This window comes from Saimiri boliviensis, chromosome X (assembly GCF_048565385.1).
Source record: "Saimiri boliviensis isolate mSaiBol1 chromosome X, mSaiBol1.pri, whole genome shotgun sequence".
NCBI classification, from domain to species: Eukaryota; Metazoa; Chordata; class Mammalia; order Primates; family Cebidae; genus Saimiri; species Saimiri boliviensis.
In genome coordinates, this window is record NC_133470.1 from 104,866,811 (window position 1) to 105,010,989 (window position 144,179).

Sequence of the window (144,179 nt, forward strand, 5' to 3'; positions counted from 1 at the left end):
AGTGTTTGCTGTCTCCATCAACCAGGTATGTGTGGGTGGCTTAAGTCTAATCCAATCTCTGCTGCACATGTGCACATCTTCTTATTAAGCCAGGATATGTGAAAAACGTATCAGCACCCTATGTTTGTCACCTCCCGGAACACCTTGTTACATTCCTAGCTAGTCCACTGGTCTCTTGCTTGCCCAAAATAGGCACACAATCTCAGACTAATGGAGCCGTTAGCTCTTCCCGTTCACTTGTCACCTAGTTTGCCACTTTCACTAAGAATGCTGCCAATCAAGTGAGCCCCTCCCAATGAGGCATCCAAACTGCTGGTTTGCATAGCCTTCCTCACCTTGGTTTCATTACACCACATACAGAGCTGGGAGATGGTGTCTAGAACTAGCCCCAGGCAAAAATACCAGAAACATGCTGCTCTTGTGCAAAGTTCAGTAGTTTTCACAAATAAATACTTCTCAGGTTTTTTCTTTTTTTTTTTTCTACCTTTGAATTCCATAATGTTGAAATGGTTGTTTTTCACTATCTTGTATAGCTTTATAGTTGCTTTCTGAGGAGAGAATTTCTCAACCTCCTGTCATGCCAGAACTCCTGTCCTATAATAAATATTTTATAAGTACTTTCATCTTTTGGCTTTGCTATACTCAATTATTACTTTTCACAACTTTTTAAAAATATTCCTTAGCATTTTTATGCATACAATTGTGTCATTGGCAAATTGGGTAATTTTACTCCTTTCCAGTCTGTATGCTTTCATTTTTTTCTTGTCTTACTGCACAAGCTGGGATCTCCTATATAAATTGCATAGGAGAGGTGAGATCAAACAACCTGTCTTTTTTTCTGATCTCACAGAGAAATAATCAGTCTTTTACCATTAATTATTATGTTATCTTTACATTTTGTACAGACCAGCAATATCTTGAGAAACACACGTAATCCTTGGATAAGTAAGAAAAGATGAGGAATTGTAAGAAGATAGTAAACTGTGGCAAAAAGGCAAAATCTTCTATTATCTAGGTAAATGACCTTGAGCAAGTCTCTCCCCCTCAGCTTCTTCATCTCTAAAATGCAGAAGGTTGAACTGACCACAGGTGATCAGTGGTTTTCAAACTTTAAAAAAAAAATTCTTTCTTAAAAGTATTTTCCATGAATTTCTAATATTTAAAAAGAATAAAATAAAATCTAATCTGGTCCAGTAGAAGTAGGGGTGGTAGCACTAGATCCCAAGTTACTCATGCTCTCTGTCTGTCCCTTTATAATAGGAGGTACTGCCACAGAAGCCGTAAGGTCGTGTGAATGGAATGGAGCTTGAAAGGAGACACATCACATTATTAACATGACTTGTAGAGGTGTAAGGGGCATAGGAGGCATTCACAATAAAGCAGCATATAATGCATAATATATATATATATATATATATAATGGTTACCATTATATAAATATAATATTACACAAATACATATGTATGATGGTTACCAATAGTTACATGTATACAATGGTATACATGTAATAAATATACATACATAGCCATGTGTCAGTTAACAATGGGGATACATTCTGAGAAATGTGAAGTTAGGCAATTTTGTCATTGTGCAAATATCATAGAATATACTTACACAAACCTAGATGATATAACCTATTACACACGCAGGCTATACAGTATAGCTTATTTTTCCTAGGCAACAAACCTTTACAGCATGTTACTGTACTGAATACTGTCAGTAACTGTAACACAATGGTAAATATTTGTGCATTTAAATATATCAAAACATAGGCACAGTAAAAATACCATATTATAATCTTATGGGACCATTGTATATGTGGTCTGTCATTGACTGAGACATCATTATGTGGTGCATGACTGTGTATAATGATTTTATATATAAAATATAAACATTTAACAAAATTTAGTATGTTAGTTATATATATATATGTTACCACGATGTTAACGGTGGTTATCTCAGGTGGTGTAATTAATTTCAGGTGACTTTAATTTCTTCTTTGTGTTTTGGGTTATGAAACTTTTTAAAAGTTGACTTTATTTTCTTTTTCTTTTTTTGAGACAGGGTCTTGCTGTGTCACCCATGCTGGGGTACAGTGGTGAAATCACAGCTCACAGCAACCTTGACCTCCCCAGCTCAAGGGATCCTTATCACCTCAGCCTACCAAGTAGCTAGGATCACATGCATGTGCCACCACACATAGCTAAGTTTTTTCATTCTTTGTAGAGATGGGATCTCACTATGTTTCCCAGACTGTCTCAAACTCCTGGGCTTAAGCAATCCTCCTGCTTCAGTCTTCCAAAGTACTGGGATTATAGGTGTGAGCCACTGCATCTGGCCTATTTTGCACATAATCAGTAAAAAAGTTATTTTCATGGGGGTACATGAAATGAAAAAAAAAAAATACACATAAGAAAGGCCCTTTAAGCTCTGACATTATATTAAATTCACTGTTAAATAATAAGATTGACTAACATCCAAGAGTGTTGGCAGTTTAATCAGGGACCCTATAAATGAACAGACTAACCCTGAAAGGAGTAAGACACTAATGAAGAGATGCCAGGAACTGGGGCCACAATTTCTATCAAGATTTTTAATTTACATCTTTCAAGTTACACCACAGACCAGTCTTTGAATCTTAGGTAAAACCAGTTGTGCGGTTTTACCTTTTTAGTTTTGGTTTACTTTATTTATTTTTAAAGGATAATGGTAAAATCTATGTAGACTCCCTCTTCTATTTCTATCCAGCTCACAAACCCTGGAATCCATTTCCCAATCTCTGTGTGCCACTATTCTGGCCTCCTGCCCATCTCTCCCGCCCCACTTCCCTGCATGTGGAGAGACTAAGTGAAGACAGACTGGCCAGGCTAATTTTTCCAAGGGTTAGCTCAACTTTGGATTTTTACTTTAAAGTAGAATATAAAAATTCCCTTTAGGACAGTTTCCTGTTTTGGATCACAGTGCATTTAGTAAAAAATTGGCCAGTAAATCTGAAAGAATAAAGTCTAGGTGGAAAAAGAGAGAGGAAAGAGATAATCCATTCTTCATTTACTTATTTACTATTTTAAACTTCTCCAAAAATATGATTTATACACGTGTATTTTCTTAATATTCACCTATTCAGCAAACATTTGTTGAGTGTCTACTGTGTGCCAGGCACGGAAATATATGATTTCACCGATGTACCTCTTTTGTTTCTTATGACAACCCTAGTAAGTAGAATTGTCGGCCAGATGTGGTGGATTCTGCCTGTACTCCAAGCACTTTGGGAGGTCAAGGCAGGACGATCACTTGCACTAAGGAGTTTGAGGTTGTAGTGAGCTATGATTTTGCCACTGAACTCCAGTGTGGGTGACAGAGGTGACCGAGCAAGCCAATCTCAAAAAAAAAAAAAAAAGATTTGTTCCGTTACTTTATAGGTCAAAAACTGCAGCACAGGGAGCTGAAGTGACCTGCCCCAGGTCACAATGCTGGTTAGATTCCAAACAGACTCTTTGGTCACCAGAGCTACTGCTTTTTCTACCAGCCTTGCAGTTGCCTCTCCAGTTGAAGTTCTGGAGACTGTAAGATAAGCAGTCAAACATTAGCAAAGGTATGCACCTTTGTCCATCAGTTGACAACATTTTATAAGTCTAATTTTACCAGCCTGATATAAAATAAGTTGGCTCAATATAGACAAATGGTGGTGTTTGGGCTTTTTGCCTAATTAAGTTTAAATGTGCCTTTTTAAAGGTTTCCTTCAAAAGCCACTGTTTTACTTAATGTGGAAGTACTGGGAGCTTTCCCACTATAGTCAAGAGGGAAAAAAGGATGCTCATTCTTGCCACTGTTATGTAACATTGCATCGAAGGTATTAGCTACCCCAACTAGACAATCGAAAAAAATTATTATTATTAGAATTGGAAAGGAAGCAATAAAAACATTTCTACTCACATATGATAGAATTGTCTTCTACGTGAAAACCAAAGAATCAAGTAAAGAACTACTGCAAATATTTAACAAAATTGAATATGGTTAGCAAAATATAAAATTAATGTCTAAAAATAAATTCCCTTCACATATGCCAACAATGGTCAAGTAGAAGATATAATGGCAGGGAAGATTTCACTTTAAAAAGCAACCAAAAAGATTACATACATAGGAGTGAATATATAAGAAATTTACAAACCTTTATGAGGAATAATTTCAAGCACTTTGATATTCATCACCTAAACACACTGATCAATCTTAGAATCACAAAAAATGAAACAACCAGACATATGCCTTCTGATTCAATACGAAGTACCCAGCATCAACCATGACATATCTTTAACAAATAAGTGAATCTTACCAAGACATATGAGGAATAGAAGAACAAATTAAATGACACAATGAAGCAAGCAGACAAATCTAGAACATGAAACATTCCAGAGGACAATTGACCCAGTTTCTTCAATTGATTTACTTAGAGCATAAAAAAGTGGGGAAGGGATATTGCTATAGATTCAAAAAGAATGAATGGATGTAACAACGAAATGTAATGTGTGGACCTTGTTTGGATCCTGATTCAAACTAATTAACAGTTAAGAAAAAAAATATATAAAAAATTTTTTGAGACACTTGGGAAACTTAGAGTATGTATTACAGTTGACTCCCGAGCAATGCAAGGGTTAGGGGTGCCGACCCTCACACAGTTGAAAACTAGCATATAACATTGACTCCTCCAAAACTTAACTACTAATAGCCTACTGATGACTGGAAGCTTTAGCAATAACATAAATAGTCGATTAACACATACTTTGTACATTATATGTATTATATTCTTACAATTAAGTAAGCTAGAGAAAAATGTTATAAGAAAATCATAAGAAAGAAAGTATGTTTACTATTCATCAAGTGAAAGTGGATCATCATAAAGGTCTTTATCCTCATTGTCTTCAGGTTGAATAGGCTGAGAAGGAGGGAGAGACAGTCTTGCTGTCTCAGGGGTGGCAGAGACAGAAGACAATCATGTGTATGTGGACTCACGTAGTTCAAACCCATGTTGTTTAAGGGTCAACTGTATATTATAATAAGAGAGTGTTTAATACTTTTGTTATGTGGGATAACGGCTTTGGAGTTATACAAGAAAATTTCCACATTTTAATGAAACACATACTAAAGATATTTAAGGAGTGAAATGAAATAATGCTTGGAAGTTGCTTTAAAATCATTTGCAGGAGGTAAAGAGAGAGGAAAAGATAGAGAATGAAATAGAAAAATCTTAATATTATTTGCATTAGCTTGCTAGAGGTGTGTATTACTTCATTTTGTGTTGCTATAAAAGAATACCTCTGACTGGGCAATTTATAAAGAAAAGAGATACACTTAGCTCATGTTCTGGAGGCTGAGAAGTTCAAGGGCATGACTCTGGCTTCTACCAAAGTCTTTCATGTATGTTACAATGTGACAGAGAAGGCCAAAGGGGCAGTGGGCACATACAAAGAGAGGGGAAATCCTGAAGGGCATCCTGGCTTTATAACAACCTGCTCTCTCAGGAAATAACCCATGCCCACAAGAACTAATCCAGTGTCATGACAACAAGCACTCATTACCCCAAATACAGCACCAACCCATTCATGAGGGATCTGCCCCCCAAACCCAAACACAGCCTAGTAGGCCCCACCTCTCAATATTGCCAGGTTGGGGATCAAATTTCAACATTAGTTTGCACGGGGACAAACAAACCATATCTAAATTATAGCCAGGAGCTATAACAAAATATCACAGACTGGGTGGCTTAAACAACAGAAATCTGTTTCTCACAGTCCTGGAGGCTGGAAGTCTGAGATCAAGATGTCAGCAAGTTTAGTTTCTCCTGAAGACTCTCTCTTTGGTTTATGGAAGGCCACCTTCTTGCTGAGTCCTCAATGGTCTTTCCTCTGTGTACAGGTTTCTCTGTCCTAATAGCCTCTTCTTACAAGAAGACAAGCCAGATTAGATTAAAGCCCACACTAGTTGCCTCATTTTAACATAATTGCCTTTTTAAAAAGCCTATCTCCAAATACAGTCATGTTTTGATGTACTGGGTGTTAGAGTTTTGACATAAAAATATTGAATAATGAGTGTATGTGAGTTTATTGTACTATCTATACCCTTTGATTTTGTGTATGTATAAAAATGTATATTAAATACAGCAACATTTCAGAGGAGGACATAAAAGTGCTGAACAGATAAACATGCACAGCATGCCCCATAAATAGGCACCATCTGGGAGATATCAGTTATCCCTAAGCAAATTTATAATTTTAACATATCTCAGTAAATATGCCAACATTTGTTTCCTGGAACTGAATAAGCATATGTAGAAAAATAAGTAAACAAGAATAGTCAGGAAAATTCTGTAAAAAGAAGAGTAACGGGATGTGGAGCAGTCTTACTGGATATTAAAACATATTCTAGAGCCTCAAATATTAAAACAATGTGATGTTTGTGCATAACTGGAAGAGAATAAAAATCCCAAAATAGACCCAAGTGCATAAGACAATTTAATATATAACAAAAGCAGCTTCTCAAATCAATGGAGGTAGAAATAAACTTTCTGATCAATATTAGGACAAGCGGGAAATCATTTCAAAAAAGATTAAATGGAATTTATACCTCACACCACACATCAGGATAAAATTCAAATAGATAAAAGATTTAAATTTTTTAAAAAAGCACTAAAAAAAGCCTTGAAGTGGATGCCTTCCTAATTGTGACTCAAAATCCAGAGGCCATTTTAGAAAATGATTGACAAATTGTGCTACACACAGAAGAAAAACTCATGGCAAACACACACACACACACACACACACACACACACACACACACACACACACCATGAGACCATAAGCAATGTCAAAAGACAAAGGACAAATAGGGAAAATATTTGTAACTCATATCACAACCAAAGGACTATACTAATTTCCCTAATTTTTAAAGAGTTTCTAGAAATCTGTGAGAAAAGACAATAAACCAATATTTTTGAAGGGAGACATAAAAGAAAATAATTTTCAGCATGAACAGACAACCTACAGAATGGGAGAAAATATTTGCAAACTATGCATCCAACAGGGGATTGATATTTAGAATTTACAAGGAACTCAAACAATTTCACACACACACACACACACACACACACACACACACACACACAAACATCAAAAAGTGGGGAAAGGACGTGAATAGACATTTTCCAAAGGAAAACATATAAATGGCCAACTAGCATATGAAAAAATGCTCAACATCACTAATCATCAGAGAAATGCACGTTAAAACCACAGTGAGCTATCATCTTATAGTAATCAGAATAACTATCATTAAGAAGTCAAAAAGAAGAAAAACTCATGGCAAACACACACACACCCATAAGACCATAAGCAATGTCAAAAGACAAAGGACAAATAGGAAAAATATTTGTAACTCATGTCACAACCAAACTGTAAAAAACACAGTTGTCAGTGAGGATGCAGAGAAAAGGGAGTGCTTGTCCACTGTTGGAGGGAATGTAAACCAGTACAACCACTATGGAAAACAGTATGAACATTTTTTCAAAAAACTAAAAATAGAACTACCCTTCAATCCAGCAATCCCACTACTGAGTATCTATCCCAAGGAATTGAAATCATTATATTTTTAAAAGATACCTGGGCCGAGTGCAGTGGCTGCAGCCTGTAATCCCAGCACTTTGGGAGGCCAAGGCGGGTGGATCACGAGGTTAAGAGATGGAGACCATCCTGGTCAACATGGTGAAACCCCGTCTCTACTAAAAATACAAAACATTAGCTGGGCATGGTGGCACGTGCCTGTAATCCCAGCTACTCAGGAGGCTGAGGCAGGAGAATTACCTGAACCCGGGAGGCGGAGGTTGCGGTGAGCCGAGATCGCACCATTGCACTCCAGCCTGGGTAACAAGAGTGAAACTCGGTCTCAAAAACAAACAAACAAACAAACAAACAAAAACCCTGCACCTATCTGTTTATGGCAGCACTATTCACAATAGCAAAGATACAGAATCAACCTAAATGTTCATCAACAGATGACTGGATAAAGAAAATGTGGTATGTATACACAGTGGAGTACTATTCAGCCACAAAATACAGTGAAACGTGTCTCTTGCAGCAACATGGATGGAAATGGAAGCCACTATCTTAAGGGAAACAACCCAGAAACAGAAAGTCAAATGCCACATGTTCTCACTTATAAGCTAAATAATGTGTGCATACAGACACAGAGGGTGGAATGATGGACACTGGAGAGTCAGAAAGGTGAGAGGATGGGAAGGGGGTGGATAGTGACAAATCACTTAACCACTACAATTAATTACTTAACCAGTACGTTATTTGGGTGATGGACACAATAAAAGCATAGACTTCTCCAGTATTCAATATATATATCCAGATAACAAAATTGCATTTTTACTCCTTAAACTTTATACAAATGTTTTAAATAAGAAAAATAAAATGGGGATGTTGAAGTAAATGAACACATCTTTCACAGAAAAAGAAATCCACAAAAAAGAAATTAATAGAAATATAATGGCACTGGGGCGAGGTGTGGTGGCTCATGCCTGTAATCTCAGAACTTTGGGAGGGTGAGGAGGGTGGATCACCTGAGGTCAGGTGTTCCAGACTAGCCTGGCCAAAACGGTGAAACCCTATCTTTACTAAAAATATAAAAAAATTAGCCGGGTGCTGTGGCATACACCTGTATTCCCAGCTACTCAGGAGGCGGAGGCAGGAGAATCACTTGAACCCAGGAGGTGGAGGTTGCAGTGAGCCAAGATCATGCCCTTGCACTCCAGTCTGGGAGACAGAGCAAGACTCCGTCTCAAAAGAAAAGAAATGTAATGGCCCTTAAACATATGAAAAGACACTTGACTTCTCTCATAATATGAAAAGTTCAAATTTAAAACTACACCAGAATTTTTTTTCCACCTATCAGTTTGGCAAACATCCGGAAGTTTGATACCACACTCCATTGTGAAGCCTGTAGAGAAAAGAGTCACTCTTACACATTACTAATGGAACTGCAAATTGGTACAACCCTTATTAGTTGGGTAGGGGCTGCCACAACAAAATATCACAGACCGAGTGGCTTAAACAACAGAAAGTTATTTTCTCACCATTCTGCCAGCCAGAAGTCTGAGATCAAGGTGTTGGCAGGACTGGTTTCTTCTCATGCCTTTCTCCGTGGCTTATAGATGGACATCTCCTCTATGTGTCTTCACTTAGTCTTCCCTGTTTACGTGTCTGTGCCCTAATCTCTTTTTATTTTATTTTATTTTTAATTGCATTTTAGGTTTTGGGGTACATGTGACGAACATGCAAGATTGCTGCATAGGTACACACATGGCAGTGTGGTTTGCTGCCTTCCGTCCCCTCACCTGTGTCTGTCATTTCTCCCCATGCTATCTCTTCCCACCTCCCCACCCCCCGCCCCTCCCCCATTTCCCCCCAATGGACCCCAGTGTGTAGTGCTCCCCTCCCTGTGTCCATGTGTTCTCACTGTTCAACACCCGCCTATGCGTGAGAATATACGGTGTTTGATTTTCTGCTCTTGTGTCAGTTTGCTGAGAATGATGGTTTCCAGGTTCATCCATGTCCCTACAAAGGACGTGAACTCATCGATTTTGATGGTTGCATAATATTCCATGGTGTATATGTACCACATTTTCCCTATCCAGTCTATCATCGTTGGGCATTTGGGTTGGTTCCAGGTCTTTGCTATTGTAAACAGTGCTGCAATGAACATTCGTGTGCACGTGTCCTTGTAGTAGAATGATTTATAATCCTTTGGATATATACCCAGTAATGGGATTGCTGAGTCAAATGGGATTTCTATTTTTAGGTCCTTGAGGAATCGCCACACTGTCTTCCACAATGGTTGAATTAATTTACATTCCCACCAACAGTGTAAAAGTGTTCCTATTTCTCCACATCCTCTCCAGCATCTGTTGTTTCCCGCTAATCTCGTTTTATAAGGACAACAGTCAAATTGGATTACGACCTACACTAATGACCTTATTTCAACTTAATTACTTCTTTAAAGACCCCATCTCGAAATGCAGCCACATTCTGAGTTACTAGGGCTTAGGACTTCAACACAAGAATTTTATGGGTCACGATTCAACCCATAATAACCCTTATAGAAGGAAACCTAGAATAGCTATCATGACTACCAATTCATTATCCTTGCCCAGCAACTGTTCTTCTGGAAATCTATCCTACAGAGATACCTGCACACATATAAATTGACATATGTATGAAGATATTCATTTCAGTCTTGTTGAGGCTGAAATATTAATTTCAGACTGGTTGAGTGAACTTTGGTTCATCTACACAGTACAAAATTATGCATCTGTGAAAAGAAATGAGGAAGTTCTCCATGCACAGGTAAAGGGGGATCTCCACGATATATGAGGAAAAAGAATGCACAAAACAGTGTAATAATAGTGTGCTACCCACATAGGATATAAACATTTGTATTTGCTTCTATAAAATTTGCATAAGCAAACACTGAAGGGTGAACAACTACAGCAAAACGTAAATAAAATTGGTTACCAAGCGGGATCAGCTGTGCAAATCTCTAGACGATGACGGTGTTCTTCAAAACACTGCGAAATCATTGGAAGAAAACTACACCTGGGCTCTGCCTGCTGACCTGGGAGGCCATTGGCTCTATGGAAAACACTGTGATGACATACTAAGGAGAGCAGCTGGTCAAGAAGCTCAGGTGTTTGGCAATCAACACATTCCTCCCAACGCACAAGTGAAAAAGGCAAGTGTTTTTCTCAATCCCGCAGCTTGCAAAGGCAAAGCCAGGACTCTATTTTTTAAAAAATGCTGCCCTGATTTTATATTTATCTGGCATGGATGTGACTACTGTTAAGATAGATTGTGACGGACAAGCCAAGAAACTCCTGGAACTGATGGAAGACACAGATGTGATCATTGTTGCAGGAGATAGGACACTGCAGGAGGTTGTTACTGGAGTTCTTGGATGAACAGTGAGGCTACCTTCAGTTAGATTCCCATTGGATTTATCCCACCGGGAGAGACGAGTAGTTTGAGTCATACCCTCTTTGCCAAAAGTGGAAACAAAGTCCAACATATTACTGATGCTACACTTGCCATTGTGAAAGGACAGTTCTACTTGATGTCTTGCAGATCAAGGGTGAAAAGGAACAGCCTGTGTTTGCAACAATCAGCCTTCAACGGGAATCCTTCAGAGATGCTGGCATCAAAGCTAACAAATATTCGTATTTTGGGCCCTAGAAATCAAAGTAGCCCGCTTTTTCAGCAGTCTTACGGAGTGGCCTCAGACTCATTAAGCCTCTATCTCATACACAGGACCTACAGAGAGATCTCCCAGTGAAACAGAGGAGACCCCTGTCCAAAGACCTTCTTTATAGAGGAGAATATTACAAACGCTTGCATCCTACTGGGCACAACCACAGGATGCCCTTTACCAAGAGGTGAGCCCAGAGGTCTGGAAAGATGTGCAACTGTCCATTGTTGAACTATTCATCACGACATAGAACAATCAGCTTGACCCGACAAGCAAAGATGATTTTATGAATATGTGCATTGAACCTGACACCATCAGTGAAACCCCAAGCTGCACGCTAAGGCACAGAGTGTCTCCAAGCCAGCCACTGCACTTTGATTGTCCCGGAGGGAGGAGTTCTTTTAGCACTGACAGTGAGGAGTATGAAGCGATGCCTATGGAGGTGAAACTGCTCCCTAGGAAGCTGCAGTTCTTCTGTGATCCTAGGAAGAGAGAGCAGATGCTGCTGTCTACGGCCATACCACCCTGAACGCGCCCGATCTCGTCTGATCTCGGAAGCTAAGCAGGGTCGGGCCTGGTTAGTATTTGGATGGGAGAGAGCAGATGCTGGCAAGCCCCACTCAGTGAGCAGGCAGAAGGCCAGTGCTCCGAGACCACACTTTAGGCCACAGGTGGGACCAAAACAGAACAGGTGCCTCAACCATCCCAACAGTGTTGACAGAAGGTCCCAAGGGCATTTTCATGGCAAGTATGTCTCTGCCCCCCTCCAGTAGTGACTCCCAAAGTGTGCTCTGTCACCTGCTTTGCAATCAGCTTCCGTTAGCGCATGTTTTGTTTTGGTGTGACGACCCTCCTAAACACGAACTTTCCTCAGGCTAGTTCAAGACGGAAAAGGACTTTCTTCTGTTTTCTCCAAAAGTGCGACCACCGTGGAGAGCCCACAGTGGGCTTAGCCTGCCTAAGCCCTTCCATTTCCGTTATGTTCTTTGACCGTGCTAGGAATTCTGGTGAAAGTGCCTTCCTTCCCCGGTGACCTTTACCTATTTCTAGGCTCGTCTACGGGTGCTGCTATTTTGTGAGCTCTGGCTTATGGTGTGCTTTTATTTCAGTTCTATCCTCAGTCCAGAAATGCATGTGAGGTTTTTTTTCCCTCTTCAGCCATGGCTGCAATGCTGTAAAATGCTAGTTTTTATTTTTTTAAGTTGTGCTTCCTAAATGGATTGCATGAGAGTCAACTGGGGTGCGTGTTGAAAATTGATTTATTTGGGGTCCACCTCAAACCTTATAACCCAATTTGGGGATGGGGCCCAGGAATCTGCATTAAAAGATGTTGGCCACCCTTCCCAGCTGATTCTGTAAGTTGTCCCTCAACTATACTTGGAGAAATAGTGCTTTTAAGCAGTAGTCCACAAAGTATTCTGCTTATGCACTCCCTACAAGTATTTTGAAAAATCATATATCCCCTCACCCATCTGAGTTGACATCTAAAATTTTTCATGAGAATTTAAATAGTTGACAAAGTATGTATTTGCTGGTGTCGTGTAAAGATTGGTATTTTAAAATAAAAACTGTTTCATCACTATGTTAAACATATCCAGCACAATTTAAATATCATAACAGTTTGATACCCTTCATTCATTTGTAAAAATAAACGGGCTAGTTCTTTAGTAGTTGAACATTTTAAATTGGCTTTTCTCCTTCTGTATTTTCACACCACTTTCAGCTAAGAATCCTATCATAATATAATCTAATGTAATCTATTGTGCCTGACATCTTTTAATCATTCACCCCATTATCTTCTTGTCAACAAAAAATATACATGGAAATAAGTTTTTTAGTTCTTGCTTTAAGTGTTTTCTCAGTCCAGAACAAATGATATCCTAGTTATTGGTATATAATGAAAACGATATTAATATAATTATTTGACAATTAAAAATGGTTGTATTAGAATGTTCTTTATCCTAATTAGTTCATTTATCCAAGAATACATGAATGTTATTCTTGTTGAGCTGAGATGGAGTTCAACTTCAGTTGTATTCCTTGTTTCATTTCTTTATACATATAAGCACATAAATTCTATGGGAATAGAAAGAAAAAAATTGGTTACCAATAGGGGTGTACTGGGGACACAGAAAAGTGGGAACAGGACTGGAAGTGAAGTTTTCCATATACCTTTATATATAGTTTTTATTTCTAAAAACATGTAAATTCAGATAACTAAAATTATATATATAATTTTATATTATACATGTTTATAGATTATATGTAATTAGATATTACATATATAATTATAAATATATATGTATATATGCTTCCTAGCTCGGCCATGAAATTTTGAGTACAATTTGAGATTAACTCTAATCTTTTTACTTTTGAGAATGGTTATTCTCGTGTGTTAAAGCTTCATCTAGGGTTTTCAAATTGTGCCCTTGTGTAATAAAGAAAATCCCCAGGGACTGCAAATGCTTGCTTTTTAAAATATTTTTCTTTGAAGAAAGGAACTGAGTTTAAGAGGGCTAGAGGAAGTCCAGTTGGATTTGATATTGACCAAACAGGAGTCTGCCCAGATGTTATTGATCCCCTGCACTCGGCAGCACAAACGCCCTTGGGTGTGCGTTACTTCAAGCAAACGGAAGTGTGCCCCGCTGAGAGTGGGGATGCCTGGCTGGGGGTGGGGGGACTCAAATGCACCACATCCAGCTGGGAGTGAAATTCCTGGAGAAAGCACCCACAGCACTCTGAGCCTGCTTGCAGCCCAACGGCCTCGCTGAGAATGCTACATTTAAAAGTGCAGTTTTTGGATGATTCCCAGAAGATTTTTGTGGTTGATGTAAGTGGAAATCACATTGCTATTATTCCTTTATTATTCATTCAATAACGGTCATTTGGTGACAGCCCATTAGCCAGCGATGTTATGTCTTCTTTAGGACCAAATGAAGAGGGACCGTGGTTTTTTAGCTTTGGAAAAATAGTATTTAGCATCACAATGTAGCTCATATTTTCCCATTAACATTTCTCTTAGAACAAGTTGTCTTTTCTCAAGGGATAACAATAGCAAATTTTAAAGACAGAATAACTATTTGCAAAAAGTATGGCAGCAATAAACTAGTTCTTTTACCTAGTAAGGTATTATTGTTCATTGAAATTATGTCTGTGGGTCTTACCCCATGAGCATTTGTGGGGAGAAAACTGTTGTTCTGAGGCAAAGGAGTCGGGGAAACTATCTTCCTTTTCTGAAGAAAACCTATGGGTTATGAGGGGTAGAATTATGTAGTTATAATGAGAACTTCAGGAAGTAATGACAAGTATGAGGGAGAAAAATAGGATAAGAGACTATTTAGTTTGATTTAGTACTTATAGTTCAGAGTTCTTAATATAATTCCTAGCTACAAGATGATTGCATACGATTATGTCTCATCTCTTCAAGAAAGAACAAATTGTATTAAGCACATCATTTGGTGCTCATGTTCCAACATCTTAAGATACGTACATTTTGATGTCAGGATTTATGTATGAGCATTTTGAAAAGTTCTATGTTTTTATTGGAACCAAAATGCTATTTGCTCTGATATTTACATTAGCTACTAACAAGAGACAAATAGTTCACTATCTTTGAAATTCATACAAAATGTTGGTTGTTTTCTTTTATACATAAACTGACAACTGCTGTAGCTCAGCCACGATGTTGGGTGTGTGGGTAGCCCATTTTTCCAATGAGTATTTTGTTTTTATTTGAATCATGTGCTTGGGAGTGATGACTTCATGTCTTCGGCTGTTTTGCTGTCTCTTCCTTTCAGTTTTATGTGCAAAAGGCATTTCTAGGTCCACGGACCTGAATGACTTGTTTTTGTAGCAAATAGCTTCCATTAGAGGTATGAGGCATTTCCTATTCTTTCTTGGAACTATATTTAAGGGGTGGAAAATATCTTCTGAGTAGTTTATCCATTTGCAGGCTGGTGGTGTATTAGTGAGCTGAGTATTCAAAAGATACTGCTTTAGGCTAAGTTTTTAATAGGTATTTCAAGGAACTCAAAGAGAAATCTTTGACAAAAAGTGACAGAAGAGTTTTTTGAATGTGTAGTCTAATTTAGATCCAGTTAAATGGGGTGGGGGGTGGATGCGGAGCACAGTATCATATCTTCACAAAATTCACCTATGGAAGAGCTAGTTCCAGCAACTTGAAGCCAGCATGATTTGGCTTCAAGTCAAATTGTCTCTTTCCAGCTGCAGCAACACATTGTGTTCCCTGCAAAGATAATGGGAGAGATTTGATACCCAGCAATTCGGGTGTCAAAGCATCTGATCCCTTTTGCTCTGTGGAAGACTGTTTTGCAAGTAGCAATTGTGGTGTTACCCGGAGTGGCAACAGCACTGGCTGCAGTACTGTGAGTGGCTTTGTCCTGAGGAGTTAGAAGCTTAAGTTAGCATTCAATCATCTAATGGTACCTTCTCTGCTTAACAATAGTAGATTGATGACGATGATGATGATAGTGATGATGATGATAGTGATAATGATGATGATGATGATGATGATGATGATAGCAGTAATGAGTTATCTGTGGATAGCACTTTAAAATTTACAAAGCACTTTCACATCCATTAGTTCATTTGATCCTCCCATTCCACCTTGTGAGTGAAGATAGAAAAAAAGATCTTTTCCCATTTTGTAAGTTAAAAGATGGGGGCTCAAGGAACCTAAGTGACGTGTGCATGATCACACAGCATATAATGGCAGAGCTGGGACTTCCAATGCAGAACTCTCCCGTCTCCTTTATATACAATTGTAACCAGAAGACTCATCTGTCAGTAGCCTTCAGTATTGCCCATGCACATTATTTATTTTCTGATCCCCTGAAAAGGCATAGAGCTTGGCACACAGTGAACTTTTGATGACTATTGTGAACCAGTTAGTAGATCCTTCTTTTTTTAACCATGGTTGAAGAATTAGGTGGGACAGTGATCCCTCGAGGTCAGGGAGACAATGGTGTGATTTTTTTCATCTATTCAAACACTTAAAAAGCAACCTAAAGAATGCTCTATTTTATTAGTACTAACATTCCAAATCGGATTTTAAAAATCCTCAGAACCGTAATGAAGAGAACCCATTAATAGCTGAGGAAGGCTACATGGAGGTCCTTTTGATACTAAACTGAAGTCTCAAGTGGCATGGCTCATACCCAGGGAAAGCTGTTCTTCAAGATAAGATTCAAGAAAATAATTGGCTGCATAAGGGAAAATAGTGGATTCTTGGGCACTGGTATTGATTGTACAGAAAGTGCAGTGGTAGAAACATAAAAAGGACACATGATCAGATAAAATAATGTCACCTGGAGAAAGCTCATTGACATCCAGAATTCTCCCTCCACCCCCAGTAGTATTATCTTGCTGAATTTGCCAGTGTCTGAGATCTAACTCAGGACTACAGATTAAGAAGCATGTTTGGTCATTACTCCACAAAAACTGGAGTCAGAAACTGACATTTAAAATTCAAATGCTGGTGTCACCATTTACAGCAGGATTGGGGACACTGGGGTCCTCTCATCATTTATATGCCAAATTATGTCAGAAGAGCCAGATCTGGAAATATTGGATATATGATCCTAATACTCGATGGCATGGTAATGCATCCATGACCACAGAGGCCATGGCATTGAGACCGTTTAGTCACGTATTCATTAATTAAGCCATTTACTTAAAAAATTATTACTGAGGCCAGCCGGATGCAGTGGCTCATGCCTGTAATCCCAGCACTTTGGGGAGGCTGAGGTGGCTGGATACAAGGTCAAGAGATCAAGACCAACCTGGCCAACATGGTGAAACCCCGTCTCTACTAAAAATACAAATATTAGCAGGGCATGGTGGTGTGTGCCTGTAATCCCAGCTACTCAAGAGGCTGAGGCAGGAGAATCGCTCAAACCAGGAAGTCAGAGGTTGCACTGAGCCGAGATCGCACCCCTGCAATCCAGCAACAGAGCAAGATTCTGTCTCAAAAAAAAAAAAAAATATTATTGAGGACCTAATATATCCCAGGCCCTGTTCTGGGAACAGTAGACTCTGCTGTATTGGTAGGTAACGTTCATAAGCAAGAGCACACTCTGGTCTGAATAATACTGCCTGGACACTACCAACTTTGGCCTTGGTTATTCCTTGGTTATTCCTTTTTCTCTCATTGCATGATTGACAACTACACTTTCTGATCATTCTACTGTTTTTAACTTGTTAATATGTTCAATTATTTTATTAGAAAGAGTGCCTGCTCCCAAAGACATCTTGTTTTCCTGAGGTTTCTTTGCATATTTGTGCTCTAATCACTTTGTGTTGATTTTATAGATGAATTCTCTGAAAATATTAGTCAACCTTTTCTTTCATGAACTTCCAATAGTGTTTAGGGGCACAGGATAGGTTATGGGACTTCAGAATTGCTAGAATGTGCCTACTAAAGTACAATCCAATGAAGAAAATGAATTTAGTGAAAATCTCATATTACTTTTCAAGCCCTCATATTTATTTCATAAAACTGATCATTGTCAAATATTAGCATTATTCTTAGAGCTGCTCTTACCATGAACAGCTTATCTTTAGACTGTCAAGGAAGGCTCTCTAGAATGATGATGGGAGTGGGTGAGCTAAAGAAAAAATTAAAGAAGGTCATGATTTACAAATTAATTGCAGGTTTTATTGTATATTTGCTTTTGCTTCTTCAATGTGGAGACTAGAACTTTTCTTGATGGAAAAAAGGAAGATATGACCAAAGTTAAAACTTTCTGAGATATTAGAAACAATAGAGGGTCAAGTTTCTAGCTTGGCTATGAATCTCTTCAATATACACATGTGCACATGCATGCATACACACACATTTAGTAGTAGTGATGAGTGCCTTTGGAGAGCAACCTCCGGTTTGCTCATCTCAGGTTACATAGAGAGTTGTACAAAATGGTCATCCCATCACCGTATTTGACACAGTTCTATCTGCTATCCCTTTTTGCCTGCTGCATTTCTGTCTTTGTAAAAGCTGTTATTTCTGAATTTCCAAAATGATGTTTAACTTTGATGGTTTCTGGAGCCTAAAGTCAAAACAAGGTGTTAAAACATCTCTACTTTCACATTTACCCGATTGTTAAGTGATTGTACTGGCCACACAGTGGGTACCCAGTAAAAGAATATAGTAAGTTAGCTCACCTGGTTCCCTTGAGTGTCCATAGATAAAGGCCACTAGGCCACATTTTTGGAAAGAGACAGAGAAGAGGCAGTGCCAAGACAGGACACTATCCAAGTGAAATAGGAAAGCAAAGCACAGTGATTTTTAAATTGATTAGTGGTGGAATTTACCCTTGGAATGTTTGCCCAGGGGTTGGTTTTAAAATTTGTAATGATGAAGGATTTTTTGTTGTTCAGTCAATAGTCAAACAGATAACCAATTCTGTCACTTCATAAGGCAAAGTTCTTCCAACTTCAATGGATGAAATTGCTTTGCTGTTAATAGAAGTTTTCTGGATTTGGCACTACAAAAACCACCAAAACAACCCACCACTTTAGCTAGGCAATCTTGGACTGATTACTTATCCCCTTAGCTCACTGAGTTATTGCGAGGAGTAGTACAAAGGAGATAATGTATATTTGGAGTCTAATAACCAGGATAGATTGGACTCTGCCACTGACTGAGCTGTGGTGCCTTGGGCTATCCTGAGCCTTAGTTCTGTCAACTCTAAATCCCAGACTGGGGGTATCAGGAAAAGCTTCCAGAAGAACAAACCATTTAAGTTGCTGAGTGGGAGTTAAGAAGGTGAAGATTGAGAGTGAAGATGTGGGAGGAAGTATGATGATCTAGACACAGGAAAGAGCAAAGGCCAATATGCAAAAGAGAACATGGTCCTTTCACAGGACAAAAAGGGCCAATCTGAGTGAAGAATGGAGTATTGAAAGGAAGATGGGAGTGGCTGGAAGTCAAGGTTGAGGAAGTTGGCATCTAGGTCATTCAGGCAATGTATTCTACATATGAAGAAGTGTGGTCCTTATCCTGAAGGTGGTAGAGACCACTAAAGGGTTTAAAAGTGGGCATGTTAGCATCTGCTCATCATTTATTAATTTCTGCATTTATTCATTCCACTTATATTTAATGAAATACTGTAGCCTTGTAGTATAGTTTGAAGTCCGGTAGTGTGATGCCTCCTGCTTTGTTCTTTTTGCTTAGAATTGACTTGGCTATGCGGGCTCTCTTTTGGTTCCATATGAAGTTTACGGTGTTTTTTTCCAGTTCTGTGAAGAAGGTCATTGGTAGCTTGATGGGAATAGCGCTGAATCTGTAAATTACTTTGGGCAGTACAGCCATTTTCACTATGTTGATTCTTCCTAACCATGAACATGGAATGTTTCTCCATCTGTTTGTATCCTCTCTTATTTCGTTGAGCAATGGCTTGTAGTTCTCCTTGAAGAGGTCCTTTACGTTCCTTGTTAGTTGTATTCCTAGGTATTTTATTCTCTTTGTAGCAATTGTGAATGGCAGTTCATTCTTGATTTGGCTCTCTTTAAGTCTATTACTGGTGTATAGGAATGCTTGTGATTTTTGCACGTTGATTTTGTATCCTGAGACTTTGCTGAAGTTGTTCATCAGTTTCAGGAGATTTTGGGCTGAGATGATGGGGTCTTCCAGATATACAATCATGTCATCTACAAATAGAGACAATTTGATTTCCTCCTTTCCAATTTGGATACCCTTTATTTCTTTTTCTTGCCTGATTGCTCTGGCTAGAACTTCCAGTACTATATTGAATAGGAGTGGTATATATATGTTCTAAGTGTTAAGAGATGCCAGGTAGAATCTGAATATTACCATCAAGTTTAGTGGATCCAATTTTAAATGGTCAAACTATATCCAAACACGTATGCCCAAACATCAGCATCACAGCCTACTAGGGATCTGAACTTAGTCAACGGTGAAGCCAGACAGGAAGGTTGAATAAAAGACATGCGAATGAGGTAAAATTTCTAGAACCATTTGATGCCACCCTTTTGGATATGGGAGACATGTGAGAAAGGATTTAAATGATCTTCAAGTTTCTGGCTTGGTTCCTGACACAAAGTGATACTTAAACTTGTTCATTTCCCTCTCTCTGGCTTACAGGCCTCTTTATTTCCACACTTTGCAAACCAACACAGAACAGTCTTTCAATTTCAACTTGGAGTTTCTTTTGTTAATGCTTGATTTTGCAACCCATCTCCAGGCAATAGAGCTGTGCTCCCCTATTTCTGCGCTTCCTGTAGGGTTAATTTATCCTGCCTTTTTGCATGCTTTGGCTTCTGTTTAGTCAGCAGCCCCAGAGGATTTGCTCTTCCCCTTGGAGTAATTAATCCTGGAAGAGTCCATAAGAACTGCCTAGAATTACCTAAAATAATCTAGGACTTCCTTTAAGGAAGCAGATGGAAATAGCCAAACTCTTTGCATTTGAATACATTCTAAATTGCTCCATGGTCAATACTCATAGTAAGGGAAACACAGTTAATAATAATGGTAACAACAATATTGCTGAATAATAATCACAAATAGCATTTATCAACAGACAATTTTCTAGATGTATTTTCCATGCACTACCTTACATAAGTCTGACGCACATCAAATAAGTTAAGTGTCACTGTCTATGGTTGTTATGTAACTTCTCTGTGCCTTCGGTTTTTTTTCATCTGTAAAATGGGGATAATATTAATACGCGTTCCATAGGGTCCTAACAAAGATTAAATGAATTAATATATGTAAAACACTCAGACCAGTACTAGCAAATGCTATATAAGTGTTTGCTACACTCATGCCTCATGGAATTGGCTCCAATTGTAGATGGTGAACACACATCCTGCTTCTTATATCCAAGCAGTAATATGCCAAGCTGACTAGGCCTAAAATATTATGTTCATCTCTATTTTACAGGAATGGGAACGGAGGCACACAGAGACTGGCTTACCCAAACTCATGTGACTATTAAAGTTAGCAGGAGATTCAAGCTGGGATTCAAACCCCAGTTTGTCTAGCTTCAAAATCCTGTCTGGACATTGGTTAAATGGCAGGTTTCTGATTCCAGCGTATTGCTGTAATGTGCAGTGAAACTTCCTAGTTTTCTAGGATTTTGTGATGTATCCTCTGGTCCTAAGCAGTCTGCCCCATGTTAGGGGGGATCAATCGATGTTTGCTGATAGACTGACCAAGAGACTGACCAGATCAGCTCAGCACCACCCTGTGCCTGTACAAAGAAAGCCAAATGAAGGAGCTTCTAAATCCAGGTCAGAAAGATCATCCTGGAATCATAACGTTCCAACCTAGCCAATGTTGGCTGTCTCTTTGCAGGGATTCATTTGCCATTGAAGGGGACTCATACTGCCTGATGAATGCCTTTGTTTAAACTGAGCTTCCTCTGTCCCTCATACCCTGAGGTTTGTTGATTTGGAGAATAAATAGACTGAAAAAGAACAAAGTGCTTGTGCTTCCTCTGGCCCTAGACCGGGCTGAGGAGTGGGCCAAGCATGGTTTGGGTGCCGCCTGCTCCACCCTCTGTGAGCCCCACATCTTCTGCTGTCACATGGCTTCCAGGCTGCTTTCCTGCTCCAGCTCAGAGCAAAGGCAGGGCCTCCAGCCTTCCCACTCCCACTCCTACCTGCCCCTCGGCTTCCCATCCCCACAGCTGAAAGGAGGAGGGAACCCAAACGCAAGAACATTTGAGGCCTGGGCGGAGATTGGGGAACTGGCTTTGGAGCTATAGGTGGGTGGCGACTGGGTGTCTGTTCAAGTCTGCACTCGTGGGAATCTCTGTGAAAAATTTCAGTTAGTTGGGACCATGCCGGCCCTTCACCTTTCTTCGTAGGGCAGGCCTGCCTGCTCCCTGGTGCTGGGGAAGAGTAGCAGAGGTTGGTTCACTGCCTTGCAGCCAGAACGCTCTGTAGATCTTTCTTCTGAATTAGACTTGCCAGAGTAGAAGACTCTTTGGAATTCTATAGTTTCTTTCTTTCTTTCTTTCTTTCTTTTTCTTTTTCTTTCTTTCTTTCTTTCTTTCTTTCTTTCTTTCTCTCTCTCTCTCTCTCCTCTCTCTCTCTTAAATACCCTGCATTTGCATCAGTTTTGACCTGTCACAAACAGAAATAAAGTTTTACTCTAATAAAGCCTTAACTTTAATTTGTACCTTAAGACAACGAAGCTGTCAGTTGCAACTTCCAGAAGGAGAAATTCTTCAAACTGACTGAGCTGAGTCCAAATTGTCTTGGGGTCAAAAGGGCATGGCCTGAGGGGGAAAATCATCTGCGGGGTGGCTGGACTGGCCCAGTCATTTCCTAAAAGAGCCTGGAGATTTCCCACCCAGCAGCAGGGAGCAGCACCTAGCTTTTGTGATACTAGGTGCCTCTTAGCAGCTTTGTGCCAGACTGTCAGAACTGGAAAAACATTCCGTGAGACCAGTTCTGCTGCTCAGAGAACCACCCTTAACAGTTCATTTGCACCCCAGGAGGTAGTGCCGAGCTGGCCAATGAAGTGCTAGGATGAGCCACCACTGAGAAGATCTGCTGAAGGCTGCAAAGCTCAGGAAGAATGAAAGGTGACAGGCATTCCAAGGAACATTTCTCTGGGGGCTGTAGAACTCTCTGATGTATAGCTTGTCTGGTTCTAAACACAGCTGCTGTGCAAAAGCTACAGTTATTACCCCCCACCCCCGCATCATCTAATTCCAGCCCCTTTTTCTTTCTTCACTCTCATCCCCTTTACCCACTTCCTCTTCTTCTGGGTCCAAGGTGTGGGGCCAGAAAGGGGCGATTTGTCTGGGTGAGCTGACCCCAAGCCCTGGAATCACTTAGGCATGGCGCCTCACCACTAATCACTGGGCTTAGTTGTCTTAAACAAGAGGTCCTTTGTCCTCTGAGGTTCTTGCTATGATGACGAAATTCACCTTTCAACAAACTTTTAAATAGACAAAGATTCTCCAGAACTTCACACTCAGAACATTTTAAGTGATTGTAAGAGATCTGTCATAAAGTTACTGTGAATTGCCTTTAATTCTATGAGATATCATTCCCTGACCTAGCTGCATGCCAGGAATTTCCACTTACATTATTTCATACAATCATTACTTACTATGTCTGTGAAATAAGTGTGATTATGCTCCTTCATTCATTCCTCACTCATTTAACAAGTTCTAATGAGCCCTCACTGAATCCATGCACTGTGTTGGCTACTGAGGATGCAGAGCTGAATGAGAAATAGCACCTAATCTCAAGGAGCTCATGGGCTAGAAGAATCAGAGATATAAGCAGGTATGTATATTACGGTGTGATGGGTACAAATGACAGCGGGAGTATAATTTTTTTCTAGCACAGCAGAAGAGGGGCATCTAACCTACACTGAAGTGTGTATGTGGAGGGGACAGACAGGCATGGTTTTCTAAGGAAGGTGATGTCTAACCTGAGCCCCAAATGGCCAGTACTAATTATTTAGGTATGTGTTGGGGAGTTGGGGGGCTGTGGAGGAGCAGAGATGAAGGTTGGTCCAGACAAAGGAAGAAGGAGGAAAAGGCCTGTGAAGTCGCTTAATCTGATTGAATCTTAAACTTGAGGGCAGAGGGAGCTGGGAGAGAGTGGTGAGAGACTGAGAGCTGAGACAGGAGAGACAAGCCAGAACTGATGAGACAGCTAAATGCCTAGGCAGATAAAAAGGGGTCCCCAGAGAATCTCTGCCCCCCCGCCCCACAAGTGTTTACATCAGATGCTTTTGTGCTGATGAGGGAACCTGCCCAGGGCCTTGTCTGAGCATGCCCACATGTGCACTGGAGGAACAGGGTGGAGCCACGGGCAGGGGGAGGAGCCTGGCCTCTTCTGTTCCTGTGTGGTGGCCTGGGATTCAGTCTGTAAGGGATCTGTTAGCAGGGGCTCCATCTCGCTTTGCTGAGTTCTTTTTCTTTTTTTCCCTTTTCACCCAATAAAATCCTGCCCTACTCACCTTTCAGTGTGTCCTCATGCCCAAATTTTCCTGGTCGTGTGACAAGAACCCAGTTTTAGTTGAAGTAAGGAGCAAAATTCTACAACACAAGGCATAAAAAAGATTTTTCATATAAAGAAATCAAGGTTCAGCAAGGTTAAATATGAGCTCAAGGTCATACACCTGCAAGTAAGTACTTGAGTCAGGAATTAAAAGTAGATGTGTTAATTCCAATTCCTTACTCTCCCCCCTATGATTTGCTGCTGCCGCCAGAATTCTAATACAGAGCTTGTGTTCATATAATTCTTTCAATGCTTTACTGAGCAAGAACCAGCACTGCTGTGATACCTTCCCATAATTTGTATTCATATTTTGGTATTTAACTCAAATTCTACACAAAAAATTAATTAGACATTTTAGTATTTAATTCAAAGTCTCAAGCAAAAACAAGACAACCAAAAATGCACCCCTAATAAGCTGGGAAAACTCAGTTTCTGAAAAAAATGTATCCTAAGGAAATAAGGTTGTATGTAAAGATGCATGTACATCTTTGTGTACTAAGATGTTTACCTTAGGGTTGTTTGCAATAGCTCAAGGGAGAAAACAATTTACATGTTCAACAAGGTAGTTCCTTATAACAGTAACTAATGATGATATTCACAATATAATACTAAATTTTTTCAAAAAGTTGGTCAGCAAAAGGTATTATTATATCACATGCATTGAGCTTTACTCTATGATCCTTAGATTGCCTGTCTTTTGATAGGTAGGATTAGGAATACTTTATTTCTTTTTCTTTTCTGTTTCTTTTGTTCCCTGTTTTTTAAATAAGCATATACTGCTTTTGGAATGAGAGAAAAAAAAGAGAAAACAATAAAAGAATCTTCCAATGATGAGTTATGTGAGGTAAAGCATATGTTAATTCACTCTATTTAGCCCTTCCACAATCTACATATTTTCAAACATCATGTTGTACACAATAAATACATACGATTTTCTTCATCCATTAAAATAATAAATAAAAATAAAAACAGTTGCTGTATAAAGTCCACTTCCTGCATAAGCAATCAAAAGAGGGGGGTTCCTCTCATAATAGCAGGGCCAGACTTTCCCAGCTGATTAGAGCCTCATTATGTGATATGTATAGGTTCTAGGCACTTGCCCTAAAATATCAACCCCATTCCCCACTAGCCTATAATGATTACTCTTTTCCAACCTAAATAGTAATGGTAATAGCTAATATATATCAAGAGAATGTTTATTATGTGCTGGACACTAGTCTAAATATTTTACATGTATCAGCTCATTGAAATCCTCAATAAAGTAGGTGCTACCAATATTTCAAGTTGACGGATGAGCTAACTGGAAAGAGGTGAAGTAACTTTCCCAAAGTCACAGAATAGAAAATGGTGCAAACAGGATTTGAACAGGGGGCAAGCCAGATTAACAGCCTATGCATTTGACGATTCTATCCGCTCTTTGAAGCTAGCCCTTCAACAACCACCAAATTGGAGTTATCTCAGCATTTTATTTATTTTATTTTATTTTTAAATTTTATTTTATTTGAAGCTCCGGGAGACACGTGCAGAACATGCAGGTTTGTTACATAGGTAAATGTGTGGCATGGTGGTTTGCTGCACCTATCAACCCATCACCTGGGCATTAAGCCCCACATGCATTAGCTATTGATCCTGATGCTCTCCCTCCCCCTGCCCCGACCCCAATGGGCCCTGGTGCGTGTTTTTCTATTCCCTGTGGCCATGTGTTCTCATTGTTCAGCTCCCACTTATGAATGAGAACATGCAGTGTTTGGTTTTCTGTTCCTGTGTTAGTTTGCTGTATTTCAGCATGTTATATCTTAAACGGCTCTTATTTATGTTGGGTGTTAGGAGTAGAAAACAGGGTCAGCAGTTGCTGGCAAAGTGGGCCCTGCAAGAGCTCTGAGAGAGCTTTCATGGGGCAGATGGAAAATGGAAACGGTTCAGAGAAATGGACAAGGTTAGAAAAATATGTGGCATCTGGGAATCATATGAGGCCAGAAAGAAAGGTCATTCTTTGGAACTCAGTGGGTGGGGTTATGAGGACAAAAGGATGCAATAAGTTTCTTTAATTTTGAGAAGGCAAGCAATGGTTGTTGAATAGCTACTGCTTACTCTGGAACATAATAGATGCTTAGTAAATACCTGTTAAATCAATGTAAGGGTGGATTCTGTTCTTGCTCTCAGCTGCCAGGCAGTGAATCCTTGCTCCAGTGAGTTAGCTGATAGGATGTCAGCTCATCGACAAAACATTCTGGGAAGTTAAGTGTTAAGTCAGGAGGGGTGTGGTACAAACATTTCATGTATTACAGTAATAATTTTTTCCTGGACCAGTCCTGCACGTATGTGAAACTGTGTGGTCACAGTATGCCCTCATTGACTATTCGAAATGGGGTTGCTAGAAGAAATGAGAAACGCCCTGCCTCAGATTTCCCCAAAGAATAACAAACAAGAAGCCACCTCTACTCCTAGGAAACTACAAAGACGCCTAAGCTCTCTCTGTGGAAGCTACCGGGAACCTGTTTGTTCATTTCTGCGTTTGGAGAAATGTGGACTAGATCCTCCTAAGCTGAGAAAAGCAAATGTCAAATTCAACATTCAGAAGGGAAGAATATTTTTGGTTTTGATTTTTAAACAGCAGTGAGTCAGCTTAACCAGATCCTTCTGTACAAATAATTCAACCTAAGCAATTAATGGAGAAAAGTATTGGAAGAGCTTGCATCGGGAATGTACAACTAATTTTTAGACACAAAGGTTAGTATCCCTTGGGATGTAGTTTCCCATTAAAGGTTGCTAATAAGTTACAAATCCTACCCCTACTCCCTTCTCAGGTTTCCCACAATTCTACATTTAGAAAGTTAAACCGCGCTTTCCCTTTCTTTCTTGTACATTAGTCTTTTAGATGTGTAGTATTTAAAAGAAACACACGAATTAAGAATGTTCTGGATTTGGCTGTACTTGTACCTGGGTACAATTAGAGAATTCCAGACAACTGTTTTGAGTTATGCTGCATACCCTAAAAATAGAGCCACCATATTTAAATAGCCTTGAGGAGAAAGGAGGGCAGAGGTCCTTAAATCTGGGGATAGCCCCAGACTAATCCAGACTGAGAAGAATCTGTAATCACTTGACTTACAAGTACAAGTCACTCCAAAGCTCACAAGTGTGAGTTAGCACTTAGGACTGGGATGACTACAGGCTGGTGTAGGCTAAAACAAAAGGGGCAGAAAGCTGTAAGCAGGCCCCAGATTTAAGTTACACTGCTGAGCTATAAGCAGCCCCAGGAGTTAAATTTGACAAATCTTTGTGAATCACCTACTGTGTGCACAACATATATGGCGATCAGTCAAGAGGAGAGTAGACCTAAGTGGAATCTAGCCGGCTGCTATTGTAGGTCCAAGTCAGTACCAAGCAGCAGGAACCCAAGTGAAGAGATTAGGTGAACATCAGGGTTAGAAACTCAGGTAGATGTGTGGGTAGAAAAAGAAGAGTGAAATAACAGATCCTAAGTGACTGCTGCAAGGGTGGAGCTTGGAAAGAAGCCAAGTCAAGACTGAGGCAGGGGCCTCTTTTAGGTTTCCTGCTCCAGGGCAGAACTGGTCCCTTAGTATAGTCCACAGGTGTCAATAAACAAGCACATCTGGCTAACGTGGAGTTGTGGAAAGGGTGGGGAATGAGCCACTTCTGGACAGGGAAATTAGCTTTAGTGAGAGCTCGCATGACCTCTCATTTTTGCTAATCAGTTTGAATCCTCTGTAGAGGTTGTATATTTTTAATTTAAAATTTTATATCCAGCTTTAAAAACAATAGAACCTAAGTTCATTATAAATAGATGAGAAAATTCTGGTAAGCAAATGAACAAAATAAATTTCAAGTATAATCCTACTACCAAGATTTTAACATTTTGGTGTGCATTTTATACATTGAAATCCTACTTTTTGAATGGACTCCTAAATTCCACATGTGCCTCCCCATTCCATTTAGTTTGGAATAGTTTCCTGAATATATTCAAAAAAGGATTTTCTGTTCAGTCAACACAGATTCTCCACAGTGTCCCTCATATGCTGGATTTCATGGCCTCTTAGTAAGTAGATGTTTTATAAGGCATTATTCCTTGATGACTTCTTTATAGGGTTTCTGTGAAATTCACAACCTGTCAGAACAGCATGGCTTCCAACCTGCTCACAGCCCTGCTGGGCAACATAGTGAGCCCTCTTTCTAAATGAAGTAAAGCTGATTCTAGGAAAAAAGAGACAGCCTCGGGGAGCAAGTGAGGAAAGGGAGGCTAAAGGAGAAGATGAAATATTGAAGTCATAAGCAGAAAGTGGAAAAAGTGAGCCAACGATACAGTCCAAAGGTGAGAAAAGATAATAAAGCCAGGTAACATGGTTACCAGCTACTGGGAAGAGTAGTGAGGAGTTGGAGACTTACGGGAGGTGGGGATTTTTAATCAGTAGAAAAAAAAAAAATAGAATGAATAAGACCTGCTATTTGATAGTACAACAAGGTGGCTGTAGTCAATAATAATTTAATTGTACATTTTAAAATAAAGAGTGTAACTGGATTGTTTGTAACTTAAAGGATAAATGCTTGAGGGGATGAATACCCCATTGTCCATGATGTGCTTAGTTCACATTGCACGCCTGTATCAAAACATCTCATGTGCCCCATAAATATATACCCCTACTATGTACCCATAAAAATTAAAAAAAAATATGAAGTCAGGTAAACAGAGTGATTATGAAAGGAAGAAATGAATTTTTTAGAAAAACGAATTCTAGCTGTTTATCTCTTTCTTACCCTTCATACACCTAGATATTAGTTTTCTCTTTACATTTAAGGAGAGCCTGATATAATGAAATGAGCCCATTACTGGAGACCAGAAGACTTGGGTTCCACTCCCAGGTCTGCCATTAACCTGCTGAAAGATCTTAGGCAAGTCTTTTGTGTGCTTTGGATCTAAATCTCCCGACTTATAAAATGATGGGCTTGGAGTAAATGATATCTAACGGTCTGTTTTGTCCTGGATGTCTCATATTGCTCGATATATACAGAATCAATTTCAACTTTAAAATATAATTCCAAGTAACATTTAGAATTTGGTTGTGCATCGTGCCCACCACATGGATTTAATGCTGAAGCGTTATGTGGAAACAAACAATTATAATTGTTTTAATTACCCAGAGTAGCTAGTAATTTCTATAAGACTTGGGAGCACCATCTTAAAAACACTATTATTATACTGTCACTTTTCAACGGTCTTTCCAATTTAGGCATGATAATTTCAATGTCCCAGGAGTGGGGACAAGATTGGTATTAGGCTGGTAATCTTTCTCTCCCCTCACCCCCCTTAGTATGAAGCTTAACTCTGAATAGTGAGAGTCTCTTAGACTCCATCAAATTACTCCAGCAAAGAATATGAATCAGATGCAACCTGACCAGGTCATTGTCAGGCCTGCATAAGGCCGCAGACAATTATACATAATCAGTTCCTTGTAGCTTTGAAAAGGTGTCTGACAGAAAGTATCGTCTGTCAGGTACTGGACTAGCTATCTGATTCCAGAGTTCTCTTCCTAGCTTGGTTTGGTTGTCGTCAATATGGCTGTGGGGATATGGGGCAGTGGTCAGGCAGCTGTTCATCTTGATTCTCCAGGATCCCCCAGGATAGTCACGTGGGCCGGAAATCTTTCTGGGCAGTTAATCCTAAACAACGTTAAGCCTTCCATCTTTCACACATGCAGCACTTTGAACTGCTTTATGTTTTCAGAAATAAAATAAAAACCAGTTGTAATTTGGTGTGAATTTCACACGTGCACAAGCAACTAAAAGGCTTGTTCTCTCTGCTTGCCCCCATCAGGAAACCTTAAGTACCCAGTCAAACTGTGATTCCCTCTAGGGTTTACTGCTGAGTCCTGTGGGCTCTGGGGAAAGGGCCTCGGTTCACTTCCTACTTATTCTTTGTTCTTTGATGTGTCTAACTGCACCTTGCTCTCCACCAGATGCTAAAAGATTAGACTGCCTGCAGAGAGCTCCATTTTAGAAGGAACTGCTGCTACCTGGTAATTAGCCTTTCACCACTCTTCGCAGTTCTCCTTTTACCGGGAGTTAAAACCCCAGGAAGGGTTACAGCTTGGTCAATGAATTTCTTCCGCCTCTGCCCTGAAGGAGCTCCCTTTCCTAGTTCCCTGGGTGACTGAGTGCAAAATTTCAAATTATATTCAGCTTATTTCCTAGAAAACTTGTTGCAGCTGACTATATTGGTAAATGTGTAAAATATGAGTCTTTAAAAAAAAGTCAGTATATTTGCATTTTTACCGAAAAGTAAAACAGTCTTTAAAAAGAATCCCTCCTAGGGTTTATTCCTCAAGAAGTTCTGAGATTCTTGGATGCAGCCGGCAGAAAAAAGCTTACCTTCAGAGGGATGCACAGCTATTGATGTTTACAAACAGAGCTCAATTGAGGTGATGAAGTGCAGACCAAGATTTCACCAGATGGCTGAAATTAAATCAGCGTCACTGAAAACTTGCTTAGCCTAGAATTACACTAAATGGTACCAAAAATTCAGAACTATCTCCAGACTTCCTGTTCTAATTAACAGAAGTCCAATCCTCTCACTGGAGTGTTCTGCTTGGTTCTGGCTTCCAAAATGCTATTCAGAGTTTAGGATTTGAAGAGGAAAGGATGGATGGAAATTAACCAGAAGAAGCTCGTTCACAGTGGTCCTCACAAATATGCTGAATGACAATGTGCTTATACTATTATGGATGGAACTGGTTCTGGGCCAGTGCCAGAGTGGGTGATTGCGGTAAGTTACAAGAGGGATAATACATAGGGAAGCTCTGAGGTTTACAAAAACCAGAAGGAAAATGCCAAGTGGTTGGCCAGACACACTGGTTCACGCCTATAGTCCCAGCACTTTGGGAGGCTGTGGCGGGTGGATCGCTTGAACTCAGGAGTTCAAGACCAGCCTGGGCAACATGGTGAAACCCCATTTCTACTAAAAATACAAAAATTAGGCAGTCTTATAGCCCAGTCTCAAAATAAATCAATAAATAGATAAACATTTTAAAACAAAATAAAAAAGATTAAGAAAAGAAAATGCCAGGTGGTGGACTTAATTTTTTATATTTATTTTTCTTTTTGAGACAGAGTCTTGCTCTGTTGGCCAGGTTGGAGTGCAGTGATGTGATCATACCTCGCTGCAGTTGAACTCCTGGGCTCCCACCTCAGCCTCCTGAATCGCGGGACTACAGGCATGTACCACCACACACAGCTAATTGTTTAATTTTTATAGAGACAAGGTTTCACTATGTTGTCCAGGCTGGTCTTGAAGTCCTGGCCTCGAGAAATTCTCTTGCCTCAGTCTTCCAAAGCTCTAAGATCACAGGCATGAGCCACTGTGCCTGGGATAGGTGAGTGACTTTAGAAGGAAATGGTGAACACAACTGGTTGTCAGGAGATTTTATAAGTTAATGCCAGCAGAAAGCTTTTGAAATGAGAAGCCATGATTTTCTTTCCAGACCTGTGCAAAGGCTAGGGAGTGTTGAAGGAGTGGTTCAAATATGTGCACACGTTGGTGAGAAATGTTCTGAGCATCCCCACTCCCAAATAGGTTGGTGTGGGGCGAATTCAGTAACAAGGGATGGGGAGTATGTGAGGCAAGCTGCTTGGGTGCATGTGGTCTGTGGGCCAACAGGTAAGACACAAACATCAAGGATGAGCAAAGTGATGCATAAAGGTGAATGAAAGATGACAAAATGAAGCCTAAAACTCAGCCATGATGCACACAAACCCTTACCCTGGCAGACAGCAAAAAAGGAGCAAGCCAAGTCCAACTGCACCTACTATAGAGCCATCTCTCCAATCTTTATCTCTTTCTAGTCTCGCTACCACTGCCTTAATCCAGGCTACCATCTTCTCTCACCTGAGCTATAGCAGCCCCAACTTGATGACCTGTCAGCTGTTTTACCCCTCCTCCACCTATCTCTTAAACTGTCGTTCCTCAAAGTGTGTAGTCCACAGACCAGCAGCATCAGTCTCACCTGGGAGCTTGTTAGAAAAGTAGATTCGCAGGCCTCACCACACACACACATCTAGAGAATCTGACCCTGCATTTTAACAAGATCCCCAGGTGATTCATATGCACTTTACAGCTTAGGCAGCAGTGCTCTAACTACTTTTAGGCTGGCGTCTCTAAGACACAACTCTGACCACGTCAAGTCCCTGCTGAATATCATCCAGTCACTCCTAACCCCACCCTGTACCTCATCTTCAAGGTACATGGCTTCACAAGTCACAAACAGCTCTCCTTGATATGACTCCTGCCCACTTTTCCAGCCCCAGGGTCTCACTTTCTCCTTTAGCAACACCAAACTGCTTGCAGTTTCATTGTTCACACCAGATTTTCTAATCTCTTCTGTCTCGACGTTTTTCTTCTTTCCCCTGGCTAACTCCAATTCTTGCTTCACGCCTCAGCTTAGGTGCCCCCTCTGTTAGGAATCCTTTATACTACGCCCTCACCCATCTTTATGGGTTAGGTGATCTCACGTTACCCGCTGCATATATCCCTCCACAAAATCACTTAGCTAAAACTGCTGTGATTAACCATGGATGTGCCTGTCTTATCTGCCAGCCTATGTGTTCCTTGATGATAACGCCTGTGTCTTATTCATCTCAGTGTCCCTGGAGCCTAGGAAAGTATGTGGCACAGAGCAGGTGCTCAATAATCTGTGTTGAATTGAAGGGACAGTGGAAAGGATCACAAAAGGTTAATGGCATACACAAAAAGGCAAGGGCAGGCACACAAAAATTAAGCCCAGAGTTTGGGCAGATAAAAATTACAAACAGGAAAACAAAAAGAGTTTGAAAAAGACAAACAGTAGAGTAGAAAGCATGCTAAAGGAGAGATGAGGCAGTGGCTTTTAAAGGTTGATTAAGGAGAAGGTTAAGACTGACAAAACGGTTTTCTGTCTCTGCTTTTGTGTGTGGTTGTTATGGCTGAGATTAACCTGTGAAAATGTGGAATCAGAGGGTTAAAAAGACTGGAAGGTAATTCATTCACTTGCTACCGGGAGAGATGATCAGCTGATATTGGTTTCTCTGAGAGAAAACCAGGAGTTACGTATGTGATTGTAAATATTTCAGATTTTGAATATTCAAATAAATGTTTCCCCTGTCAAAATAGACCCCGCAGATGGTGCAGATGCTAATAGTTATGTGTATTAGTCCGTTCTTACATTGCTATGAAGAAATACCCGAGACCAGGTGATTTATTATTTTTTTTATAAAAAGAGTTTTAATTGATTCACAGTTCTGCATGGCTGGAAAGGCTTCAGGAAACTTACAATCATGGCAGAAGACACCTCTTCACAGGGGTGCAGGAGAAAGAATGAATGCAAGCAGGGGAAATGTCAGACACATAAAACCATCAGATCTTGTGAGACTCACTTACTACCACGAGAACAGTATGGGGGAAACCTCACCTATGATCCAATTGCCTTCACTTGGTCCCGCCCTTGACACATGGGGATTATTATAATTCAGTGTGAGATTTGGGTGGGGACACAGAGACAAACTATATCACTAGGTGAACACACACCAGGATTTGTCCAAGACAGGCCTGGTTTATACCTATTGTGATAGTATCCTTATTATGGTGTCCCCAGTTATTAGTCAACACTTATTGAGTCTTTCCTATGTGTCAGACACTGTGTAAAGTACTTTACATGAATATTCCCACTAGAAGCTGACTATGATTCCTTTTGAAATAGACATACAATTCACATAACAGTAAATTAATCAATTCATTGTTTTAAAGTATATAATTCAGAGGGTTTTTTTGTATATTCATTATGTTGCGCAACTGTCACAGCCATCTAATCCCAGAATATTTTCATCACCTCCAGAAGAAACGCTATGCTCATTGTTACTCCTACCCAGCTGCTGGAAACCACTAATTTATTTTCAGTCTCTAGGGATTTGCCTATTCTGGATATTTCATAGAAATTGAGTCATACAATATGCGACCTTTACTTTCTGACTTCTGACAATCCTATTTTACAACTGAGGAAACTGAGGCTAAGATAGATTAAGTAGCTTGCCCACGATCACCCTTCTGGTGAGTAGAGGAGTCGGCACTAGACCCAGGTGTGTCTGGCTCCAAAGCGAACATTCTTAGCCACCATGCTGCGCTGTCACCTCATATTTATTGCAAGGGCTCAGCACATTCTTGGAACTCCTCTTTGGTCCTCTGTAACTGGGCACATTCTTTCCAAAATGCCTCACAAATCTTCATTATTTGAGAGTGAATTTAGTGTTTGGGAAGAGCCAAAAGTCATAAAGAGCAAATATAGTAACTAAAGTGGACCATCAAGCTGGGTCATTGCTATAGACTGACTTGTATCTTCCCAAAATTTATATGTTGAAGCTCAAAGCCTCAGTCTGACTTTATTTAGATAGGACTTTGAGGATGTAATTAAGGTTAAATAAGATCATAAGCATGCGTCCTTATCTAGTAAGATTGGTAGCTTTATAAGAAGAGGATTCTCTCTCTCTCTCTCCCCCTCTTTCTCTCTTTCTCTCTCCCCACCATGTAAAAATGTAGCAAGAAGGCAGCCATTTACAAACCAAGAACAGAGCCCTTACCACAGCCCATTCATACTGGCACCCTCATCCCAGGACTCCAGATTCTAGAAATGTCAGAAAATAAATTCCTATTGTTTGAGCCACCCATTCTATGGTATTTTGTTATGGTAGCCTGAACTGGCTAAGACAGTCATATTTGGGGAGAAAAAATGAGGCATAACAGTCAGGAGAATGAGTGATTATTATCTGTGACTTTGAGAATAATTTCCTGAAGGGGGCATAAGAAATATTTTGAATGCCAGAGTCAGCATTAGAAACAGGGGAAGCATCTATAAGACATTTTGTATGACACTATGCTTCTAACTTTTAGAATATCTATTGTATTTCTCTGAAAAATATAACAGGTATAAGAAAAAAGTAAAAATAACCCATTATGCTACTATTAATGATATGCTCTATTTCCTTCCAATCGTTCTTTTCCTGAAACCTTAATTGTATAGTCTGTAATTTTACAAAGCACACAATTTAATATGTAAGACACATTAAAATCTCTCTTTTAAAGGATCTTTTAATTTTAGGTTTGGGAGTACATGTGAAGGTTTTTTACATAGGTAAATTTGTATCACAGGGGTTTGTTGTACAGATTATTTCATCACACAGGTATTAAGCCCAGTACCTAATAGTTATCTTTTCTGCTCCTCTCCCTCCTCCTACCTTCCACCCTCAAGGAGAACCCAGTGTCTGTTGTTTTCTTCTTTGTGTTCATAATTTCTCATCATTTAGCTCCCACTTATAAGTGAGAACATGCATTATTTGGTTTTTTGTTCCTGTGTAAGCTTGCTAAGAATAATGGCCTCCAGCTCCGTCTGTGTTCCTGCAAAACACATGATTCTATTCTTTTTTATGGCTGCACAGTATTTCATGATGTATATATACCACATTTTCTTTATCCAGTCTGTTGTTGATGAGCATTTAGGTTGATTCCATGTCTTTGCTATTGTGAATAGTGCTGCAATGAACATTTGCGTGCATGTGTCTTTATGGTAGAATAATTTATATTCCTCTGATTAGATACCCAGTAATAGGATTGCTGGGTCCAATGGTCTCTGCTTTTAGCTCTTTGAGGAATTGCCATACTGCTTTCCACAATGGCTGAACTAATTTACACTCCCACCAACAGTGTTTAAGTGTTCCCTTTTCTCTGCAACCTCATCAGCATCTATTATTTTTTACTTTAAAATAGTAGCCATTCTGACTGGTGTGAGATGGTATCTTATTGTGATTTTGATTTGCATTTCTCTAATGATAAGTGAGCTTTTTAATATTCTTGTTGGCTGCATGTATGTCTTCTTATGAAAAGTGTCTGTTCATATTCTTTGCCCACTTTTTAATGAAGTTGTTTTTCTCTTGTAAATTTGTGTAAGTTCCTTATAGATTCTGGATACTAGATTTTTGTCAGATGCATAGCTTGCAAATATTATCTCCCATTCTGTAGGTTGCCTGTTTACTCTGTTGATAGTTTCTTTTGTTATGCAGAAGCTCCTAAGTTAAATTATATCTCATTTGTCCTGATTGTTTTTGGTATCTCTGTCATGAAATCTTTGCCCGTTCCTATGTCCAGGATGATATTATCTAGATTGACTTCCAGAGTTTTTATAGTTCTGGGTTTTGCATTTAGGTCTTCAATCCATCTTCAGTTAATTCTTGTATTTTATGTAAGGAAGGGGTCCAGCTTCCATCTTCTGCTAATGGCTAGCCAGTTATCCAGGGACCATTTATTGAATGTGGAGTATTTTCCCCATTGTTTGTTTTTATCAGCTTTTTTGAAGATTAGATGGTTGTAGATGTGCAGCCTTATTTCTGGACTCTGTTCCATTGGATTATGTACCTGCTTTTGTACCAGTACCCTGCTGTTTTGGTTACCGTAACCCTATAGTATAGTTTGAAGTCAGGTAACGTGATGCCTCCAGTTTGTTCTTTTTGCTTTGGATTGCCATGGCTATTCAGGCTCTGTTTTGTTCCATATGAATTTTAAAACATTTTTTTTTCTAGTTCTGTGAAGAATGTCATTGGTAGTTTAATGGGAGTTGCATTGAATCTGTAAATTGCTTTGGGCAGTATGGTCATTTTAATGATACTGAGAATATCTTTTTTCAAATGTTGAAAGTGGTTGTTGATCAGTTAATTGACAAAATTTGCTAAAGCAAAAACTCATAACAAATCATATACATATACATACAGACATCTCAACTTTTTATTTTAACCTAAAATGTATATATTTATATTCATATCCCAATCTTTTGATATAGGGCCAAGGCCTTTTCTCTAGTATGAACTTCTGATTGTATTCCCTTTTGTCTTTCTTCCATAAACCACATCCAAAATCTATCATCAATGACTGCCAGTCTTGGTTTATTTAATGTGGAACAAGAATGTAAATGCTTGCAAAGCAATGAGTACAGAAACTTTCCAGATTTTGATGTCTTTCCTCCCTCAATCTTTTATTCCTGTCATATCCAAAACTAATTTGACAGCACATATTTGGGGACTCCCCCGATTGAGTCTTTACAAAAATATCAATTTAAGTTTCATAGAAACAACTCTTGCTATTAGCGCTCATAATAATTTTGGACACACATACCATTTAATTAAATGGTGTAATTATAATAACAAGTAGAACTTGTCAAAAATATTTTCAAGAACATAATTATTAGTAAGCACAGGACTCAACTGGTCACTGTCAAAGTCTACAATTGTATTTGAGTACCCTACTGGCCATGAGCTTTCATCACAATGTGGGCATCTGCCAATATTTTAAAGAGGGAATGGAAAGCATTATATGAGCATTATTAAGTGGAAGTTGGTTAAGAAAGTTTCTACCATCCTTGCTTATTAAAAACAAATTCAGACATGTATAGAGTAAAAAGTTAAAGTCCCCCTTATTCTATCCCCTCTCTGGGAATATTGCTGTTAACAATTTGGTGTATATTCTTCCAGATTTCTTACCATGCATATATCTATACATGTGCATTGCTGAAGTGCATATGCATATGATGTGCCAGGCACTGTACTAAGACCTTGATGTGAATTAATCCACACAACAACCCTATGAGATAATATCATTATTATCTTCATTTTACAGATGAGAAAACTGAGGCTCAGGAAGGTTCAGTAATTTGCCTAAGGTCACATAATGACTAATTTGTTTCCCTCTTAAGAGAACTATTATACAAATAGTATTTTTACTTTGGAATGCTTTGGCTATTCGGGTTCTTTTTTGTTACATAGGAATTTTAAAACAGCTTATGTACTAATATACATGAATCAAGTTAAATGTTTGGGTTCATTTATCCATTTATCGAATGTCCACTCTGCCAAGCACTGTACTTAATTCCAAGAATTCAAACACATGGTTTCTATCTTCAGGTATCTAGAAGAAGTAGATCAATCTGTTAGCTAAATGATTTGGCCCAATTCGTCCAGCTAATAAGTGAATAGAGCAAGATTACAATCCTGATTTATTTTAACAAATTGGTATATAACGGCTCTAGGTGCACAGAAAATTTAATAGATTTGTTTTAGAGCTAGCCACTTTGAATATTATTGTTTCCATGAGAAGATGAGTTTGGAGCCCTCAGGAATCAGTGTCTAATTGTTATGACCCAGTAAATTTTTTTTTGTGAGGAATTCAATTATTATTATTATTATTATTATTATTGCATTTTAGGTTTGGGGTACATGTGAAGAACATGCAAGATTGTTGCATAGGTACAAACATGGCAGTGTGGTTTTCTGCCTTCCGTCCCCTTGCCTGTGTCTGTCATTTCTCCCCATGCTATCTTTTCCCACCTCCCCACCCCCCGTCCCTCCCCCATTTCCCCCCAATGGACCCCAGTGTGTAGTGCTCCCCTCCCTGTGTCCATGTGTTCTCATTGTTCAACACCCGCCTATGCGTGAGAATATGCGGTGTTTGATTTTCTGCTCTTGTGTCAGTTTGCTGAGAATGATGATTTCCAGGTTCATCCATGTCCCTACAAAGGACGTGAACTCATCGTTTTTGATGGCTGCGTAATATTCCATGGTGTATATGTACCACATTTTCCCTATCCAGTCTATCATCGTTGGGCATTTGGGTTGGTTCCAGGTCTTTGCTATTGTAAACAGTGCTGCAATGAACATTCGTGTGCATGTGTCGTTATAGTAGAATGATTCATAATCCTTTGGATATATACCCAGTAATGGGATTGCTGATGACCCAGTAAATTAAAGATTATAAATCTGAGTTATGAAAGATTTGTTTGAAATGATAGACAGATAGATATTTAAAGGCAGATATTAGGATGAGACAGGACTCAGGATTGGAGTTTCAATTCCTTGAGTGGAAGGATTGACGGATGGTAAAGAATTTAGATCTGCTAAGGAGCTTGATTAGGATGTTGAAAAGTACCAGCTTAAAAAAGAGCAAGCAATTGTACAGAGAATCAGAAGTCCAGAGAAAACAGGAAAGTTGAACATAAGGCAATATTATGAGAAAGAGAATCATAACATCAAAATTGAGAAATTGGATTATAATGATAGTAAAAATTAAAGGCTGCATGTTGAGACAGAACCAAGACCTTACCTATTATGTAACACATTCCACAAAGCTGGCCAATTTCAATGTACACTATGGAGTACTGAAGGAAAATGCCTCTCGCGGAGATGGGGGTGGAAAGCTTAGCCACGTGAGCGTCTGACCTCCAAATGTATAAATGCTAAAGGCTTTTAAAGCCAGTTGGCAACACTTACAGGGATGGAAGAATCAGGGAATTATTCTTATAAACATAGTATGGGATCTTACTGAAGGAAGCAAAAAGAAAGCCTTAATTAGAAACCTTAAAAGAATGGCTACATACTCTTTGTGATTGTAGAAATATGTAAATATACAAACACATAGGACATGGCAGCGTTGATAGGGAGGATTAAGTGCCCTGATGGAAAATAAGAATAAAATACGAAGAGGAGAAAGGAAAATCTTGAGCGTCTTAAATTGCTTGCAGAAAAAACTGGAGTCTATGACGGAATTTGGTCCTCGTGACTGAAATATTTCTTTGGTGTTGGAAAAAGTATTGCTGTCATCTCTCTCTCTTTAGAAATTCTTTTTTTTTTTTCCATAATAAAAATCCCGTGGCAGCTCCTTGTCTGTGAAGGATTTTAAAAATAGGAGCGATTTCATCTGTCTGCAATGGTCTGTGTCAGCACTTGCCCTAGGCAAGGTTGCCACACTGGCAAAAATGTACCCCCCTCCTCTATAAACAGGCCCTCCGTGGCACCCCATACCCTTAGTGCCCCCTCAGGGGTACTGACCCCCTTTTCTTGGACTATAGCTCCATTGTAATCTCCCACATCAAATCAAACCCCCTTCCCCTCGGTAGAGCAGCTCTGTCTCCAGGTGCAAGGGATGAAATAGGTTTCACCCTTTGCGGCCTATTTTCATTTAAAAATAGGACCCAGGTTAACCCAAATGAATCTTGAGTCAGCGGAGCTCTGGGCAGTATAACCAAGTGGAGAGAAGTCCATGGGGAGAGGGGCGTATTTTTGGTCGGTGGGGGAGGGGGTGAGGTAGGCCGCCTTTCTGAAAGCTATTAAATCCCAGATGTGGGATCTGTTCAGTGTGGTGCTGCCTTGAGGGAGAGGGGGTGGGCGATGGTGGATGGACTCTCTGACCTCTCAAGGTCGCTGTTAATTCTATGGGTCGGTGATTTCCAACTACGTTTCCCAGCGCCTGGCTTCCTTTGCAGTACTGTAGGCACCGCGTGACTCGGCTTTAACTAGGGGTTTTCAGCAGCGTGTCTTTGTGCCTATCAGCCAGGGCTCAATTTTCCCATCACGGTCCTCCCTTCAGCAGCAACCCCTGGGTTCAGCAACGGTGGAAGCTAAAAATCAGCCCCAGCCACACTCAGCTCAAAGAGATTTTTCACAGCGAACTCTTCAAAGCTCCTGTTCTCAGAGAAGCATAAGAAAGGGACTGTTTTGTGCTCACAGTGTGTGGGGGCTTTATGAAGAAAAAAAAAAAATGTGTGGCCTTATGTGAACAGAGTATGCTGTATGCAGATTTGGTGGGGAAAGTCGAAAAATGAAATCTACTCAAGGGGCTCATATAATCATATGGTCAATTTCATGTTGGATCAACAAACATTCAGGAGCCCAGTACTATGTGCCAGGCTCTGAATTAGAACTGGTGAGTAACAAGAAAAATAAAGCAAAGTCCCTGCTATGGAGAAATTCAGTCTAACAGGGAAGATAGACATCCAGGGCAAGAAATGCTATGCTTGAGGTAAGCGAGAGTGTTTGGAGGCATAGGGGGGCTTGCCCTTGGCTAGCCTGTGGCTGATAGAGATCAAAGAAAGCTTCCCTGGGGAGATGACATCTGAGCTGAGTAGGAGTAAGCCAAACCAAAGAAATGTGGAAAGAGCAGTAGGTGAAGAAGGATGAAATGAGCAGAGGCATGTGGGCACACAATGGCTGGACAGGTATGGGGAACTAGGAGCAGGCTGCAGTTATTAGAGAGGACAGTGTCAGTAGGAGGTGGGCAGGAGGCTGGAGGGGCCGGCATGGCCACAGGAGGGAGAGAGGCTGGGTCTCCTGTGCTAAGGAATAGAGGCTTTATCCTGAGGGGGAGCCACTGAAGGATTTCAAGCAGGGGAGTAATAGGGTCGGGTTTACCTCTTGACTAAACTATCTGTCAATTTGCAAAAAATCATTCAAATTGCCCATGGGATGAACTCATTAAAGAATTCCATTGAAAGGGTAGATTTGCAGATCTAGCCATAGTTAAGTACAAGGCTCTCTTTTTCCAAGATGGTTTGTCATGAGGCGTTTTAAAGGATGTCGCTGAAACAACATATGTGTCTACAGATAGATACGTGGATCTACCTGTAAAGTCAACGTCTCTGAAAACGATGCAAGTCCTGTAAACAGTGCTTAAAGGGAACAGGGCTTGCAGAGAGTCTTGTGGCTTCTACCCTTTATTCTGTGCTGCAGTAACTGTATCAGGTTAGGAACGCAAACTGTGCTATCATCTTTTTGTTTTGTTTAGCAAAAGTCATCCGGGAAGGCACTGTTTAACCTGAGTTGCAGCCATCTGAATCTTGCTGAAAAGGAATATTTTGGATTAGAATTCTGCAGCCATTCTGGAAATGATGTAAGTTGGTTTCATTACAGGGTTCTTTGTGTCTAGCATTGTTTCTAAATGCAGTTTGCAGCTAGGTATGTAGGGTTCAGATCCCTGACTGAAAAATTAAAAACCCTTGCAACATGATTAGATTTAATAACTAGTTTTCTCCACCCTCTTTGTTTATTAACAGTCACCTTGGCCAGGTGCGGTGGCTCACGCTTGTAATCCCAACACTTTGGGAAGCCAAGACAGGTGGATCGCGTGAGGTCAGGAGTTCAAGACCAGCCTGGCCAACACGGTGAAACCCCATCTCTACTAAAAATACAAAAATTAGCCGGGTGTGGTGGTGCATGCCTGTAATCCCAGCTACTTGGGAGGCTGAGGCAGGAGAATCGCTTGAACCCAGGAGGCAGAGGTTGCTGTGAGCCAACATCTTCCCACTGCACCCCAGCCTGGGCAACAGAGTGAGACTCTGTCTCAAAACAACAACAACAAAGTCACCTCAGTTTGCCAAACACAAACTCTTTTACCCCACGTTCCTGTTTTGTCACTCTGTGAGCAGCTATGCATGTTTTATCAATTTCGCCTTTCCAGAGACTGGACCTCAACCTGCAGTACTAAGACTTTTAACCTCACCAATGAATATTCAGAGGAATCTCCTTTCTCCTCTCTCAGGTCCTAACATTCAGGATATTCTTCTGTTGTGTCCTGCCTTGGCATATCTATGATCTGGCACCTTCCCAGAAAGGCTCATTATGTCTCTTAGACTGACATCAGGGGACCGGAGGGTTCAAATGTAGAGCCAAATGCCTTCATTAGTCTTTGTAGCAACTAATGAGCCATGTATGTGACACCTCTGTCATCCTACTAAGGCAGTGGAGCATGATTCAAATGTCAACAAGGAAGTTTATAGATCAACAATATTCACTGTCATTGGGAAAATATAAGGGTGCAGATTAAACGTAGTATGCTATCTCCTTGACACTGCTGTTTATTTCTACCTTTAGAAGTCTAAATAGTCCTGATACTTGTTTATTTCATGTTGATCTTTATCTTTTACCAAAAAGAGAGAAAAAAAAAAAGCTCTGCTCAGTGCCATGCTCTGCCAATTTTTTCGTTAATGTTATTACAGGTTTGGTTGGAACTTTTGAAGCCCATAACAAAGCAGGTAAAAAGTAAGTATGGAAAATAACTTAAGGAATAGCGTTCACAGTTAGAGTTTGAAAAAGGTTTCAGCAACCTCGCACAATTTCTCATTTTAATATAAAGGGATAAAAGGGCTTTTGGATATTATTTCAATCCTTCATACATCCAGTAAATTCAGCAATTTAGAAAATTGTTTTAATTTTGCCTGAGATGAAAGAAATCATGCTGCTGGATCTTTGAGTAAATCTGAAGAACTCTGGTAATTACAGTACTCTGTGGATTGGCTTGAGGAATATATCTCATTTTCTGGCACTGCAAATCTTCAAGCATCCTTGATGTCAATCTGCAATGCCATTCACCGTCTGCCTGAAGATTCTTTAGTTATATCCTGTCACAAGCATTATTCATTCGCTTCAGTTCATATTTGAATGCCTACTATGTATGAAATATTTTCTCCCTATATTTTACAATCTAGTGTGATGGTTCTCAGATTTCAGTGTGCATTAGGATCACTTGAGTTTCTTGTCAAATGCCAATTCCTGGTCCTTATTCCTGGCTTGCCAACAACCTGCATGTTTACAAAATTCCACAGATGTTTCTGAGGCAGGCGGATTTCTATCAGCACTTTGCACTGTTTTAGTGTCTCTTTTACTGGTTCGTCTTTCTCTGCCTGCTCTTTACATGTTAGCGCTTCCCACAGTTGTCTTCTCACTGCATAAGGATCATCTGTTATATTGTTCCAACAGCTTTTAAACCGATTCTCCCCATGCATCATCTACACTACTCCCAAATAGATCTATTGAAAACATCAACCTGATCACATCACTCTCCTTCTTACAATGCTTCCATGGCTCCCTACTACCCTTGGAACAATAAACTTCCAACTCTTTAGGATCGTACACAAAGCACTGAACTCTGGCTACCGTCATAGCCTTGCCCCTGCCACTAGCCACTTTGTATTCCTACCTCTGCTGACTTCGACAAAACTAATCGCAGATGGAGGCTTAGCAGATCAAACACAGAATGCCCTATTAAAATGTAATTTTAGATAAACAAATAATAATTTTCTTATATAAGCACATCCCATTCAATTGTTGTTTATCTAAAATTCAAATTGAACTGGGAGTCCTGCAGTTCTTATTCACTAAATCTGGCAGGTCTACTCAGGTCTCAAGTCCTCTAGGAGGACATCCTTGACCTCCTCTAAACTCTTTTCTCCCTCCTATGCTTCCCCAGTACTCAGTGCTTAAAGCATTCTAGGGTGTGCTAATTGTCTAGATGTCTGTCTCTTCTACTAGATTGTGAGCTCTTGCTTGTCTTTTTACTCCCAATACCTGCCTAGTACACTGCTTTGCACATAATGGGTACCCAACAAATATTTACTGAATCAACGGTGTTAATGCTGCATGTGTGCATTTGTGTTTTGTGTAAAAGTTAATTTTCAAATGCAAGCAGATGTGAAGATCAGTACACGTGTCTTCGTAATGTAAAAGATAGATGGAGGCATCAGTCCGCCGAGCTTTGAATTCTCTTTATGAGATACTTAGGCCCAGTGATGTTCACCTGCCTCAGCTGAAGTTGAGGCCTTCTCTCAGGAATGCAGAATCCCAACTAGCAGGTGCTGTATTTTTCTGAATGCGATACTTCTTAGGAGAGGACACAGTAGGCCCCAAAGGGGCACATTTATACAAATAAACTCAAAGGGAGAGAGGGTAGAAAGAGAGGTGGGAGAACTTTCCCCATCGCTATACACATAGAGACACAATCCAGAAATTGTGACACTTTATACATGTGATACATGGACGCTTAGAAATCTGTAGAAGGGAGTGATGGGGAGGGGAGGGAAGAGGAGAGGGTGTGTGTGTGTGTGTGTGTGTGTGTGTGTGTGTGTGTGTGTTTAGACCTATAATTGTTGTGATGGACATTTAAATAAAACTTATGGAGATATTGTGTTTTAAGATCCTAAGGAGATTGTTTTCAAATTTATGGTGAAATTTTTCCCAGTGGACCCTGGACATCTGCGGGAAGAACTTACAAGGTATAGTGATTACCTGTGTGTCTGCTGCATGATGTTACTTAAGAATCATTATTCTCCAATTATTGGGGACACGTGCTTCTGGCCCATCTCACAAAGCTTGGATTTAAGTCACTCTCTGGGAGATGGTGAGAATCTGGACAGTGCATGGGCCTGGCTGGTCCCCCAGGTGTTAATCTTCCAAAGGGTGGAGACTACAGGAAGAAACAGGGGTGTTCTAGAAGTTCAAGCCTGGGCAACCACTTGGGGGTTATGCCATTAACTACTACAACAATGACTGTGCTCTCCTTCATGGCATCGGAGTTGCAGTCAGAGAGGGAAGCTTAACAGCACAGGTATGATGCCAGCCAATTTCCATGGAAACTGAAAATGTGAAGGTTGTGAATGTATCTCACAGAAGACAAAATATTCCATAATGATGATAAATACTTATGAAAAATTGTCCTTCAGAATCACAATGTAAACCTACTTCTGCAAAAATATATTGTCAACAAAACACTCCGCAAAACCTTACTCTACTTTCTAGACTCACACTTTTTTTTTTTTTTTTTTTTTTTTTTTTTTTGAGACAGGGTCTCACTCTGGCTTAAGTTGGATAGGCTGCAGTGCAGTGGGAACCTCCCTGGTTCGAGCAATCCTCCCACCTCAGTCCCTGCGCCCTGCTTCCTGCCAGGACTACAGGCACTCGCCACCATGACTGGCTAATTTTTAGGGTTTTGTTTTGTTTTGTTTTGTTGTAGAGATAAAGCTTTGTCATGTTGCCCAGACTGGTCTTGAGCTCCTCAACTCAAACAATCCCCTTGGCCTCCCAAAGTGCTGGGATTACAGGTGTGAGCCACCACACCTGGCTTAGATTTAGATTCTTATACATGAAAGAGATCTGAGAGAGAATCTAACTGAGCCCTCTTAGTTTACAGATGAAGAAATAGGTAATAGGAGCTAAAATGACTTGTCCAAGATCACAGAAAGCTGGCAGTTATTCTCCGTGGCGTCTTCCCCCCAAAAGAGTTCATGGCCAGTTCAATCTTTGCCCCTTTTATAAAGGAAGACTTTTCTAAGGGCCCTTTGCAAAAGTCACTTTTTACAAGCCTCTCTCTCCCTCTTTCTCTCTCCTAATTCTCTTTCCACATTTGTGAGCTGCAGGTCACTTTCCCAAATAACTTGATATCTTGGTATCTATATGCATTTGCATTTGCTAACCCATTTCAGTTGCGTTTCAAATTTATGGAGATAAACTTCCCGTCCCACCCAAAAAAAACGAATGAGAAAATCAGTGTGATGATAAATGTTTCATCAGCTGTTCGGAGCAAGGATTTGGTGTTTGTAGCAGGCAGCTGCCTTCTTAATGGCAAGGACCATGTCAAATGACAAGAAGTTTCCTTTCTTTCATGCTAGGAGCAAAATGAAGTTCACCTTTGCTTTAGCAACGAAACCTGATTATTTGCATTTACAACGATATTTGAAAACAGGCAATGGCAAAGTTAGGCTTCCTTTATTTTTTTTCCATTGGTCCATTTAAATAATACTTAACTATAGTTGAGTTTACAAGGATGCCTTGTCTAGGCTAATATGTAGGTTTCTGAGAGATGGTGTGCAAATGTAATTTTTTTAATTGAATAATTTCTAATGCATCAGGGGAGCTCATAATTTGAAGGATTATAATGATGAACACTTTTGTAAGCTGAATAATCACCTACTAATTTACCTGCTTCTTCAATCTAGATTTTCACCTATCACTTGAAATTAATTTTGACTCATCATATTGCCTTCGAGGTTTAATTGGTTAAAAAGGAAGTCCACGTAGAACTTTATTTAGAAAAATCACACTTTTATAGGGAAATATCCACTGTAGATACTCTGTGTTTTATAAAACAAAATATTAGGGCCAGACACAGTGGCTCATGCTTGTAATCCCAGCACTTTGGGAGGTCAAGGTGGAGGCATCACCTGAGGTCAGGAGTTCGAGACCAGCCTAGCCAACATGGTGAAACCGTGTCTCTAATAAAAATACAAAAATTAGCTGGGCATGGTGGTGCATCCTATAGTCCCAGCTACTCGGGAGCCTGAGGCAGGAGGATCACTTGAACCCCAGAGGCAGAGATTGAAGTGAGCTGAGATCGCACCACTGTACTCTAGCCTGGGTAGCAGAGTGAGACTCTATCTCAAAAATAAATAAATAAATAAATAAATAAATAAATAAAATATTGGAACCAACTTTGGACCGTGTAAGAAGGTAATTAGTGGTAGTCTTTATTACACATGTTACTTTCCAAAATGTGATTCTCCTTTGAGAAGGACTTTTTGACAAGTGTGAAATAAATGTTACATGCTTAGCAGAGCCATAGATACCAAGCTGCATTTTATAAGTCCCTGATGGGCTTTTGGTGGGCAAAGGGGCAGTTTGGTTTAGTTCTTTTCAGTAAACATTAATTATACTGACTGTGTAAAATGATGTGCTGGGCATTGGTAATACAGAGAAGACGGTCCAGGCAAAGGCAATAGCAGGCAGAAGCGTGGCCCCAGGTTCTTAATTTATGAAACACAGTCTTTTTGGATAGGAGGCAGCCTGAATTCAGTGGCAGACCTAAGTTCTAGCCGCAGATTCACTATCTTTGGGTGATATAGCCTTGTCAGAATCACCTAGCCCCTCTCTTTCCAGAATTGTGAACTAGGGTGACCATTTCTTGCTCCATCAACCTCAAAAGCTGTTATGGTAGTGAGTACTTGATGGCATTTTGTAAACAGCACACTACTGGCCTCCTGAGTGCAGCATTTATTCTTGCTGGATCTCCTGTTCTCTCTAGCTGGGAATGTGGCTTTCTACGTGGCAGAAACCACGAGAGGATGATTGGCCAATTCCCTCAAGTTGGTGGGAGGATTTGGCCAGGGTGATTCCTAATGACTGTGAAGCCTGCCAAAGTGTTCGATCAGCCAAGCTGTGGTCCAGGGCTGGTTTGGGGCTGAAGCAAAGCCTATGCATTACTCACCAACCCAAAAAAAGGCATCTGACTGACTAGGGGCACTATTCCTTTCTTGAATCATCTTGGATCTGGGAGAAGGGAACTATTTCTTTCTTATTCTTGTTTCTTTCTCAAAAGATTCTTCCCGATTTCTTTGCAGGTATCTTTTTACTCTTCAAATAAAGAAGGATTTGGCTCTAGGAAGGCTTCCATGCAGTGACAACTGTACAGCGTTGATGGTATCTCACATCTTACAATGTAAGTAGCAAACGTCTGTCTGCTTTGGGACCTATCAGCCGTTTAGAGAACCAAGCAAAGGAGCTGAGCTCCCCAAATATGCCCATCACTGTGTTAGGAATAAAGAAGAGAAGAAGCCTGGATAAGATGGAGCAAAACAACATGGCCTGAGTCTGAGTTTCCTTGTCTTTAAAAAGTGACAAGAATACCTTTGCTTCTGTGGATTTAAAGTAAATGCTGATTTTCTTCTATCCCAGTCCAATCTTCCCTCCTACCACTTCAGGGATTGCTGTCCAGGCGCTGGTTTTGGCTAATCTGGGCATGGGCTTTGCCAGACAGGTCCCCACTCCCAATGCTTGCCCCAGGATACTTCTCAGATACATGCTCTCTGTGGCACATTGTCACGTTCGTTATGATTTCCGTGTTGCTCTTTATCATGGTTTCAGGGAACAAAGCACAGAGTACAGCAGGTGGAGAGAGGCTAAAAGGGAAAAAAGCCCCAGGCATCTATTAGAGTTCCCTATATCCTAACAGCCAACAAGTAGCTGGACTAGGCTGAATAACGAAGGTAGGTAGAAGGTGGTCTGGGGAATAGCAGGGGCCTTCCAAGGAGGGGGTGATGCCTGGCAGGCCAGGCTGCTCCTGCAGCCTCATGGGCAGGGTGTAGGCAGCTGGAAATAGTATCTCTTCTAAAGCCAGCTGGACTTTTTCTCCCTTCTAGAGAGGCCTCCAAAGAATAGGCTGTTCTTTACTAGTCCTGCGGGATCATAACTTCATTTTTTTATCTTAAGTTCATTTTTGACCTCTGTATCTTGCCTTCCTGATAGTCCAGAAATGGCAGATGTCTGTCTTCACTAGGACCCCCAGAATGCAGTGCTTAGATTGGGACAGTGTCTGAATAAGTGTTTACCAAGCGACTCCTGACAGGGACAAGCAATCAGAGCCTGAGGCTCTCAGAAAGGCAGGGGGCAATAAGAGAAACGGTAATCATGGAAGGCTGTTGGAGAAGGTGGCTTTTGTGCCGGGCCTTGAAGGGACACATAGGAATTGGAGATAAGCACTGGTCAGTAAAGGAAACAGCATGAAAAAAATGGTGGTTGGACAAGAAGTGGCACTTACAGAGGATGAAAAATGACTCAGTATAGCCCAAACGTAGGGTCTGTTTAGAAGACGTGAGGGAAAATGCACCATTTTGAAGGGTCTTGAATGCCAAGGAGAGTAACCATCACGTCCAGTATTGTACTTTGGCACTGGGATGAGCGCATAGGGTAGAGCAGATAGAGGAAACAGTGCTGGAAGGCATCCTTCTCCACTAGCCGCCTGCTGAGGCAGCAGTCAGAGGATTGGGGCTCCCAGGCAGTCTCTGATGGGGGAACCCAATTTCATTCTTAACAGTTCGACCTTATGGATTTGAGCATTCCCTAGTGGCCATTTGAGGCATAGCACAGAGCACTTGAACTTTGCTGGAGGATGTTGTCAATAGAACAGAAAACCAAACACAGCACGTTCTAACTCATGAGTAGGTGTTGAACAATGAGAACACATGGACACAGGGAGGGGATCATCACACACTGGGGCTTGTTGGGGAGTGGGGGGTAGGGAAAGGAAAGCAGGAGGTGGGAGGATTGGGGAGGGATAACATTAGGAGAAATACCTAATATAGGTGATGGGGGGATGGCTGCAGCAAACCATTATGACATGTGTATACCTATGTAACAATCCTACATGACCTGCACATGGACCCCAGAACTTAAAGTATAATAATAAAAAAGAAACTCTTTCCGTGGAAAAAAGCTTAAGTTCCAACTAGTTAGCTCTTCACAATTGATCCCAGTGAGACTGTATCATGAACTCTAACATATTATGCAGAATACAACTTGATTGCTCATTTATTTGTCTAATTTTCCATTCATCTAATAGTTGCTGGATACCTGCTATATTTTAAGAGTTCAAAAACCTCCACATTCCAACCTTCTTGTTTCCTTTGGTCTCACTTACACACTTCCCTATTCTATCAAGATACTCCCTCCCAAACACGAGCTGTACATTTCAAATGAAGCCTCCCTCTTTTATAAACTCCCTGAGTAACTCTTCTTGGTCGTTCATTCAAGAAAAATGTATTATGTACCTACCACATGCCAGATACTATCATAGGCACTGGGAACACAGCAGTAAACGAAACAGACAAAAATCCTTGCCCTTATGGAGCTCACATTTTGGCAGCGGGAGCGAATCAGACAATGACCAAAATAAGTAAATAAATTATACAATGCATGGCAGCAGGTGATAAGAGCAATGGAGAAAAATGAAGCGTAGGAGGGAGATGGAGGAATTCTGGGGGTAGATACTGAATATTTATATTTTTAAATTTTATTCTTTTCTTCTTTTATGGGCAAGAGTTGACATTGGCATAAATATTTATTTTTTGAGATAGAGTCTCACTCTGTCAGCCAGGCTGGAGTGCAGTAGGGTGATCTCGGCTCACTGAAACCTCCACCTCCCAGGTTCTAGTGATTCTCCTGCCTCAACCTCCCAAATAGCTGGGATTACAGGCACATGCCACCATGCCTGGCTAAATTTTGTATTTTTAGTAGAGACAGAGTTTCAACATGTTGGCCAGGCTGGTCTTGAACTCCTGACCTCGAGGGATCCTCCTGCCTCAGCCTCCCAAAGTGCTGGAACTACAGGCATAAGCCACCACGCCCAGCCAGCATAAATATTTAAATAAGGTGGACACGGTAGGCTTACTGGGTAGACGACAGCTAGACAAAGACTTGAAGGAGGTGGGAGGGTATGCTATGCAGCAAAATCATGTGAAAGAGAATCCTGGGAAAGAGAAAATCCAGTGCAAAGGACCTGAGGTGAGAGCATGCCTGGAGTGTTCAAGAAACATCAGAAAGGCTTTTGTGGCTGGCTGGAGCTCAGTAAGAGAGGGAGAGAATAAAGATAGAGGGTCTTGAAAGCATATTAAGGGGCCAGATGTGGTGGCTCATGCCTGTAATTCCAGCACTTTGGGAGACTGGGGTGGAAGGATCACTTGAGGCCAGGAGTTCACGTCCAACTGGCCAACATAGCAAGACCCCCATCTCTTTTAAAAAAAAAAAAGCAGCATAGTAAAGACCTATAGCATAACTCGAAATGAGCTGATAAGCCATTGAAGCTGTTTAAGCAGAGGAGTGAAATAATCTGAATTAGGTTTTGACAGGATCATGTTGGCTGCTGTGGTGAAAATAGACCTCAAGAGGAAATGGTGGAAGTGGAAGTGAGGAGACTAGATAAGAGGCTATTACGGGAGAGGGAGAGAGAGAGAGAGAGAGAGAGAGAGAGAGAGAGAGAGAGAGAGAGAGATTGAGAGAAAGAGAGAGAGAGAAAGAGAGAGGAGAGAATGAATGGTAGTTTAGATCAGCGTGGTAACAGTGCATTTGTCACCTTCTGTTACTGGGGACATCTCATTCGTATGCCATAATTGTCTTCTAAGATTGTTCTAGTCTTGTATGGAGAGAAAAACAAGCACAGTCTTATGTGCTTTTGTTTTTCTTAGGGCCAACATGGGATTTGTGGTTAACAAACTGGAAAATGGGTGTGTGTGTATGTTTGTGTATGTGATTTATTAAAAAAAAACCAGCTCTATTGAGGTATAATTTATCCATCATAAAATGCACCCATTTTTAATGCACAGCTCAACGATTTTTAGCAAATTTACGGGGTTGTGCAACCATTACCACGATCCCGTTTTAAAACATTTCCACCACACCAAGAGATCTGTCATGCCTACTTGTAGCCACACCCTGTTCCCACGCTCAACCCCAAGCAATCACTAATTTGCTTTCTGTTTCTATAGACTTGCCTTTCCTGGACATATCATGGAAATGAAATGATGAAATATGAGGTATTTTGCATCTAGCTTTTAAAACTCACAATCATGATTTTAAAATTCATGCATTTTCTCACATTAGTTGCAGCAGGTGGTTCCTTTCTTTTCCTGAGTAGTATTCCATTTATGGATTTACCACATTTTGTTAATCTATTCACCTGGTCGAGGACATTTGGATTTTTTTCCAGTTTATCTATTATGAATAACACTATAAGCATTGGCACACAAGTGTTTATGTGGCTACAAGTCTTCATTTCTTTTGGTACCTTCCAAGGAGTGTAATTTCTGGGTCTTATGGTATATTTATATTGAACATTTTAGGAAATTGCCAAACTGTTTTTCAAATTGTTACAATAACATTGGAAATGTACAAGGTTTCTCATTTCCTCATACCTTCACTAACACTTGGTATTGTATATCTTTTTGATTATGACAATGTTAATGAGTATGAAGTATCTCACTGCAATTAAAAAAAATATATATATATATATATATATAAATTAGCTGGGTGTGGTGGCGCACATCTGTAGTCCCAGCTACTTGGGAGGCTGAGGCAGGAGAATTGCTTGAACCCGGGAGGCAGAGGTTGCAGTGAGCAGAGATCGTGCCACTGTACTCCAGCCCGGTGCCTGGCGACAGAACGAGACTCTGTCTTAAAAAAAAAAAAAATAGCATTTTTCTAATGACTAATGATGTTGAGCACCGTTTCATGCGATGTTTTCTTTGGTAAAATGCCTAGTCAAATCTTTTGCCCATTTTTGAAATGAGCTTTTATATTATTATTGAGTTTTAAGAGGGTTTTATAAATTCTAACTAAACGTCCTTTATAAGATATACAGTTTGCAAGTTTCTCTTTTAATCTGTGACTTGTCTTTTCATTTTGTAAGAATATCTTTCGAAGTACAACACTTTTAAAATTTGGTGGAATTTCACTTTCTGTATAGTTTTTAGTGGATCATTCTTTTGATGTTGTATCTAAAAGCTCTTTGCCTAACTTAAGGTCAAAAAGATTTCCTCCTAGCACTTTTATAAATTTACCTCTTATAGTTAGATCTGTGATCCATTTTGAGTTACTCTTTTGTATGCTTGTGTGGAGTATAGTATGAGGTAGGGGTCTAACTTCATATTTTTGTATGTGGATGTCCATTTGTCCCAGCAACATTTGTTGAAAATAATATTATTTTTCTTCATGGAATTGTCTTGGCACCTTTGTCAAAAACCAATTGACCATAAATGTTAGGGGTTACTTCTGGACTCTCAGTTATGTTCCATCAGTCTATATTTCTATTCTTATGCCATTACCGTACTGTATTAATTACTATAGCTTTGTAGTAAGCTTTGAAATAAGGAGGTATATATGTTACCCAACTTTGTTCTTTTTCAAAATAGTTTGATTATTCTGAGATCTGTCCAATTTCATGTAAATTTTAAGGTCATTTGCCAATTTCTAGTTTTAAAAGCCTGCTGGAATTTCCATGGGGATTGCAACGAATTTATAGATCGTTTTTGGAAAAATTGCCACCATAATAATATTGAATCCTCTTGTCTGTGAACATGAACTATCTCTTCATTGATGTAGATCTTTAAAAAATTTCTCTTGGCAGCATTTTGTACTTTTCAGTGTATAAGTCTTACACTTCTTTTGTTAAATTAATTCCTCAGTATTTTTTTTTTTTTTGATGCTATTGCAAATGGAACTTTTTTTTTTTTTTTTTTTTTTTTTTTTTTTTTTTTTTTTTGAGACAGAGTTTCGCTCTTGTTACCCAGGCTGGAGTGCAATGGCGCGATCTCGGCTCACCGCAACCTCCGCCTCCTGGCTTCAGGCAATTCTCCTGCCTCAGCCTCCTGAGTAGCTGGGATTACAGGCACGTGCCACCATGCCCAGCTAAGTTTTTGTATTTTTAGTAGAGACGGGGTTTCACCATGTTGACCAGGATGGTCTCGATCTTTCGACCTCGTGATCCACCCGCCTCGGCCTCCCAAAGTGCTGGGATTACAGGCTTGAGTCACCGCGCCCGGCTGCAAATGGAACATTTTAAATATCATTTTTAGATTATTCGTTGCTAGTATATATAAATACAATTACTTTTTCTATATTGATCTTCTATCATGCTACCTTGCCGAACTCATTTATTAGTTCTACTAGTTTTTCATAGGTTCCTTGGGATTTTGGGATTTTCTCTTTCTTTCTTTCTTTCCTATTTATTTATTTATTTATTTATTTGAGACAAGGCCTCACTCATTCACCCAACCTGGAGTGCAGTGGCATGGCCATGGCTTACTGTAGCCTTGAACTCCTGGGCTCAAACAATGCTCCCACCTCAGCCTCCCAAGTGGCTGGGACCTGGGACCACAGGCACCTGCCACCATGCCCAGCAAAGTTTTACATTTTTTGTAGAGATGGGGTCTTGCTATGTTGCCCAAGCTGGTCGTGAACTCCTGGACTCAAACAATCCTTCTGCCTTGGCCTCCCAAAGTACTGGGATTACAGGCATGAGCCATCATGCCTAGGCCTGGGATTTTCCACATGCAGGATCATGTTGACTGCAAGTAAAGACAGTTTTATCACCTTCTCTTCAGTGCCAATTCTTTATATTTCTTCTTCTTGCCTGATTGCACTGACTAGAACCATCCATACAATGTTGAATAGGTGTGGCAGGAGCTTGATATCTTTATCTTATTTCTTCTGTTCTTAAGTGAAAGCGTTTAGTTGTTCACCATTTGGTACATTCCTTGTTTGTTAAGGATTTTGTTTAGTTTTGTTGTGTTGTGTTTGCTGTGAGTGGGTATTAGACTTTGTGCAATGCTTCTTCTCCATCTCTTGAGATGATAATGTGTGTGGGTTTTTTTGCCTTTTATTCTATTATCATAGTGTGTATTGATTTTCCTGTCAAACTGATCTTGCAATCCTGGGATAAATTCAACTCATTGTGTATAATTCTTTTCATATGGTGCTGAATTCAGGTTACTAGTGTTTTGTTCAGGATTTTTGCTTCTGTATTCATGAGAAATGTTGACCTGTAGTCTTCATTTCTTATGATGTTTTTGTCCTGTTTTGATATCAGGGTAATATTGACTTCATAGAATTTGTTGCTAAATAGCCCCTCCTCCATTTTCTGGAAGAGTTTGTGAAGAATTGGTATTTACTTTTTCTTTGAATATTTGATAGAATTAATCAGTGAAACCATCAGGGCTTTGTTGAGGTTTAATGAGATTTGTATATTTGTCAGTATTGGTAAAGATAACAAATTAATGAGCCATTGCTTTGGTCTTTTTAAAAATGTTTATTATATAGAGATTTTCATTATACTGTGATTTTGAAATACAGATATACACCCACCTGTCTAAAACACAAATGGAAAACCAAGAAAGAAGAGAAAAAAGCCCAGCCCTCTAGCACTTAAAATAGGTATCCTATTGCCCATGTATTTTATCCAATAGGAGAGTACCATAGGATTCTATGGAGCATCTGTTCACTCTTACAGTATATAGAATGCTAACAGGTCTGAATATTTGCTTTCTCTTCTCATTTTATGTTAGATTAGATGTCTGATTTAGAACAAAGTATTCAAAAGTTTGACTTCAGGGGAAGCCAGTGACCAGGAAGTGATTCATATAAATCTGACAGAGAGGAAAAAGGCATACAAATTATAAAAAAGAAAAAAAAAATCTCCAAATCAAAACAATCTGAGGCAACTTAGGTTAAGGGCAGATAATCCTAATTACCTTTGTAGACATAGTGCTATAATAGATGTTTTATAAGAATAAACTGGAGGCATCTAGGAAAGAGCAGATTATGATCATGGATAAACTGCCAGCTATTTGGGAAAACCAGAATGACTTTCAGAATGATTCATCTACTGGAGATTCCAGATAGCTGGGGATTGACTAGACTCCCAATGTACAGAGCGATGAATTGGCTTGCAATGTAGTTGGTGTTTATATTCCTCTTTCTGGATAATATATGATGACGATGGAGTGGGGTTGGATGGCCGTATTCATTTGCTAGGGCTTCCATAACAAAATACCAGAGACTGGATGGCTTAAATACCAGAAATGTATACCCACAGCTCTGGAGGCTTCATGTCCAAGATCAAGCTGTCAGCAGGTTTGCTTTTTTCTGAGGCCTTTCTCCTTGGCTAGCAGATGGCTGCCTTCTTGTGATGTTATCACTTGGTCTTTCTTATGTGTACTCATAACCCTGGTGTCTCTCTGTGTATCCAAATTTCTTCTTCTTATAAGGACACCAGCCAGATTGACTTACGGCCTTCCCTAATGGAATCATTTCACCTCAATCCTCTTCTTAAACCCCTGTCTCCAAATATAGTCACATTCTCTGCTACTAGAGTTAGGATTTCAACATATGAACTTTGCAGAGGGTGGGGACATAGTTCCACCTGTATCAGTGGCTTATTGAAAGTAGGAGAGATTATATATACATATAACATATATACATATATCATTTTATTTGTATATATAATCTCTCCTACTTTGAAAACGTTCAACTGTTATCTTGGAGCCCTTAAGATCTATACTTGGTCTGTGACTTCTTATGCTAAGACTTCAATGCTTCCGAATTGAAAAAGAGCCAGCTGCCACCTCCCCGCCACCTATAGAAACATAAACATATATAAAGCATAGGGTGGGAGGCTTGGGACTGCATTGGCTGCAAAGAAAGGACTCCTTGATGTAGCACAAGAGTATGCTGGATGCTCCATTGGTAAGTTCCTCAAAGGTAATACAAAAAAAAGTCACTTTTTCTGTCATGCAGCAGAACTTGGAGACTTTCATGAAGAAACAGATAGGAAGCATCTGGCACAAACTCGGTACTTACCAAACCAAGATTGTTTAGAGACTAAGATCATGCACTTTCATCAGAAGCACATGTAAGTACTTTCAACTGGCACCTGCTACCCCCAGTAGAGAACACTAAATCTGGGGACAGACTCTTAAGAACAAGCCCTTAAACCTGAGAAGTTTCAGGCTCCATGTAATGCTGAGCTCCTCACGGAGCTCCCAGGGTGGAAATCTCATTCTTGCTGCATTTATTAGGCTCATAAATTCTTTCCCCTTTCAGTGGCAGGAGCCCAACTGAATCTGACATTCTGCTACTGGATATAGCAAGGAAACTGGATATGTATGGCATCAGGCCTCACCCTGCCAGTGATGGTGAAGGGATGCAGATTCACCTGGCTGTTGCTCACATGGGAGTACTGGTGTTACGGGTAAAATCTCTTTCCTTTCAAGTCCTTCAGATTTAGTGGGGGAGGGGGATGGTTATCTTGGCTCAAACTTGGGTGTCCATTCCCAAGGTGATCTCATCCCACAGTCTTATCACCAGCCAGAAAGGGAAATGGTCAATCATGTTTACTTGTAGTTGCATGAAAAGTATACATGACAAACTAATAAACATAATGAACTGTAGGGAATGGATAGATGGGGATAGAAGTAGGGGTGACAGTGGTGGGAGTGAAACTTCTTTCTATAGACCATGTGAATAGATTACCTGTTGAACTAACAACAAACAAGCAAAAAAACACAAAGCTGTTTGGGCAGACCAGGAAAGTCAGGGGAATTTAGAGGAGTTGGAAATGGGTGGAGGAGGCAGTAATTAAACGGAATAGCCTAGAGAAGGGCCTATCAGAGCTGGCAAGAAGGCTTGACTATGTGGAAGGCATTGTGGGTGAGGAGACTGCAGGAGAGAGGTATAGAGTTGGATGAAAGGGTGTTTTGGAATTAGTGGGAACAAAGGTTATATATTCAATATAGATGAAGTAGCAAGATACGGCCAAGATGTGATATGGGCAGTGAGGAGCTATTGAAGATGTTTGAGCTAATGAGGTATCAGGAGAAAGAAGACATTGTTTTTAGCAGAGGAATCTGGAAACATGGGAAAGGGGTGAAATTAGAGAAGCTATTGTAGTAATCCTTTCCCCTTGTGATCTCCCTGTGCTGGCTAGAAACCTTCCCTAGGAACACCCCTTCTTGCTTGCATTCCAGAGCATCCTTGTGTCCCACATGAAATGCCTTCTTTGATCACAGCTCCTACCCAATGCAACAGGATCAATGTGTGCAAGAGATGGGTCAAGGATGGTCCTTCTCATGAAGTGCGTTTTCTCTCAGGTTTGCACTGGCTTACAAACCAGCTTGTGCTAATACCTTCTGAAATCCACCACATTTTTCATTGTAGGGAAATACAAAGATCAATACTTTTAACTGGGCTAAAATCCGCAAGTTGAGTTTTAAGAGGAAGCATTTTCTCATCAAACTTCATGCCAATATCTTGGTAAGTAGCTTTCTAATACATTCTTTTACTTCCTGCTCACTGGGAATTTTTTTGTTTGTTTCTGCAAACGGTTTGGATGTAAATGGTGAAAGCCGGTTGGCCCTGAGTGGTGATATATCTTCTCTTTTGTCTTTAAAGAAATCAACCAGAGTTTTAATCATTTTTCACTAAAGGTAAAACACTAAGAAATCTGATTGGCAGTTTAGAATTAACAAAGTCATAGGAAAAGGGAGCAACTGGGCTGAAAGGCAAGTCACTCTGGAAACTGTTTTTTAGGGATTTGATGAGTCACATGGGAGTGACCAGGTCTAGGACTAAGAACATATTCATTTGATGTTATTGGTTCCATTTTATAAAGTATCTTTGCTTACTTTCCTTAAGCAAAAAAATCATTGAACATCTAGTATATGCCAAAACCAAGCAGGATGTGGGAGTCAGATACACATGTAAGCAAAATAAACAATTATTGGGCAAGGTTGCATAGCAAAGAGTAAGACAAAGATGTTCTTCTGTTTTTGTTCTAGAGATGGGGTCGCATTGTTGCCCAGGCTGGAGTGCAGTGGTGACATATAGCTCACAGCAGCTTCGACCTCCTGGGCTCAAGTGATTCTCCCGCCTCCGCCTTTTGAGTTGCTAGGACTACAGGCATGCATCGCCACACTTCAATAAGTTTTAAAACATTTTTTGTAGAGACAAGTTCTCACTATGTTGCCCATGCTGGTCTCAAACTGCTAGCCTAAAGTGATCTTCTACCTTGGCCTCCCAAAATGCTGACATTACAGGCATGAGCCACTTAGCCTAGAAAGGAAATTTTTATGACCATAAAGGAAATAAAAAATGTGCATCAACTGATTTTTGGACTACTGAAGATCCAGCAGTTTGGATTTGATTATCTGTATCTTGACATTATAGAAAAGTGTTCATTGAGCAGTTTAAGAAAGTGGATTCGGTGTGAAGTTCAGGGAGTGCCCCAGAGGCTGTGTGCAGGAACCTGGAAAGGAATGAGAGAAGTGGGAACAGTGCAGTGGGTTGATGGGGCTGCTGAAAACAGGCCTGCAAGCATGCCATGTGAGGGGTATATAGTGTCAGGACATGGGGAAAACTGGAACATTAGGTCTGGAAGACCAAGGTTAGAATATGCTGGATGAGCAATATAGAGCATTGTACAACAAGACAGCCTATAGAGGAAGACGTGTTTCTAACTGCTACACTAAAAAGATTCATGTGCTGGGTGTGGCGGCTCGCATTTGTAACCCCAGAGCTTTAAGAGGCTGAGGTGGAAGGATTGCTTGAGTTCAGGAGTTTGAGACAAGCCTGGGCAACATAGCAAGACCCCGTCTCAACTAAAAAAATACAAAGAAATTATCCAGGTGTGATGGCACATGCCTGTAGTTCTAGCTATTCAGGAGGCTGAGTCAGGAGGATGGCTTGAGCCCAGGAGTTCGAGGTTACAGTGAGTGATGATCGTGCCACTGCACTTCAGCCTTGGAAACAGAATAACACCTTGTCTGAACACACAAAAAAAGACTTACATACATGTAATCATCTTATAAATCCTTCCATCTATAAGGAAATCTCTTCCTCCCTCCCGTTTCCTGTTGGTCATTTATAACTTCTCCTCACCCTGAAAAGATGCCCTTTGATGCTCATTTTAATCTAATTTACAACTTCGTAAAAATGTTTCTGGCGGAGAAGAGTGAGTTTAAAAAGTATTTAAGGTGAGGGGAGTATGCAAAGCAAGATTTTCTTCTTAGAGAAGGCTCTGTTTGTGAGCAGTGGCCCTGTCTTTTCCTCGCAAGGTTGCCAATCATTAGGTTTCAGTAGGTGTGAAACCAACAGAGAGCCAAGTGGAGAATCAGAAGCTGCATGGGCCAATGGATGGATAGTTTGGAAGGCATTGGGATGGGAAGGTCTTTGATATTCCTGAAGGATGTTTTGCTTGATGGAAATTGGTTTATACAGGTGTTGTGCAAGGATACCTTGGAGTTCACCATGGCCAGCCGAGATGCCTGCAAGGCTTTCTGGAAGACTTGTGTGGAGTACCATGCTTTCTTTAGGCTTTCGGAAGAGCCCAAATCAAAGCCCAGAACCCTACTCTGCAGCAAAGGTTCCAGTTTCCGCTATAGGTAATTAAACATTGCACATAGTCAAATTGCACACGCTGTTTCTTTCCAAAAACACAGGACGCTTAGGAGGAGTTCACATTCTAGAAGCAACAAAGACACCATTTCAGTCACATCAAAGAACATACCCTTTCCTGGCTCATTCTCTGTGTGACAAATTAAGTCAATATTTCCTAACCGGGAGGCAGGAGGAGGGGGACACCATACCTAAAGGGGTAGGATCAGAGTCTCAGCAAGGATGGGGGGACATATGCAGTTTGAGAATACATGTTCTGGAACTCTATTGTTTCTCTTATATTTAACTTACATGAAAACCATGGAAAGAAAAGCTCAACGACATCCTTTGGGTTGTAAAAGCTAGAGTGAGAAAGCACTGGAGGGGATAAGAAATTTAGAAGATTGAATAATATGCCACTAGAGGTTCCTCACTATGGGTCATAGTTTGGAGGAATGGAAGCAATGTTGGGTTAAGATCTTGTCTTTACTTGAACACATCAGCCTAGGAACCCGTTGGAGGAAGTTTTCAAAACTTTTACCTAAGGGACACAATTCTGATTAAATGATTCCTCATAAAAGATTTTTTCAAAAAGTGGTATCCTACCCCAGTAAAAATTAAGATCTATAAAACTTACATATTTCTGATTGAATCTCTCCAGTCTGTATTCTACAAATCCCTGCCTTCTTAAACAGATGATACTGAAAATATTTTGCCCTTTTCTTAATGACCTTATTATAAGCATCACATATGATCTTTTGCAGGCAGCTGTAGTGCAATGATAGCCTCAGGGCAGGGGAGGCATGTCAGGCCCTGTACTTAGGTGATAAATGGTCCAGACTTTTTAGTCCTTATTATTCCTGTGATTTTTTTTTTTTTTTGATTCTTATGTTTCTCCCAGCTGTGATCTTTCTTTGCTAGTGTATGCCTGACTGGAACAGCCCTCTTCAACTCTTTAGTTAGCTGCTTTTCTTCTGCTGTGGATTGAGAAACCAGATACGTAACCTCATTCAAAGTAGTACAGAATATCAGTCAGTTGACTCTGATTTAGAGGTAGAGGGAAAGCCTTTAAAGGAAAATATATTGTTGTTATTATCTGAGACAGAGTCTCGCTGTGTTGCCCAGGCTGGAATGCAGAGGTATGATCGTGGCTCACTGCAGCCTCGACCTCCTGGGCTCAAGCAGTCCTCCCACCTCAGCCTCCCAGGAAGTTGAGACTGCAGGCATGCACTACCATGCCCGGGTAATTTTTATTATTTTTGTAGAAATGAGGTCTCACTGTTGCCCAGGATGGTCTCAAACTCCTGGGCTCAAGTCATCCTCCTTCCTCAGCCTCCCAAAGTGCTGGGATAAAGGTGTGAGCCATCATGCCCAGACCAAGTATATTATTTTTAAAGCCCAGAACTTTTAGCTGTTATATAACCCTGTTCAGAGGTCTTTAAAAAGTATCTGCGTTCTGAGTAGTTGAGGTTGTTCTCTGCCTGGTCCTTGAATAAGTGGGTGTTATCATTAATGTGATGGTCAAAGATTCGTGACATATGTCATTCATCCAAAGTGATGAATTTTGATTTCAACAATAAATGAGGCTTTCAAGTTTTAGTAGCCTATTGGTTTATGACTAGAACTAAGGATTTTTATTGTCCCTTATGATAGTGGAAGAACCCAAAGGCAACTTTTGGAATATGGGAAAAAAGGGAGGCTGAAGAGCTTGCCATTTGAAAGGTACATGTTTTTGTTCCCCTCGTTCATGTTGATTTTATGTCACATTTAGAGATTTCTATGTATCCTGGTATTCACATGAAGGCCATTTCAGTGACTTCTCTGCTTGGGGATTTCAGGAAACATTACCCATCTCAGTACCATGAACGACAGTGCAGGTCCTCACCAGACCTCCTCTCTGATGTGTCAAAACAAGTAAGGTTTCTGAAAATGTCTACTTCTTTAGATAAGTGTAATTTGTGCAAATTTCAAATGCTTCCAAGGCTTGATTCTGCCGGAATCCCAGTGTGTAAAAAGGTTATTCTGTTCAAGTAGTTTAGCTTCCTGGACAGGTCTGTCAGCTCAGTCTTTCCTGCCAATAGAAGACCATTTAGTAAACTACCGCTGGGGTGTACCTTATAGACTGGAGGGATCTGGCACATCTTCAAATTGCAACCTGTGTTGCTAACATCTTGTAAAATAAAGATCCAAATGAATTCTACAGCTTTAAATTTTCACAGCTGAAAGCTCCATCTTTTTACCTATGAAAATCTTAAGGCTTAGAGGAAGGTATAAGGTCTCGGGTTAAGGTTTTAGAGTATTTTTGCTGTGTAATTTTGTAACTTAAGGACAAAGTGTTGTTCCCTTGGAACTGTGAGCCGATGGCTTCCTTTGACATTTTTAGTATAAAAATTGTGAAGTATTTTTCTTTTACTCTCCCTAAAAAAAGAATTATAGGTCTCATAAACTCTCATGCCTTCAAGTCACTGGCAGTTTTTATCCAAAAGGCATCAGAGGTGTAATGATGAAAGGGGCCATTTAGTATATGAACCTCTTATACCACTCATAGCCCTCCTCCCACCATTTTACAGAAAATAGGGAGGAGGCTGGAATAGTAAGGTTAGGAGACTGGTTTAAGGTCACACAGCATATCAGAGACAGAGCCAGTACTGACAGGCAGGACTCTTGGTTCATTAATAGAGCTATTAAACCAAATTGCTTGTACCGTATACACTGAGTCAGGTGGTACGATGGCACTGAGAAAGAATAGTGTCACATGTGCTTTTTAACACAGGCACTGGGATGTGGTACAAATTATTACCCTTGCTTTATATATTTGTCTACCCTAGAATAGAACATAGATCTTGTTAAATGACTTTATGAAATTCATAAATGACCTTTCAAACTTTGAGGCTAATTTAGATCCCTCCCCCATCCCCAACCAAATGGCCTTTTTCTTCTTTCATCATTGTGTCCTTTCTCTCAAGGTGGAAGATTTGAGACTAGCATATAACGGTGGGTACTACCAAAATGTGAATGGAGTGCACGCATCTGAGCCGGTGCTGGACAGTAGGAGGAGGAACTCTGCGGTGGAGGTGACATTTGCAGCTGAGCTGGAGCGTTCCAAACCAGAGGCGGATCCCACATTGCTACATCAGTCCCAAAGCAGTTCCTCTTTCCCTTTTATTTATACAGACCCTATCTTTAACAGTGTGCCCGATCCTAACCCTGATCCCAGAGACTTCTTTTCGGACAGGAGTCCTCTAAGCTCTTTCCGAACAAGCTGTAAGTTTGCTGATAATCGCATGAGCACATCTTCTGGCCTCACAAGCAAAGTGAGTCCAGCACAGCAGCTAACTTACACAGATGTGCCCTATATTCCTTGTACAGGTCAGCAGGTTGGTATTATGCCTCCTCAGGTCTTTTTTTATGTGGACAAGCCACCCCAGGTGCCCAGACAGTCCCCAGTCAGGGCAGAGGAAAGGACAAGGCCAGATAGCTATCTAGAGCCCACTGCGATGAAGCCAGCCAAAAGAAGCCCAAGGAATATCAGAATGAAGAGCCTTCAGCAAGACCTGCAAGGGCTCCAGGAAACTATAGCCAGGACAAGCGGTAGGAGCAACATCAATGTAGGTCTAGAAGAGGAAGACCCAAATTTGGAAGATGTATTTGCATCTAACATTCAAGAGCAAACCCCTAAACGGTCCCAGAGCCAATCAGACATGAAAACGATTCGTTTTCCTTTTGGGTCAGAATTTAGACCTTTAGGGCCTTGTCCTGCTCTCAGTCGTAAAGCAGACTTGTTTACTTCTGTGTTTGCAGAGCAGGAGTTGCCAGCAGTTCTAGGGGATCAGAGTACAGCAGAAAGGTATGTAGCTAGTGAATCCAGTGATTCTGAATCAGAGATTCTTAAGCCAGACTCCTATGCTTTCTATGGCAAAGGAAGAAGGTCACCCATGGCGAGAATCCGCTTGTCTTCTGGTAGTCTACAGTTAGATGAAGAAGATGAAGATGCTTCTTTCAACACAGCAACTCCTGAAGACAGGACCTTGCTAAAACCATGTAATTACTTTTTAGCTTAAAAGTGTGAATCCTATGGACATTTCTGAGCCAGTTCCGTGTTACCAACTTAGGCAGAAAATAATGAAACTTGTAGAAACCATTTCCTTGGTTACTACGTATTCATTGTTATTAAGGAAATCTCATTTTGGACACCTGCTTTATGAAAGATCCAGCTGCTGCCTCATTCCTTGAGTTTTACTCATTACCTCTGAAGGGTCTCTAGAACATCCCCTCTCATCACCAGTACTGTGGCAAGGTGAGGTGGGTATTTGTCATTACCACTGCACATTTCCTCAGAGAGATAGTGAGTGAAGGCCAGGCTCTTCAATGCTGAAGAATGGTAACAGTATGGCTTGGCGTAAGAAATTGGCTTCTAATGACATTTAGTGATTTAGTAGGTTATGACTGTATTGATCTTAGTGTTCTTAAACAATACTGAATGAATATTTCAGTCTTTACTATTTGTGTGGGGCCCAGTAGAAATGGTCTTGTTACATGTTAAAGACTTCCATTTTTATAACATATATGAGGGGAGCATGGCCCTTATACAGCCTCAGGAACAAGGTGGTGGCATAGATCCTCTCAACAGAAGACACATTTAGAATTAAGCTAGGACTTGGCAGAATTCTAAACCTAGGAAATTCATGAATTAAATCAATTTCTAAAGCCACACATATACCTGATAAGACTATCATGATGTTTTAGTTGTAACCTCTATATTCATAACTATGTACTAGATCTAGTAAAAGAGAAACATTAACAGGTCAGATTGTTTATCTAATATTTCCTGCCAGAATTTATTTTTTGTCATAGCTTCTTGCATGTATGCAGACCAGGAAATGTTATTGTAATAAAGCATGATGGAAAATCCAGGTAATTAAAAAATAAATTATAAGTATGTTCTTCCTTTCGTGCTCATCAATTTCAGAAGTGATTCATTCTGGCCTATTACTAAGGAAAGGGACAGTTACAGGACAGGAGATGGAGGGAGGCAAGTGAAAGTGTATGGCCAGGGAATATTGGTTCAGAATTTCTCTAATGGTTCTCCTGGAAGGTATAGCATTCTATTTGATATGTTCATTTTGGCTTTTGATTTTAAAGTCCAACATATTTACAAGATAGTATTAGTACTAACCTCAAAGAAAGGATGCAGTTCTCTAGGCAAGCTATTTTTATACACAACTTAATGGAGAAAAGACTGATGGAATCGTTTCCTTACTCTCCTAGTCTTCGCATCAGAAAAATCCCTCTTAATCTACCCCATCCCACCCCTTTCCTCCATCCTGGCACTTTGTCTGCTTCTGGACTCATATTGAGTAACTCACAAGTCTAGAGTAGCTATCTAATAAGAAGAATATATTGAAACCCAATCACCTAGGCTTAATAGTATAATATCAAAATATTGTAATATACTAATATATTAAGACATATTAATACCATAGATTCTTAATGCCATGTTAAGTACACCCTCAGCCTCTTCTCTAGGAAAAACTCGAACTCCTTTATGTTAATACTATTTCTCTTATCAATTTCAAAAAAAAAATCTTCACTAAGTTTATATCTGTATATGATCTCTTAATAAAATAATAATTAGGGTGACCATATAATTTATTGTTCAACCCAGGACACGTTCAAGTGAAAGGTACTTTATTAATAATTTGGTCAAGACAGGAGGCCCAGAAATCAGGACAGATGTTCACTGTAGCTATAATTAATGCTTAATGAAATGCGAAGAGTATCTTCTGGTTTCCAACAGAAACTTCGATTTTAATGTTTGAACAATAAAGGACAAAGGAGAAATAATTTGAAACACTGAAGCCCCATACCACACCCCCAACTCTAGGAAAACAAACATTGAGGACTGTGAAATTTAAATATTTATTTTCAAAACCCCCAAAACACTGGAGTATGCTTCACCTAGAAAGTTTACAGGACTAAAAGCTATAATGAATAAGCAATACAATTTGTATTTGGGATGCAATTGTGTTGTAAAGTTTCCAATAATCAATTTATAAATTTGTTGCTTTTACTTTTATAAAAATATTCATTTAATCCATGGCATGAGTTGCAAAATTATTTCCAGACTTCTACAGATTATAAGCTATAATTGTGTTTCAGTTACACAGCAGGTGAAATTTTTAACTGAACCATTACTTCAAAATACAATGCACTAAAAGTAATTGTTACAGTATAGGTACTAATGAAAAGAATTTTCTTAGCACATAACACCACAATTTTCTCAAGTATCTATATTATGTAAAAAGAGGATGTAATGGCCACTTTGACGAAAAACTATACCTTACAGGAGGAATATCTTTCTTCTAATATTTGTCAATTACTCAGATTTTTAAAAAATGACTTTTGTGCAAAAACCAAATTGCACAGATCCAAACAACAAAACATTAACTATCGAAACTAGTTAATATCAATAATTCTACAACTACTGAAATGTAGCCCCAGTTCAGAACTTAGGCAGGCATAATATATGTACTGGGCTTTAAAAAAAAAGTCATCACCCACTCAATAGTACCATAAATACAAGCGAAAATTAACTGTGCAATCTAACTTGTCTTTGTGTGGACAGAAATAATCCTATACTACGGTTGTTTTCATACGAACTAGAAAATGCTCACTTAAATATCCTTTTAAAAACAACAAACTTATGCTTATTACTGATAATTATGAAGAACAAAAATATATAAATAGTTTATAGGACAATTCATTATCATGGCAAAAATATGCTGGTATAAGTTATATTCATACCTGTTGATCAGGTATTTAATCACATGACAATCAGCTTTATTTTTAGGCTCTCCAAATCCAAGTAGATAGTATGGGCTATTAGTTGAAGATGTAAAACATGAAGCCAGACTAACTCCTCCAACATTACCAAACACCTATCCTTGGCTAAATGATTTTGCTTTCTATTTCTAACCATGTTAAATAAGGGTTAAAATTGCCTCTTCTACCTAAAAGAGAATGTAAATACCACACACCAAGAGCTACCACTGTTGCTGTACATTGCCTGTAAATGCTTCAAACACAGGGTCTCAAATGTGATTATCATTGAGCTTTGGAATATCATGCCAACTTGGTAGAAGAGTCAAGACTTTTACAGGTTTCATTTCTAAGATGTCATTAAAAATTTGTTTTAAGAAGATACTTTTACAGGTTTAATTTCTAAGACTTTATTAAAAATTTGTTTTAAGAAGGTATGACTTATTTACACCTCCCCACCAACAGTAATTTTTAGAATATGCATGGCTTTTTTTTTTTCAAATAAGCTTTCTGAAGCTTGATAATTTACAAAAGTTGAATATTTAGAATGACTTTGAAAGACCTGTATGTTTCAGGAGTGTAAAGTTAACTAAAGGTCAAAACGGGAAAGGTATTCATCCTAGTAACTTAAGAAATAGTGATACTTAAAGCAAAACGGTGTCTCAACATTTACTAGAATACAGGTGAAACTATGCTATTAAAAGTTATTCTTTAGGAAATAATCCTTTCAAAATATAAAATGATAAACACCATCGCAAAATAGTTGAATAGCTTCTTCTAAATCTTCAGTGTTGCAAAGATCCAAAAGGCACATGGAGCTCATGAGTTAAACATTGTTAAGCTTGAAGTAGTTTTGGTGGGTCTCTCTAGTACTGTATGAAATAGACATCAATAATAAGTTTCTTAGGGGGATTCGTCTGCTGAACACCTGTAAAATTTAAAAAAAAAATGTAAACCAATGTCCAACTATGCATGTTCATATTTCTCCTTTGTATGAACTCTGCAATGAAGAAACTGATTCCACAAAGGGGATATATGATTTCTATGGAATTTCGTTATGTAGATGTTAAAATATAAACGAGTTCAAAAATCCCTTCTGCATTTGATTTCATAACTTCCGATTGATTTGTTTTCAAATTGGAAAACAAATGAGAGGTTTTCATTAAAATATAAGGGATTTTAAGAAGGGGTTAGGTTTGTGAGTACAAGTGAGCCTTATCAGATAGAAAGGTCTTTGAGAGTGTGTTATTTCATAGGTCACAGAGTTTGTTCCAGCTTGATCCCAGTGGCATCATAAACACGAAGATACGTAAAGATGCACTGAGAAGAGATATAACAGGGTTAAGGCTAAAATTAATATCACCATACAGCTTGTTCAGGCTAAGGAGTGTGTATGTGTATGCATGCATACAAAAGTCTTGTTGAAAATTTTAAAAAAATTAAATGTAAGAACTTTTTTCAATGTGAACAAAATCAAATAAGTATTTCAAGAGACAGCACAGAATCTGAAGTTGAACATAAGAGCCTTTTCTTGGTCTAGATTGAGTCCCTGTACCTTTTCCTTAACTTCTCATGTGGAGGTCAAACGCAGGAACTTTAACACTGGAACTATGCAGCTAGTGGTGTTTCGTTAAATTCTGAGGGTGGTGGCAAGAAAGAAATAATACCCCAATACCGTTTATAAGAGCTCAAATGAGAATATGCTCAGTGACCTTTTGTCTATACTCCTACTAGAGGAGAAAGAAAAACAGGCCATTTCATGCAGTGGAAAACTACTTTGTTATGCCTAAAGATAATAGTTCTGAAAGCTAATGTTTAAGACAGGCAACAAACAAAAACTGTTTTTAAGAATATGACTGTGTATTAAAAGGTGACTTTGTTATGAATAATTGGAATGGTTGAATCAAGGGAATTAGATTGCATCATAACACCCAACAGAAAATGCAAAATAATTTTTTAAATGATATTTCCAACTTACTTTTGAAATTTTTCTATTAGCTTCTTCACCATTTTATCTGTGATGCCAGGACAGGCGGCTTCAGCCACAGCAATACTTTTCTCGAGTTCTTCAATCGCCTGATTCCTGCTAGCATTATTCTCGTCCTGCTGTTTAAGCTGAGAATGATTAATAGTTAAAACATTTAAAATATTATACTACTTAAAACAGATATCCAAGGCTAATTAATCTGTACTTACTTCAGCAAATGCAGGTGTGATTATCATAGACAAACAGCTCAGGGTTTGCACAAGATCTTGCTCCTTTGAATAAATAATACACATTATACACATGAACTTAAAATAATTGTCCTCATTTTCTTATTCTTTAACAAATATGAACCAATTTGAATCCCCCACTGAAAACAAAAGACTCTATGTAAGGCAAGTCTCTAAGCTTTCTTCCTATCACTCATTCCCATTAAACATCTGGAAGTCCCAGAAGTTCTGGGATTACAAGAGATACCTATGATTCCTGGGCTTATGTATCTCTAGGTGAAATGTACTTAAAAAATACCAATATACTCACTTAAATAACTTCCTATTACCTTTTCTTAATTAGCTCAAAACTAGTGACAAATGAATCATACTACACATATAGAGAGGCACACAGGCATTTAAGGGTATTCAATCCTAACAATTTTTGCCACTATAATCTAACTACATAGTTTGAAAAACTGCATCAAGAGTAAGAAATTGTCTCCATATACATACTGCTCCATTCTGTACTTTCTTTGGATCAGGCTTCTTTCGTACGGTGGTAAAGCTCCATTCAGGATGAGTATTGTTTTCCCTGCTGGTAGATTCCCTAAAGAGATTGCCAAAGATAGCTCTGTAAGTGCCAAAATGATTCAGCTTGGCAAAACAAAACAAAACAAAACAAAACAAAAAAAACAAAAAAAAAACAAAAAACAAAACAAAACAAAAAAAACACCAAATAAATGCAGGTAGAATTTAAAGGGATAATTGTCCTAATGTTTAAAAACTCATAGTACAAAAAAGCATCTGATCTCAGCTTCAGGTGAATGCTACATTTTACGACATGGTAGTAGTGGAGTGATTCTCAACTCTATATGTGCTTCGTTGAGACCTCCTGCCATATATAAATACCTGTCCCTCACTGCTCCCCACCTATTGAATTAGGATCTCCAGTAGAGTGACTTGTGATTGCTTCAAGATTCCATGGGTGACTCTTATGGGAAGCTAAGGCTAACACCCATTAGAGTAGGCCACAGATTATCCTGATATTTTTTATTCCTTTCCAATGTTGGCAATTTCTCATAAATGAAAGAATCTCAGAGTAGCACCTAAAGAAACTTGCTGTTGCCTTTGTGCCAGTTCAGCTGGTTGAGGACTAAATTCTGGCACAGCACATAGACTTTCTTAGTCTAAATTCATTTAAGGACTATGAGGCTGAATTTTTTAATGTAAATGCTGCTGTTATAAAACATTACAACTTTTTCAAGAAATAAAAATCATACATAAATGAACATTTAGATGTATTGGTTTGGTACATGGCCAAGAGGTGGGAAAGGCCTGGAGGTCAGTTCTTTTGAGGGATTTGCAGGTTGCTATCAAAGTATGAGAAAACTCAGCTCCTTATTACTTTGGGCAAACTAATATAACACTTTTAATTGAATCTTGTTCCAAAATTTTGTAATATGCTCAAGTATCCACTAGGGGTTAGACCAAGACCATTTAAAACTAGAGCTACTCACTTCCAAGAAAAACATGTTTCCAACTTCATTGTATTCCACAGACTGTGATTGAAAAAGATTTTCACAGTTTCTAAGGTGAAATTTCAAAATATGGTTTATATTTTATGCTAAAACAAGCACACTGGATCATATCTAAAAGATATACAATATTCAAATAGGGTACCTACATAAAAATTAAATAATTTGTACATACGAATCAGAGCCCTCAGAATCAGATTCATCATCACTGTGTCCTTCTGCCTTCCATCTCTTAAATCGATCTATCAGTTCAGTCAGATAAGAAGTCTTCTTTGAATTTTTTACAATGAATTTGTGTTTCAGAAGTTCTTTTGCTGTGGGACGCTACAGAAAAAAAGATCAAGGATGTATGTGACAATTGCTGAACTCGTATGATTACAAGGAATGGTAAATAAAATCACTTGAATTATTAAGCTGAAAGGTCTAAAGGTATGTCTGTAGACATAAGGACAACTAAAATGCTGTAGGAAAATAGCTAATTCTATTATTGAAGTGGCTCAAGGCAACCACATTGAATCTACTACTTTGGTGTCCCAATTTGTTAAAGCCCAATGGGCAACAGGTGGCTTACCCACCAGCAAACCGTCAGGCAGGGCCTTCTCAAAAGCAGAGACACACATGACAGTATTTAGAAAGGAACATTTAAAAACATTTCAAAATAGTGTTTTAAAATACTTTAATCACATTTACTGTAAATTTGAAAAAAAACTGATGAAAACTTGCAAGGCTGTAATTTTGTTATTGTCTACACATATCTTATAATCCCTTCTCCATCAGACATCAATTTCTATTGCATCTAAATGCAAACACCAGGTGCTGTGGGGGATGTCCCACCTTCATTTTATTAATATCAGAATGTTTATCATCAAACTTTAAAACAGTTATATCAAGTTTGGACTGCTCTTTTGTATTTCTCATCTCTAAAAGTCAGAAGGCAGTTTTATGTCAACAACAGTAAAACAACTGTAATCAAATCCACCAAGTAAATGAATGGAGCTCACTAGCCTGGGAAAAGTATACAACTTCACACTGAAATTTCTAAATGCCAAATAAAAATAGTTAGCCCTGGCCAGGCACAGTGGCTCATGCCTGTAATCCCAGCACTTTGGGAGGCCAAGGAGGGCAGATCATTAGAGGTCAGGAGTTCGAGACTGGACTGGCCAACATGGTGTAAGCCCCAACTCTACCAAAAATTTAAAACTTAGCCCTAGGTGTGGTAGCAGGAGCCTATAATCCCAGCTTCTCAGGAGGCTGAGGCAGGAGAATCAAGATTGCACCACTGCACTGCAACCTGGGCAACAGAGCAAGACTTTGTCTCAAAAACAAAAAACAAACAAACAAAAAAAAAACAAACAAAAAAACCAAGGTAAACCCAAACATAACTTTTCATGAGAAATGAAAACAGTTGAATAAAAATCATTGTATTTATATATACACTTTAATAATGACATAATATAAGGTTCACTTTATTTCTCAAATTTATTTCCCCCTGAAATAAAAAATAATCAATAGAATATGGAGGAAGCTGAGGACCAAGAAAAAAAACAAAGGGTAAGGAGAAAATGAATGAAGAATCTTATTAAGAATGGAATAGAAATAGCAATACAGAGGGACAAACCAGGTTCCTGGATGGATCTTAGACACTTCTCATATGCACTGTATTCCCTACTGCAGGAAAAGCTCCCTTTGCTATAGTTAGAGCTAATAATAGAAAACAAATAGTAATAATAGCAATATATACTCACAAATGATGGATCTTTGTTCAGGCAAGCATCAACAAATTCCTTAAAAGATTTAGTAAACTCTCCAACAAGAGTTGGAGGATTGTTTTTGGGAATAAGAAACAGAACTCTCATTGGATGCATATCGGAGTTAGGTGGTTCTCCCTTGGCTAGTTCAATAGCAGTAATTCCCAACGACCAAATGTCAGCCTAAGGTAAGAGGAGGGGGAAAAAAAATATATATATATATATATATATATATATATATATATATATATATACACACTACACACACACACACATATATATACACTACACACACACACACACACACACACATCTCTCTCTCTCTCTCTATATATATATATAGATAGATAGATAGATATAGATATAGATATAGATATAGATATAGATATATATCTTACCTTGAAACTCCATTCCAATATACTACCACAAAATAACCTGTGGAACCTAATGGTCATACAATACCCGTCTCTCAAGAAAATGTGGTGTTAACATTTTAAAAATAATAAATTCTATACTTTATGTCAGGTACCATTCTAGGAATGGAGGATTTCAGTGGTGAATAAGCTAGACAAAAATCCCTGGTCTTAAGGGGATTACATTCTAGTAACAGACGCAAATAAATAAATGATATGGTGCCAGGTGGTACTAAGTTCTGTGAAGAAAATAACAAAGCATAGTAAGAGAATAATGAATCATGGGGCCAATGGTGTTGGAAATTTACATAGGGTGGCTAGGGAAGACTTCCCTGTGTAGGTGATGTTTAAGCCAAGACCTGATTGTGGGAGGAAGGTTATTTCATACAGAGGGATGGGCAGTTACAAAGGTCCTGAGGCCAGGGTGTACTTGCTATGTTTGAGAAACAACCATGAGGCCACTGTGGATGAAGAATAATCTATAAGAGAGTGGTAGGAGATAAGATTGGAGGGGCAGATAATGGCCAGATTGTGTACAGCTTTATATGTCACAGAAAGGACTTAGGATTTTATTCCACATAGGATGAAAAGCCATTGAAGTGAATAGGGTCCAAATATTAGGTAGCAGTGAAGGAATTTATGATTAAGCAGAAAAATAAGACGTAATTCTAATTTAAGAAACGCTTGTGAAACAAGGAAAAATAAGGCAATGTATTAACTAAGATAGTGCGCCATATACAATTTATTAACAAACCCAAAACAGTTTGTGCAGGTAATACTTTACTTTTGAGTCATAAGCTGACTGTTGAATAACTTCAGGAGCCATCCAAAATGGAGTTCCCACAAAGGTATTTCTTTTAATCTGTGTATCTGTCAGCTGGCCAGCAACTCCAAAGTCAGCAAGTTTAACATCTCCTTGTTCTGAGAGCAAGACATTGGCAGCTAGGAGTTAAAAAGAAAAGAAAAAAACTCAGTTTGCTCAGAATGCTTCTATTTTTCTCAGGTTCATATTAGACTTTTGTATACCTTTTATGTCTCGGTGAATTTTCTTTTCTGAATGCAGATAGTCGAGACCTTTTAAAATCTCCTTTAGCATGGTAGCAATCTGGAACTCATCAAATGGACCAGCTCGAAGCTTAAGGGGAAAAACACACACACACACATACACACATGTATAAAAGTTTGGAAATGTAAACTTCAAAATTGGTATCTTTGAAATGAAGGAATCAGTTAGACACATGATGCCGTTCTCTTTACTAAATCAATATCTAAACAAGTGAGGAAAAATGTAACATGTGAAAGAAGAAAGCAAAAGAGTTCAAAGGGCTGAACGGGTTTTTTAATGATTCGATTTAATGAAAGATAATACAAGCCCTTTTACCTACATGCTAGGCTCCATATTCTGAGGTTCCCAAATATTTACATCAAAGATGAAACAAATTTGCTTACACAATGACAGAACCACTTAGTTTTTCTTTAGGTGGAAAAAAAAGAAATCAGTTAAATTATGGCATTTCCTGTGAAAAAGTTACTACATATTGACACAAAACTGATTTTTAGGTCAGACAATCTATAAGATTTCCACAGCAACTATTTGATCATATCAGTCAGTATTTACTTATTTTAATAATATTGTAAAGAACAGAGCCTTTTTGAGACTCAAATTATAAATTTAGCCAAGAATATAATAATTAAACTATTCAGACTTAGATTGTAAAAAATTTAAATCATGGAGGGATAATGTTTTTCAAATAAATGTAACACACATCCCTTTATTTCCCCATCCTTGTACCAAAGCCAATAGTTCCAACTGGAATACAAGGAAAGCAATGATTAGGTTTCAAGAGAACTTGTAATGGAATATCTGAAAATCCCTCTTTAAAATAAATGGTTATTTTAAAATTCTGGTACCTCATAAAGCACAAACAGTGGACTGTACAATATTATTACAGGAAAAGGTGGGAATCTAAAGTCAGAGCCGAGGCAGAGTTCTGTTTGCTTCTGGAAGGAGGGAAGAGGTGGTGAAAATCAAACATTGCCCACTCTGCCTCACACTGGGAGGGATCCACAGCTCTTTGGCACCTTGTGTATTTCATGTTTCATGAATGCCATATTTATGCTGAATAAAGGGCACTTTCATGTTGAAATTTAACAGCTTAAAATAGAACTCATACTTTGGTCTCACCATCTAATATTAACTGTGGTCTGGGTATATAGTACACTCCAGGGATGTCTGTAATTCAATAGGTCCCTTTCCTAGGTAACATTACCTATTTACTTTTAAATCTATCAACTTCCACCCCAAAGTTTCTATTTAAACAGTAGTGATTAGTTTCTAAAGTCTTCTAGAAAGGGTGAAAATAGCATACTATTTTATTGATGGCTGGCTGTGAACTTCTGAGGTACTACAAAATAACTGAAGGACAAATATCATACCACTTAAGATGGGTAATTAGTATCATCTGATCATAGGACATTAGCAAGGCCAGAGGAGGTATATCCTTGGTTATTTAAGTGACTGGGCAAGATTAGTGTACGGCCTACTAGCTATCATCCTGAAGAACATCTAAACCTAATGTAAACAAGCCAGCATATTCTCTATTACAGAAGATTTTAAAAAATATTTAAGTAAAAACAACAAAAAGGGAATCCTAAAGATTCATGAGCTTATCTGCTATATTTTAGGTTCATGTTAAAATTCAATAAAAGTAAAATCTCAATTAACTGGGTATTGGAGGAAGATGGGAAGAAAGACTCTGTGGCAAGGAAACTTTTCTCCATTTGAACTTTTCTCCAATGACTGAAGACCTTGCCATGTCGCTAACAGATAATACCTCTGTCCCAGAGCAGTGTACTTGTCTTGTGCGATTTGCCTCTGTTGTTAAGTGAGAATATGCAAAAAGGGGCCTTGACTCTTTCAAAGACTGTACATTTGTGGACTCGTGATCTTCCCCTCACTTCTTTGACTTCCAGCCAGGCCCTAATGCAGTCTGCTATGTTATGCCTTCTCTTATGGTTAGCATATTCTTTCTTTTCCTTGGGGCTCATGTTTTATTCTAGTCATCTTCTTATATGTGTTTTTGTTGCAAGGCACAACAATTCTTTTTGGAAAGAAGTGGAGCATAATAAAGTCAATAAAATGATGCCCAATATACTCAAAGTCTGCTCACATACAATAAATTGTTTTTCAAGAATGGGAGTGACTCGAGGTAGACACTCTATAAAGTTGACACAAATGACAAGTTGTAATCTTACGTTATTCCATTAGTTACGCACCTGGTACCAGTTTAAAGTGAGAAACATTCTCCGCTAAACATCCCTTTTATTTCCTCTTGTTCTTAGTAGCAGAGCCTTCCTCTAAACCTAATCCTGCCTTAGATTCCCCAAATGATAGCATTTATTTGTATAGGAACATACATTAAGAAGGAATAAACATTTTCTCATTATTTGCTCTCCCTATAAAGTCTAATTAAATGAGGCTTCAAAGTAAATCACAGTAATATTGAATTTTAGAGGTAGAAGCACAAAATTAGAGATTACTGATTCAATTTCTTCATTTGACATGTGAAGAAATTAAGAGACAAAGAGGATAAAGAGCTGCCCAATATTTGCCAGGCAGTGTTATGCTGGGTTTAAGACCTAGGTCTTTTGATTCTTAGCCAATAAAGCACTAACAACATTTTTCATTCATTGAAATTGATACTAATGGCTATTTGTTTTATTAAGTAGAGATCGGAATAGCAGGATGCGATTAAGATATCATAATCATTTAACTTGGAGAGTTCATAAAACTGACCAAACTGCTACTAGGGGACACAGATTAGGGTCGTTAGTTGGGGTTAGGCCAGTGTTCACTGCTTAACATTGTTATCAGTGATACTGCTGAACAGAGTGACCTAGCTTTGCCAGTAGTTCCAAAACAGGGAAGAGAAATTGTGAGCACCCTGAGGGACCAGATAAAGCAACTGATACATTTGGAAAGGGCGCTTAATATTCAAAAAATGGAAAGAGGATCATGAAACAATTGAGAGGCTTCTTGCAGAGCTAATGAAAAAACTATTGAATAATATGGCTCTGTGACAAGACAAATAGAAATGAGATCATTTAACTTCAAGAGGAGAATGAAGCCTGACTCCATACATGAAGGATTATTACACAAAGAAACATCAGTGGTGTTCTCTCACTAGAGAGGAGAGAAAAAAAAATGAACTCAGGCTTTAAGATATAAGAATTAGATGAGACACAAGGAAAAGATTACCAGATTCAGAACTGATTAAACTGACATGAATTCCTAGAAGTAGATGAGGCTCTCCATCAAGTTTAATTATCGTTTCTTTAGAATGGTTTAAATATGGTTCTGTATAAAAGAAAGAAAATCTCTTATGGTCATTTCTGTTCATAAAATTATTTGAAACTTTGAGTCACTGGCAGTCAGGGTTAAAGCCTTTTAAAAATATTTAATCACTTTCAGTTAGGAAAACTCATCTGTACCTAAAAAAATAAGAATTAAAACATTACTTGATTACTTTAATCAAAACACTTTCTTAGAAACAGCATACTCTATAATTTCACAGGCAGAAGCATGCAAATAAAAAATCATATAATATTAAAGATGAAAGGGAACTTGGAAATAACTTAGTGCAACTTCTTTGTTTTATAGGACATCCAAGTCCAGGAAGTCTGTGTCTGGTTCACAGGCACAGATTTAGTTGTACGTAGAGCCAGACCTATAACCTCCAACACCCTACGCCAGCTTAGTGGTCATTCTACTACACTAAGTTGCCTCTCATAAGTCATACTGAATTTTAAATAATAGTGTCATATTAATAAAGATTTTTCAGGAAGGGAAAGAAACTCAACATTGATAGCATCACACTAAATCGGGGAACAACCACTGTTTCTCAAAGGCATTCTGTCTGTGAAGTCATCTTCATTGGGTTGAATTTTCCTGCACACTGCAGGATTTTAGCATTCTGATCCTTGACCACTAAAATGACAGGAGCACTTTTAAGTGATTGTGACAACCCAAAATGCCACTGCATTTCCAAATGACCTGTAGAGAGGCAGAGAGAACTCTGTAAAGACCTGGATCTGCATGCCTACCTTGGTTAGAACCCTAGTACCACTATCTTAGTCAATTCAGGTGCTATAGTAGAATACCACAGAGTGGCTTAAACAGTATTTATTTCTCATAGTTCTGAAGACTGGGGAATAAATCCAAGATCAAGGGGCTGGCAGATTTGTGTCTGGTAAAGTCACTCTTCCTGGTTTCCAGAAGGCCTTCTCACTGCACCCTCTCACAGTGGCAAGAAAGCCAGAGAGCTCTCTGGGGTGTCTTTTATAAGGGCACTAATCTTATTCATGAGAACTCCACCTTCACGACTTAATTACTTCCCAAAGTCCCCACTTCCTAATATCATCACATTGGGGGTTAGGATTTCCACACATGAATTTTGGGGGACACAACCATTCAGTTAGTAACAATCACTTTGAGTGACAGTTATCTCAACGATTTGTTTTTTAAAAATCTAAAGACACTCAGTTTTTTCAGGGATAAGCTTGCAAAAGTCAAACTTAAAACTGACAGCAATGGACACACACATCCACTTCTAATTTGGGGGACTTTATTAAGCTATTTGCATTTCTTATATAGTCTTAGAATGCCAGCAACATGCTCAAACCTACAATACATCTGTACCTACATAAGGTAGTGGTCATGAACAAAGAATTTAATTTGAACATATTAACTAAATAAAGCAACCACTCAGCGTGCCCAAAAGCCATTGCTCTTCAATTAAAAAAAAAATAAGGTATGTGCATATGCACACACTTGCATGTGTGTGTAATTATTTTAAAATACTTACAAGATCCAGTGCTGAACCGCCACCCAGGTATTCCATTATTATCCATAATTTAGACCCCTGTAAAGCCATGAAACAATTTAATAATTACAAACATGAGCCAAAATAACATACTGGCAAAAATGTTAAATCTCACCTACTAAAGCACAGATTTTATTTACATGTTCTCACTTATTTGTCGGAACGAAAAATTAAAACAATTGAACCCTTGGAGATAGAGAATAGAAGGATGGTTACCAGAGGCTGAGAAGGACAGTAGGGAGGGTGAGTTGGGGATGGTTAATGGGTACAAAAAGCAGTTAGAGAAATAATCTAGTATTTGATAGCACAACAGGGTGACTATAGTCAATAATAATTTAATCGTACTTTTAAAAATAACTAGAAAAGTATTATTGGACTGTTTGTGACACAAATAGTAAATGTACCCCAGTGTGATCATTAAACATTGTATGCCTGTATCAAAATAGCTCATGTATTCCATAAATATTTACACCTTCTTTGTAGCCACAAAAAATAAAAATTTTAAAAAGTCATAAAAATAAAGAACAGATTCCAAAATGCAGATTGAAAAGTGGTTGCTTGGGAACCCAGAATATATTTTTTCCATAGAACATTCCAAATTAAAGTTCTGAGCTTAGACTACCCCCGTATCTTTTTGCCTGTGATATAGCTAAACAAATAAAAGTAGTTTGTTATTGTTGAACTATTAGTAATTTTTATAAAACTCAGAAAAAAACCAAGTTTTAAATAATTATCTTGAATGACGATATTGGAAAGGCAGTTACATTAAAGAATGAGGAGGTAAATGAGGGCTTGTAGAAATTTTAGGTTTGAGTTTGAGGACAACGGATATTTTCCCTTATTTGCGTTGCTGGCTTTCATTTGTTTTCACGTACTTCACAACGTTTATCAGCTATGGTTAATGGGCATTTTTGGTACACACATGGAACTCAGAAAGAATACTGTTTATTATATCTCTGATGTAAATGGATAAGAAAAAGGGAAAGTGTAGCTTTAAAAACATATGATTGGCCAGGCGCGGTGGCTCAAGCCTGTAATCCCAGCACTTTGGGAGGCCGAGGCGGGTGGATCACGAGGTCGAGAGATCGAGACCATCCTGGTCAACATGGTGAAACCCCGTCTCTACTAAAAATACAAAAAATTAGCTGGGCATGGTGGCGCGTGCCTGTAATCCCAGCTACTCAGGAGGCTGAGGCAGGAGAATTGCCTGAACCCAGGAGGCGGAGGTTGCGGTGAGCCGAGATCGCGCCATTGCACTCCAGCCTGGGTAACAAGAGCGGAACTCCGTCTCAAAAAAAAAAAAAAAAAAAAAAAAATATGATTACTCCAGGTGGAATTAACCTTGCTGTGAGCTAACAAGAGGATATGGTTCTCCTGGGAGGAGTATATGTACACAAATTCTAAAACAGGTGTACACACACACACACACACACACACACACACACACACACACACACATTACGCAGTTCCATCAGTTAAACACTGGAATAAACCATTAAACCCTTTTTGTTTTAGCTATAGCTTGAAATACAAGGGACACCTCTCTCTCCATACTATTTCATGAGTGGTAGTCTCTGAATTTCTGTGGAATCACAGAGCTGACTGGAAGTAGAATGGTTGGTTTCACTATACTGGCAGCAGCCAAGTAGTAACTGGACTGTGTTTCAAAAGTAAGATGTTGGGAGTTTTAAAAGCAAGCATTTTCCCATAAAAATAATGCCTAAGTTGCTGGGGGAATCCTCCCCAAAGACAACTTCACACAAATGTATTCATTCATAGTATAGAATGAAGAGTAGCATAGAAACTCACTACTATTTATGGCTTAACAATATTTCTAGTGGAAAAATATATTCAGTGTTGTGCTTCAACTTGGGATGCCAGAAACATATTTCTCACCTTTACAGCCCCAGCTGTGGGGTGAAGATTCTCAAGCTACTGCCAGTAGCCCTCAAACACAAAAATCCCTGGGAGGTAATCAGGAGTCCAGTTTAAAATGTCCAAGCATCTCCATGAGGATGTGACTTTATCAAGGCAAAGAATGGACTCCAGTGACATGATGATGAGCGCTTAGGGGATGGGAAGAGGGTTGAAGAATCAGAGTGGAACTGATGGTGTAGTGTGGGGAATGGGATGTGGCCTAGGGTTAGGGATCACGAAGGGAGGGCTCAGTTAATTAAAACAAAATGATTCTTTTTTCCAGATGCTGACACCATGTAGAATTTGTAAGAGAAGGAGGAACGGTGTTCCCCTACCACTTCCTCCACTAATCTTGACATCTATTCTGTCCTGCCATAGATGGCCAGCTTGCACTGCAAGCAGAAAGCTGAGAGTCTTGGTTAGCAGTGAAGTCTACATTAGGAAATAGAGGAAATAAATTCCCACAACACTGGTGAGGGAAGAGGAGTTCCAGGAAAGGTTCATGTCACTTGTATTTGTGTATAAAACTTAGGCACCTGCATCCTGAGAACTGGGAATCTAATGTATCTTTATACTTTTCTCAAGAGAAGAAAAAAGTGGTTCTTAAAATGGTGGATAGGTTATAAATTGTTTCTTTTGCCACAGTTTGTTTCTAACAAGCACTAAATCATATTAATTCAGAGAGCTTCTCATTCACCTGATATTTAAAAGAAAAATATAATAAAACCTGCCTTTCTATTTTGCAGTTCTGCATGAATGAAAGCACCTGTTTTCCAAGTTAAAAACAATGTGTGCCTTTTTGTTTGTACTAATTCAAAACAGAAACTTGCCAACTGTCTGTCACTAAGAACTGTTCACAGAAAGCTTAAAATGTGATTTTATAAAGTAGTATATACCATTAAGCATTAAAATTATAACTAATCAATTTCTAGGTCTGAAATAAGGAATCCTTATTTGTTCTGGAAATCAGTGGTGGTGAGGGTTGCACAACACATCTGTATTCCCAGTATTTTAGAAGGCTGAGGTGGGAGGATTATTTGAATCCAGGAGTCTGAGAGCAGCCTGGGTAACATAGTGAGACCTCATCTCTACAAAAAGTACAAAAAATTAGTTGGGTGTGGTGGCATACGCCTGTAGTCCCAGCTACTCAGGAGGCTGAGGTGGGAGGATCAACTGAATCTGGGAGGTGGAGGCTGCAGTGAGCCGAGATTGTACCATTGTATTCCAGCTTGGGTGACAGAGTGAGACCCTGTCACAAAAAGAGCAAAAAAGAACCAACCAACCAACCAACCAACCAACCAAAAAACACCCCAGAGCTGTACACTTAAAATGGCAAATTTAGTGTTAAGTATATTTTATCCAATTAAAAAAACCCTAGCACATAAGATTTTATAAAACTGCAAGTGACAGTAGAGATCATTTTGCCAAGAATATGGCTAGAAAATTTACCACTTCTGAGCTATTTTCTTCCAGCTTGGAATACTGTGTCCCTATCCCCCTCTCACCTCCCAACCCCTACCAAAATCATACTCAAGACTTAGTTGAAATGCGACCTCCCTAGGTTTGTATTTTTTGAGGGTTACTGGCCTTGATGTACTCACAGATAAGCAGGCTATTAACATGAGGCAACTTATAAACACATATCTGGGGCTGAGCAGAGAGGATGAAACCAGAGACATCAATTTAGAAATTGTCAGACCAAAGTAGATGAGATTAAACACAATATGCCAAATAAGAGGAACACACATAGTAGGTACTTAATAAATAAACGTCTGTTGCCTTGAATCTAGTATGGGGCTTCTTGGAGGTGCATTATATTAAGTTTAAAGCTAATGCTATTTTGAGAACAGAACATTTTAAGATGGAACAAACTCTCCATCCTCAATTTTCTTCAAGTTTTGTAAGAGAACTCCAAAAAAAAAAAAAAGTTAATGATAAAAGAATATTTCAGAGGCATTGAGCATACATACACTGGCTGTAAGCACATACAGTTTCAGTGAAAAATAATGAGAAGGCCACAAAACTATACAGACAATTCTGAAATATTTACTTCACTCAATTTTTTTTTCATAAATGTTGGTGATGGTAGGTGAGAGGCAATATTTCCTTAACATACACAGAAATCTAAAGGCAATTTTCAGCAGCAAATAAAGGCATGATTCAAATTCTATTCAATGCCTGAGTGAGTGTCATTTTAAGATTTACATTGAACTAGAAAAATATTTAAAGATTATAAAAGATTATTCCAATATTATGAGATCAGAAGGGAAGGGTTTGCTTATTTTAGCACTCTTCATAAAGACTAACTTTGTCAAGAAAATCTGCCCAGTGAACTGAAATTAAAGGAAAACACTGTGGTCATACTGATGTGTTTGTCTGGTTTTTAACTCCTGTTTTTAAAAATGAAGTTATACAGTGAGCTCAGTCAAAATGAATACCTACTACATTTTTTGCATGTCTCACGGAAATCACTACAACTGCATACAGTTTCAAAGAGCATATAATTTTCTCTCTAATGTAACAACCTTTTCTTCCCGTTTACAGAGAGGTCTTAGTTATGGATGACATCCTGTGTAAGAACAACCCATTTCCTGGTTTGTTCAATTAATTTGACTCACAAAATCATCCATATCACCTGAAATGCAACAATGGGCCACAATAAGTATGTAAGCTGACTGATAATGTAGTTCCCTGATGGTACTAAGAGAATGGGGCCTTGACTTACTTCGACTACATGAAACCGAATCCTGTTACATTTGATGCGATTTTAGTTTAGAAAAAAAAAATACAAACCGACACAGTCATACTATGTTGTAATGTAAATGGAAAATAAATGAGTTGTCAATTTAAGAAAGTGATTTAAATAACTAGTATGAAAATGTTATAAGATTATAGAATATTTCTTTCTCTGTGTATATATACACATCTTGTAGAGAGACATGTGTATACACACACATTTATTTACTTTAAATATATTCGGAACACAAATAATCAACATAAGCCAGGTGCACATTTCTACAGTTTTATCATGAAGCATCTGTTCTTCAAAGTAGTGGTTTATATCATAGAGTTTAATTAATGATGGGTGAAGGAGATAAAAATAATTCTATTTAATCCTTTAAGAAGGTATCTTGGACAATGGTTTTGTAGCACTGGCTGGTCTGAATACATTTGACAATAAAAATTTGGGACAAACAAAAATTAGTTTTTAATTATTTAAAGATTAAGTAAATACTGGGTGACTAATACATGTATACTACTGTGCTACTTAGAAAACACCCTATATGAACTCTTAGGAAAATAAGACAGAGCTGTAAATCATTTTCCATGAAAGTAACTGAATATGAATAAATAAGGGCTATAAGCAACCAATAAAATGGTCAAACCATATCAGTATCAATTTTCAATATATTATGGAATAGCCATTTTAAAGAGGGCTTACTTAATATTTTAAGTCAGCAACCAAAATTAATGTAGTGTCACAGATGCCTAAAGTAGCAAGGGTTCAGGTTTGCCCTAGAGTGGGTCTGGAATTACCGGGATTCAATCCAGGAAGAGTAAACCAGAATGAGCAAATAACACACGCGGGGTTCGTGCGCGCACACACACACACACACACACACACTCACTCAACAACAAATTTGTGGGGATGTGTGATGCCAAGGAATTGTATGGGAATTAGGAGGAGAACCTAAAACTACTGAGACTGCATAATCACTTATGAGATAGCTAAAAAAGAACTGATGGGCTTAATTAGCTTTTTAAAAACAAATATGAAAGCAAAATTATCACACAAAGGACCAAATAATTATGTATGTAGTAAAATACAGTAACAGCTAATACTTAGAAGTAAATGCTAAAATTGGATAGAAATTACTAGCATTATCACCTCCTTTTGGAGGCCTTTTATTAATGCCACTCCTGAAAAGGACAGAAGTGACTACTTACTTATTTGTGCATCATCTATATCTGGTACATACTTTAATCATAAAATCTGCATCATTTCCATGCAATACTGGACTGTGAGTGCCTTGACAACAGTAGTGAGTTTGTTCACTTTTATATCTTCAGCACCTAAAACAGTGTATAATACATAGTGGCTGTTTGGCTGCTTAAAGATTCATTCTATTATGGATTCATTCCACATACATCTAATATTAGAATAATGTTTTGTAAACAGTGAAATTTGTAATGAATTTCTATCAGTATTAACTAATATACAGATACAGATAGATACAGATAGATCAAGAAAGTGATGACAAAGTCACCAAGATGGCAGAGGAGATACCAGTTTTCATCACCCCCGCCTCCACATACACACTAAAAAAAAAAAAAAAAAAAAAAAAAAAAAAAAAGCCAAATACAGACAGCTATCCACAAACCCAAGTAACCCTGGAAGGATTCAAGGACCCATTTAACAATCTGCAGCAACACAGTGGAACAAAAAAGAAAGAATATCTCCACAGAAAGGATCACTGATGAGATCAGCATACCTGAGAGGCCAGGAGATGTCTAGGAACAAAGATGAAAGGTGGTGGTTATTGGTATCGCTATACAGTACAAGCCATTTGGTCCCCAGTGGTCTGCTCTGCAGAGGACACTGGCATCTCTTGCTACTGCGGTAGCCAACAGTCATTCCTGCTCAGGAACCCCAGAGAGGGAGACATGGCTACAAAACTCTCTCATCTCAAGAAGACATTGTTGAGCCACATGGAGGAAGCCACCACTCTCAAAACTGGTGCAGGCTCCTGACCTCTGAGTCATGGCTGTTCCATGAGTGCCCACACTCCAGACCCAGATTCTGTGTCTTCACTGAGCTCAACCATATCTCAGACACTGGAGTCACTGCCACAGTGAGCTAGCTCATACCCAGTTCCCCGAAACAAGGTTTCTCTGAGTTTGCCTATGCTCAAGGCACCCACATAGCCACCACTGAAAGCTAGGCTGTGTTCTGGACTCCAGTCCAGCTAAGTGGTTGCACTGTGCCCATCCACAGCTCACACACTGGCACCAATTACTGCCATAGTAAGCTAGCTCACATCCCACTTTGGCTCAGAGCCAAAGTCCCTCTGAGCATGGCTGTGCTCCAGACACCAACTCAGGTACTACAAAGCGCTAGGCCTCACCCCACCCTCAGTGCCACTATAGCTCTGTGCAGCAGTAGGGGGTATTTGTACCTAGGACATTGGTACCACTACTGGCTTAAGCCTCAGAGCATGTCCCTCCAGACATGCTTATGCTTGAAGTCTTAGCTCTGGCCACTCCATGGGCATCACTCATTAGACGCTAGTGCCACCTCAAGTGGGCCCACAAGCCAGACCCAATGCCAAAAGGGATCTAGTCAGCCATGATTTCTCTAGTGGAAGAAAAAGAGATTGGGAGGACCCTAGCAGCTCTCGCCACCAAAGACCTCAAACAACCCTCATCACTGTTGTAGACACCCAAGGTATTGACCACTGAGGACCCCTCCAATCTTCGTTAACACTAATCTCAATTGACAGAGCTGCAGAGAGACTATGTGGGCTCTTACGCCCTAATTGGGAACAGAACCACTGCAACCCACCCAGCCATTGGTCTCACACTGTCCTACAGAGGAAGAAGGTCTTTTCATATTGAAACCTGTAATGTCTGGAAGAGGCAATTGCTCTATCAACTGCAGAGACATCAACCTAAGGCAATATTAAACATGAAAAACCAAGGAGACATCTCACCATCAAAAGAACACAACAGTTTCCCAGGAGCTGACTCCAAATAAATGGAGATTTATAAACTGCCTGACAAAGAACTTAAAATAATTGTATCAAGGAAGCTCAGAAAACTTCAAGAAAATACAAAGAAACAAGTGAAATCAGGAGAACAAAATGATAAATTTAACAAGGAGATTAAATCATATTAAAAATTCAAATTTTAGAGCTGAAAAATATAATGAATGAAATGAAACAGTGCAATAAAGTATCAATAGCAGAACTGATCAAACGGAAGAAAGAATCTGTAAACTTGAAGACAGGTTATTTGGAAAAGATATAGATGGATATCCAAAGTTTTATTTGGGCAGCAGAGCATAAAATACTATCATTAATTTTTATGCAGGCCAACAGCTTAATTAGTTATAGATATACTCTTTTTGACCTATAGATCAACTAGTATCAACAAACACTTCCCTACTTTTAAACCCTGAAAGGCAAAGATGTAGCACAGCCTTCATTTGACAACCTTCAATATGAGGATAAACAATTTTAATGTTAAAATGATTTTAACTCTAAACTAAGCTAGAGTTTGTGGAGCCTTTTTTTTTTTTTTTTTTCAGCTATTTATTGTCAGAGATGAATCCTGACTTCTAACTTTGGAACCCAAGAACATTGGGTTTTATCAACGAGTTTTCTGCTATGTAGTAGCATCTCCATCTGCTGGAACTTTAGGTGTCTGCTAATCCCATGATTCTGGAACCAGTAAAAATCCACATTTTCTTTAGAAGGGGAGGCAGATGTTATTCCGCTTAATTCCATTTTAACAAATATTTATCATGTGCTTAAAATGTGCCAAACCCTGGGCTAAGTGATGTAAGTACCAGGACTGGTTAAGCTAAACTCCCTGCCATGAAGGAGCTGACAACCCGATGCGAAACAGAAATGCATAATTAACCACCATAACTCAATGAAATAAGTGACATACTTACATGTTCCATCAATTCTGAGATTGAGACAGACAAGATCATTGAGCATAATGTCTGGAAACCCAGGGGGAATAGCTTTTTCCTGACAAAGGATCTGTCTCCAGAACCAGCTGCATTTCTGCTCCTCCATCAAATCAAAAGTTCAGGTGTGGAAAAGGGGTGCAGCTGAATACTGGGATGCATTTAGGATACAGCTGCTAAATCTAACAATGGTTTATTTGGCAGTATAAATGGAGCTGGACTCTGCCTAGAGGCCACAGACTGCCAAATCCTAATTTCAGACATTGCCTTTAAAAAAAGAGAAAAAAACTTCAAATGAAAATACCTTATGACTTAAATAATACAACACACACATTACCTTTAAATATGACCCATAGTATTTTGTTACATATGAGCTGTCACACTGACTCAAAACAGTTATTTCTTGCTGAATGTCTTCTATTTCATCTTCGGCTTCCTCAAGGTCTATGATTTTAATAGCAACCACTTGCTGAGTACGGTTATCAATTCCTTTGAAAACTTCTCCAAATGAGCCTTTCCCAATGCGCTCTAATTTTGTGAACAGTTCTTCTGGATCAGCTATGTTATTCTAAGGGGAGTGGGGAGAGAGAGAAAGAAAGAACACAAATGTTTTGAATCAAATTTTTGTAATGAAGGAAAATAAATCACATAAGACAATAACAAATTTTTGTAAAAGCATACAAACTCCTTTAACTCTCCATATGTGCTTTGTTAGACCAATTATAATCCCAAACAGGCAGCTAGTCCATATTCTAGTGAGTCACACACACTAACTGAGCTTACTGATCCTGCTACCACATTCTCACACAGCAAATACAGCCAGTGCCTACCAAAAGATCAGGTACTTTTTGGAATAAAGCTACTGATTATACACAGTTTACACATTAATGGAAACGTACCAATAGTGGGAGAACATCTAACCTAAGCTAAGGTGAACTGTTTAAGTTTCTAACATTCTGCCAATATTACCTTTTAACATTCCTCTCGCGCCAACTCGGATATCCCAATTATCTTAGCTACACTTCCAAATCGCCATCTAAATAACACAGACAACAGAAGACTCCAGGCTTTAGAGGTCTTTGTTTTTTTTTAGTTGGAATCCTACCTATAAGTAATGTTATCATCAATGGCTGAACTAAGATTCTATACCTTCGTAATAATTGATAGTACTAATGAGAAAATAGTAATACAATGAACTTTCACAACTCATCTCACAGGGAAGATCCAGGATAATTTAACATTTTCACTACAATAAAATCTGTAATAAGCATAGGCTTTTAAGGTTAACAAATGTATAGTCATGACTTAGATTTATAAATTCACTATCGTTTCCTGAATCAGAAATATTCCATATCTTACACAATTTTGAATTAAAATTTTACCCCAAACAAACTTTGTATACTTACTTAAAATCACATTGCTGAAAATATACTGCTGATCAAGTAGAAACTCAAGATTGCCAACCCTGCCAAAAGCACATTATTAAGTGCTTTATTAATCAAAAACTTTGAGTTCCTTCAAAATATAGGAGGATTTCATCTAGTTCTGGTGAGCTATTTATGTCTAATTTGTCAACTGTACCTTGAATAGCTGTTTATTTACTAAAGTTTTACCTAGTTTCACTTCATCATCAATTTCCGAAGACAATTATGGAGATAGTATGTTCCTTTTATCTTCCTTTATTAGACAAAGAGGCCATTGAAAATATTGTTTTTCTCTTATCAAGTTCTTTGCACCATGATCACCAAATGGACACACTGCTACTCCAGTAAACCGCTTCCTTTTGAGGTAACTCCCAAACGCATGACTGCTTTTAAAGAATTTCACCAAGTTCTCTTTTTATACAGCCTAAAAAACAGTTTGTACATAACCTGTTGACCTTGTAAGCTTCACCATTCTCTCTTATTGGATTTTTCCCCATTTCTAAAAGTTGTACTGTCCATGTAGAAGTATCTGAGACAGCAAGCTACTTGTGTATCCCCACCCACTTCCAGTACTCACATGGAACAAACACATCTTGAGCTTTCCATCTGAGCTTTTAAAAAATAATTCAGGCTTCCAGTAGGATGCAAATGCATTTTTAATGCTCATATGTTGTTATAGTACCTTCTTAAAAACTTGAGTGCCATCATTAGTGATTTCCTTGGTGTCCTCTTTTACCAAGACATTGCATTTCATTGTGACTACTAATACAGAGTGCGTAACCCAGTTACCTCTTCCTACTTTTGGTGATGGTTTTTGGCTTTACAATACCTTGTGGAAAAAATACTCACCATATAGCTTGGTGATGAGTTCACCTCCTTATAACTTTCTTTGGAACAACAGTCTTTCCCTTTTCCTGATACAGCTATAAAGCAATTCTAAAATTTGGAAATGTGCCATTGATTTGAAGATACATAGGATATACCTTCTGAAAAGACACTCTGGGAAGTGTATGTATTCATTAACTTTATACCAAGAATCTTCTGTTGTTAAGGAAAAAATATGAAATCCTAATCTTCCTAATTAGTGTTTTAAAAGGATTTGATTGAAACAACCAACAGCAGGGAGGATACAGCTGTTCTTTGCTTCCTACAATAAATGGGTTCTTGCAAATATGTAAATCAAAAGTTTTAAAAGCGGGTCACATTTTGCATTTTAAAGAAGCACTGAAGTAAACCCTAATCTGTGGATACAGTTTAAGATTTTAAATTGAGGGATAGCAAGTTAGACACAGCAAAAGGGAGAGATCCACCATTTACACAAGGTTTGCACTTCCTACTCTTTTATTTTGGGTCTAACGCTGCTCCTACAAAACACCAACTTTCAGAGCGGAGGGAATCATGAAAACAAGATTTCACTAACAGAACAGCACTTCCCTATCTAAGGGACAGAGACCCTTGCCCCATTTACCAATCCTGAATCCCTGATAGATAATACCAAAGTTCTAATCCCCCTTCATCATTTTAAACCAAAGTATCCCAAGTCTTTATTAAAACAGGTTTCCTTCCTGCTTTTAGCACAAGGGCAAAGATCAAGTAAATAAATAGCAAACATCCCAAGTAATGCAATTAAAAGTCACCTAAATAAAGAATCTAGTTTGCTTAACCATTCCCATCATTCTTTGGAGCCTCTAAGGAAAGTCAGCTCCCTCTCCATCCAAATCAAATACTCTTTTAAGAATACTGAAATTTCTAAATCCTCCTTACTTGTACTGCAAAATCCAATTTGTTACTCTATCTGCACTCGTATTGCCTTCTCAAAGCTGCCCCCAGAAGGAGCTCTGTGTTCTGTAGCATCACATAGGAGGAACTGCTAAATTAAACTCGTATTGACTTATTAATGGTAGACCATTTCCACATGCCATACCAAAACAGGGCTGCAAAAATGAAAACCTCACAGATCCACCTCCTCAAGACAATCAGATTATTCCTTGGCCCTGCTTTAGCTGTGATTTAACTTGAATTTGCACTCTTCAGCTATAACTACACTGTTACAAACTTAAGCCTAATTCAGGAGTTATCATTACGACTAAAACAATAACAACAACTATTTAGTATGGAACTACTCTGAAGAAGTCCAAAAGGAAATAATACTAGGTGAACATCTTGCTTGTCTCCTGTGGAAAGTCAGGAGCCGATAGAAGAAGGCTTCTTGGATACTTAAACCACAGAAACAGAGAGCTGGAAGAACACTTCTTACAAGTTCTCTAAGTGCTCTCCAATCCTGGCTATACATTCAAACTGCCTATATCACTTTTAAAATGTGGGTACCTAGGCCTTACCCCGAAACTACTGATTCAGCTTATCTGAGATTGGGGCCTTGCAACCAATACTTCCGAAAAAGCACCCCAAATGATTTCTGTGTAGTCATTTTTCTTTTCTTTTTTTTTTTTTTGAGACGGAGTTTCGCTCTTGTTACCCAGGCTGGAGTGCAATGGCGCGATCTCGGCTCACCGCAACCTCCGCCTCCTGGGTTCAGGCAATTCTCCTGCCTCAGCCTCCTGAGTAGCTGGGATTACAGGCATGTGCCACCATGCCCAGCTAATTTTTTGTATTTTTAGTAGAGACGGGGTTTCACCATGTTGACCAGGTTGGTCTCGATCTCTCGACCTCGTGATCCACCCGCCTCGGCCTCCCAAAGTTCTGGGATTACAGGCTTGAGCCACCGCGCCCGGCCTGTGTAGTCATTTGGAAGCAAGTCTCCACATCAACACTTGGGAACCACTAAGCAGATGGATGTGAAATTTGTATCCTTGATTACAGGGAACCCATTATCCTTATTTTTTCCAGGCAAGCATATGGGTCTCATCTAATTCTATAGACTAAAAGTGAACAGCTTGGAGATTAAAGTAAAACCAAGAGGACTCTGGCATTTACTATGCATACCTATATTTTAAAAATCAAGTCTACAACGCTTCTTCTAAGGACATGTCTCTAAAATTAGCACTGATGGCCCTTGAACAATACAGGTTTGAACTGTACAGGTTCACTTACACATGAATTTTTTTTTCAACCAAGCACAGATCAAAGATACAGTATTTCCAGAATGTGAAACCCATGCACAGGGAAGGCTGACTTTTTACATATGTGGGTTCTGCAGGGCTGACTGCATGACTTGACTATGCACAGACTTTGGTATACACAGGAGAAGAAGGTATCCTGGAACCCCAAGGGATGACTCAAGACTAGAAGCATAATGTTTGTCGAAACACGTGCAACATATCCCATACTCTTTATGTACACATTCTTAAATATATTTTGTACCCAATATAGTCTATGTATCATTGATAGGGCATAAGGGGTTAAGATGTGATTGATGACAGAATTTTGAGGATAATAGTCAACGCTGACGAAGGATAAATGTTTACATCTAGTTAGTAGAAAACGGGTCAACTTGTGGAGGGGGACATTAGGAATTGGTGGCCAGGAGAAACAAGAAAATTGAAGGCAGAATTAGTCTTGGAGTTCTTGTAGAATGGGGACCTGGAGAGCAAAATGTGGGAAAGAACTAAGGTAAAGAATCTAGTTCTTTGAATTTGAGCTAGCTAGCTAAGATCCCCAGTAATACTCTGAGACTCATGGTGAAAATACAACAGATGTAAGGAAGAGGAGGCAGATTTCTCACAGGATTTGACTAACTTGGGTATTCAACTTGGGTATCCTAAAAGAACCTTCCAGAACTAAGAACCAAACTAAGGTTAAATTGTGTTTTGCGCTTGCCTTCCTGCCATAATAAAGTCTATACTACGAATGCTCTCAGCTATAAAATAACTTTTTGCACTTTACAGATTGGCCTGTGTGTAGGCCTATTGGTGACTCACTGATGAGGAGGAATGTTACAGGTAATAATGAGCAAAGAATGTGCTAATGGTATCAAGGCTTAAAAGAAGATTTTTTACTTCCTTGAAATCCTCAAGTGGGAACACTAGGAGTGACTTGCAGTGAACACAAAGTGCCCTGACAATCACAGAGAGAAACTAAAAATTTCAGCCTAACAACGTACTAAACTAGAGATACACTTAGTTAGCTACCTGTTTAAATTGATCAAATCAGTTCTCCCAGGCTAGAGATGAAATGCTTTTCTGGATTACTTCCACATCTATATAGTCTCCTGCCATCTAACAAGCAGAATGCACATAAATAAACGTCATTCTTTAGTTGGTTTATGAGCCTCAAATTAAATTACTATTCTATTATGATAGCCTGTGTTAAGATTTTTCACTTGCCTTTATGAACATTGCCTAAAATATTTGTTGAATGTTTCCGAATCAAAATGTCATCAAAAAAAAAAAAAAAAAAAAAAAAAAAAAAAAGGAGATTTAGGCCAGGTGCGGTGGCTCATGCCTATAATCTCAGGACTTTAGGCGAGTGAGACAGGTGGACAGTTTGATTCCAGTTGAGTCTGAGACAAGCCTGGTGAAACCATCTCTCTACTAAAAAAACAAAAACAAAAACAAAAAATTAGTCGTGCATGGTGGCACACACCTGTAATCCCAGATACTCAAGAGGCTGAGGTGGGAGGATCACCTGAGCTCAGGAGCTTGAGGCTGCAGTGAGCCATGATCACACCACTGCACTCCAGTCTGGGCGACACAGTGAGAACCTTTCTCAAAACAAAAAACAAAAACAGAATTTTAAAGTCAACAGTTATATAACTCTTACCAGTGCTGAGTTGAAGAAAACAGGGCACTATCTTTTTTAAGTGCCAGATATAATGCAAATACAATTGATTGTTCTCTTAATCACAGGCTTTTAGAAATGGAAGGAAATGTATATAGGTCACTCAATTCAACTCTTTAACATCACCATCAACAACAAGCGTTTATTGTACACTCATTGTGTCCTAGGCTAGGATCACTAAACGGAGGCTATGTAATTTAAGGCCATTTATGTTAAAATGATGGTAAGTCTTAGAGAAGTTAAGAAGAGTTAAAGAGTCTTGAAATTAAAAGAATTAAGATCATCTTTGAGATGAACAGGAACTTAGCAAACATCTTGTCCAGAATCTATTTTTACAGGGAGGAAACTATCCTGGAGAGGTTACAAACTATTCAAAGATGGCTGGGTACAGTGGCTGACACTTGTAATCCCAGCGCTTTGGGAGGATGAGGCGGGCTGACCATGAGGTCAGGAGATCAAGACTATTTTGGATAACACAGTGAAACCCATCTCTATCAAAAATACAAAAAAAAAAATGTTTAAAGATATAAGGCAGTTAACTAGTGGCAAAGCCTAAATTTGAACCCAGATCTCCTGACTGTTATGTCTAAGGTTCTTTCGCTACATCTTGGATTTATTTGTAATTTAAACTATACTCCCTTTTGCTATAAAACCAAAATTATTTTCCATTGTAAAGAGATCACACAATTGTCCAATGTCTACTCTGTAATATCCCGATGCTTAAAGAATCTGAAAAATTTAAACTTAAAAGAATTGGAAGAACTTAAAATAGGACTTTTCTATTTTTCAACTGATACAATTTTTATTAATATTTTAAAATTGACAAAATTGTATGTATTTATCATACACAAGAGGTTTTGAAATAGTATATACATTGTAGAATGACTAAACCTAGCTAATTAACATATCATTACATGCTATATTTATCTTTGTGGTGAGAACACTTAGCATCTATTCTGTTAGCATTTTTCAAGAATACAATATATTAATTATATCACCATGTTGTATATATAGTATATCTTTTGAACCTATTCCTATCTAAAATTTTGTATCCTTTTCCCAATCATTTGCAACAACCTGGATGAGCCTGCAAGGCAGTATGCTAAGTAAAACAAGGTAGGCACAGAAAGACAAATACTGCATGATCTTGCTTACATGAGGAATCTAAAAACTTGACCTCATAGAACTAGAGTAGAATGGTTACCAGGGGCAGACTGTGGTGGTTGGGGGTTGGTGTGAGGGATGTTGGTGGAAATTATACAATTTTTTATAATTGTTAAACCACTGTGCAATTGATTGGCCCCTGTATGTATACACCACTACCAAATATTTCATATTACAGTTTTTAAAAAAAAAAATAATCTGTAAGTAATCTTGACTTTCTGGCATTTCTCAGCCTGCTTTTTTCCACGTCAATAACTAGACTGGAATGGGCTAGCCTCTAGAGTGTAGGCAGTAAAGTAGTGCTGCTATTCCGTATCACGATTCCCATAGGATCCAACGTCAAGAAGCCAACAGCTCCAATTCCACCTTTATCAGTGATTTGTTGTAGACTTCAGTAACCCTTAATACTAAGGTTTCCAGTTCTGGTCATTAAAAAAACTCACAAATTGATGAAATTGTCCAGGAATAAATAATATTTAGCATCAATTGTTAATTTTATGCTAGGTTTATGCAGGCCTAGAATTGTTTAAATGACCATGTATGCTCAGATTACTTTAATAATTAGGAGGATAAAATAAACTCCCTACAAAATTTTCTCAACCTTTGAAGAATGTGATGTTAGCAGAGTAATTCCTTACTTTGTACAACTTCAGGTTCATATTACAAGTTATCAGATAAAATTTTATGGAATTCTTAAGAGATCTCTGTGATTTATATTTCTGAAGCAAAACACTTAGCTTCACTATATTTTGCATATGACAGAATAAGAACTAGATAAAAATTAAGTATGTCTGTATATTTTTCAAATTAAACATGAAGAGTTTGGCTTGAGGTTAAATTTCCTTATGTGGACAGTCATTTAAGTTTGCATTTTCATATTTATAAGGGCTTAAAACATTTTAACTAAGTGTACAATGAAAATGTTCTTAGCTTACATATTTTTATGGTGTACTCACATTTTTACATCTTTCTCAAAGGTTATTATACTTTGCCTTTGCAACATAAAGTGGCAGTGAAATTCCCAGATTTTACATGCATAGAATGAGATACATCAAATGTAGTAGGATATATCGTTACATGAACCCTGGGCTTCCTTGTGGTCATCAGACAGCATTTTATCAACTCACAGTTGCCTCCTTGTCTTTACCCACCCACTTAAAAGGCAATTTTGAGATTAATGAGGCAGCAGCACTCCAACCTTGGTCTCAATGGTGAAGCATAAAGTCAAAGGTCTCACACAGTATTATTTTATACTATTAAGGCAACTGTTTAAACTTTCAGCAATTTCGTACATAGTAACAAGAAAAATGTGTTCATAAGGTAGAAATAAAATTAAATGTATAAGTACTTTTTCATCTCTATTTTATTATTACTTTTAAATGCATCTCATTAGCAAAAATACTTAGAATGGAGATATTTCAGTAAAGGATAACTTCATTAAAATTATTACAAAAGATTTTGACATAGCGTATGAATAACATAGCAGTTTGAGGAGTTTCTCCTAATTAATAATTTTGAGTCTACTTCATCTTTAAGAACAAAAGAATAATTGATAACATTCCTTCATTCTAATTCCTCCTACTCACAAGAGGATAGGAGAAGAACTTCCTCTGCCTCCTAACTTGCATTCCTCTTTACACCAGCTCAGATCAGCGGAAAAGAACAAGGAAGCAAGCAGGATACATTCTGGGATGTGAAGAATGCTGTTCTTTACGTGTTTGTAACACAGCTCATTTTACAATGAGGTAAAAGAGAACGAGACATTTCTTTGATTCTATTGTCACTTAACCACGTATCACATTTTTCCAAAGAAAAATGAAATATAGAGTGAGAATAAATTTAATAAATTCCCTTATCTTAAAAATACTCGAGCAAGAGCCAAAGTCATCATAGGCAGCACTTTCATTACCTCCATTTCCCAAATATGGAGGCCTTCACATTCCTGTTATTTTAATTAAAAGGAGAAATGTCTGATTATTTTGTTCAGCCAGGTAAATCATCTTTGGACATAAGCCCTTTTAAACGAAAAGTAGTAACTATTTTTTTTTTTTTAACTAACTCTCTGGGATCTGAAGTTCCCTTAAAACTTCAATTATATTCATGGGTAAAGGGAAGGAAACATTCTGCAAACAATCACATTCTTCTCTCAATAAACCAAAAGTCAAAGCCATTATCACAATAAATGTTGGATGCAAATTCCATTGCATCATTTAGCTAATTCTTCTCTGACCTTATAGCCATTCCAAACGAAAAAAGGAGGTCTGGTTTCTCATAAGTACTGCAGAGGTAAAGAGAGCGGAAAGGTCAGGAAAAATTGTCTTAATTTCGCTTATCTTGAAAATTACAAGAAATCAGCAATTATTAAATGTCAGTTTCACCATCTGTATAATGACGGAGAAAGGTAGAGTCAATCTTCAAATCCCTTACTGTTCTGAAGCTGTGTGAATCTGTGAAGTATTAGAAGCCAAGTCCCTTTGCTCCCCTTCCTTGATTACTAGCAATCACCAACCCTAGTTTTGAAACAAGGTAATGGATTCACTGGTACTGGCCATGTGGCCAACTCTGTAGCAACATACAATAGCTCAGATGAAAAGTATATACCACTCCATTGTTCCAGCAAGAAAGTCAAAATCACTAGTAGACCGTATTCATGCCCAACACTCTAATACTGTAATGAAGTGGGCCTAGAGGCCAAGAGCGGAAAGAGCAGAATGAGTCACTGTCCAGACTGATTTCTCGTCCTTCACACTGGCCATGTCCCATTATATATGAGTGACTGTCCTGGAGGAAGTCAAGGGAAACCATATATTCAGCTCATACAGGACCTAAAGTTCTATTTGTCTTTCTCTCCTTTAATTGTGAAGTAAATTCACTCAGAACTTAAAGTAGTACTCAGAAAGTAACACATACATATGTGTGTGTGTGTGTATATCTACACGTTTCTCTCTAGATAGATGTTACACACACCACACACACACACACACACACACACACACACATATATAGAGAGAGAGAGCGAGCGCAAGAATTTGAAAAAATATATATATATATATATATGCAGAGATAATTTGAACATCCAGTGAAACTAAGTGTCCAAAGGGAAAATTCCAGGGATATCTTAACATATTCAACCCCGATGCCTCAGTAGGTAGTATCTTAGACATACAAACTTAAATACAATGATCCATTAGGAAATGACTCTGTTTTTAAATTTTTGAGCCTTTGTCATTTTCTGAGTATGCAGTACCTTGCTTCTCCTTCTCCATCTCTGAAAATTGCAGCATTGTTAGTTAGAAACAAAACAAAACAAGCCTTCCATCCCCCTAGGGGAACCTGATTAACCAAACAATCCTTGTTTCATCTTCTGCCCTCCCACAGGTCTTTACTTGTGTCTCCATTAGAGCACACATTTTACTATGTTTGCATTCTCTTTCATTACCATGACTTTCTATTTTCAACAGTAGGCTTATTAAGGATAGGGCTCTGCCTTACTCAGCGGCAGTTATCCTCACAGTATCCAATATGGCCCTTTATACCCTGTGGCCCTTGGATGTTTGCAGGGTATTTACCTGGGGGTACTCCTAAAATGAAATCTTTGGCATGCGATTATCTTTTCATTTGCAATTTGACCTCTGACTTTTGGCAAAAAGGAGATTATATTCAATAAACTGACAAATGTTAACATAGGTATGAAATTTTAAGTCAATTCCTATTCTCACGTGAGTAACATAATAAAAACTTTCCAAAGACATAACTGAGATTTTCTTCTCTCAACTGGAGAAAGCTCTCTGAGTTGCAGAACAGCAATTCTTGAAAGAATATGAAGCTATACTCAAAGAATAGTTGGTATTAGCCACACACACAAGGATGCATATCAGTGGTATATATAAATCTGATTCTAGAAGCACATCTGCAATCATCATTAACCAGAACCACATGATTACTGTGTCCTGGAGCATCCAGGATGATTTCAAACTCTAATGCAAAGATTAGAGGTCTTGAAGAGCCATAGTTTGCATACCACTCTGCTGTAAATTTCTTTTAATTTCATTGCACTAAATACATACAGAAATACACAATTCAACCAGGCATCAGGCTTAACCATGAGCATTAATGTTAAAATTACAGGGATTATTACTGACTAGACAGGAGGTTACATAAATAAGGCCTGGGATTGATAACAAGCTCTAACTATAAAATATTCATTTGGAAAGGGGGAAAAGGCCATACAATGAAAGAAAGACAAAGACTCTGTTAATATATAAATGATAAAACAGGTATCCTAATTTATTCAGGCCATTATTTAATCAAACCCACATAGGGCACTTTGAAGTGATAGACGCTGAGAGCCTCATTTTATGCTATGCATATTAGAGGCAAAATAAAAGGATGTCATTTTAGTACTTTCAGAAATAAATGCCTTTGGTTAGAATCTAAGGCAGCAGTCCCTTACAGCAAATATCGAACTATCACGGGTAATGTTATGGTGAATCTTTAGCACACTTATTAAAATGCATTGGATTAAAACAAAATTGATTTGCTCACTGCCTATCTTTCTTCTAGATGCGGAACTCCAATTAAAATCAATAGGTTTGAAGCTTGTAAGCACAGCACTAAATTATTAACACCATGAGTTCTTTTAGAAAATTAACACTGATTGAAAAAGTGGAATTTTACATAGACTTACCTTTTCATTCTTAATGAGAAAGTGGCTGCAGAATAATTTCCCTCCAACATTTTCCTCCTTAATCAAATCTATATTCTCAACGAATTTAATCAAACAGTATTTATTAAGAGTTACCCAATGGAATTGTAGAACTAGGGAAAATTATCTCTTGGGTCCTGCTGGCTTTAACATTTTATGATCAAAAGAAAATGATACTGATGGCATGATGGCATCAATAGCAAATTATTTTAATCTTGGCAAAAAGAGAGGAGGTTATTGAATAAAAGAATGGTCTCTAATTTTTCAATAATCACCTTTTTAATTTCCCCAAAGTGAAAAATATCACCAAAGTGTGTGTTTATGTGTGTATATATGTGTACAGGGTTAAACAAATGCTTATTGTTAGTTTTTGTTACCCCGTCTAATTCTTTAACGATTTGGAACAGTGCATTAGTAAATAAGAATACACTTAAAATGGTAAGTGTGCGTGTGTGTATGTGAAATAGTCGTACCTGAAAACCTAAGAACTATTACAAATGAGCATAAAAGCTCTGTACTGTGCACCACAATACAGTCAATATATATGAGAAAGTGGCTTACATTAACAATTCAGGGCTGAGATTTCAGCAATCTCATTGACAATTTTATTATTGCTATTCCCTTTCCTTTGCACAGGGAGTACCATTCATTTTAGGGAAAAGGCACTAAATATTGTCATATTTTCACTTTCCCAAATAATTCCAGATCAGAAGACTCTTCTACTTGTGGATTAATCTCCTCTTGAAGGTTCCCAATTTTTTTTTAACTAAAATTTCTGAAACCTATCTCCGTCTCACCGCGTTGTCCCCATTGTCATAGCACTTGTAAATATTCTAATTCCTATCTCCAGAGGTACAAATTCACCTGTTTTTACACTCATTGATCTGTGCTGACATTGCTGAAATTACCAAAGCACAAATGAAATGTCTGACAAATTAAATGTTCAAATAAAAAAGAAAATGCTACTGAAATTATATCTACTAATGAGCTGAGTCTTTTAACAAATATTTCAAACATGAAGCAATTTCCAACTTCTCCACACGAATATGACTAAGATAATTTTTGCTAATATAAATACAAAGCATATTAGTTGATATTTATAGTCTTTGTCTATTTAGCAATCAATTTAACAAAACTGTAATTCTCTAACTGGGATAATCAACATCTAGTACTAAATCTGAGTACATGTAAAAAGCTAATCATTTTCCTTAAAAAAAAAAAAATGCTATGTAGTCTGTTTAGGAACTTTAAAAAGCAGTAAGATTTTAGAACCAGAAGTCACCCTTATAAAATACTTGGCTTTTTATTTTATAGTGAGTGATTTGTAGCTGGGGGTGGAGTGGGGAGGGCAATGACAAATAAGTAACCTCAGGATGGAGATAAATGACAAAGTTCCTTAATTAGTTCTTAAATTGCCATAGCCAAAATCAGCTTGATGAGCAATTCTAAGTAATTAAAATGCTTTGAACAGTGCCTACCAAAAAAGACCAGTGATCTACAACTTGAGGTGGCTTGTACCTTATCATTTTACAACCCCAACCAGAGAGAAAGTACCATTCATCAAACAAATCCTCACTGCTCACCCTAAAATGACTCATAAAACATTTTGGAAAACACTACTTAGTATTCCCTTTGTTCTTTCTTGCCTTGGCTAATTTAATTTCTCCCCTTTCTTTCTCTTCTTTACTCTCAGTCTGAAAGCCAGCTCAGCTATCTAGCACTGCCTTTCCTGATCATCTCAGCAAGCCTGGCTTGACTCATCTTTTCTCAGAATTTCTAGTCAGGCTAGTAGGGAGCCGCTGAAAGCTTTCAGCAGATGAGTAAAAAAATAAAGGTTACGTTTTAGGTAACTGCATCCTGTCTATACACAGCCTCGAGTCTACTTAATGACAAAAGAATGGCGTGACAAAAGAAGGGATGATGTCTTATATTTTCCAGAAAAAAAAATATACTGATAGAACTTCGTGATTAACTGAATATGGAGATGAAGGAAATCAGCAGCAAATTGCAAATAATGCCTGATGGTCATTTTCTTTCCCTTGATAATTCTGTAACATACAATACGTTTTTATGGTGGATGGCACCTCCCCTACTAAATCAAGTAGTCAAGTGGCATTCGTAGAGGCTGATTATTTCATATGCTATGATCTAATAATTTCAATGCATTTTTGATTAAGTATTATTCTCCTTACTTCTGACGAGGTGCCTGAGATGTTAATTGTAGGGTGAAGACACTTACTCAGTACAAGGAGGAAACAAATGTGATTATATCTGACACTTAACACTCCTTATTCACATTCCTTCTCTAATAGATGTGGCCATCTAATTTTAAATACTGATAAGAGCAATTAAGACTCTCCCCTGTCCTCCCTTATATTACTTTATAAAATTCACTCACTTTTATTTTCTTTCTCTAGAAACTGAGAAAAATATTAAAATGTAACTGCATGCAAACATATAAATGTAATTTATCATTCACTGTCATTACCAATACAACATTCTATGAAATTCCGTGGTTAAAGTGTATCTCTAAAAAGCAAACAAAATATATCTGCTTATTTACTGTGATCTGAGGTCTTTCCTAGAATTAGGCATCACAATAATGGAACCAATAGACAAGTCAGTTACCTTAGTAAAGTAAAAATCTTTTCTATTATCATACTATATCCACAACCTCAGTGACAATACTGCAAAATTCTTTCTTTCTTTCGATCAGCAATTCTCAGTCGGGCTCAATGCCCCAAGGCAGAGGTTGGCAAACCTTTCCTGTAAAGGTCCAGATACCAAATATTTCAGGCTTTGTAGGTCAGGTACACTTTGCAGTATCCGAGTCTCTGTCACATCTTTTTAAACAACTCTTTTAAAATGTAAAAAATATTTTTAGCTTTCAGGCCTCACATAACTAGTTTACAGACAGTATTTGGTCCTTAGCTGTAGTTTGACCACTGCTACCCTAAAGAATATTTGTATGTAAAAAGTTAACTGCTCTCTGGTACATCTAGAATTGGGCTTCCTTATATGTCCTTCTTGAGAGAATTGAGAAGACAGTAACTCAAAATCATTTTGTGTTTTATGGTTCAGATGAGAAATTCTGGTTGAGAAAGGCTGCAATCAATTAACAAAGCTCCGAAAGAACTATCGGAAGATGGTAGATGATTATTATTTCCCAAAAATACAGGCAATCAAAATATTTGCCAGGGAAAACCTAAAAATCCAAAATTTCAAATAACTTTCCTTTTGTCCAAAGCATAAGCCAAACATTATAGCCTTACTACCTCTTAGCAGAAAACAAATTACACACAGTAAAAACATAATTACACATTTATGCTTCAATTAAAAATTATTTACATCAAATTAAAAAATTACCTGGAATGAGCACCTGATCCCTTAGATATATAAATTGTTGTGTGTACCTTGTCTTTTACAAATAATAACTTAGTCCCAACTCCTGAATAAAATCTCTAAAACTCAGTTTTAAAGTTTAAGGATTACCTACGCAATCCCTTTACATTTGAACACATAGGGAATTTCACAGTATAGTGGGACAGCACACACTACATTCTTTACTCATTCTACTAGTTAGGAGGAAATCATTTAGTGTGCTATCAGGAAAAAAAAAAATACCAAGCTCTGGAAGTATCAAGCTCGGGAACCACTTGGCCATATTAAATAAGAATATTCTTTCACAATGAACAGATAATCTTTTCAGTTAAAGAAATTTTTAAAAAGCATCTAAAATGTGCTTTATCTTTCAACCAAGATCACACCTATACTGTAATTTCATGATGCATTACCATCAAAAATACACACCAGAGTAATCAAATTAAAATACTTCTAGTTATACAGATTGAGCCAGAACTCAGGCATGTAGGTGGACAAAAGGAGAGAACTGTCTCTAACCTGGAACAGGATGCAGAAAAGAGTGATTTTGTTGTCGCTGTTGTTTTAGTTTTTTTAAGTGTGAAGACATATATACCTTTTAAACCACTGGAAAGTTAAAAGTGAATAATATAAACAATACATTATTTCATATCTGTAAATATTCCTAGAAAAAAGTAATTGGACTACTACTATTTAGAACTCAGCCAAAACATAAAGCAAGTAATGCTAAAAAGTCATCAGGCAAACTTATTTTAGAGTATATATCAGATACTACACAGCCTTGAAATGCTCCACGTAACTGTTTTAATCATTCCCTAAAGGAGACCTTTAATGCCAGAACCTACTGCAAAAAATAACAATGATATTAAGTCTAGTCATTTTAAAGTAAGTCTCCTCTTTAGCTCCCTGCTCCCCACAAAATAGCAGTTCAAATTAGTCAAATAAAATCAAGTGACAGATATTCTGGCATCTTTCTTTATTAACGGAAGGTACTCATTTTGGCTACCAAGGGGAAAAAAAGGGCCACCTAAAATGACTTTAAGTGTCTAGAAACAATTGGCCCAATACAGATTCTACCAAAATTGCACATCATAAATAGAAAAGCAGCTAAAATCACCATTCCCATTATGCCAGATATTTTCCCCGATCTTTATAAGCTTCCTGCCAACCAAAAAGACTCTTTAGACATTTTCTTGCCATAACAAATTAATTATAGAAACATCACTTTTATCACAAAAGTCATACACAACAAGAAAAAATGAATTACTATTACCTCCCCAATTTCCTTTTCTGTTAGTTTTTTCTCATCTCTGCAGAAAGTAGAGAAATTTCCCATTCTAAACAAATACAGAAAGAATTCTGAATCTTTAAAGACAAGAATTACTTTTCCCCTTCCTTGGAAATACTGTTTTTCTGTTCTTCCAGAGTCCACCACCTTTTCCCTCACCTACATTTTCTGTTTGCTCATGAGGCAGCAGTAATCCTCTGTTATTATGAAATTCTACCTTCCCTAAGCAGGGTTTACACCGCAGCCTCCAAAAAACGAAGCCTGAACCTCAGCAGATAGAAGATCCATAGCAACAGCAGTAATAGTTTTTTTTTTTTTTTCACTTGCTATTACCAGAAATCACAGTCCAAAAAGACGACCATGGAGGTGTCACCTATGCTAAAACCTCAAAATTGATTCATTAACTAGTTGAATCCCACGTTTTCATTTTATGTGCCCTTTGAGAAGCCTGTGACAGAATAAAAAAAGATCTTTCAATGACAGTCACCATTTTTCATGAAGAGATAAATAGTTTAAAAAAAAAAAAAAAAAGAAACAGCTCTCCGGGTACAAGATTTTATTTGTCACAGAAACAGAATTCAATGCCTGGTCCCTTCCATTTTCCATCCCTTAGAATCTATAGTGTTAAGTACTTATAACAATTTGAGCTTCAAAATAAAAGCTTAGACAATAATGACAAGTTTCTGTGAAGTGGCAGTCATTTGTTTACTGCCCACATATCTCTGATATTACTAACACGTAAACAGATTAATATTTATCAAAAGCAGTTCCTTTAATGCAATGATTCTCTGTAAGACTATTCTACAGGAGAAATTAAGCAAAGAATTGAAAATCTTCATAAATATGCTACTAGATAATGTTCAATTCAGTCCTAATTCGCTAAAACTGCTTAACATTGGTATTGAATTTCATTAAAAGCTATTTCCCATTATCTGTACTCTGTATGTTATAGACTGCTGTGAGTTCAATTTCTTCAGAAATACTAAGAGTTTAAATAGCAAAGGTAGAAAGAACTAGCCACAATAAACAAGCAACATGTGTTACAATAAAAATGCGTCATATGTAAAATCCTGATGCTATTACATATTTAGACATAGACACATATTCACATGTTTTTACCTTCCAGTATATGAGGTTTTAAATGAGGTAGAGAATTCTATATATTTTCCACATAATAAAAATACTTAGCAAGTCCACGGACACCACAATTTTTACTGAATACATATTTTTTACATAAATTACACTGATTTCCTTTAGTTTGCAGACCTTCTTAAATGACATTTTCAAATGATCTTTTTCTGCGCCTTGAACTTATTGACCGTTCTGTTACTCATTTTTATTTTGACAATGCATTTTTCTGCTTTTAAAAAACAGTTATATCTACTATTAGCATAGTTTATTAAAAACTCTATAGGCAAATGTTGAGCCTTATTTTTAAAAAAATAGATTAAAAGTATTTTCAAACGTAAAATATACTTCATGGGCAATACACATTGAGAGTGCATATATACATTCATTCATCTACCCATTTATCTATCATTTTCCCCAACAAAAACTTTGTAATAAAGTGTGAGGTATAAGGTAAACATATCAGCATTTTTACATCCAAGTAAATTTAATTCCCTGAACAGGAAGAAAGTCACTTAGGGATTCTAGTGATAATTAAATATGGCTTAAATTACCATTATTATTTTGAGATAGAGTTCACCCTGTCACCTAGTCTGGAGTGCAGTGGCACGATCTCAGCTCACTGCAACCTCCGCCTCCAGGGTTCAAATGATTCTACTGCCTCAGCCTCTTGAGTAGCTAGGATTATAGGTGTGAGCCACCATGCCCGGCTACTTTTTATAGTATTTTGAGTAGAGGTGGGGACCATGTTGGCGAGGCTGGTCTCGAACTCCTGACCTCAAGTGATCTGCCCACCTTGGTCTCCCAAAGGGCTGGGATCACAGAGGTGAGCCAGGGAGCCTGGTCAAAATTTTTTAAGAGGCTATTTCATCACATGCTTTTGCACATCTTCATTGGTGGCAAATCTTTGATTCTAAAGGATGGACTTGTTTTTGTTGGTTGTGTGTTCATTTTGGAAATTGAAAAGTGATTTAAGTCCAAAGTTGGTGAATTAGGTGGGTAAATCAAGTTTGCTCACATTGTTTGGTATTGCCCTACGTGCTTCTCTTATTTTCAGTTCTAATCCTCTGTTTGAACTAAATTCAGAGCTTTCCTACTGGGTACCTGTTGGCAAACGATAATATACGAATCTGTCAGGTATAGAGAATATTTCAGAGAGCAGAAAGTCCATTTAGGAAGTGGTTTGATATTTCTTTAATGATTCAGAAGTAACTTCCTCTCTCTTCCAGGAATTTACATATGTAAACACAAATTGGCTTTGAAATGTCAGGATTGTGAATGAGGGTGTGTGTGTGTGTGTGTGTGTGTGTCTGCAGTCAAAGCTATTAAGTCTGGTTTGTTTGTGTTTTCTTTTTGGGGGGTAATAATAGGTCTAAAAATCTCTACCTGTGGGGGAAATATTGCTACTTAATGGCATTGAAGATACTGCTATTTATATGACTTTAGCCAAGTTGCATTTTAGCAACTATAAGCATAAACAGATCTCATGTTCTTAATAAGGGTCTGCATTTGAAGATAAAAGCATTAATAGCTGTTTACTACAGTAAACACTTAACCATACTGAGCATGGTAACATAATTCCACAGAAATGTTCTATTTGTAAGAATTTGTCATCTAAGGGGCTTATCCAGACCAAATAAATAAATAAATAAATAAAACAAAATAAACAATAAATTATTATAAAATTATATAACAATACAATGAAATCAATAAATAGAAACTGAAGTAGGTTACTTAACAGCACACATGGGCCAGTGATAACTACATAACGATGAGGACGGGTGTTTGCTAAGTCACAAACCTAACTGGATCAAGGAAAACGTTAAGTCATGGGTGACCATGAGATTTTGGAAGCTGTAGAACTTAACACAAAATTGAGTTCAGCTTCTTGGAAAGCTAACTGGAAATCTTATTGTTTTCATCTCTCACAATTTCATCTACTCTCTTCACATAAGATTTGCCAATACTATATGACCCAGAAATCCCATTACTGGGTATATACCCAAAGGATTATAAATCATTTTGTTATAAAGACACATGCACACATGATTATTGCAGCACTGTTTACAATAGCAAAGACTTGGAACCATCTCAAATGTCCATCAATGATAGACTGGATAAAGAAAATGTGGCACATATACACCACGGAATACTATGCAGGCATAAAAAAGGATGAGTTCATGTCCTTTGCAGGGACATGGATGAAGCTGGAAACCATCATTCTCAGCAGACTGACATAAGAACAGAAAACCAAACACCGCATGTTCTCACTCATAAATGGATGTTGAACAATGAGAACACATGGACACAGGGAGGGGAACATCACCCATTGAGGCCTATCAGGGGATGGGGGGCTAGGGGAGGGACAGCAGGGGGTGGGGGATTGGGGAGGGATAGCATTAGAAGAAATACCTAATATAGATGGTGGGGAGATGGATGCAGCAAACCTCCATGGCACTTGTATACCTCTTAACAAACCTGCACGTTCTGCACATGTACCCCGGAACTTAAAGTATAATTTTTAAAAAAGAAGATTTGCCAATCTCCATCTCCTCTCTTCAACGAACATGTTACTGATTGCCTCTGCCTGAATGTGTGACCACCACTTCAAATTCAACATTCCCCAAAATGTACCCATTTTCTTCCAAACTCAGCCTTATCTCTGACTCTACTCTCTCATCATGTTTTTTCTCTTCCCTTTTTTATGGGATCGCCAATATCTGTTGAAGTCATCCTTGAGTGGTGCTTAAAGTACTCCCCAGAACCAGCAGAGCAGCTGAGAACTCATGAGAAATGCAAATTCACAGACTTTACCCCAGATCTATTCAATCAGAAACTCTGGGGCTGGGGTGTAGTAGTCCTGTTTTTGCAAGCCCTCTAGGTGCTTCTCATGCATGCTCCAGTTTAACCATCCCTTTCCTAGATTAAACCCTTATCAATTAAGCCTCCAGCCTTCCCTTATCTCCAACCTAGCCTGCTAGGTTTCCAACAGCGGAATGTACTGTTCCAAAACAAATAAACAAGGTTATTCCATCATTCCACTATCTCTGCGGGGGGGGGGGGGGGGGGGGGAACCTCTTTGTTATGGACTGAATAAAGAATAAATGTCTCAATCGAGGCCTTTTACCATCTAGCCCTAACAATTTATACCGATAGGTAACTACCTCAATTCTCTTATACAAGGAACCTGTGTAAGCCCCCTTGTGCCTTTTCTCCTGTTTACCTTCTACTCTCTTTTCAAGATCTGTTGAAGGCCATCCTGCCAAGAAGTAATGTAGTAGAGTACCAAAGCAGGAATCCCTAGCAGAAAGGTATTCTATAAATGATAGTTTCCTTTCTTACCCCAGTCTTCCTTGGGATGGACACTTCTACATCAGATTCTATCTTATTTGGGATTCATTACTATTGCTCTGCATTGTTAGAGTTCTAAATGCGTAGGTGTCTAGTCGCTCTGGTTAGAGTATAAATTTCTTGAGCTCAAGGACTCTCTAATACTTTTTTGTATTTCAAAGATAGGCAGCAAGCACTCTGTACTACCCAAAGTAGGCCTCCCAAACTTTGCTGCTAATAATTTTCTGGCTTAAACCACGTAAATTCAGTGTGTAAAAACATTAAACCTGGGTCACCACTGTCCAAGCTGGAAAAATCCAATATATTACCATTTACTGACAAGCACATAAGAAGGTTCACTGCTAAGTTCAAACAAAGGATTTGAATTAAAACTAGAGACACAAACAGGACCCTAATTAATGAGTTTGCTAAGTGGGGTCAGTAGCACTTAAAAAGCATACATTTGAAATACCTTCTTTCCTGAGGCTGTCAGATACATTGACTTTAGTCTCTTTAACCACAACAGGTCAAAGTTCTATTTTCTGTCATCACACTTCGTAGCATGTATGCATGCTTTGCTGATTGGTTTCTTTTGTGCTTCTGCTTAAAGTTAAGGCAGGCAGCAGGAAATTGAGATCAGGGAGTTTAGAAACTTTCCCAGCTCTAGTGGGCAGCAATAACGATGAGGCAGAGGCTTGGGGAAGAAATTCTGACTTTATGGTTTCTATTGGCTCAGCTCCCCCAAACTGTCTTGGATTAACAACAACTTATGATCCACCTGATTATCTGTATTGCCCATCTCTCCCCCAACACCCACTGCCTTGTTATTTATACTATAGTGCATCAAGCAGTCAAGCCTAGCTTAATATAACATACTGTAAAGTGATATGTCCCAAAGCCAATGGTTTAGTGGAAAGCTGGGGGTGGGGAGAAGGGTTAAAAAGAGACTAACAGAGCAACTCAAAAATGCATTTTCAAAGAAAAATCTGGATGCTTCTAGATGTCCTTGAAGTATTTCCTCCACCTGCCAAAAATCCACTCCTAGGATCATGTTACCAGGCACTATTGAAACCTGGTAGAGTAATTCACTAGCATGCTTAGACATTTCCTAACACATGTAGTGTGGTACATATTTTGAATTCAGTAAAACTTCATTAGGTTGATACCGGGAAGCTTTTTCTATAATTCAAAGCAACTGTTAATTCTTTGGCTAGACACCATATTGTTGTGTAATAAACAAATTGAAAAATAAATTGATGGTTGATTTGAACTCAACACGTTTCAGTGATTTGTATTTTAAGTTAATAGGTTTGTACTTGTACAGATTTCTTTTCCCCATTTTTTCCTTAAGAGGTATAAGGGGGAGAGGAAAAATTTTAAAACACTGCTAACAATACACAATCTCTGTTACAAGGATCACAAAGAAATGTTGAAAACTTTTTCTGTAAACATTTTTAATGAGAAAAAATGCAAAACACAATGCCTTTGATTTCCTCAATGGCATATTTTTTTTAAGATGCTTGACCAAAAAAAGAGAGAGAGAAAGTTAACATGAAAAAGATAATTAGACTATTTTCAACTCTTTCATCTAAGCTGTCTACAGTTTTGTTTACTCTGGGGCCCAGGAAGTACGAACCACAGTTTTGTTCTAATTTTTCCAGACTATCCAAAGCTATGACATACCAGTGGTTAATCTGATATTTTAAGACACAAATCATTCTAACCCGTGATGCTATGATAAATGGAGGAAAGGCAAGGCCAGCAGGCTGCTGTCAGAGAAAGGCTGGAACAAGTCCAGAAAAGCCTGAAGGGGAGTTCTCAGATGCATCCTGTAGCTCTATCCCCAGTAAGGTATACACTAGTGATGGGTGGTAGGGAGAGGCAGGCAGGAATGGAGGACGGGGTCTGTTCCATATATAGGTTTTCTGGTTTCTTTGAATGTTCATGTCAGGTTATTTGCCTGTCATACGTGGTTTTGGGGAGGGACAACGAAGAGGATCATGGGTAGAGTTGGACATCAATGGGTCCTTAGTGTTATTTTTAAATCCAAATTTGAAGGCATTTTTCTATAGAATCACTCTATGTCATCGGAGTGTTAAGAGAAATTAGTTAATATCCTCAATAAATATTTTATTTCTACAAACATTAATTCAAAGATGTGGTTCCTGCCATCTAACACTTTAGTCTAAAATAGCAGATGACCCAGTGAGAAATGCACAGAAGATAGGGTCAAGAACGGATAGAGAAAATGTGGCATGTATACACAAGGGAGTACTATTCAGCTGTAAAAAGAGGATGAGATCCTGTTATTCACAGCAACACGAACAGAACTGGAGGACATTATGTTAAGCCAGGTACAGAAAGATAAGTACCACATGTTCTCACTCATATGTGAAAACGGATACTAGAATTGTGAGTATTAGAGCCTGAGAAGGGAAGCAGGAAGGGAAGATGTAGAAAGATTGGTGAACTGACACAAAATTACAGCTTGATAGGAGTAAATTCTGTTATGCAGTACTGTAGGGTGAAAATAATCATAATTTATTGTGTATTTTCAGAAAGCTAGAAGGGAGGATTTGGAATGTTCGCAGAACAAAAAATTATAAATATTTGAGGTGATAGATATGCTGATTACCCTTATTTGATCATTAGACATCATATATATGTATTGAAATATTACTCTCCGTTGGGTACTATGGCTTACGCCTGTAATCCAGCACTTTTGGAGACCAAGTGGGCTGGATCACTTGGCCCCAGGAGTTTGAGACCAACCTAGGCAACATGGTGAAACCCCGTATTTACAAAAAAATACAAAAATTAGTCAGGCATGGTGGCGACCGCCCATAGTCCCAGCTACTCAGGAGGCTGAGGTGGGAGGGTCACTTGAGCCTGGGAGGTTGAGGCTGCAGTGAGCTGTGACTGTGCCACCGCATTCCAGCCTGAGTGACAGAGTAAGACCCTGTCTCCAAATAAAAGGAAATATTACTCTGTATCCCATAAATATGTATAACTATTACATATCAACTAAAATAAAAGGAAAAAAAAGAAGGGGTCAAAATTTTAGTTCGCTGTATTGATTTTTGTTCTTTTAAAAATGAGTTACATTCTGCCATTCCTTCAGAGACATTGTTTTACATGTACCTGTGGTGGAAATTCTTTGAGTCTTAATTGCGAGAAATGAAAGGAATTTGTGATATTATATCTAATAATACTGTTATTTTTTGTTCACCTAACACCATTTTTCTAGCAACAAATAAAACCAGTAAAACCACCACTCTTTTAGAACACAGAACTCAGTTAAAAACTGCTATCAAGATATCTGAAATTCTACTATTGGATTTCCATTTCTTAAGGAAATGGAAAATGTGAATGGCCACGGAGAAGTAATGCACTGAGCCGTTAATCAAAAGCATCTCAGTATGAGTGAAAGTATCAGATTCTTTCTAATGTGATAGTTCAGACAGGAAAGTAAAACAGTTTTTTATTTATATGTTTGTTTTTTGGAGAGTGTGAGGGCAGAGGGAAGAGACAAGAAATAGATACATCCAAATCACCAGTGAGAGGACCTTGAAGAGCCATGGGAAAGCACAAGTAGAAGGAAGGAAAAAAGGAGAAGAGTTGAGGAGAGACACAAATTTGTCTGAAATCATCCATGTTTACTAAGAAAGCAACGAACCTCATTTTTCTCTCAAAGTCTGTGGAAGGCAAGGGAACGAGAGCATCAGTGTGTGTAGACAGATAATTACTTATAAGTATATGTTGCTAGACATACTACACATAATACATGAAAATCATTTAAATAAGTGTAGAAAGTACATTGTACACACATAAATTAGTCTTTATGGTCTACAGAATTCAAGCATTGTACAATATTTTTAAAGAAACAGAATTTTAAACAGAAAAGTCCACTCTATAGTATAGTGATTAGCCACGACTTTCACATGTAATTCATACCTAGCGGTATAAAGAAAAGAGAAATTCATGGTCCCTGTCTTCAAGAAATATGCAACCTTGTTTGGGAGACAATATATAATTAGAGAAAATCTAAGGCAGTATAGACATCATGGACTAAACTGTCTACTACTGACAATAGACATATTAGATGCTTGGAAATGGAAGAGATTTCTGTAGCCTGGGCCATTCAGACAAAGTTCACCGAGAAGGTAAGATGGAGGACCATGAAAATCAGGTAGAATTTGGCCAATCATTGATTATTGAACTGTGACTGGCATGGTAGAATTAAAGGGATTTCTTATTGGGAAGTAGTGGGAACTAAGTCTAGATCTACAGAGAGGAGCCATATAACAGAAAGCATGGACAGGCTGAGCGGAGGGCTTTGGGTTGCATTGGGGGTGGTACGAGGTAGTGATTGGGTTTCAAAAGAAAAATGTGGGTTATCATGCAGAAGAGAGATGAGATAATGACAGTGTTTTCATGTGATTAGCCAAGCATTGTTTTGCAAGATGAACTGCCACACACATCATGACACCTTTTACAAAGGAGCGCCAACTCCACAGATGATAGTTAATTCATCCTAATAACCTCTCATTGAGGCAAAGGAAATGCGGCTTTTATTATTCCCCATTTTGTAGATGATTTGCTCAAGGTCACTGAATAAATGAAAAGCAGAATAAAAAATACAGTATCAAAATGTTCATGGTTCCTAAGTACCAGCTAAATTATATTCTCTCATTTTCTGTGACTCAAGCAAGGGAAGTGACATGATGATGGACCTTTGTACTCAAGTGCTGTTTCTGAGCTCTCACTACTGTTGAAGGCACATGTCCTACCATACCCAATTCCTGTTTATTCTCCCTACAGTCCCTACTCCCCTGGTGTCAAAAGTTCTAACTACTCCCACCTTCTCTCAGCTAACAATCTGATTATTTTGCTCTAGCTGGTCTTCTGTCATTAGTATTAGCATATTCAACATCTCTGTATCAATATTCAACAAAAAGAACAATACTTTGGGTTCATCAATGCAAAGCAATGCTTTCCACCTCAAATTGCAAATCTGATTATCCCCTTAGGGAAGTGTAAGGCAGTTAACTCCATATACTGGACTCTGGTACAAACCTGAATTTTTTCTCCAATATAGGTTTCCAGATGACTTTAAATAAATAATCTCACTCCCCATCCCCCGCCCATTAACTCTCTCTCTAACTTGGCACATTTTCTCATCCTTCCATACATCTTAAAGCCACCCTTCCTCTTTTTACAACCTATATGTCCTGTCTCATGAGTGCCCTCACTTCCACATATTCTTTCTGGCATTACGAACATCTCCCTCCTTGGTGTCTCTAGTCCTTCATTTTCAAGTGAAGTGCCTAGCATAGAGTAGATGCTCAGTAAATATCTGATGAATGACCAAAGCTCCATCTTCAACTACTTGTTGGACATATTTACTTTCTCATCCCATTGTTACCACAAAATTCACAAGTCTAGAACAGAAATCCTAAACTTCCTACCAGATCTACCACTTCCTCATTACATTCCAATCTCTTTCAGATGGATCCTAATTCTCCCAGTTCCCTATATTCAACACCACAAAGGCTTTAACTTTTCCTTCTGAAACTAGCTAATTATTAAGCCTGGTAATTAATTTTTTTCTTGATAGTACTAAACAGGAAGGGAACCTGTCCGTGGAAGGCCCATTGTGTCTGCATAACTATGATTGTCCCATTGAAATAGCCTCTGTAGCCAGGCGCAGTAGCTCACGCCTGTCATCCCAGCACTTTGCGAGGCCAATGTGGACGGATCGCTGAGTCCAAGAGTTGGAGATCAGCCTGGGCAACTGTAAAATATTGTCTCTACAAAAAAACATAAAAATTACCCTAGCATGGTGACGTGCACCTGTAGTTCCAGCTACTCTGGAGGCTGAGATGGGTGGACTGCTTGAACCCAGGAGGTCGCGGCTGCAGTCAGCCATAATCGCGCCACTGCACTACAACCTGGGTGACAGAGTGAGACCCTATCTCAAAAAAAAATTAGAAAATAAGAAATAGTTTCTGTGGATCAAACTACCCCTCATCTCTCAATCCTCCACTTGGATTCATTCATCCAATTTTTGAGATTTCTCTTCCTATATATAACTTGGTACATCGAGTTGCCCTTACTCAGAAATGTTTAATGGCTAGTTCAAAGGCCAAAATCCTTCCCTGACATTTAAGGACAGCCATGATCTGTACTCAATCTAGTTTTTCCGATGTTATCTCATATTATTTTTCTAGAGGAATTCTCTATGACAGCCCAAATGACTTTATCCTGTTCTCAAAGATTGTGTGTGTGTGCGCGCGCGTGCTCACAAATGCAGTGTACCCTTCCTTATTTATATGGTATAGATACGCTCCTTGACTTAAAAATGTGATTATGTCCCAATAAACCTATCATAAGTTGAAAATATTGTCAGTTGAAAAGGCATTTAATACAGTATACCCAACCTACTGAACATCATGGCTTAGCCTACCTTAAATGTGTTCACAACATTTACAGTAGCCTACAGTTAAGCAACATCATCTAACACAAAGCCTATTTATAACAAAGTGATGACTATCTCATGTAATTTACTGAATACTGTATGGAAAGTGAAAAACAGAATGGTTGCGTGAGCATCATCGTAAAGTCGAAAAATCCTAGTCTGTCTATCTTTGCTTGGGATTTTTCCTTGCTTAGAAATGCCCTGCCCAGAGTGCATCCTAACAAGACTTTGGGGTCAGCTTACTTTCTGGAAGCCTTCAATTCTTCCAGTCAGACACTTCTATGATACTTACAATGAGTTCACAGATTTTGCATTATTTGATATTTCATGTGCTAGCTTTAACAACTCAACAAGACTTTAAGATCTTTAAGTGTAAAACATATAATATACTTCAGTATGCTTCCCAGAACCCAGTGATTAAATTCACCAATGCTGGGCAATGTTTTCCACCACTTAGATAAAATTCTTCAATACTGTTCATTAATCCTTAAACTCCATTTCTACTTCTCATCTCAAATAACAACTATATTTAAACTATACCACCTTAGTCATATTTAAAGATATGTGAAGGCTAATTTTAAAGTTCTTTAACAGAAGCTTTAAAACTTCTTTAACAAGAGACATAGCATAAAGCCTAACATTTAATACTCTAACTCAACATTTAACTTTATTCTTCCACCAACATCTTATGAAAGATTTATTAACAATATTCTAAATGAAAATTTGTCCTCAAAAATACTATTGTAGGTTCTAAGGGGAAATATCTTAAAACTAAGTACAATTTACAGCTGAAAACTTCAAAGAAAACAGGTTTCAAATCATTAGAGTACATATTTAAGTGGAAAGAAAAAGGTTTATTGGTTTATTTTTTTAAAGTTGTACTTTAAATATTTTCAAGGGTTCAGCTACTGGTATGGAAAATTCCTTTAGTTACACACTAAAGAAGCAAGCACAAAATAAGTACAAAAAACTTCATACCCTCAACATTTGGTGTAATACGGCAAAAATGATCATTACCACCGTACTAAGAAATATCAACAATATGAGTTTGAATAACTAACTCAGAAGGAAGAGTTTGAACTGGACCAAATCCTGGGTTTTCTTTCTTCACTCCAAGTTTCTTTTCTATTTTAAACTAGTGGCAACAGAAATTTCTTTGTTTGAAAGTCAGGAATGCTGGAAGTCTTAAGTGATAGAACAGGTAGCTGGTCTTCTACTTCACGTCTCTCCTCAGAGGGAGAAAAAAAATGTGGATAAAGTAATTTTGTTTTTATTTCTGGAAAAATCATTTTTCCCATCAATCTTCATAATTCTCTAAAATAAACTGTTAAACAGTTATAGGCTGGCCGACCACCTCACCCTGATTTGTGGAAACACCATACAGTAATTTCAAGAACACATGGCTAACTCAAGTTTTTTAAGTCTAAAAGTCGCTCCTAACGCTTTCATAAAACTCTAGGAGCATTTTACAAGCTCGCAATGGATTTCTGCATCTCATCCGCAATATTTTGCTACATAACAATAACAGAAATAGTCTAGGTTCAAGAGTCACACTGAGTGCTCTCAAATTTATTATTAGGGTATTGTACAATTTCAACTATGGAAAAAACTATGTGTTGCACGAAGTGCTTAAGAAGTATATTTAGAAAGAAAATGGAAGAATTTACCATTTCATTAAGATGAAGAGAATGATCAAAAAATATTAATAATGCCTCTCTTCTTTGCTAACATTGAGACGTTTGCCCTACGCAAATTAGGCGGGACAAATTAATCAGAACTCAGAGGGCATACAGTGAAAGGCAGAGTTTGTAATTTAAAGTATGTGATTCACATTTAAATCCACATTAATTAGGATGCAAATATTCAAGAGATAGGCAACTCAGATCATTAAACAAAGCAGGGAGCAGCACTCAGAAATACTGAACAGCAAGCAGTTCCTAAACCATATAAATTCAATAAGGTCAAGACAAATAAAGATCGGAAACTATTTTCTCCTCAGCACACAGAGTTCCCCAGAATCACAAACTTGAGAACGGGAGGCACTCACACTGCTGACGCACACACGCAGGCTCACGCACACAATGGAGCCAGAAGCATGGAGACCCTCAGAGACAAACCTCACGTGTGCATCGTTCCACTCTCCATAGGATGGAAAGAAGAGCACGGTGGGAAAATGTCACTTTTTCCCAGATCAAACAGCAAAACTGTACTTAGTATTGCGAACTATGAATTCCCTTGATACAATCAAAGGCAGAACTGAATGAATGGGGTGTGGGGCAGGGTGTGTGGGGAAAAGGGGGGAAAGAGAGGGGAGGCCGCCTGAGAGGAAGAAAGTTTGAGGCATTTTGCAAGGCTTGAATGGATTAATCTTTTTTAAGCCCTACGATTTCCTTTCTGTCTCTTTATTTAATATACACTAACTTCCTGAGACTCAACCCAGACTTGCCCTAAGTGCAGCTGAAATGTCTGATGTTTAAGACACACCAGGAGTTCTACTGCACAAATGATCCCTTTCTGGGAAATAATTTTAAAATCAGTTTTGTGGGCATGCATAAAATGAGAACACTGATAATAAGTAAATTAAGGCCCAAGTCTACAGTAAATATAAGCTATTTGCTACTCTAAACATTTTATTTCTGAACTTGAAAAAAGTTTGTTTTCACATTTTTAGATCATGAGGGACTGAGGCTTTAGTGTTTTTAGCCTCTGAACTATTCATAAATGGGTTGTTTGGGCTATCTAGCAAAGGAAAAAAAGTGAATACTTTAAAAAGTTGGTAGATTTGGATAATATTTAGCAGATAGCCTAAAGTGCACCGATTTAAAAGCATAACACCATGAAAAGTTTTCCAACATAGCTTCCCTTTAATAAAATAAAAATATAATATACCCAGCCCAGGGGGCTGGGCTGGGTAGACTTTGAGTAAGAAGTTGGGTCCCATGCAGTAGTCGCTTGTCCAGGACAAAAAGCTTACTTTACCCACACGTAAGTCATCTTGTGGGAAAGGCACGGAGTGGGGCTGGCAACTCATCACCTCAGCGACTCTGAACAGGACCAACATTTCTCGCTACACATTATGGGCTGGGCCAGGTCGGGGAGCCAGATACAACTTTGCCCTTAAGCAGCAGTACCAAAAGGGAGAAAGAGGTCACCTCTCTCTCTTAGCCCTGCGCACACAGGAAGAGCCCAATTCAAGCCGCCGCCGACACCCCTGGTCTTGCCCCGCCCCAGCTTGAGTGCGTGTTTGGGGTGGGGGTTGTAGGCCACTCACTACTCGCGTTTTACCCCACAAATTCCAAGGCACTTTCATGTCTCCCAGGTTAAGTTTTCCCCCCAATCCGCAACCGTGCCAAGCTCCCCAGGCGCAGGTGTCTGTGGCTCTGGCCTATTTTTATACCCCACAGCCGCCCTCAATCCCCACCTAGTTGCGCGCTCCAGTCCCGCCTCGCCTTCCCAGCGAAGAGCACCACCTAGCCTACACACCAGGAAACACCTCAAGCTCTACTCCCAGGTCACCTGGCCAGAGCGACCGGCCCAGCCCTCAGGGGAGCCCTGGGGCCGTCCCTTGTCGTCGGTGCCCAGCACCAAGAGCGCCCCGGGCTCCCAAGCAGTCACGTGGGCGGCGGGGGCGGCCTGCGCTTCCTCACCTGCATCCCAGGCACTTGGACAGCCACCGGTGAGTGGGCCATGGAGGCGACTGTAGCCTCGCTCGGCTTCTGCGGCGGTGGCGCCTTGAGTTCGGACTGGCTCCTCCTCCAGGGGTAGTTCGGCGGCCCTGCCAGGCGTGTCGATAGGGGCCTGGAAGGACACACAGAAGTGGGGTTACTGGGCTGGCGGCGCGTAGCCCGGGCTGGGAGGTGGGCTGTTTGCGGCGCGGCTCCCTAGGACTCAGTCTACCTTTCTGGCGCCCGCCCGCCACTGAAGCAGCCGCCTCCGCTGCTGCTCGTCTTCCTGAACGCCGAGGGCTGTGAGTGGTGGTGGCTGGGACCTGGGCTCGAGTGATGCCGCTCCTCTGCGCCTCGCCGCTTTAGGAAGAGGAGGTGGAGGCGTCTCAGCCACCCGCCTGCTAGCCTGGCCCGGGAGGCGGCTGGGGGCGGTTCCGCCGTTGGCCCTGCCCCCGCCCCGCAGCCGGGCGGTGTCGCGGGAGCCAAGGCTCCAGGCAGCGAAGGGGTTTGGCTGGGGTTGTTGGAGTCTGAGAAGCTGGAGACTCTCCCGGCATAGGGTGAGGAGAACCCGGCGACCGGGAGACCTGGAACACTGCTGGGCCTGGGAAGAGAATGGAAGAGTTTGAGAAACCCTGAGGGTATCAGGGCGTCCTAAATGCGACCACGTTGCAGGCAGGCGTGCCAGGCTGGGGCACACGCACCCTCTGAGACGACTTGAGTTGAAACTTGGGAGTGTTGGAAGTGTTTCTTGGCTCCCCGGCCTGGCCGAGGACGGGATCACAGATAGCGCGGAGTCAGCTCCCCCCCACCGCCCCCACCGCTTTTTCCCGCCATCTGGTCTCCTCAGCTGGGGGCTGCTCCTCTGGGCAGACCCATAGTCACACTCATGCTTTCCGAGTTCCCCGACCCCAGACATGGTTCAGATGACTTCTAACCTAAGGTTCCCCCTACCTCTTTGGCTATCACTTGCAGGACGGCCAAACTGGGACTTCTCTCTACCACAAGTTCTGCACGTGTAAAGGCAGAGGAAAATTGGAAAGCAGATGATAGATCAGCAGAAAAATTAATGAGGATAGTAGAGCCTTGGGAAATGAGATTGGATCGTCAGCAGTACAGGTTATTGAATTCAGCATACACAGCAGCCGTTTGGGTAACTCCCTGCCTCCGCCGCATTTTAAGTTCCACTCCCGGAGGGAGACAGGCTTTTCTAAGAGTACTCTAACAGCGACAGTAACACTGGTAATAATAGCAACAGGAATTTCACTATGAAGGGACCTTTGGGAACACATAAGGGGTTAATTGCTTTTTAAAAACCTAATAGTCGAATGCCAGTTTAAAATGAAGATGAAGTTCCTCACTTTGAAGTTTGTTTTGGGTCTCTAACCACCACACGGTGGGGGGCCTCTAGTGGTAAACAGTAGTTTCTCTTCTTCCTTTTGAATCTTTTTCAGAGAATAATATATGATTCTTATCAATATCATTATCATTAATGGATGTCATTTTCCTTGTGCCAGGGACTGCTAAGTGCTTTCTGTGTGTTATTAATACCTTACTGAACCTTTACAAGGGCCTTCTGGGGTCTTATTGATTTCCCCCTACTTTACAGATGAACAAAAAGGCTCAACCAGGTTAAATATTTTGACCCAAATGTCACACAGCTGGGAATTCAGACGCAGGTGCCTGTGCCTGGTGATAAACTTACTACTTACTCTGTGGTTTCTCTTTGTTTTTAATGATGATAAAGGCTACACCTGCAGTTTCCCCCAGTCCAGCCCTTGGCTATTTCTAACCTAATGGTAGACTCCAATCTAGTCTTGATTTCCCACCAACTCAGCTCACAGCATTGCCAGCCTGATCAGAAACCTGCAGCACCACCTAAACTTTTAACGTCCCTGGAAATCCGACGGTTCTTTTGACCCCTCAAAAGCACAGATTTTGATCTTGCAAGTCTGGAGTGGGCCCAAGATTCGGCAATGCCAACAAGCTCTCACATGGTGATGATACCTAGCTCACACTTTTAAGTTGCAAGGATCTGAATCAAACTTCATCAATTAAAACCTGTCTCAAGTCTCACCTCCATTGACCCTTCCTAGTTGCTCCAAGCCCTCCCTCAAATTCCTCCAATGTGAGCAGCGCTCACACTGTAGTCCTTTCTTCATATTTCATTTGCTTTTTCTGCCCATATTAGGTCCTTGAGGCCAGAAATCCAGCTTCTCTTACATGAGAATTATTCAGGTAGAATGGCAGGACTCTGAGGGCAAGCTTTTTATGCGTGTTGTCCATTGCTGTATCTCCAGGCTAGGGGCATCGCAAATAGTAGGCCCTCAATAAATAATTCTCGAATGAATGAATGAACTTCTTTTGAATTCTTCACTGAGGTTACTAGGTGCATAATATGTACACTATATGTTTTATCGCTGTCAGGTTAAACCCGTAGGCATTGCTCTTACTGAATATTTCAATTGTTGACTTTATTGTGTGTTACATCTTTCATTGTTTAGTCTCCAAAATTCTTTCCGGCTACTTTAATTTCACAACTACTTATGACCAAGTTGTATAATTTTGATAGATAAGTAAATTAAATGTATCAGAGAAATGACCTTCTCTGACATCATTCTGGGCTGCAGTTACGTAACTATGTGGAAGAATGAAAGCTTAGTGCTGAGACCTGGACTACAAAGACATTTCCTGAAAGGCATTGCTTTTGAGATCTTAGTGAGTTTTTTTAGCCTTTATTTAGGTGTACTGCTATTAAATAAAGTATCAGTTGTTGTTATAATTGATAGAGATCAGTTGAGTTTTTAAATGGGATTCTTTGTGGGCTTTTAAATGATTTTTCCTCTGTGTGTGTCTATAAACAAAATCTTGTGAAGGTGTCAAAATTTGAAAACAATTCCAATTTTATGAGCATTAGGAACTTTTTTTCCACTTTGAACTGCATTATTTCTCAAATTCTTAATTTCAATAAAATGACAATAAATTGAAGTATGCTTTTGTTACACACATGCACAAAGGAAACTTGAATATTTTACTTCAAAATGTCAGTCCAGGCTGGGCCTGGTGGCTCATGTCTGTTTTCCCAGCACTTTGGGAGGCCGAGGTGGGTGGATCACCTGAGGTCAGGAGTCCAAGACCAGCCTGGCCAACATGACAAAACCCCATCTCTACTAAAAATACAAAAATTAGCTGGACGTGGTGGTATGCGCCTATAGTCCCAGCTACTCTGGAGGCTGAGACAGGAGAATCGCTTGAACTTGGGAGGCAAAAGTTGCAGTGAGCTGAGATCACACAACTGTACTCCAGCCTGGGCCACGGAGTGAGACTCCGTCTCCAAAAGAAAAGTCAGCCCAGAATCTGACAATCCATTACAGTATATTCCTATGGTTTAATGAAAAAAAGTTTCTTTTCTTTTCTTTTCTTATTTATTTATTTATTATTTTTTTTCGAGATAGAGTCTTGCTCTGTCACCCCCGCTGGAGTGCAGTGGCGCAACTCGGCTCACTACAACCTCTACCTCCCAGGTTCAAGCAATTCTCCTGCCTCAGCCTCCCGAATAGCTGGGACTATAAGCATGCGCCACCATGCCCAGCTAATTTTTGTATTTTTAGTAGAGATGGGTTTTCACTATGTTGGCCAGGCTGGTCTTAAACTCCTGACCTCATGATCTACCCACCTCAGCCTCCCAAAGTGCTGGGATTGCAGGTGTGAGCCACCACGCCCGGCTGGAAAGTGTTTCTTGAGGAGAGATACATCTTATGCTTTTTGGTCACAGAGTGTAACGTAGCACCTCAGGAATTGGCAGCTGCTTGATTGATGTGACCAGAATGGCTGTGAATACTTAATAACCATATAAATAAAGCAAGATTATACACAGATTGGGTAAAGTTTTGGGTAAGACTATACATAGATTAGGTAAGATTAATGAATTTCAAGTTAGACAGTGTTCTTGAGGCCCTAAAACTTAGTAATTTAAATTTGGCACCTGGTTTCAATTTCCTGACATTTGTCATACCCTCTGTTCAGGTTGAGCATTCCTTATCCAAAATGCTTAGGACCAGGAGTGCTTCAGATGTTCAGATCTCTCTCTTTTTTTTTTTTTTTTTTTTTTTTTGGAGTTTGGAATAATTTTATATACATAATATCTTGGGGTATGGGACCCAAGTCTGAACATGAAATTCATTTATGCTTCAGATATACCTTATAAACATAGCCCAAAGATAGTTTTATGCAATATTTTTAATTTGTGAAACAAAGTTGGTATGCACATTGAACCACCAGAAAGCAAAGGTGACAGGTGTGGAATTTTCTACTTGTGGCATCATGTCAGCACTCAAAAAGTTTCAGATTTTGGAGCATTTTGGATTTCACATTTTCAGATTAGGGATGCTCAACCTGTATTAAATATTTAACTTTACTCGTGTTTACAAATATTTCCTGAGTTGACTGATTCTTAGTTGAAGTAGATGGAAAAGTAGTAGTAGGTAGATGGAAATGGCCAAACTTTAGTATAGGCAGCAATGGGATAAGGGCATGTTTTTCAAACAGGAACAGTTTTGCTTCCTGGAGAACATTTTTGGGTATCACAAATAGGAAGGAAGGTGCCACTGGCATCTAGTGAGTAGAGGCCAGAGATGCTGCTAAACATCTTACAATGCGCAGGACAGTCCCCACAACAAAGAACTATCCAGTCCACAACGTCAATGGTGATAAGGTTTGAGAAACCATGCTCCACACTTTTTGCATTAGGAGCGTTACTAACCAAGAAACAGACTTGGGAATCACTGTTCTCTGAAGACTTTAGCTTACTGATGTGGCCGGGACCAAAGAAAGAAAAGACTCATAAGATACTGGATCACATCAAGTGGGCTATGGAAACAAAGCAGTATTCTTATTTTACCCTTGTACTGAACCACAGATCATCTGCCCCCCAAAAGTGAATACAACTCAATGAAAAATAATGTTGAACAGAAAATAACTTTAAGTAAAAAATTAATGATTTTTAAAAAAGTTAATCCCTGAGCATATTCTAATATACCAGGCATTACCTAGCCTTCCAATACATTAACTCATCATGACAAATTTGACCTCTTACTCTAATTTACAGAACTTACAGGTGAGATCTCACATTTTGGACTTACACATTTTGAGCCTACTGACTATGTTGGAATGGATAAAATGTATACATGTATGGAATATACTGGCAAATTGATATACTTTCCTGAATATTTGAAACTAAAGAAAATTATCTGGGTAATTCTAGAAGCTCACCATTCAGTGATGGGAATATTCTGATTCAGGCTGCTAAGTCTACTTATATTTGGAAGTATAACATTCGAGAGCCATTTTTTATTTTAATAAAAGCATAGATGATACCTCAAATTTCCTCTTTACTTTTGTTGGGCATCAAGTTGGAACCCATGTTATGATAGTTCTTGCAAATGCTGTATGTATCGTTATTGTTCCAGCATAGCATCCCAAGGAGAAACCTATTGAATCAGACCTTGGTCAAGGAACATTAAACCTTAAACATTAAACCTGTGTGATTACCGAAATATCCTGAATAACCTTGTACTTTCTGTGGCTTGCAGAATACACTCTCATAGTATTATATATAATGGAAACTATACTATCCAAGACATCCCTGCTGAATATTCTCTCTAGCTTTACTTCCTGATGCTGCTGAGAGGAATAGAAAGACAGAGGAGGTGGGTGGGAGCAGGTGCTGTTTAAGCAGTTTCCTGCTTATAACATTTATTTACATATATGCTTACTTGCTTTGAAATGTTTGCATTTAGGTACCAAAAGAATCGAGCTCATAACTTCTGGCCTTTACCAGTTGCTTACAGACCTAAGAGGGGCAAGTGGGCCTGGACACTTTTATTTACATGCAGACGTAGGAGTCAAAAGACATAAGAGCTCTCTTCCTTATTCCAGTTTTGCTCCTCTGCCTAAACTCTCACTTACAGAATCAGACTGTTGACCTTTAGATGTCTTGGACCTAAGGTAAAGGCCCTCAGAAGCATGCATGGGCTCACTCACAGTCTCATCAATGCTGAGAGAACCACTGTACCAGCCATTCTATAATGGTAGTTTATTTTTGCCATATGGACACCTGAAGAGACTGTAGAGTTTCTTGGGAGAGATTCTTTGGAAGCCTGGGCCCTTTGTAATGAGGTCAGGTAAGTTCTCTTGTGCTCTCCAGGGTGCAGTTTTTAGTCACAGGAAAGCCTTTCATGTGTTATGAGGCTAAACAACCCATCTGAGTGATATTTTCCCCTCTGAGTTAACTTTCTTAAATGTATTGATTTGACCACTCGTTCTTTAATTTGTAGGCTTCTCAAGAAAGCAGTTCTAGTCAAAGGTGGCAGTTAAAACCAGAAAAAAATTTGGCAGTTGAGACCAAATAGGAAGTGACTTTGCCATCAGCTCACACCGAGGAAAAGGAAGTTGCTGGACCTCTAAGAAAGGCAGTTGTGTGAAATCACCACCCTTCGGCTTGCTTAGCTGAGACTCTATCACCCTGTGGTAAAAAAACTTCCATGATTTTATTACAGCGGTCCTTAAGAGAATGTGAACAGAGTAAGGGAGTAACAGGCACCCCTTGCAGTACTGTTATCAGGGACTGCCAGAAGTTTCTAGGGGAGGCAGAAACTCAACATTGTAAACAAGCAAAACTCCCATCCTCCTTTTTTTCGTGGGCCACATCAGTATTTTAAGACTCATTAACATTCAGTATGTTATATGATGAGGCTCACCACAAGGGTCCAAGTGTAGACTTTAATGGGATTTTTTGCTAAAAAAAAAAAAAAAAAGACTGTTTTTCATACTTTCACTTTGGACCCAGATTCAGCCTAGGCCACACCATCTTTCCCTGTTTCCCTTACTTTCTCCTTCCTTCTTCTTCGTCTTTTTTTGTTTTTTCTCACATATTTCTTGTACTGGGCTAGGTGACTGGAATACAAAGAAATGCAAGGAGTTTGCTTTCCCACAGGAGAATGCCACAAAAAACAAGAAGCATTCACAGTAATAAATGATGATAATAGCAGTCTATTACTGTAGCAACAGGCACCAGAGAGCAATTCATTTTATCTCTGTAGATCCTGGAAGGCTTCATAGAGGAGGTGATACTGAACTAAACCTTGAAAAATGAGTAGGAGATAGCTAGGTAGAGAATTGAGGAGAGTGGATGGAGAAAAGAAGCCATTCTAGACAGAAGGAACAGCATACACAAATGCCTAAACCAGGCATGTATATTCCCCTGTCACCTGATGACCTGGTTAAAATACAGTTATTGCAATCCATTCCTCCAGATTCTGAATTTGTCTTTCCGAGATAGAGAAAGGGCACTTGTATTTTATTTTTTGAAAGACTCCTTAGGTGATTATGTTGTATACTCTTGGTTAAGAGCTTCTAGAACTAGCTCATAGTTTGACTTAACAGGCAGAAACACAGAGTATATGAGGCGTCCCAGCAGTAAGGCTGGAAGGATCTATTATGGGCAGACTGTGAGCCCTGTATGGCATTCTGAAGAGTTTACACTTGATCCCTTAGACTCCTAGTAGTCTTTTGGGGTTTTAAGGAAAAATGAAATTTGATCCAGATTTGTTTTTTCAAAAGAAAACTCTGCTTAGCACATAAAGGATAGATGGGATATGGGAGGGATTGGAAGCAGAGGGACCTATTAAGAGATCATTAGGAGGCCATTGTAAAAGTACAGAAGAGGGACTGAACTAAATTAATGGCTTTGAGAATGAAGAGGTAGAAATAGATTCCAGAAACAAATTATGGGTAGAATCAACAGCATCCAATTGATTGGATGTGGACAGCACCAGAGAGAGAGGTTTAAAACATCAGTGACATCTAGCTTAGGGAACTGGATAAACGCTAATGTCTGGAACTTCTCCAGAAGGAGAACCAGCGTTGGGGAAAAGATAAGGAATTCACCGAGTACACCGAGTCTGTGGTGCCTGTACAACGTCTAAGTGCAGATATCCAAAAGGCAGCTGAAAATAGCAAGAGGTCAGATTGCAAATACAGATTTGAGAACTGCAGACAGAAATCCTTTGTAACCTCATGTCAAGGTGTCAATAAAGGACATAAAAAACAAAAACCAAGTTGGAACCGTTCACTTCCCATTTAGAAAACCACTTCTTAAATAAGTGTCCTATGTTTTGGGCCAAATGTGTCCTGTGTTTACTGGCATCATATCTATCTGCAGAAAGCCTACTGTTTCCTTCAAGGTAATGATTGTTAATCTCATGTCTGTAAGATCGTATTACTAAATATTTTTGCTGTATTCCTGCATACATAGATTTCCCTCTGAATGCATGATAATGACAGTAAAGAAAAGAATGGCATAAAGAACAGAAATGATGTGAAGAGATCTGAACGCTATGTTGCCAGCTTTTCTGGTATGGTTTTCTTGCATGCGACTGTAAAATAGATTATTGTACACCAGAACAGTTTGTATTATATTTCCCTTCCTACACTCAAAAGAAAATGAGGTGGGAGATGACGTGCATGCCTGGTTTCACGAAGCCAAGTTAGTGTCTTCTACAGTGGAAAGAAAAACAGGAACAATTTATTGCAATCTAAAGCACAGATTACTGGCAAAACCATGATATTGCCTGCTGTGAAAATGCACAGCAACTTTAGTTAATATTCCTCCAGTTTTTCAAAATCATTCATACTGTTCTGGTTCTTCCATTCTTTCTGTGCTATTGACCTTTTATGAAACTTCACACATTCTTATAGTTTACCATGTGTGAAGGTAAGCATTCAAATGGCTAAATGCCAACTTGAAATTAACATAGATAAATCATGCTTTCCACATAAATTGTGAAAATAGTGGTAGACATTTACAGTATGAGATCATGAAAGCAGATACAAATAAATTATATTTTAAATGTTTTGTACACTGCATTTTATTATGTGCTTGAGATTTTTCTCAAGTGTTACAAGAAACTGAAATACACCAGCTCTTAAATTTTAATGTTACTTTAGCATCTGATAATATACAGATTCTTGCTATGCAAAATTGGAGAAATGGGTGCTTATTATGTTGTGAAGAATGGACTTAGTTCATGAAATATAGTTTTTAAAAATATATCTTTTCCTATTTTTTCCAGACTTTAAAAGCATAAAAAGGTTATTGCTGTATGGAAAGGTCATTTATATGAACAATAGCAGAAGAAACTGTGTCTGGGTTATAAAATGCTGGGTTATTGAATATGTCTCCTAGTAAAATTGTAAGGTGTGGAAAGTGACTATACCTAGCAAAATGCTTCAGTATCACTTTTCTACTTTGGTTCTGCACATAGCATATGAGACATAAAGTGATTCTTTTTCAAAGCAGAAGCCCAAGCCAAAGTTGAATTAATTCGAATAGAGGAATTAGTTAATTACAATAGATATCATGTATGTAGTTCTTACTGTGTGTCAGGCATGGTTGCAATTTACATATATTCCCATTTAATTCTCACTACAACTTCATGAGCTAGGTACCGCTATCATTGTATCATTTCCATTCTAGAGATGAGGAAAGTGAAGCACAGAAAGATTAAGTAACTTGTCCAAGGTAGAGTTTCCAGATAAAATACAGAATGCCACTTAAATTTGAATTTTAGATAAATGGATCATTTTTCAGGAGACATTGTTTATACTTTAAAAAGTTATTTATCTGAACTGCAGATAAAAGTGGCTGCCTTGTATTTTCATTTGCTAAATGTGACAGTCCTACAAGCCAAAGTAACACAGTTATTCAGGGCTGAAGCCAGAATATGAACCCAGGGAATGTGGCACCTAACTAACCCCTATACCTATATTGATTATAAGAAATGGATGGTAGAGGTTAAGGGTAGTGGCTCACGTCTATTTTCCCAGCACCCTGGGAGGCCAAAGAGGGTGGATCACTTGAGGTCAGGAGTTCAAGACCAGCGTGGGCAACATGGTGAAATCCCATCTCTATTAAAAATACGAAAGTTAGCTGGGTGTGGCAGCGCACATTTATAATCTCAGCTACTCAGGAGGCTGAGGCAGGAGAATTGCTTGAACCCAGGAGGTGGAGTTTGCAGTGAACTGACATTGCACCATTGCACTGCAGCCTGGGCAATAGGGCAAGACTCTATCTTAAAAAAAAAAAAAAAAGGAATGCACAGTAGAGTGCTTCATTATCTATATCTGGTGTATTTTTTTGAAAAAAAAAATCACAACTAACAGTTAAGCCTCGTGGGCAGGATCATAGGTCTGTAATAACTTTGAATTTATTTTAATTTACTCTAATTGTTAATACCATCTGGTCACAGTATTTTTAGTGAGCTTTTTGTTCTAAGAGTGATAAGATTTATATTTTATATGAACTTTTCCTTCAGTGCTTTCCAAGGAGAGAGATTAAAGAAAAAGTATGATTCACTATAATGCTCCCTTGTCATGAGTGGAATTAACCGATCAGCACTGTTGTTCAAAACACCTTTCCCTATTATCACAAAGCAGCTACATGTTGTTTGTAAAGAGCAGGAGCTTTCTTTCAATAAGAGCTTTTTAAAAGAAAAATATATTTTTACTCATGTTGTCTTCTCTTTACATTTGATATTTTTACTGTAAAACAGGCAACATGACATCTACTTTTTGAAAGATACTACAATTAATGGGGGAAAACATGAGTTTCAGAGCTAGACAGACCCTATTAACTATGTAACCTTGATGTTTGAGGTACATTGTCTTCATGTGCAAAATGGGAATTATTATTACCTACTTCCAGTAGTGATGGTAAGGATCAAATGAGTTAATGAATATAAACCACTCTAATGTGATGTTTGGGACAGACTTGACACTTCACAAATAGTGGTAGTTCTTTTCCTCTATTTGCCCCTTCCCCTGAGCCTCCACTACTCACAATTCTCATGAATCTCTGAATCTGGGTTGTAAAATGCTGGGTTATTGAATATGTTTCCTAGTAAAATTGTAAGCAATTTTACTAGCAACACTCGTGAATCTCTCAAAATCTAATTCGTATTTATTAAAGTATTCTGGCTTGTCCAAAAGTTATACAACAATCAGGAGTAAAGTCAATTGGAACCCAGAGTGCCTAAAATGTTTTCCTTCTGTGATTTTCTGAATCCCTAAAATGTCTGGGTTAGAACAAAAAACTACAATATCATTTGTGCTGGTAGAGATTAGCAGGAAGAATTTTTCAGGGTGCCTTTAAAAGAAACCGGAGTGTTCTTAGAATTTCGGGATGATATTTATATAATTTAGTTTCATGGGGAAATTCACCATGGACATCTTTGAGGAAGACAGAGAGACACAAAATAGATGCCAAGGGCAGGCAGATTATGTAATTAAAGCATTTTCCTTATTTTTCTCCTCTCTATATGTGTGTGCAATTCATTTGAAGCAGGGGATACAGGTGATACAGAAGTAAACACAGTTAGGATCAAATACAAAGTCCTAAGATTAGAAGGCAAATAACTTTGTTAGAGAAAAAAAATCAATTCTGAGAGGTGATATATAGTGTACATGTGAAAAACATGGACTCTGGATCCAGACTACTTAGGTTCAAATCTTAGTTTTGTCCACATACTAGCTCTGTGATCGTCAGCAAGGTGCTTAACTTCTCTATATCTCCGTTTTCTTACCCGTCAAAGAGGATAATAAAAGGAACTACCTAATCAAGTTGATGTAAGGGCTTAAACGAGCATTATTTTTTTCTTTACACTTTGATCAAAGCATGAGATGCCTGTGGAAAACTGCACAAATCGTTAAGTGCCCAACGGCTCAATGCATTTTCACGGTGAACACATTCATGGATCTATCCCCTAGATCAAGAAAAAGAAACTTGGACCCCAGAAGTCATCTTGATGCTCCCATATAGTCACTACCTCCCCCAGCCCAAAGGTATCCACTTCCTTGTCTTCAGTCATCATAGACTCATATTGCCTACTTTTGAACTTTAAATGAGGATCTACGTAGAGTGTTTAAACAGTGCTTGGCATATTGTAAACACTATATAAACTTGGCGATGTGCTTTTAACAATAACAAGAAAGTAGGTATGTTTTGGGGGTAGAATCCTTAATAAGAGTAATAAAACAAAAAGCAAATTTCTGAGGTAAACCTTATAACAAAAAAGTTAAATGTAACAAGCCTGTTTTTTTTTTTTCTTCAAAAATTAGGTTCTTGGAATCATTTTCTTTCCATAAACAATATCTATTGTGTATTCCATGCTAAGAAAAATACATTCTACTTGAGACATCAGGGAAAACATATGCCCAAACATTTCAGCATAATGCAGAATGAGAATTTTACTCAAATTGGTAACAAACTAATAAGATCAAATTTGGCAGATGCCTTTCTAGGCCTCAGTTTTCTTATTGTAAAATGAAGGGAGTTGGGCCAGTACTGACATATAATGATTCCATGAAAAAAAGATTCCATAAAAGCAAGATCTGGAAATGTTGGAACCACTGTTTTATAGCCAAATAATAAATCTAGGGTCACAGTCAAACACGACCTTTTGGAAGGAAGGCAGGAGGGTTTCTGTGAGGGAAAATCATGTCTGACTAATCTATTAACACTTCTCAAGAGAGTAAATAACATATGGACAGGGAGGAACCAAAGAACAGAATTTACAAAGACTTCCTTAAAAGCCCTTGACAAGCTTTTATATTGTTGACTTTTTGTTGTCATTCAATGGACTTCCTGTGGATTGGGGGAAACATTGTTTCATGGAAAGCAAGCTAGCTTACAGGATGAATTGGAAGATAGGAAAAAGTGGGTGCCTCTCTGGATGGAGCAGTGTCCGCACTAAGATTGCCGTGGGCCCAGGCTGATTGAAGTATTGTAAGCAATGTACACTAAAGCATACACAATAGTATTTCTGTGTTTGTACCTGGCACTAAGTAAGCTGTTCTCAGTAGTGAGATGCCAAGCTGACATAGGATAAATGGTGAGACAGTCTCTCAAAATAGGAGAGGAGGGGGAAAAGAAATAATGAATCATCTTAGTAAGATAAAATATTTACAGACTAAGTAGCTGCGCAATATGCATCATTAGATCTGTTCTTACTTATGTCTCCAGAAAGTGAATCCAGGAGTTGTAGGTTACTTCTAGAACAATTTCAGCTTACTGTGCCATTTTTTTCCCAGAAAGGCCAACAAAATTCTGTGCATAAATAGAAAGTAAACTAGAAATAAAATGACATGTCCTATGTTTGAAAAAACGATTAAAATCTGGAACATAATGCTTAGTTCAAGGGGTCACAAATAAAGACAAAATGGAGCTGGCATAGAGATAGGCAGCAAGAATGAGAGAATGAGAAGGAGCTGTATAGAAACGGACTCAAAGCATTAGCACTCATTAAACCAAAGAGATGAAGATAGAGGCAATGGCCAAAGTGAATACTAACACCAGGGCTGCTAATCAAGATCACTTGTGTAGCACTCGCTCTGAGCCCAGCACAAGTCTGAGCACTTTACATGCATTGCCTCCTTCAGTACCTATCAACCCTCTGAGGTAAGTCCCACTATCTTCCTCATCATAAAAGCGTCGTGAAGGGTATGTACGGAGTAAATAATGATCAAAGGTATTTACTGGCTAGAGTTCAGAACAGACCTTTAAACTCAAAAGAGTCCAATCCAACACAAACAAAAGGAAGTGAGACTTCATACAGTAGGCAGTAAAACCTACCGAACTCACCAACTCAAGCAACAGTACAACTGGAGCTGTAAAGAGATTCAAAAAGCAGTCGGACTAGATTTGTAGAAGATAAATCAGCTATCTTACCAAAATGTCTTTAGCCTTTGAGGTTGTCATTAAGAAGGACAACCACCACTCCTATTGCCAACATGTGTCTGTGTCCCCCTATAAAAATTCTGGGCTGGGTGGGTCAGAAATTTGGCCAAGTGTGGTTTCTTCCTTTTAATTATGACATAAGTTGGGGAATGGTACATGAATTCTTTGTGGGTATTTCAAGATGGTTGTAATTTATGCTCTGCTTGAATTTGTTGTAATTGGTAGCCTAAATTCCACAGAAGCCTATTTAAAGCAAGTTTTGTACTCTGTAGAAATGGGATCTTTTGAAAAATTACTTGCTGAAGAATGAATTGCCACAAACAAAACAGGTAGAGGATTTTCCCTTTGGCATCTATCATCTAGCCAGCATTCATCTGGGATTATTTCATATCTACATTTCTTTAAGAAATTACATTTCAGAGAAAATACAGTTCATGTAAGGAAAATAGAAAATTAGCTTAAAAGAGAATCCCCATGTAAAAACTCACATAGTGGCTTCAATAATCCTCAGGAACCTATGGGTAAACGCAGCTGGTGTTGCTAGAAGCAGTGTCTGTCTGTTTTTCTAACACTGATAGTTTCCACAAAATATATTGGCATCCTCCTTTGGCTTTTTGACCTCTACCCTAATTGAAACACTGTATGTGTTCTGGGCAAGCCATGAAAAAGAAACAGAAGAAGCAGAAAGAGCAGGGGTGACCATCTAGTTCACAGAGAACTAACCTTATCTTTAAAAAGGAAGTACAAAAAGAAAAACGAAAGACACTGGAGAGTTCAGAAACCTCCAGAGGAAGGGAAAAAGGATACATGAAAAAATAGGAATGCTTTGTGCATCAGGAAAAATAGCTAATGCATGCCGGGCTTAATAGGTGATGGGTTGATCTGTGCAAACCACCTTGCACACGTTTACGTATATAGCAAACCTGCACATCCTGCACATGTACACTGGAACTTTAAAAAAAAAGTAATTACTTTGTACCAACCTAATCCAAGAAGCTGTTTTACCAACTGGAAGCAAAAATTCACTGAAAAGAGATATGAGGACAATTTCTGGGGTGATGGAAATGTTCTTTATCTTAATGAGGATGTGGGTTCCATGGTTTTATATATTTCTCATAATTTATTGAACTGTACATGTAAGATCTGTGCAATTTACTATAAACAAATTATGTCTCAATTTTAAAAAAGGATTGCTCTGTAAGCATGTTATACTTCAATTGAAAAATTGTTGAAAAAGGGAGATAGGATTAAATGTGGTTTTAAATGGTAATATGGGTGGTTGGGTCATAAAATGATGAAGCTGGTCAGTCTTGTGCTCTCCTACTTCTTGGAGCAGAGTCTCTGCCTTCCCCTTGCTTCTCTCACTCTGACTCTGGGTCCTCTGGCGAGGCTACCCAAGGTTCATTTCTGTGGCTGGCAGCTAAGTTAGTACTCTCCCAGGCAGTGCCTGTTCTCACCTCTCTTTTCCAAAATGTATCTGTGTTCTGCCTGTTTGTTGCCCTGTCCTGAGAACATTTCATCTTAATAGAGAGTGAGTTAATACTTCTTAAATATGTCTCTCTATTTCTAGTAGCCAGTGGAGATATAATGGGGGCAGAGGTCTCTTTGCACCCTCAAATGACAGGTGGAAGGCCAGCACGTTTTGTTTAAGCCAAGTAACCACTTTGAGTTTACATTTCTTCATCTGTAAACTGAAGATCATACCTTTCACTTCTATTGCAGTTTGGAACACTTTCACATATGTTTGCCTGTTGGATTTTCACAGCCACCTTCTGAGGTAATTATTACTCCTATTTTACAGACAAGGAAACTGAAACTCAGCAAGGTTGAGCAACTTTTCCTGGGATAATATGTGAAAGGGCCAGTACATAAAGGGGAAAGTCAGCTAGCCAAAACAGTGAGTTGGCATGCAGTTACAGAAGCTCCCCAGACGATGATGCCAGGCACAGGAGCCATATGGCTATAGGAAGGTAGTATGGGATCAAGGTTATGAGTATAGACTCTGGGGCCACAGAAACCCAGGCATGAATCCTGGTTCTGCTCTTTATTACCTGGATCCCTTGAGCAAGTCAATTTCTCTGGGTCTACATTTCCTCATTTGAAAGATGGGGATAATGCCTAGCTTATAGAGCTGTTGTAAGGATTAAGTGCAACAGTAGATATAATGTGCTGTGTTAGTGCAATGCAGGGCACATGGAAAAAAAAATATAGAAACCACTGTAATGATTAGTAGTAATAGTAACACTTGGCACTCATGTTAGCCCAGAGCATAGAGTCCACTGTCCCAAAGGTAGAGTTAGCCACTAGTGACTAGGCTGGAGGCAAACAGAACCAAACATGATTGATAACAAGAAAAGAAAGAAGAGGCTATATTCTCAGCAAGATGGGACCCATCAGGGCTACTCAAGACTAGGATGCAGTTTACTTAGGCCAGTGGTTCTTAAACTCAAGCATGCATCAGAATCCTCTACCGGGCTTATTCAAAGATAGATGCCTGGGACCCTCCCAGTGTTTCTGATTCAGTAGGTCTGAAGTGGGGCCTGAGAATTTGCATTTCTAACAAGTTCCCTGGTGTTGCTGATGCTGCTGGTCTAGAAAGACCCCCTTGAGCATCATTGTCTTGGAATAAAGACTCTCAGGACTACAGTCTTGTTCAGTTCCAGGCATCAGAGTTTCCTTGCTTTTGTGTTCTTTGTCCTTCTTAGTAAGAATCCACTTGAAAACTACCACCTGTCTTGGCAGAGTAAGGGGAATTGCCTGTAACTGGTCCAGGAGAGCTAGGGCGATCAGAGGACTGCTCAAAACCAGGAATGTTGGTGACAATGAGTGCCCCAGCTGGAAGACTGGGTAGATGTCTTAGAGCAAAACAAAGGGCAAAACGTGGACAGAAAAGAATCAGAGACAGCTGTGATGATTGAGGTTTTCCAAGATTGGATTTTCCCTCACAAGCTTTTTCTTAAGCTTTTTATCCCTTTTATATCTATGACTGTATTTTGGGGGTGGGGTATATGTGGGAAGGATTCATCATATTTTCTATTTGTACTTTTCCTACTCTCTTCTTTCAGTCTTTGTTAATCACAAGGCCAACATCTACGTCTTGGATAGCCTAGAGCAGAACGCACAGATTATGGCAGTCTGAGTTCAAAAACTGAGCAAAATTAGACATCTCTCTTGAAGTAAAGTATGTGCTCTGTGCTCTGTATCATGTTACAGCAAATTTGAAAAACAAGAGCTGTCTTCCAAGTCACCGCCTGGCAGTTGTCGGTAGCTAAATCTCCACTACCTGTTAAATAGAGTTAATGAAGCAGTCTGTGTTTATAAATTAGAGTATTTATCTTTGAAAATAGTAACCCACTAGAAAGAGAAAGATAGCCTTGGATTTAGGTTTCAAGATTAGAAATCATCTGTCCCATGAATATCAAGGGAGTAAAAGAACTTACAGTATCATGTATTCATGAGAATACACATTGAAACTGCAAATATTAGGAAACACACACAAATATGAAACTGCTATAATTAGAAGAATGTAAATGTCTTGAGCTCCGGAGGCAGAGGTATTTGGCTCAGGGATTCCTTATAGGGTGCCTGGGCCTGTTCAGTGCCGTTACGCTATCAGGTGTTTGCCTGTACCAACCTGCCCATATTACATGAAAGCAGGCCTCCCTCATTCTTTCAAAATTCTTTCAGAATTCATGGCTTCTCTCCTGAACCATTCACGCCAGCTTATCTCATACTCCAATTCCTAACTCTTCTTCAGTCTGTTCTAATTTCTGACCGCGTGACTCATTTCTCCTCCTACTGGCTGGCCTGACCCTAGGACCTGGCACTTGGTATTACTTCTTCAACTCGAACCTTTTGCAGTCCTCTTCGGCCAGTAATTGGATTCTCCAGTTGGCTACACTGCTGTCATCCATGGGAGAGTGCTCCAACGGGACCAGCCTGTTTCCTGGGACCTCATGCTTTCACACAGTCTCCTGTGGGAGGTTCCCCTGCCTGGTACACTCAGGCCTGGGTCCAGAACTCTGACCTGAGAGATTTGTAGCCTCTGGATACCATTTCAGAAGGAAGAAAAGACAAATGGAAAGGAAAGAATTTGATTGCCCAATCACTACGTACACAAGAACCAACTGAATTCCTGTATTTTCTAAAGTACATGAGGAAAAAAGTAGTATACACTTTTTAGTATATATGCTTTGTAGTATACACTATTTAGTAGTCCTTATTTCTCTGATTTGAAAAATTACTATTTATTTCTTTCTCTCCTTCACAGTCACCTTTCCCAATAGCTCACCAATTGATTGATTACCAGGACTTAACTCTGCCCTCCATAACATCTCATTAACCTGTCATCCCTTGCTTGAGCTGTTTGCAACAGTATTCTAATAACCAATGTCCCTGTCACCAGTTTTTCCTTCACCCCCATCCCACCATCCCATGCCCTTCATCCCCTGCCAATCCATTTTCCACACTGCTCCTGAAGTAATCTTTCTGAAATACAGATCTGATCATGTTATTCCCTTTCTTAACAATTTTCATTCCCATGTGTATAACTGATTGTTATCATATATATGATTCTGGTTTTTTTAAAGATAGATTCTTCTAATTAGGGGAATAATATCAATCTACTACATCTATATTGTGCTTTAGATTATTTTCACAGCTTTTATATATAACTATGACAACTTTGTGAATTAGATATTATTTTATCTCTATGAGGAGAGTGTACTTTTTATGTATGGTAAATGATGCATACTATGAGGTAGATGTACTAAACATTAAATACATCTTAGATCTCTTTGTCTAATAGGTAAATAGAATAAGTGCTCCTAAAGAAAATTTAAACTTTCAGTTCTAAAGAATCAATTCATTAAGTCTTATTTGCATACTGGAACATCTCAGTTTAGATCATGCGGTTACTGAGGTTGAAGTTGGTGGTTCAATTCCCAATTGTTTAAGTTAGTTGTATTCGGTTTCATGGACATAGTCTGTAACCCTGACCTCAGCCAGCTATTTTATAACTGCAGGTCCCAGTGGAACCTGGATAATAGAATATGGATAAGTCTGTAAGTGACTCCAATTTTATTACTTAAAAATGTAAATACACTTGTAGTTCCACAGCATTATATAGGCTTTTGTATATGCAATTATGCAAATAATTTCTAGACAAAAAATGATGACATGCTTCTCCAAAATGGTACTGTGAGGATCCTAAAACCCGCTTCATAAAGATCTTATTCCAATAGTAGTTTCCTAATTTTACAATTCCTGTCTAATACTGCTAGTTCCGTCTCTACTGATAACTTAGGTAACAGTTACTAATGTAGCTTCAGAGAAGCCCCATAATAATTCTACTTATTAACTTCTTCTTCCTATTTGAATGAATAATGCAATATTGTCTAGATTATATCAGCTTTCTCATTCACAAAGATGTGATAAGTATCAGGTTGAACTTTTTGTACAGATGGCATTGCAAGTTGCCTGTGTAGTAGCACTGAGAAGACCCAGATCTGAAATTTTAAGATTCCCTCTTATTTATCTAGGTCAAAACAATGATCCATTGTTAATATGTAAATATCTCTGAAAGGAGTAGCAAACCATTGTCAGTCATTAGTATCTAGGTATGAATTAATTTATCAGATCCCTTCCACCTAATGCTTAGCTAAAAGCAGTACCTTAAGGAAGACACCAGACTGCTATATTTTGAAAGTAATATAGGAGAGGCAAATGTTCATATTCACAAAGAATAGACTTAGGTTACCTCCTGGCTGGTCACAGGACACACTAAAGGCACAGGATAGGACTCATGGGGGTTAAGGGAAGTGAATGGTACCAGAAGACAAACTTACCTTACATTCCTGTTTATCTTTAAGGCAGAAGTAATAAGAATACATGCAGCGGTACTGTATCGACAGTATCCTATAATACTTAAGGCGCTAAGTTCTGGCATTGAGAAAATCTGGTTTCACATTCTACTTCTGCCTCTCTCTAGCTGTGTGCCCTTAGGCAACTCTTCTCTCTGAACCTTGAGTTGCTGATCTTTAACGGTACCTAACTTATAGGGTTGTCTTAAGAATTAAACGGGATAGTTCATGTAAAGCAGTTAGTAGGATGCCTGGTAACGAGTAAGTGATCCAGAAATATTAGCTATTACTATATAAATAGAAATTTAAGGTTGCTTATTCTTGAGTATTTATATTTTCAGTAGAGGATGGCTTCAGTGGATTTAGATGCTACCTTAAAACAATCATTTTAGCAAGTTTTTCCAATGCTGGAAGGAAATATTTCTGGCCAAAGCAATATAACAAATAGACCCAAGAAATACATGAAGATGGAAGGGTCCCTTTCTTCCAACAAAGATCTGAAAGTCATACTATGGAAATACTACGGGAAATATGCGGTCTAATCAAGTGTGGATGGCTGGCAACTGAATAAATACCATGCGAACTCAGAGGTGTGTAGAAGATTCACAGATGAAACAAAGCTGGAAAAAGAAGCAAATCTTACCTATTCGCCCAGAAACGGTGCATGCTGTCTGATCAACCCGTAAAAGCAATGTGTCGTTTCCTTCACAAAACAATTTAGAGGAAGAGAATGAAAGTGCACACCCCTTTTCAGAATACGAGTTTGAGGGCAAGACATCACTGATGACCAAGTCAAAGGTCACGTTAATTATTATTTATGTAGAATTTTCGCTGACAGTTCAAAGAAAGTAACATTTGTGTTCATGTCTTCCTTGAAACTGAGGGCATTTTTCTTGTTCAGAATCCATTGATTAGCAGGTATGAACAAATCTCAAATTACCAAGTTACAACTGTTGCTTTTTTAGGACATAAGTGGAGTCCTTACCTATGTGACTAAAAGCAGGTTGAAACACCAGAGTTGATGGAATGTTAAAAGTATGGCTGTTAACTGTCACCTGCACAGTAACCTCTGACAGCCACTTCCTGCTTGGCAGCATAGGGAAGAGAGCTGGGGAGTGTGGGTGATTGACTTGTCATTTTGATTCATCATTATGAATTGAATAATCCCTTCTGCTTACCTGTCCTACATACGAAACATTTTCTTTAATTATGAAAGACGTAGTATCGGTAACTGGTTCTAAGGAGCAAAGTCATTGTTTAGTTCTGCTAGATTCAAGAAATGGGAGTTTTCAAGTCAACAGGATAATGATTAACATTTGTATATCGCATCTTCATCTTCCTGCATATGATGTATGTTTATATACGATTGCATTTAATTTTTACAATGCACCTGTGAGATAAGTTGTAGCTATTTTTCCTCCTGTGGAGGACCTGAGTTTTCCAGGTGGAAAAGACTTGTCCCAAACCTTATAACTGTTAAGTTTTGAATGTTTCAGCTCCTACTACAAACTCCGGCCTCTTGGCATCATACCTAACCTTGATTAGCACCATCACTATCTGCCAGGGTTCCCAGTCTAGAAACCTTGTGTCTTACCCCTCCTTCAAACTCTTTCCTCTATTGGTCATGAGATGTGTTTGTTTCACTTCCATAATGCTTCTCAGATTTATCACTATTGAACTTCCTATTGTTACTTCCATGATACTAGCACAAGCCATAATTGTTTCCCACCTGGAGTATCCCAATAGTCTGCTAATTGGTCTGCCCATGATCTTCTAAACTGTGCTCCATGTTGCTGCTAGAGTGGCCTATGTAAAAATACAAATCTGAACATTACCCTTTCTTGCTTAAAACCTTTCAGTGGTCCTCCAACTTCTTTGGCATAAAATTCCAATTCCTTAACATGGCCCTGCCTCATCCCTTTCCCCATCTTCTTCCTACACACCTTATGCTCTGGCGAGAACTAGCATGCTTCACTTCCCTAAACATCTCATGATGTTTGTTTCCATGTTTTTCGTTCTACTGGAAAAACTTCTTCCTGTTGTCTACTTTATTTTGTCAAAACAGTTTATAACAAATGTCTTTAGTGAGATTTTCTCATCCTGATCTAGTGGTTCCATTCATCTTTATATAAACTCTTGCTATGACATTTCATAGGTTTAGTTGTCACTACTGATTTACATATTCATCTGACCCACTAGACTCTGAAATAAGGGTCAAAGACATGTTTTGTGAACATACAGCAAGGCTTTTTGCATAGCCCAGTGTTTGTAACATAGTAGGGAGTAAGAAAAAATGTTTATTATATCAAATTTATAAGCAATGATTAATTATCTATTATTATATGCCCCACTCTATAAAATGTAGTGAGGTAGGTGCAAGCCTTACTGAAAAGAGAATTACGTAATTCATTTTGCTAAGGAACAGCATGAAACATTTTACATTTGAGAGGTTGTGTAGTACTGACTGAAAGTCTATAGTAGTTCAGAAGATTTGAAACTAAGGAGGCACCTTTTTCCTTTAGAGATGATGATTACTTGTGAAAGACCAACAGAAATGGAATATTTGCCATCTGGCAACTGTCACAGTACTCATTGTAAATTAGATTTAATAAACCCAAGCCCTTTTAAAGATAAAGGTGTTTTATGTTATTTAGGAAGAACTACTATCTCCTAGAAGGCTGGCTCAAGAAAAGTACTTGGAAACTGAAAATAAATGCCTCCTAGTGTTGAGAGAAAGAATTCTGCCTGGCTGAGATGTGACATTGTTGGAATACATTTATTAAGGGAATTCGTGTTCATTATCTTCACTGAGGAGAATAAAGCTGCGTTTAACCAGTTAAAGTTTGAATATATCAAAGTGGACATTTGGTGGCGCCCATTGGGCTACATTTCCCAGGTCAGTACTGCCAGTGAACTCAAGCAGAATGTATACCAGTGGCTTTTCTGCTTCTCGCTTGCATTGTCTGTAAGAATATAGCATAACCTGTATAAATATTTCTTTTTATTATCAGTTAGCTAACTGAGAAGCTACACTTCTCTCAAAAGTGATTGCAAACAGCCCCCAACTATCACTACAGAGGGTTGGAAGTAGTTGTTTTCACATAGAAGTGTGGGGGCCTTAAATATTTGCTGACTAAAGTTCAAGTAAATTGAAATTGCCCTTAAAACCTAGCTGTGTAAAATCACTAATCATCAGGGAAATGCAAATCAAAATTATGCAAATCAAGGTATCACCTGACACCTGTTAAGATGACTGTTATCAAAAAAAACAAAAGACAAGAGTTAAACAAGATGTGGAAAAATTGGAACTCATATATACTGTTGGTGGGAATGCAAAATGGTGCACCTGCTATGGAAAATAGTATAGTGGTTCCTCAAAAAATTAAAAATAGAATTACTGTATGATCCAGCAATCCCACTTCTGGGTATTTATCCAAAAGAATTGAAATCAGGAGATATTAACATCCCCATGTTAATTGCAAAACTATTCACAATAGCCAAGATATAAAAACAAAGTAAGTGTCCATTGACAGATGAATGGATTTTTAAAATGTGGTATATCCATATAATGGAATATTATTCAGCTGTTAAAAGGAAAGATTTCTATAACACAACATGAATACACTTTAAAGATATTATGTTAAGTGAAATAAGCCAGTCACAGAAGGACAAATACTGCACAATTCCACTTATATGAGGTATCTAAAACAGACCCATTGAAGCAGACAGCAAAACAGTGTGGCTGCTAGGTGCAGTGGTAGGGAACAATGGGGAGTTGCTATTGAATGGACATAAAGTTTCAGTAATGCAAGATAAGCAAGTTTAGAGATTTGCTGTACAACATTGTGTCTATCATGAACAATGTTGTCTACTTAAAAATCTGTTAAGAGGGTAGATCTCATGTCAAATATTCTTACGACAATAAAATTTAAAATTAAAGTAGTACACATATCAACAGTATATGCCAATCTAACATATATAACTGAGAAATTATAACATATATATTACACATATTATTTATTATATAAAGTGTACCATATAGCACATATACCATATATCAAATATGTAATTATATATAAAATATATATGATACATATTCTATATACAAATGATCCTCAATTTATGATGGGGCCATGTCCCAATAAACTCATTGTAAGTTAAAAACAACTTAAGTCAAAAATTCATTTCATACGCCAAACCTACCAGACATCCTAGCTTAACCTAGCCTAACTAAACATGCTCAGAACACTTACATTAGCCTAGAGTCAGGCAAACTCATTGGGCAACACAGTGCACTGTACATTAGCAGTTGTTCACCCTTATGATCATGTGGCTGCCTGGAAGCTGTGGCTGCCTGGCATCTCAAAAGAGTCTCCTACTACATATTGCTAGCCCAGAAAAAGATCAAAATTCAAAATTCGAAGTATGGTTTCTACTGAATGTGTATTGCTTTCACACCACTGTAAAGTTGAAAAATCATAAATCAAAGCATTGTAGTTGGAGACCATCAGTATATGTTTTTTTTATATATATATATATATATATATATATATATATATATGAGAGATAGGGAGAGAGAGAAAGATTACATGGCTGCATTTTACTCCTTGTGCAATATCTATCCAAAACCACTTTTACATAACACATCTGAATCTGCTCCATCCTTTAAGCAAATATATGATAGAAGCAAGGATTTCAACTATACCCATTGTGAATAAAAGAGAGTGATACAGTAAAAATAAATAATAAACAAATATATGAACAAATCGTAAAAAAACAGCAGCAGCAAAAAAAACCACCATGTTCTTCTATTCCATTCCTGTGAATAAAAGAAGGAAACAGCAGACACAGGGGTCTACTTGAAGAATGGGGAGGGGGGAAGAGGGAGAATAACAGAAAAGATAACTATTGGGTACTGAGCTTAATACCTGGGTGATGTAGTTATATGCATTAGGTTGGTGCAAAGGTAATTGAGGTTTTCACCATTAAAAGTAATAGCAAAACCACAATTATTTTTGCACCAGCCAAATACACCAAGCCCCCATGATATGTGTTTATCTCTGTAATAAACATTCACATGTCCCCCAAACCTGAAATAAAAATGAAAACAGGGAACATCGCTTGGATTGGTACATTGTTTCACTAAGCTCTTAAGTTGACCCAATGAATAAGCCCTGAATTAAGATGGAATTAAGATGTCCTTCTTTGTGTTTATACATTCTTATTATTTAGCTCCCACTTATAAGTGAGAACATGCCATATTTGGTTTTCTGTGCCTGCATTAGTGTGCTAAGGATGATAGCCTCCAGCTCCATCCATGTTGATGCTGCAGGGAATATTAACAGATTCATTTAATGTA

At 38.7% G+C, this 144,179-nt stretch overlaps 2 protein-coding genes and 1 pseudogene across 3 annotated transcripts; 2 read left to right on the plus strand and 1 right to left on the minus strand.

Annotated features, from left to right (window-relative positions):
* Nucleotides 1-10,594: 10,594 nt before the first annotated feature.
* LOC101044290 (acylglycerol kinase, mitochondrial pseudogene) lies at nt 10,595-11,332 on the plus strand (annotated as a pseudogene).
* Nucleotides 11,333-13,886: 2,554 nt separating this feature from the next.
* FRMD7 (FERM domain containing 7) lies at nt 13,887-65,605 on the plus strand. 2 transcript variants are annotated; one of them, XM_003931134.4, is made up of 12 exons: nt 13,887-14,119; nt 41,933-42,037; nt 43,143-43,185; nt 45,116-45,194; nt 48,312-48,409; nt 57,034-57,148; nt 57,340-57,487; nt 58,453-58,548; nt 60,511-60,674; nt 62,320-62,388; nt 62,505-62,580; nt 63,633-65,605. In XM_003931134.4, exons 1-12 carry the CDS (start codon nt 14,063-14,065, stop codon nt 64,725-64,727), a joined length of 2,145 nt encoding a protein of 714 aa, XP_003931183.2. In that variant the 5' UTR covers nt 13,887-14,062; the 3' UTR covers nt 64,728-65,605. The 2 variants fall into 2 exon arrangements, with proteins under 2 accessions (XP_003931183.2, XP_010340045.2); XM_010341743.3 differs by having other exon boundaries at nt 45,161-45,194.
* An 842-nt stretch (nt 65,606-66,447) lies between these two features.
* Nucleotides 66,448-119,554, minus strand: STK26 (serine/threonine kinase 26). The gene is made up of 12 exons (XM_039464074.2): nt 119,403-119,554; nt 119,153-119,303; nt 88,208-88,438; nt 79,242-79,298; nt 74,404-74,512; nt 74,162-74,319; nt 72,962-73,147; nt 71,392-71,540; nt 70,195-70,288; nt 69,682-69,744; nt 69,464-69,600; nt 66,448-68,413 (listed from the first exon to the last, which is right to left on the minus strand). Exons 2-12 carry the CDS (start codon nt 119,192-119,194, stop codon nt 68,389-68,391), a joined length of 1,251 nt encoding a protein of 416 aa, XP_039320008.1. The 5' UTR covers nt 119,195-119,303; nt 119,403-119,554; the 3' UTR covers nt 66,448-68,388.
* Nucleotides 119,555-144,179: the final 24,625 nt, after the last annotated feature.

Coding starts and splice junctions, on each gene's coding strand:
- STK26 (XM_039464074.2), bottom strand. CDS start 119,194: ATGGCCCACTCACCGGTGGCTGTCCAAGTGCCTGGGATGCAG. Junction 79,299..88,207: donor ACTATGGGTCATATTTAAAG/GTAATGTGTGTG, acceptor ATGGCTTTACAG/GGGTCTAAATTATGGATAAT. Junction 69,601..69,681: donor TCACACCTGCATTTGCTGAA/GTAAGTACAGAT, acceptor AATCATTCTCAG/CTTAAACAGCAGGACGAGAA.
- FRMD7 (XM_003931134.4), top strand. CDS start 14,063: ATGCTACATTTAAAAGTGCAGTTTTTGGATGATTCCCAGAAGATTTTT. Junction 43,186..45,115: donor CATAACAAAGCAGGTAAAAA/GTAAGTATGGAA, acceptor TTGTGTTTTAAG/ATCCTAAGGAGATTGTTTTC. Junction 60,675..62,319: donor GGTTCCAGTTTCCGCTATAG/GTAATTAAACAT, acceptor CCCTTATGATAG/TGGAAGAACCCAAAGGCAAC.